Here is a 127,457-nt window from a genome sequence, read left to right on the forward strand (position 1 = left end):
AGAATGACTTCAGGAAAATTCTATCTCACTTGGGTAAAAGTCAGTAGGTGGTCCCTATCCATAATATAAATCAGCAATAGAGGCCCTGCAGGCCTGGCTCAACAGATCAGTGGAATATCAGACTTGATATAAGGCCCCCAGCCTGATGCAGCAAGCTAGTAGTCAGCCCTTGCAGGCCTAGAGGCCCCTCAACAGTACTAGATGAGGCTTGGTGACTCCAGTGTGACAGGCAAGCTTTCAGCCTAAAAGGCCCCAATAAAGAAAAACAGTGACCAGTCCCCTGAACCCTGGCACAAGAAGCTTACGACAGTGCTCCCTCCACCTCAAAGAAGATATCAATTGTAAAAATCATGAAATAGGATAAAAAATAATCAAAAAAACAAAGTAGATCCTTGACCATAGAAAGCTACCATGGGGATAGGGAAGATCAAAACACAAACTCAGAAGAAAAAAACATTAAAATGCCTGCAGGTGAAACCTTAAAGAGAAATACAAATTGGTTTCGGGCTTAAAAAGTCCTCCTAGAAAACTCAAAAAAAAGATGTTAAAAATCAAATAAGAAAAGTAGTAGAAAAAAATTATAAAAAGAAATGAGTTATACAAGAGAATTATGAAAAAAAAAGAGTCAACAACTTGAGAAAAGCACCAAAAAATGGAAAAATAAAAGAACAACTTAAAAAGTAGAATTGGTCAAATGAAAAGGGAGGTACAAAAATCAGACACTTAACACTTCCTAGCTGTGTGACCTTGGACAAGTCACTTAACCCCAATTGCCTCAGCAAAAAAAAACAAAAAAAAAAAAAAAAAAACTCCTTAAAAAGCAAAATGGGTCCAATGGAAAAAGTGTTACAAAAGCTAAGTGAAGAAAATGATTCATTAAAAATTGTAATTGGGCAAGTGGAAGCTAATGATTCCATGGAACATCACAAAACAATAAAATAAAATAAAAAGAATTTAAAAATAGAAGAAAATGTAAAATGCCTCATTGGAAAAAAACAACTGACATAAAAAATAGATCCAGGATAGATAATTTAAGAGTTATTGAGCTCCCTGAAAGTCATAATCACTTAAAAAAAAAAAAAAAGCTCAGATAGCATCTTTCAAGAAATTAAGATAAATTGCTCTGATATCCTAGAAGCAAAGGATAAAATAGAAAGAATTCACTGACCACTTCCTGAAAGAGATCCCAAAATGAAAACTCTTAGGAATGTTATAGCCAAAATTCAGAACTCTCGGGTCCAAGAGAAAATACTATAAGCAACCACAAAGAAAGAATTCAAATATTAAGGAGTTGCTGTCAGGATTACACAGAATTCAGCTGTTTCTTCATGAAAGGATAAGAGAATTTAGAATATGATATTCTGGAAGGCAGAGGAGCTTTGATTACAGTAATCAACTATGCTATAAAACTGAACATAATATTTCAGAGAGGGAAAATGGACCTTCAATGAAATAGGAGACTATCAAACATTCCAAATGTTAAAGGGGCTGTGGGAAAACTGGGACACTAATACATTGTTAGTGGAGTTGTATCAACTATTCTGGAGGGCAATTTAGAACTATGCCCAAAGGGCTATCAAAATGTGCATATCATTTGATCCAGCATTGTTTCATAAAGGAGGGAAAGGGATCCACATGTAAAAATGTGGCAGCCTTTTTTTGTAGTGGCAAGAAACTGGAAACTGAGTGGATGCCCATCAGTTGGAAAATGGCTGAATAAGTTATAGTATATGAATGTTATAGAATATTATTATTCTATAAGAAATGATTAGCAGCATGATTTCAGAGAGGCCTGGGGAGACTCATGAACTGATGCTAAGTGAAGTGAGCAGAACCAGGAGTCATTGTAACAAGGCAACAAGAAGATTATATGATGATCAATTCGGATGGATGTTGCTCTTCTCAACAATGAGATGATTCAAGCCAGTTCCTTGTGAAGAAGAGAGCTACCTGTCCCCAGAAAGAACAATGTGGGAACTGACAAAATAGTATTTTCACTGTTTTGTAGTTGTTTGCTTACATTTTGTTTTCTTTCTCATTTTTCCCCTTTTTGATCTGATTTTTTTGTCCAACATGACAAATATGTATAGAAGAATTGCTGTTTAACATATATTGGATTACTTGCTATCTAGGGGAGGAGATAGGGGAAAGGAAGGGAAAAAAATTGGAACACAAAGATTTGCAAGGGTGAATGGTGAAAATTATCCATACAGGAAGTGGATATCTTAGACATAGAGAAGATCTAATTCAGTTTCAGTTGATCAATGATGGACAGAATCAGCAGAGAAGGAACACTGGGAAATGAGTGTAAACTGTTTGCACTTTTGTCTTTCTTCCCAGGTTATTTTTACCTTCTAAATCCAATTCCTCCTGTGCAATAAGAAATTCAGTTCTGCACACATATATTGTATCTAGGATGTACTATGACACATTTAATATGTATGGGACTGCCTGTCATCTAGGGGAAGGGGTAGAGGGAAGGAGGAGAAAATTTGGAACAGAAGTGAGTACAAGGGATAATGTTGTAAAAAAAAAAAATTACCCATGCATATGTGCTATCAAAAAAATTTATAATTATAAAATTAATTTTAAAAATTAAAAAAAATTATCCATACATATGTTTTAAAAATAAAAAGCTTTAATTAAAAAAAAGAAAAGAAATTTCTGGAAAAACTGGAAAACAGTATGGCAGAAATTAGGCAAAGAATAACATCTCACATTCTACACCAAGATAAGGTTGAAATGAGTACATGATTTAGCTATAAATGATGATTCCATAAGGAGAACAAGCAATAGTTTATTAGTTTGCAAGGAATCCTAGTGAGGAATCCCAGTGAGTCTCAGGGATACTTTTATGTAAATAAATTTGTTTGCTGAGAACATGGGAAAGTACTCACAGTTATCTGATAGAATTTCAAGAAGCACATAAGAAGGTTCAGCCACCCTCCTGGTGCCTTAAATTAATTTATTGCAGGCCTGTATTTACCCCAGAAACCTGGCCAGTTCCAGGAGTAAATATAATCTTCCCAAAGGAATGAACAAATATTCTCCTTGGTGGGCCTTTTGGTGATGGAACATCTTGTACCTGAGGGGGCTGCTCCATCTTAAGAGTCACATATAAAATGAGAATACTTAGTGTAATGTCTTCTTTGTTCTCAATCTATAAAGACCTCTTAATGGAAAGTGGAACCTCTTTTCAGGAAAGGATGCTTTGTCTAAAAGAAAAATCCCACCCCTGTACCCTGAAAGCTGTAATTGGGGCTCTCCAGGGAAAGTCAGGTGTTGGTGCTTCTTCAAAGTGGTGATGGTATATGTTATATATTGTCGTGATGATCACTTTGTTTATTAATTGTGGGTTACTGTTATGCTATGTTTCCTCTTTTCTTATATCTTATATATTAAGATTCTGAACAGTAATAAACTTCTACATTTCCTTTTTTAAAGCTTGTGCCTGTTGAATGCAAAATCTTCTGAAATCAGGTTAATCCTACATAGTTTTACAAAAAAGGAAAGAATTTATAACCGAACAAGATAGAGAGCATTATGAGATATACAATGGATAATTTTAATTATATTAAATTAGAAAGTTTGTGCAAAAACAAAACCAATGCAAACAAGATTTGAAGGAAAGCAAAAAGTTGGGAAATACTTTTTTACAAGTATCTTTGATAAAGACTTCATTTCTCAAATTTATAGAGAACTAGGTTTAATTTATAAGAAAGCAAACTATTCCTTAATTGATAAATGGCCAAAGGATATAAACAGATAGTTTTCAAATGAAGTAAGAATTTTCTATAGCATAATGAAAAAAATGCTCAGTCACTATTGATTACAGAAATGCAAATTAAAACAACTCTGAGATAGAATTAAGAACTGATACAATCATTCAGAATATCAATTTGAAAGCATGTTCAAAGGACAATCAAACTGTGCATACCCCTGGATACAGCAATACCACTAATAAGTCTGTATCTCAAAGAGATTTTTTAAAAGAAGGAAGGAAGGAAGGAAGGAAGGAAGGAAGGAAGGAAGGAAGGAAGGAAGGAAGGAAGGAAGGAAGGAAGGAAGGAAGGAAGGAAGGAAGGAAGGAAGGAAGGAAGGAAAGGACTTACATCTACAAAAACATTTATAGTAGTTCTCTTTGTGGTGGCAAAAAATTAGAAATTGAGGAGATACCCATCAATTGTGGAATGGCTGAACAAGTTGTGGTATGTAAAATTAATGGAATACTACTGTGCTATAAGAAATGATGAGCAGGACAATTTCAGGAAAAACTTGTTAAGTTTTACATAAAATGAAGCTAAGTGAAGTGAGAAGAACCAGGAGAACATTGTACATAGTAACCACATTATGAAATAATCAACTATGAATGATTTAGCTTTTCTCAGCAATACAAAGGACTCACCTTTGAAAATGCTAGCCACATCCAAGAAAAGATTTGATAGGGTATGAATGCAGATTGAAGCATATTGTTTTCACTTTTTTTTTTATGGCTTCTCCCCCTTTTGTTGTTTCTTCTTTCACAATATGACTAATATGTATGCAGGTTTTAAATAATTACACATATATAATTTATTTCAAACTGCTTATAGGGAGGAAGGATAGCTGAGAGGGAGAGAAATCTGTACTCAAAATTTTTTAAAATACTTGTTAAAATTGTCTTTACATATTATTGGAAAAAATGTAATACTATTTTTAAAAAATTCATTTCTTCCCCTGCAGCATTATAGTAAGTCTTATTTTAGGTTGTAAGCCTGTATCTTTTCTCTCCTGGAATATCATCTTCTAAGCTCTCAGCTCCTTTTTATTTGTAGCTACTAAAACAGTTGGGATCTTGAAAGTAGATCTTTAATATTTGAATTCTTTCTTCCACCCCCAGACAGCTTGCATAATTTTTATTTTGACCTGGGGATTCTGTATTTAGCTATGATATTCCTGTAAGTTTTCATTTTGGTATTTCAAGGGATGGACAGTAGATTTTTTCAATTTCTACTTTGCTATATCTGGCTCTAAAATCTGGGCAATTTTCTTCATTGATTTTTTGAAATATGTTTTCTATTATATCTAATTGGCTGTAAAGTGTTATCATTTTTATCTTTACCTTTACATTTTTCATATAGATCCTCTTTCCCTCCACCTGGGTGCCATCTTGATGCAAGCCTTAACTATCTCATACCTAAATTACTACAAGAATCTTCAAGTTAGTCTCCCTGCCCCTAGTTTTTCCCTACTCAGTTGCCAAAGTGATTTTCTTTTTTTTTTTTTAATATTTTTCATTAATTTTTATAATTATAACATTTTCTTTGACAGTACATATGCATAGGTAAAAAAAAATTTTTTTTACAACATTATCCCTTGTACTCCCTTCTGTTCCGAGTTTTTCCCCTCCTTCCCTCCACCCCCTCCCCTAGATGGCAGGCATTCCCATATATATTAAATATCTTATAGTATATCCTAGGTACAATATATATGTGCAGAACCGAATTTTGTTGTTGTTGTTGTTGCAAAGGAAGGATTGTATTCCAAAGGTAAAAATAATCTGGGAAGAGAAACAAAACAAAACAAAACAAAACAAAAAAAGAAAACCAATGCTCTCAGTTTACACTCATTTCCCAGTATTCCTTTTCTGGATGTAACTGATTCTGTCCATCATTGATCAATTGGAATTGGATTAGCTTTTCTCTATGTTGAAGATATCCACTTCCATCAGAATACATCCTCATACAGTATCATTGTTGAAGTGTATAATGATCCCCTAGTTCTACTCGTTTCACTCAGCATCAGTTGATATAAGTCTCTCCAAGCCTCTCTGAATTCCTCCAGTTGATCATTTCTTACAGAACAATAATATTCCATAACATTCATATACCATAATGTACCCAACCATTCTCCAATTGATGGACATCCATTCATTTTCCAGTTTCTAGCCACTATGAAAAGGGCTGCCACAAACATTTTGGCACATACAGGTCCCTTTCCCTTCTTTAGTATTTCCTTGGGATATAAGCCCAGTAGTAGCACTGTTGGATCAAACGGTATGCACAGTTTGATAACTTTTTGGGCACAATTCCAGATTGCTTTCCAGAATGGTTGGATTCTTTCACAACTCCACCAACAATGCATCAGTGTCCCAGTTTTCCCACAGCCCCTCCAACATTCATTGTTATTAGTTCCTGTCATCTTAGCCAATCTGACAGGTGTGTAATGATCTCTCAGAGTTGTCTTAATTTGCATTTCTCTGATCAATAGTGATTTGGAACACTCTTTCATATGAGTGGAAATAGTTTCAATTTCATCATCTGAAAATTGTCTGTTCATATCCTTTGACCATTTATCAATTTATCAATTTATCAATGGCTTGATTTCTTATAAATTAAAGTTAATTCTCTGTATATTTTGGAGATGAGGCCTTTATCAGGACCTTTAACTGTAAAAATGTTTTCCCAATTTGTTACTTCCCTTCTAATCTTGTTTGCATTACTTTTGTTTGTGCAGAAACTTTTTAATTTGGTGTAATCAAAATTTTCTATTTTGTGATCAATAATGGTCTTTAGTTCTCCCTTGCACACAAACTCCTTCCTCCTCCACAAGTCTGAGAGGTAAACCATCCCATGTTCCTCCAATTTATTTATGATTTCGTTCTTTATGCCTAAATCTTGGACCCATTTTGATCTTATCTTAGTATGTGGTGTTAAATGTGTTACAAAGTGATTTTCTTAAAGTATAGAAATGACTAGGTCACTTTGTGTTAAAAAACTCCAGTGGCTCCCTATTACTTTCCAAGTCAAATATAAAATCCTCTAGCTTTTAAATAACCTACCTGCTTCCTGCCTTTTTACACTTCAGTCTTCTTATACTTTACTCCTCCACTATTGTATAATTCTAGTATATTCTTGCCGTTGCTAGAGCTTGATACTCTATTTCTGGAATTGATGACTTTTCATTGGCTGGAATGCTCTCCTTTCTCACCTCTATCACCTGGCTTTCTTCATGGTTCAGGTCAAATCCCATCTTCTGCAAAAACTTCTTTTCCTTCCTAACACGATATTCTCTCTTGTGAGATTTCCTCCCATAGTCATTCTCTCTCTCCTTTCTCTTCCCCCACCCCTCTGTCTGTCTATCTATCTGTCTCTGTCTCTCACACACATATTGTTGAGACATAAACTTAAGTACAACCTTGGCCGTACCCCAAAAGTTTTGGTATGGTTTGTTGTTTGCACTGACTTGTTCTTTGACACACTCATTCTTTATGATTTATTTAGCCTCCAAATATATATATATATTTAATTTTGAAGTCGTTAAAAGGGTTTCAAAGGCTCTTCACTAAATATATGTACATATATATTACATTGTGATCTATAAAAGATGTTTAGTATTTTCGTATAGTTACAGATTATATATAGCATTAGAGAATATATATATATAATATATATATGATATATATATATAATATATGTATATAATATATATATATATATATTATATATGTATAATATATATATACATATATTTGTATTTATATATAGCAGTTCTTCAAGGGCAGCAGTTTTTTCGCCGTTCTTTGCCCAATCCTCAGCGCAGTGCCTCGGTTCTGAGTAAGCGCTCAGTACATCTGTGATGCTGTTGCTCCTGCTGAGGGAAAGGCTGGCTCTCATTACACACACACATTAGGAAGCCGGGGCTCACGCACTGTACCTGCCCAAGGTTATAAAAGTCGGTGTGCACGCGGCAGAAATCGCGAACGCAATGTAAAAGTTCAGGGTGCTTTCACTGCACTAAGATGCCTTATTTCATTTGGCGGTGACTCTCCGCTCTCGGAGGGCCGCCATACATTCAGGGCACACGCGGCACGGTCCACAGACCAGCAAAGCCCCCGCGGGAGGGAAGGAGGAGGGCTTTCTGGGGTCTGACAGTGACGGCCACCTGCCGTGCCTCCATCCTCGCGGCCCGGAGCCGTACAGCAGCAGCAGGCAGGCGAAGGGAGGCGGAGAGCAGACGCAGGTCCGGAGCGCCCAGCGACGCCGGCCTCCCCTGCACCAGCCGAGCTGGCTGGTTTGAAGTCTCCGGCCCGGCTCCGGGTTGGCCGGATCGGGTCACGTGGGCACGGGCCGGAGTTTCTCAGCCAGCTGGAGGCTGGGGGGGCGGGGGGGGGGGAGATCGACGTCGGCTGCGCCTACCAGCTTCTCCCGAGCCTCTCCCCGCCCCACTTGCCTGACTGCTTCCGCTCGGGCTGATTATCATTTTTATTGACAAACACCGAGCTTGCGATAGCGAGTTCCGGGGTGTATTTTTAGCCGAGCCATGGGAGACAAGAAGAGCCCCACCAGGTAACCGTGCCCGGCGCCGAGGAGCGGCGGCCTGGAGGGAGCGGGGCGCCTCGCGTCGGCCCAGACTCAGGTGGCCGCTCGCTCTGGCCCGTGCTCCCGGGGCTGCTTTGAGGGGAGCGGTGGCTCTACAATGGAACCGCGATGGCGACGGGCTGGTGGGCGGCTCCGGCGGCAGCTCCTCTCAGCCCGCAGAGCGGCCGCGGCGATCCCCGGTCTCCCTGGCGCTCTTCCTCCCTTTCCCAGCGCTCCCCTCCCCCACGGGAGCGGAGCGGCCGCGAGGCCGGAGGGCGTCTCTGGGAGGTCGGGGTGGGCGGAGAGCGGGGAGGGAAGTCCACCCCGGTGCCCTGGGGCTGGGGACGGAGGGGAGAGGGCTGGGAGGGATGCTTCTCGGGCGCTGCCGCTGACCCCGGGGCCTCTTTTTTCCCTCTCGGGTGGCGCGTTGCAGGCCGAAGCGGCAGCCGAAGCCATCCTCGGATGAAGGATACTGGGATTGTAGCGTGTGCACCTTTCGGAACAGCGCTGAGGCTTTCAAATGCATGATGTGTGACGTGAGGAAGGGCACCTCCACTAGGTGAGTCCGGCCAGCCGGTTCTCGTCTCCCCCGGGGGTCCGGGGGATGGAGTCCCGCGCGGCCGCCCCGCTCCGCGCTCCTCTCGTCTTTTCCTGCTTCCCTCCCTGTGGGCAGAAAGGTGCTGTTCCCCGGCACCCTGGCGTGCAGATCGCAGCCCTCCCGCGGACTAACAAAACGAACAGGGCTGGAGGAGAGAGGAGGCTGAGGTGGTGTCCAGCAGAGGAACTGGGTCACACTGACTGGGCCCGAGCTGTGGTTTGCGGTGGAGCTGGAGAGGCTCTGTTAGTTTTTACTGTTCAGAATGAATTAAATATTTAAAGGCAGCCCTATGATTTAATCCGTATTGCCAGAAGTAACGGTTTTTCTCCCCTGATTTAATGTCGGTTGCATTGTTCTGCCCGTTTTTGATCAATGGGAAGCCACTTAATCATTTGGAAGCAGTTAGACAATGTAATTCATTATGTTGGCATGAAATGTGGGACTGCGGGATAAACTTCTGTTTGGAGGTGAAGTCTCATTGGTTCAGACTTAAATTTGTATTTAATTTCGTTTTGGTTTTTAATATTCTTTAAAGATATGAATGAAATACTCGGTTAGTAGCAGGAGGTGAGCTGAGCGGCCAGATGTTCTGAATTCTCGTGTATTAGATTGAACTTGTTGAATTAAAAATAACCTCTGCCTGCTTTCAGTCTTAGCTTTATCTGATTTTAGGGTAACAGTTCTATGGTTCTGTCTACTTCAGAAAGAAATCACCTTTAAGAATTTAGTGGGTACAAAAATCATCCAGAAAATTCAAAATCCTGAGCATTTTCAGGAAGGTAGGCTGAGATAATATCATTAAGATCTCTATTCAGCCAATATTTAGAAAAGGTTACATAGTCTGAATCAGTCTGACCTCCACTAGGTGAGGTTAGCAAAATGCAGCATAAGCATATTAATGTACTCCATTTTCTATAATTAAGAAACTTTAACTAACACTTATTAGTTTTAATATTCATTAGGAATTATATTTGTGCTATCAATACTGAGATTTCTTTCCCATTGGTTTAACTCACTTCCTTTTTACTAAAAAGATAAAATCTTGACATTAAATCTAGAAACTACAATAATGTAATCAAAGTCTCTCAATTACTCATGATTTTTTTTTGTCATGTATGTGATTTTCCTTGACTGCCCGAACAAATCTGTTCTCTTTGTGTAGTAATTATGAAAATTTTATTCTGTTCTTATTTAAAAAGCAAAAAAGTTAAAGGTTTTTTTTTAAAAGAACAAATAAAGACCATATTATACTTATGCCAAATAAGTTTTTATGCATAAGAAAAAATAGCATAGTTTGTAATTTGGACAGAAACTGAATAGATGGTAGTATACCAAAAATCTTAAGCCTTACTAAAAGTAAACCCCTGCTTTTTCAACTTCTAACTTCATTTTTTTCTGAACAGTTTCTTTTGAACTATTGATTCCATATTGAATTCTTAGGGCTCTCATTTCCTTGTTTCCCAATCTATTAAAATTTTCATTCTGAATCCAGAGTAAGATATCCCTGTTTGGCTGCAGTAGTGGTAGAGGACACTTTAAATTTTTAATAGGGCTCCTACTGATTGCAAGTTGAAATGTATTCATCTCCCTGGAAATGTTTGATTAGGTCAAGAGTCTTTAGCACACTTTGGAAAGGCCAGGGTTGAAGTGTTAAAAATATTTATACACTACATTTCCAGGTGACATTTTAAGTTTGGTATAGTACTTAAGTCAATAATATTAAGACTATAGCTGAAAAGGATATAACTTGCAAATGGGTTCAGTCTTGGATTAATTGGAATGAGGCCTGTGTTCCACATGAGACCAAGTTTAAATAGTCTCTAGCAGATGAAAATCTCATTTTGTATCTAAGCCAAATTCTATGCTGTTATATTTTTTTTTTCTTTAGAACAGAGGTTCTTAATCTGGGATCTGTGAACTTATATTTTTAATATTTTGATAACTATTTCAATTTAATTTGTTTCCTTTGTATTTTGTTTTATTAATTTTAAGGATCTGTCCATAAGCTTAAAGAGAAAAAGGAATCTGACACACACAAAAAGATCCAAGAACTCTAGCCTTAGAGGAATGTGACCATTCCTAAAGACTATATAAGCTATTATTTTTTAAAATAACTCAATAAATTCTCTTAATGAGAGTGCTATAGTGATATAATTCTTTCCTGTTAATATATACAGTTCAATAAAAGTCTAATCTGATTATTTAGAATCTAAGTAGATTTTGTTTTTATGTATTCTGTTTTTATTAAAGAGATATAAGACAGTGATTTGTTGTCTTAGAAAACTAGGTGCTTATACATGTCTATGTACAGTCAATTAAGAATACCCATGTTTTCTGTGGTTATTATATGTACTTTTTAAAATGATATTTATTATAATAACCCTGAGAAACTGAAGATATTACATTTTATTGTTTTCTTAGAATATTGATTCAGTCTTCCAAACAGAATGCTGGGCTCACCAGAGTATCCTGTTGCTCAACTATTCTGGGTAAATGGAAATTTCTTTTTGTTGCTGAAGTCAGTATATAGCAGTTTGCTTTTGGTCACTCAAATTAATGACATTTTACTTTTTTAAAATCTCATGGATATTTGTGGAATCAACATAAAGAATTTGGACTCTGTAATTGGAGTATTAGTGTTCAAAGTACTCCTATGATACTGAGACAAGTCAGTTACTGACTCTAGCGATAAGCTTCCTCAAAGATAAAATGAAGAGGATTGAATTAGATAATTTCTATATTCCCATTATGCTTTAAATTCATTACCCTACAATCTTTCTTGTTCCAGGCCAAGTAGTAACTCTCATCATAAGTCTTGTTTTCGAGTCTTTTCTTCAGAGGAGGAAGAAGATGAAAGGTCTTCATTTTTTTTTCCTCACACATTTTTATGTATTATCAGAACCATTAAACTTGGAATAAGATGATTTGGGTTCTGCTGAATTATACCTCCGTGATCTTATTCAAGTCACAATTTCTCTGGATTTTCGTTTTCTCATCTATAAAATAAGAAAGTTGAATTAAACAATCTCCACATTTCTTTCCAACACTAAATCTATGATCCTGATGAGGAATGTAGTGGTGGATTGTTTGTGCTTATTTTTGCTTTTTCTTTGTAATCGCAAAGTATTCACCTCTCTTGAACAAGACTTAGTTGGATTGGAGAGGTAGAAATAGGAAGGAGAATGTAAAGGTAGTATTTTATGAGTCTTAACAGAATCTGTTTATCCACAAAATATGTCAAAGATCCTTGTAGTTTCTAATGGATGAAAAAAAGTAAGTTGTCATTCTAGAAATTATCCTATGTAGTTTTCATGTTGAGAATTCTCTGGTCAATCCCTGAGAGATACCTAACCATATGTTGGAAGGTTATTGGCATTTGAATTAAATAGAGTTCTAGTTCCCCTACTTGTCTCAGTGATCATTATCTTATTCTTTTTCTCTTCAAATCTGGCAATTTTGATGATCACTTTTTAGTATAAGGTACAACATACACACGAAAAAGTTTTATCAAACTGCCTTATTCTATTATTGCAATTACTAGAAATTGTTATTGGTTAATAGGGAATTCTTACTGATTCCATTCTGGAATCAGGAAGACCTGAGTTCAGATCTGACCTCAGACACTTAACTATCTATGGGACCCTGGGCAGCAAGTAACTTAATCCTGTTTGCCTCAGTTTACTTATCTGTAAGATGAAGGAGAAAGGAGTGGCAAGTCATTCTATGACTTTTTCAAGAAAACCCCAAATAGGGTTGTGAAGAGTTGCACATGATTGAAATGACTAAATAACTATGTAGTTAAAAAAAAAAAATTAAATGCAGTATTTTTAGATATGAAAGATATATTCAAAATAGGTATTACTTATCTATTATCAACATTGTAGTAAACATCTTAAAGCTCTTTTTTTGTTGAGTTTTTAAATAAACAACAGCACTCATAGTCTGGTGTGATAGGATCAGTATTTCATAAGATCCTGCCATTTAGTATGGGCAAGAGATTGACTCAGGTTTTTGATTTGACTTCTTGGTTTTGTGAGTACAAAAGAGTATAGGGAGCTCTAACTCTTTCTTTTTGAGTCTTTTGACCATGGACTGACAGCATGGCTAACACAGGGAAGCTGTGCTCTGCTGAATCAATGTGATATCCTTACTTTATATCTCTGTTAAATGTCTCTCCCCTTCTGTGGCTAGGTAAACCTGACTCCCATTTCATTCCAGTATTAGAACTAAACTGTTAAGCTCAGTCTATAACATCTATTAAAATGAAAAATTCAGATTTAAATAATTTTACTTAACAAAGCAATGTATGACATTTCAAATAAGATCAACATTTGTGGATCTTTAATGATACTATATATATCATATAATCATAGAATATCAAATATAGTAGAAAGCTTAGAGATCAGGTAGTCCAGCCTTCTCATTGGATTAACTAGAGTATTTATTTATTGATTAATTAGTAAGTTCCTTTTATATGCCACACATTATGTTGAATGCTGAGGATACAAAAAGAGATTTTTAAAAACCTAGTTCTTGCCCTAAAAGAGATCACAATCTAATGGGGGAGACATTATGTAACAAATGTATAGAGAGCAAGCTATATATAGAGGGGGAAAGGCAGTAAATAATAGAAGAAAGGCACTTAGGAGGTTTGATTGAGAGGAATCGAGGAATGTTTCCTATAGAAGATGGAACTTTAGTTAGTCTTATAAGCCAAGGAGGTCAGTAGTCAGAGTGATGGAGGGAGAGTAATTCAAACTTTGGAGAAGACGGAGAAAATGCCAAGAGTCAAGAGAGAAAATATTTTGTTCCTGGAATGTCAGGAGATCAGTATCACTGGATCATAGCATACATGTTGGGGAGCAAAGTATAAGATGATTGGAAAGCTAAAAAGGGGTTAGGTTCTGAAGGGTTTGAATTCCAAACAAATCTTTTTTTTTTTATTCTAGAAGCAAATAGGAAGCCATTGGAGTTTGTTGAGTAGGGGATCAGACTTGTGCTTTAGGAAAATCACTTTAGGTGCTGAATGAAGAGATGGATTGGGATGAGGAGAGACTTGAAGCAGACACATCTATTAGTAGGCTATTATAGTAGTTCAGGCATGAGGTGTTGAAGGCTTGAATTAGAGTGATGGTGGTCAGAGAGGAGAAGGGAATACATTTGAAAGATGGTGCAGCGATGAAATTGACAGTCTTTGGCAACTGGGTCTTCGATAACAGATGCAGAGGAATCCAAATTGATTCTAGATTGTGAGTCTGAGGGATTGGGAGGATGATGTTGCCCTTTGAATAATATGGTATAAAGTCATCATTAGTTCAGTCTTTCCCTCCTATAGTTTTATATGGATTCCTCAGCTTGTGGGTCTCTCCCACTCCCATGCCCTGAGATCCCAATATTTCCTAGGATATTTCTCTTTTTTCTATAGCCTTCTTGCCTGGAAAATCTCTGTGGCTGCAAGCCTCTTTTTTCCTTTGTTAAGTTTCCCCCCCAGAAACTCCATTTTGAGGTAGAGCCCTAGACTAGTCATCTTTCAGATTTCCATACTTCAGTTACCTTCTTACTTTAGAACTTCTCTTAACATTTGTCGCCTTCTCATTGTAAAAAATCTTTCAGTTTCTATTGGCTTTCTTTTCCCATTTTCCCATTGATGAATTCCTTCCAGAACCTCCATTTTTAGCAAAGATTCCAGATTAACCGTCTGTTAATCCACTTCTATTTCCAGCCCTCCAGAATTTACCAGCTTGTCCCTTGACCCTTCTCCTTCCTTCTTCCCCTTTCCCCATTCAGTTCTCTATTATGTATTATCTTCCCCAACTAGAATGTAACCTCTTTGAAGGCAGGGAAATCCTTTTTTTTTTTTTTTTTTATTATCATTATAGCTTTTTATTTACCAGATATATGCATGGGTAATTTTTACAGCACTGACAATTGCCAAGCATTTTGTTCCAGTTTTTCCCTAGGACTCCTAGGGAAGTCCTTTTTGCTTATATTTGTATCTTTAGAGCCTAGCACATAGGTAATGCTCAATAAATGTTTGTTGACTGACTGATTCAGTCATGAAAAGTTTCAAATTCTAATGCAGTACAGGAGCTGAAGCTAGTAGTAGCAATTTATTTCCTATTTATTTTTGTATATCTAGAGTAACCAGAAGAATAGTAACTGCAGTGGAACCTGGCAGCAGGCTTCTATTTTCCTCAACAAGCTAGTAGATAGTTCTCTTTACCATGTTATAACCATGAGGGACAAACTCGAAGCTTCTAGAATTAAATGAAAACTCCCTGAAATTCCATCTAAAGTAAACTTTAGCCAAGGTCAGGTATTTGATTGCAGTGACTAGAAATGGTTGAGGTCTGTATGTTCTAATTGCACATCAGTTTTTATAGATAGATTTAGCTTTGGCATTGCTTTCTGCCTATTCCAAAGAATTGTGTCTATCTTCTGATCATTCCAGAATTTCTTATCATCTCTTGATTAGCTTGTTTGGTGAAGGAATCAGTTATTAGAATGATCACATTGGCTTCTTCAGTTTCTATCATGTCATTGCTGGCAGTCTATCAGTTTTTTCCTTGAAAGCATGTACACATTTGTAGCGTAGCACCTGCTTGCCAACATACACCAAGACTGTCACTGTCATCATCACTTTCAGCTCAGATTTAGAGAATTCAGTGCCCTGCCTCCTCTCCCCAAACCAATTCCAGTATTAAGAATAATAATTTGTTGTCTTTAAGCATGATGTGGTTTCTCTATCATTTTTAGTTATGTCTGTTGTTTTTTTTTTTTTTTTTACTCTTGCCTTGCTTTAGATCATGATTGCTATCTTTTTTTTTAGTTTAGCAGAGGCATAATAAATTTTTCCCCATCCTGTTATTCTAATAGCATATGAATCTTTGTTTCCAATGTACTTCTGGTATTGTTGGAAAATTCTATTTTCTAATGTTTTCTGCTAACTATTTCTGTTTTTTTTTTTTTTTTTCTGAAAGAGTTCATCCCATTTGTGTTGATCATTATGATTGTTTATCATATATTTCCCTACATCATAACTTCTTTTTCATTTTCTTGTTTTTGACTCATCTCCTTTTTAAAGAAGATAGTGAAAGAAAAGGAATATGGTTAACACTAATGATTTAAAATTTAAACAATTTGCAACCACTCCAAAGATCTTTTTTTCTTCATTTCAGCTGAACAAGTTACCTATTCTTAAGCTTCCTTTCCTTGAAATTCTTCCTTTATGATCCACCTTCCAAAGATGAAACTTGTTTTGCTTTTTACTTATTTCTCTCTTGTGACTCCTTCTCTGCCATACCTGCTTCTCTATTTTATTCTTATACCAAATGTAATTGGAGGGGAGGATGGTAGGTGGTCTATCTGTCTTTCTGTCTCTTTAAGTAACCATCCTTTGTCTTGTTCAATGATAGTGAAGTTTGCGTGATGTTTGCTCCCCATACCCTTTACTCTGTGTTTTTATAGTCTTTTACTCCAACATCCCAATTATGTGAAATAATGAATTCTTTCCTCGTTGTTCCCTAGTTTATTCTTTCCCCCTACCTTTTCTTAAGATATTTAAGAGGAGGAAAAAACAAAACAAAACAAAACATTCTTAGTCCTTTTGTCTTACTGTAACTCTGCACTCCACTTTACTCTTGACAACATTAGTTTTTATAAGTCCATTTATTTTTAATCCCCTCCAGTATAAAGTAGTCTTCATCTTTGAACAGTTTCTTCTAGTTGCTCCAATGTGATTGGTTAGTTTATTATGTTTTTCTTAATTCCTTTGTTTGCATTTTAATCAAGAATGCTTAGAGTTTCTATGTTTCATTGAAGGTTGCCTTTTTCTTCTATAGGATATATTCACATTTTGCAAGATAAATTATTCTTAGTTGTAAGCTTATATAACTATTTCATTTTGTAATATTGTATTACAAACTCTTTATAGTTGTGGTTGCCTGTACAAGGCCTTGTATGATCCTAACTATGATTCTTTGTGAACTTTTTCCTTCTGGCTGCTTGTGAAGTATTTTATCTTTAACTCAGGATCTCTGGGTTTTCACTATGTTCCTGAGAATTTTCTTTTCTTTTCTTTTCTTTCTTTTTTTTTTTTTTAAATAAAGAAAGTGTAAGGTTTTTTCTTTCTGTTTTCATTTTGACCTCTGATTCTACTATGTCTGGGCCTATCAATTTTCTTGAAACATAGTAACCAGACTTTTTTCATAAATAACAGGCAATCTGAAAGTTCTTAGAAAATATATTTTTAAAAATATTTTTCAACCTTTTGGTTTTGTTTTAGTATTTCTTATTATCTCATAGAATAAATTTTGTTCAATTCATTCTAATTTTCAGGAAGTTAAGTGCTACATTGAGCTGTCTATTTTCTTTCTAATTCTTTCATATTTATAACCCCCACTACTCATTCCCTTCATTTTACTCCTTCATTCACACCCAAGCCCCAAACTTGAGTCCCACTTTAAAACAACCATCCTGTGTTTTTTGGAGTGTATTTTCATAGACAGTTGCTTTTATCTTTTTTTTCCCTTTCCCTCTCCTAGTTTCTGGCTCTCATTGAGATCCTGCTCCCTACTAATGACAAAGTCCGCTGTTGCCAATTCTAGCACCAGTCGCCCTTTCACTCATTCTCCCAAAGAAAGTGGGGAAATTGGAGTCCTTGTTCCTCATTGCCACTTAGTAAATTTCTACTTCTTTGTATTCATTCAATCCCTGTTGTCTACAGACCTCCTCTATCAGTTCAGTGCCTAGCTTATATTTTTTTTCTTCTCCCCATCTTCCACCATCATACTAAGAAATTTCAATATGTTTATTAATACTTCCTCAACTAGCCTAACATTACAGTTCTTAAATTTCTTTATTTTACATTATCTACCCCATTCCACTGCAGTTATACATAGAGATGATCATATCCTTATTGTCATTTCTCTCAAATACTCCATTTTCATGTTCATGAACTCTGAAATTCCCTTATCTGATCACAATCTGTTGTCATTCTACCTCCTCCTCTTCTTTGCAATCCCAAACCCTATTCTTTATCCACAGAATGATTTCCAAGTCTTTACCTCTTGAGTTCTCTCCCAGGCTGATCTCTTTTTAAATCTCATCTTTTTTTTTTTAACTCTCAGGTTTGGCTTCTGATCTTATAAATTCAACTGAAATTGCTTTTTGCAGTGTGTATACTAGGGTTTTCTTAATTGCTACATCTAGTGACTTTTTCTCAGCCTTTGTCTTACTTGACCTCTGCAGTCTTTGTCATTAGGAATCACTTTCTTGATGCGTTCTTTTCTCTAGTTTCTTAAGATATACCTCTATCCAAGTTCTCTTCCTACCTATTTTTCTGCACCTTTTCCCATTTCCTTTGCTAGATTTTCATCAGGGTCATGCCAGCTACTCCTGCTTAGGTTCCCTTCTCTTTTCCCTCTCTACTCTGTACTTGGTGATCTGACTCAGTTCTATAGATTCAATTTGCATCTCTATACTGATGATTCTTAAATTTACTTACCCAGCTTTAATCTCTCTTCTGACCTTTAGATTCCCATGACTGCCTGTTAAGACAGCTTTTATTTGGATATCTGGTGGGTATCTTAAATTCATCTTGTCTAAAACTGAAGTTATTATCTCCTCTTCCTCCTCCTCTTCCCCCACCCCCCCCAAAAATTCTCCACTTTCAGACTTCCCTGTGGGTATTGAGAGTGCCACCATTTCCCCAGTTCCTAGAATGGTTACCTTGGTGTTATCCTTGATTCCTAGCGGTTTTTCAACTCCTATGTTTAATTTGTTGTCAAGGTCTGCCTTCTCTCTTCTGGCATTACCATCACCCTGTTATAAGCCCTCATCATCTCATGCCTGGGCTATTGCAACAACTTGCTGATTAGTCTGCTTGCCACCAGTTGTCTTTTTTTTTTTTTTTTTCCTCCAGTCCTTTCCACTTAGCAGTCAAAATGTTCTTTTTAACAAGCAAGTCTGACAGTCACTTTCTTCGCCAGCAAACTTCAGTGACTCCCTGAGTCAAATATAAAATCCTATTTATCATTCAAAAGCTTTTATAATCTGATACCTCCACCAACCCCCATCCATTTTCCAGTTTTCTTTTTTTAAAATTAATTTTATAATTATACATTTTTGACAGTATATATGCATGAGTAATTTTTTATAACATTATCCCTTGTATTCATTTTTCCAGATTTTCCCCTCCCTCACCTAGATGAGAGGCAATCTCATACATTTTACATGTGTTACAGTATAACCTAGATATAATATATGTGTGTAAATCCAATTTTCTTGTTGCACATTAAGTATTGGATTCTGAAGGTATAAGTAACCTGGGTACATAGACAGTAGTGCTAATATATTCACTTCCCAGTGCTCCTTCTCTGGGTGTAGTTGTTTCTGTCCATCATTGATCAGCTGGAAGTGGATTGGATCTTCTTTATGTTGAAGATATCCACTTCCATCAGAATACATCTTCATACAGTATTGTTGTTGAAGTGTATAGTGATGTTCTCGTTCTGCTCATTTCACTCAGCATCAGTTGATGTAAGTCTCTCCAAACCTCTCTGAATTCATCCTGCTGGTCATTTCTTACAGAGCAATAATATTCCATAGCCTTCATATACCATAATGTACCCAACCATTCTCCAATTGATGGACATCCATTCATCTTCCAGTTTCTAGCCACTACGAAAAGAGCTGCTACAAACATTTTGGCACATACAAGTCCCTTTCCCCCCTTTAGTATTTCTTTGGGGTATAAGCCCAGTAGTAGCACTGCTGGATCAAAGGGTATGCACAGTTTGATAACTTTTTGGGCATAGTTCCATTTTCCAGTTTTCTTATACCTTTCATGGCCTCTGGGAACTTATGACACTGATTTCCTTACTATTCCTCCTATTTTCCCAACTCTAGAGATTTTTCACTTTCTCTCATGTGTGGAATGATCTCCCTCCTCTTCTCTACCTTGTGGCTTTCCTGGCTTCTTTCAAGTGTCAAATGAAATTCCACCTTGTAATGGAAGTCTTTCCTTAGTGTCTTCCCTCTATTAATTATTTCTAATTTATCTTATATATGACTTTTTTATAAATAGTTATGTGCATGTTGTCTCCCCACATTAAATTGTGAACTTCAAAAGAGGATATAGTTACCACCTTTCTTTGCATCTCTAATTTAGAGTAGGGAAAAGATAAGCATTCTTTTTGCTTTTCTGCCAGGCACTATGATAATTGCTTTTTACAAATAGTGTCTTGTTTGATTTTAGTGTGGTCACTGGTACATAGTAGATGCTTAATAAATGTTTACTGACTGACTTGCTTTATCTTTTCTAGGAATCTTAATAGTCCTTGTGGCCATGCAGTTCCACCCATAGTTACTATGAAGTTACTTTCTTTCTATAAGCTTGTGACCTAGAGCCTATATCTATAAAATTTCTTTATTGTTTCATTTGTTATTTAGCCTAGTTTTGTTTTTATTTTCAGCTTTGTTTCCTGAGTTGGGACTTAAGATCAGGGTCAATGTTGACTGCTTTTTTTTATACTCCTGGATGGAATGATGTGCTCCTGTTTCACCCTGATCTGTATTATCTGGGGTCCTATTGCAGGCCCTGACTTCCACTGGTATCTCTGGACAAAATGCTAGCAGATACTAGGCCCAATTATATTCTCTTTGTAACAGAGAACTGAGCTCTTCAGAGTACCAAGTAGTGCATAGGTTGATGACATGCAAACTTTCAGATCCACTTGATTAGGTGGTCGATCACTATCCTTTAGTTGTAACCTTAAACATCCTCTTAAGTTCAGAGCTCTGCAGGTGTTTGACTATCCCGGGGGTTCCCCTTTGGAATTTTCTGGGCTTTCTGATATCAGGTAGACAGCACTGCTACAGACTTACAGTATCCTAGGATTGCTTTTCATCAAGGCTGTAAAGTTTCCAAGATCTGTGCTTCCCTCCACTCTACTCCCCTTTCTTTGGCTGTTTTCCTTTCTTCTCCTCCTCCCACCTTGATTTAGATCAAGTGACTGTAGTTGTTATTATTATTATTTTTTCATTTGATAAAAAATTTAAACTAAAGTTCTTTTTTTGGTCTATGTTAAAATATGTATCTGAGAATTAGATTATTCTCTTTCTCTTTACTCCACTGTCTTGGCTTGAAGTACCTTTAATCATTTCTTTATTCAGCAACCTTCATTAATTTTCTATTGCTTATGTATAAAGTCCAAACAGTCCATTTATTGTTGTAACCTGCTTTTTTTATTTCTAAACTCTTACTTGTATTCTTCATTCCATTCAAGATAGACATATACCTTGCCTTTGAATCTTTGTTTATATTGATCTTCCCTCTTTTGTACCTTATCAAAATTGTTCAAGGTTCAGTTTCTTGAAGATTAATCTATTCCAACTAATCATTGCTGCATTTGAACTCATAGCACTTTTATATGTTTTATTCTTTCGTATTGTAGTTATGTATGTACTTGGATGGTTATGTGTTTTAATGGTAAGAATGCTTGATGTTGAATCAGAAGGTCTGCATTCACATAAAAAAAGAAACAAACCCTTTCTGACTTTGGGCATGTTACTTAGTTACTCCTAGCTTCAGTTACCTCATTTCTAAAGAAAAGGGGCTTGACTATATTTCTAAGTTTCCTTCCAGTTTTAAATCTTTGACCTCATCTGATCCCTCTTAGATTATGTAACCATTTAATGAGGATATACAGTATCTGGAATATAATGTTACCAGTAAATATTTTTTAATTATAAATGATGCTAATTTTGAGATTTTAAACCTGAGCTAACTTTGTTTTTGTTGGTATTATATATACCTACAAATGTACCTGTTGTCTTTTCCTTTAGAATGAAAGCTCCTTAACAGCAAAGGACTATTTTTGTTTTTGCTCTGTATCCTGGTGTCTGGTCTAAAACAAACATTTAATAAAATGCTCAACTGATTCTAAATGAACTCCTTAGAGCTTTAGGAAAAACAATCAAGGAAAATAAGAAGATCCCTATTCGATGATAAAAGAAACTCATGAAACTGTTGAGGTTCAGAAAGAGACCCCAAAAGGTTGGGATCACAGACCAGTATTGTGAGGTGTCTCAAAAAAAAATTGCAGGCTTGAATCCATCTTTAAGTCAAAAGGCAAAGTTTATTGTAACTGTAACACCAATTGAAGTCAGGGCTAAGTTCCAGAAGAATTTAGTAATAAAACTAGGAGTAAGGAGACAAATTTATCCAGTTCTTCATGTCACTTATGTGCCAGTTTTGTGGCCTAGAGATAGAACTGAAAAGTAGTCTATTCACATTCAAGAATTTGGTTATCGCTGACCAGCAAATTATCTATTTGACATTCAGTAATGTTTGTTGGACTATACTAAGGCCAGGAGACTTTAAAATCAGACAGATTATTATAACAAAAGCACCCTAAGTTCATATGACCTCATCACTGTTATGTTTTCCCCTAGGAGCTATACTCCATCATTTCTCAGGAAGTTTGAATCCCAAATTTATTTGGGACAAAGGGACGGAGGTGTCATCTTCCAGAGCTGCTTCATGCTAAACGAGGTGTAGATCTGTCTCTGCCTAGTGGGGTGCAGACTGAGGAGGGGAGGCATGAGACTTGAAGATGGCAGCAAGAGCATCCGGGGGGTGTTGAATGTCAGAATCAGTTAACCAGTGGTATTCAGATTGAACAAGTAGTTGGAAGTTCATAGCTTGGAGTCTGGAGGAAACAAATCTCACAAGTACATTAAAAATGCAAGGACCAAATATGAGCCAAAAAAAAAAAAAAAAGCATAAGCAAAAGTAGAGTTTGTCTGAGGGTTACTAAGGACAATAACCAGGAACCCCACCCAAAGGAAGACTTGGAGGGAATAGATGAGGCCATTATGAATATCTCACATCCAGACAGCTCTTCCTAGGATAAATGCCAAAGAACATTTCTCCAAAATCTTTGCTTTTGTCTCCTCAAAGGAGTAGGGCAGTGGGTGGAATAGTGGCGTTATACACAGTGAAAGAAGTGCTCAGGAGCCTAGGGTGCAAGCACAGTAATGTTTAAAAGGCATTAATCATTGGGGAGAGGATGACATGCAAAGTAGAGATAATTAAGTTTAAATAGGTTTGATCTCCTTTACCAAAAATCTCTGAGCTTTTTCAGGCTTACAAGGGAAGACTTTTACCCAATTAGTAAAGGTGTCAACAAAAACCAAAAGCAATTTGAAGCCCCGGAGAGGGGGACATATGTGTAAAATGTATCTGCTAGTCCTCCCCTGGCTATGTACCCTGCTTCTGGAGGTGAGGGGGGGGAGATATTTAAAAGCCCTTTCAGGATTTACTTGGGCACAAACAAGGCAGGCCTGACAAACCTGTTTAATTATTTCTCCTAGCTTATGACCAGTGAAAATAGGTTTCACAAGAGATTGGAGAATTTTTCCCAAGTGAGTAGCTTGGTGTTGGCCAAAGAGAAGTTTCCACTGGATGGTTTTGGGATGAGAAGTTGACCTGAAGGTGTTTGAAACCACCCAGAAGAAGAAAGCATATATCCCATTTCTTTAGCAGAGGCTTGTTCTTGGGAACTTTATGAGGGAGTAGAGTGTAAGAGTCAGGGTGTTGGGGAATTAAAGGTGTCATGATCAGAAACAAACAGGGAGCAGCATGGGTAGCTGAATCTGCAAGCCTATTTCCTTTGATCTGAAGTGAATCCCTCTTCTGGTGTCCTTTATAAAACATCATAGAAACCTCTCTAGGTCCATGGACAGCTTATAGTAGTTGTAGAATTTCCCCTGCATATTTAATGGGGGAATTACTTATTTTTGCTGTCAAAAGTCACCTTTTTTTTCCCATATAGTCCAATGAACATCCAAAACATGAAAGGTATATTTGGAGACAAATATATGTTCACTCTCGTTCCTTTCCCCATTTCTAAAACTGGTAGGGAGAAGCTTTAGTGGTTGGTTTAGAGTGAGCTTAGAGACTTCCTCAAATAGAAGAGCTGGGGCAACCACTCCTCTAAGGCAGGAGGGTGACCCCAAAGACTACAAGTTTCTTTGAAGACTTTCCTTGAGAAGTAAGCAAGAGGTCTGGGGTAAGGTCCCAGACATTGAGCCAAGACTCCTTGGAACTGGCCCTGCCTTTTCATCACAGCATAAAAAGTGTTAGGTAGAGTTAAGGCCAAGGCAAGAGATTAGTTTAGCTTTCAGAGTCTTAAAAGCCTTGGCCTGATCAGGGCCCCATTCAAGGAGAATTGTATCAGGGCCTTGAGTAGAATCACAGAGGGGCTGGAAATAACCAGAGTTAGATATACAAATTTTGCAAAATCCAGGCATGCTCAGGAAAGTATGCTGCTGTTTCTTTGACAAAGGATCAAGAAGTGACAAGGTTGCTTCTTCTCTGAGGTGAGCAAAAGGGAGGTGGGAGTTAATTCATCACCCAAATACTTAATAGACTGATAGGCAAAGTGGGCCTTTAGACAAAGAAACTATCACCCTAAAAAGCCGGAAAGTTTAGAGAAGCCTCTAGGGCTGGGCTGCAAATTAAGATATAATTTACATACTTGATAGCTGGTGCCTGTCCAAATATGTGGGGGCTGTCATGGAAGCCCTGAGCTAATTTCATGTTATGAATATGACTGCCCATGTTAATTGGTAGGGATTACATTTTCCTAGATTTTCCCCTTCAAAATGAAATTGTAAGCCTATGCAGTGGTATGCGTCTTTAAAATTTAAGATAGAAAAACCTTTGTGTCCCCTGGGATACTTGTATTGGACTCATGGCTTCTTCTGACCATTTGCTCTGAGTATAGAAATTTGTTATAAGAGGGAAAAAGCAGAGACATGATTATAATAGCATCAAAACAGGTCCTTCAAGCTTCAACCTGAGAACACATACATAATAGGATAAAACATCCTTACATCTGTTTGACACCCAATCATGCAGTAACAATTCCACCTCATAGTCAGATACAAGAATAATCAGGTGGGAAACAAAGAAACAGAACTGGGAACTGAGTCAGAAGGATCTCACCTTGAGCAGAAGCTAAGATTGTCCTCCCAGCTCTTGCCCAAATAAGATGTCCACCTTCATGATAGTTCAGGAAAGTATCTCTCTGAGTAACTTATGGCATTTCTCTCAAATGGTGGGTTACTGACTTAATGATCAGACAATCAAATTCAAAACTCAAAAGAATATCAGTTACAGTCCCAAGAGATTTTATCTCTTATAGCAAATTTTTCTAATAGTTTAGGGCTAGGTACATTATTTTTAATGTTTGTTTTTTTTTTTTTTTTTAATTTTAAAGTTTACCAGGAGTTACAGACAGAAGATTTTGTTTAACATGTTTTATATATTTAAACTTATCCTGGTGCAAAGGATCAATCATTAAACAATCTTAAAGAGTCTTAGTAAACACTTCTTGTTTAAGAACTATACATCCTAAACAGACTCATTTTTCAAAACTGATGACCTTTTCAAGAAAACTGGCAAGTTTACAAATTAAGGAGGAGTTGACAGAGACCCCAGGGAAGGGGCTGAGCTTGCTGTTGACCTCCCTCAACTATTCTTAGTGTTTTCACTAACAACTTGTGTTGTTTGATTTCTCCCTCCACTCTGAGAAGGAGGAAAAAGTGTTGCACACCTCATACTTGTAGTTGAACTGATAAGGCTTTCACCTGTTCTCTCTTGTTCCTCACATGACTTTGCCCAATTACCTCCCCAACCCAGCTTGGGGGAATGGGGATGGAATTGGGGTAAGCTGCATGTTCAACATTCCCTGAGACCTGGCACCTGAAACTACATCAGAAGGAGATTCTGGCATCAGTTACCCCAGTCTTAAGCAGATTCTGTTCATCAACTGCCAGGTGCTTTGGAAGCACGTAGCATGGCAGTGTGAGATGAGAAAGCCAGTTTGCATTTGGTAAGCCCACCATTCTCTATTTCAGTTGTGAATATGTATTCGCTATATAATTTATGGCAAGTTACTTTATCTCTGTCCGGTTTTTTGATTTGTAAAGAGAAATGGTTGTTGTGAAGATCACATGATTGCAAAAGTGTTTAGCATAAAACAAGTACTATATGAAGGTGCTATATATATATATATATATATGTATATATATATATATATATATATATATATATATATATATATATATATATATATAATTGCTTCATATTTGATAATTTTACATGGCTTTTTAGATGTGACCAACATACAATGCCAGTGTTGAGATAAATGATTTTGTGTGTGTGTGTAAAGTAATTTGGAAGCAAATTCAACTAAATTAAGGCCTCTTGGGGCAACAAGGTACGCAGTGGATAGAGCACCAGCCCTGAAGTCAGGACAACCTGAGTTCAAATCTGATTTCAGGCACTTAACACTTCCTAGCTGTATGATCCTGGGCAAGTCACTTAACCCCCCTTTTGCCTCAGGAAAACAATAAAAATAAATTAATTCATTAAGGCCTCTTACTATATGCAGAACACTAGGCTCTTATTGAGGGAGATTCAAAATTCATATGATGTCTGCCTTTGTGAAACTTAAAATCTAAGAATAACATACTTCCCTTAGCCAGATTCCTAGAAAAATTCTGTATGCTCAGTTGTTAGGTGCTAAGTCACTGAAATTGATAGAGACAATTATCTCATTTAGCATGGTTCAGTATGATTGATCTGATCCTACAAGGAGATGTTATGGACCAGAACTTGAAACTCAGTGGAATTGAGAAGATAATGATTCTCTAATTTACATGTACTTAGTACTTACTATAATTCCACAAGATTCACACTTTTAAGAGAGCATATATAAGGAGTAGCTGAGAAGCTCACTAAAGGAAAAGCTTGCTCTTGGACTTAGGGAGATTCACAAGACACAAACCCTCAAGCCCACTCTCTTGGAGGAGGAGTCAAGATTCATTCCAACTTCCACCTTTGTGCTGGCTGGAGGCTGAAGGACAAACCTTTGGATTCGGAGACACTCGGAGGGAGCTCTTTGAACCAAGAAGACAGATAGGCCTCTAAAAAAGCTAACCGGGCCCAAGAAAAGAGATAAAACTTTGAAGGAGAAAATAAAGGATCTGGACTAACTCCTGGCTGCATTTGGGATTATTGAACTGAACTGAAACTAAGGCTGCCTCCAGAAGCTCCCCAAGAAACCTGCTCCCAGAGAACATTATAACTTAGAGAAGAGAACATTACACTCAGTGATTCTACTTCAGTCAGTCAATAAAACTTTTAAGTATCCACTGTGTGCTAAGTGCTGGGAACACAAAGAAAGAAAAAAAAGACAATCCTTGCCTTTGAGGAGCTCCAATGTAATCAGAGAAACACATGCTAACTATGTACAAACAAGCTATGTACAGGCTAAAAAAGGAAATAATCCACAGAGGGAAGGCATTAAGAGAAAATTAAGAGAGATTGGGAAGGATTTCCTTTAGAAGGTGGCATTTACCGTAGGACTTGAAGGAATCTTAGAGAAGCTACTTCCTTTCCTTTCATTCAGTCCTCAATCCTTTGCAATCAGACTTTTGATCTTAACCTCAGTTGAAACTTTTCTATTCAAAATTACCAGTGTGTTTTTTTTTTTTTTTACTTGTCATATCTTTAATGGCCTTTTCTTAGTCCTCTTCCCTTTCTGACGCCTCTAATATACTTGACACTGTTGATTATTTTCTTCTCATAAAGTTTTCATGATTCTTCCATGCCTAGATCTGCCGCCACTTGACTGAATTTTCTCCAAGCTAAACATCATCTCCATTCATCTCCCACAGCATAATAAAAGTTTCCTTTTAATGGTTAACTATTTTTAATAAAACAATATTACTGATGGATGCCACAATAACTAGAAATTTATGGTTATTCTTATGATAGCTGCTCTTTTTTTTTTCTTTTAAGGACACAGTTGAAAAAAGAACTGTTAACCAAAAAATATTTACTTTGTGTGAGGATTTGATAGAAAATTTTTGAAATTTTCTAAAAATCTACAAGTTGTGTGCAGCACCATGATAAATGTGGAAATATGCTTAGAAGAATTGCATATGTTTAATCTATATTGTATTACTTGCTGTCTAGGGGAGGGAGGGAAAAAATTTTAAAACACAAGGTTTTGCAACAGTGAATGTTAAAAATTAGATGAAATTTATGCATTGGTTCTGGATCTTTGCTCAGAGTCTAAGCAGGTTTTCTGTAGATTAGTCCTTCAAATAATAGTTTCTGTCATCAAAGCAGGGATCTAAGTGGTTCAGTGAATAGAGGACCAGGCCTTGAGTCAGGAAGACTTATCTTTTTTTTTTTTTTCTATTTATTTAGAATTTTTTCCCCACAGTATATATGCATGAGCAATTTTTTTATACCATTATCCCTTGTATTCATTTTTTCCAAATTATCCCCCCCCCTCCCTCCACTCCCATACATTTTTACATGTGTTACAGTATAACCTAGGCAATCCCATACATTTTTACATGTGTTACAGTATAACCTAGATACAATACATGTGTGTAAATACCATTTTCTTGTTGCACATTAAGTATTAGATTCCAAAGGTATAAGTAACCTGGGTAGATAGACAGTAGTGCTAACAATTTACATTCACTTCCCAGTGTTCCTTCTCTGGGTGTAGTTGTTTCTGTCCATCATTGATCAGCTGGAAGTGAGTTGGATCTTCTTTATGTTGAAGATTTCCACTTCCATCAGAATACATCTCAGGAAGACTTATCTTGCATTCAAATTTGGCTTCTGATATTTACTATCTGTGTGACCCTGGGCAAGTCACTTAGCCCAGTTTGCTTTAGTTCCATATTTGTAAAATGAGCTGGAGAAGGTGGCAAATCATCTCAGTATCTTTTCCAAGAAAATTCCAAATGGGGTCAGAAGAGTTAGACATAGTTAGGGGACTGAAAATTTTAAAGGCATGTATTTTGTTTTGCTGATAAAGCATGAATTGTGTCTTATACCTACCATAGTTATTACTATGTAACAGATAATCAGTACTTGTTGATTTAGTTGAAATTTTCTCTTCAGATTAAATATCCCAGTTCACCAGTTGATCTCTTCTGTAAGATTGATTGGGTTTTTGACTAAAAAAAGTCATATTTTATAAAGTACTTCTAAAGTATTTTGGTTTGTCAAGTTAAAAATTTATTGAAAAGTTGCTACATGGTTTTAAATGGAGAAACATTTGAAGAGACACTTTCTTAATGCCCAGATCAGGGGTTCTCAAACTACTGCCATCGGGCCAAATGTGGCCTGCTGGGTTATGGCAAATGGGCTGAGGGGCGGAGACAAAGTGTGAGTTTTTGTTTCTACTATAGTCCGGCCCTCCAACAGGCTGAGGGACAGGGAACTGGCCCCCTATTTAAAAAGTTTGAGGACCACTGGTTCAGATCCTACTTCTAGCTTCTGTGAGATAATATTCTAGGAAGAAAAGGATTAAAAGATAAAGAAAAGGTAAAGATAGTCAAATTAATAAGGATTTATTAAGTGCTTCCAGTACCAGGCATTGTGCTAAACCCTGCAGGTACAAAGGTAAAATGCAGTCCCAATTGTTGAGGAACTTGAAGAGATAACATGCTAACAGCTGTGTCCCAGGCACATAATAGCACTTTATAAATGATACTTGACTTGATCTTAATGAGATGAGTTGTCCTAAATCTTTTACATATTTACCTAAAAGAAAAAGTGTAAAAAAATTTTAGACTAGGAAAAAATATTTTTAAAAATTTTCCATAGAACCAAAATAAATAAATAAATAAACAGATAAAATAAATAAAATAATCTTTCAGACATTCAAAGTCTATTTTATTTCTCTTTCGAATTATACTTTACAGGGTAAGTTGTTTTTGGTTTTAAGTCTTTCTTTTGCTTTTTAGAGTATTGTATTCTAAATTTTCCTCTTGTTCATCATAGAAACTTGTGATCCTTGACTTTGTTTCCTTTGTTGAACCTGCTGGATAAATGACTCGAGCAAATAAAAATATTACCTGTCATAATATCGTGTTACATTTACATTGTCTTCAGATTACAATTGTGTTGCTTCTTTCCAAATGGTTGATGGCCTAGGGCTATGTATGGAAGTATGGTAAATAGTAATCTATGGTGCAGATACAGCAGTACAAAATGAGAGAATTTTCAGTTTAGTTACATAATATCAAAGACTTCATAAATCCTAATAAAGAAAATAGCTATGATGTGTCAGCCTGAGTATTTTATTTTGAACTTTTTTATAGATTAATTCATAAGGATGTGAACTACTATTTACTTGGATATAATCAAAGAGGACCTTCATAATAAGAGGACCAAAATAACATCACTATATTGGTGTCAATGTATAGTGTTATCTGACTATAGCTGATCAGGCTAATATCAGAATGCTCTACCAATCCATAAGAATATTTGGAATGGAATGGAAACTAAAATTTGTGCATCTTGTGTTTCTTTTGAGCTGCTTTGAAATATAAGGTCTGAGTTGGAATGAGATACATAAATTAAATAATTAGAATTTAACTACCACAAAATCCTCTTCTTAAATATATCTGATAACTTGAAATAGAAAAAAAACCCAGAATTCATCTGAGCAGCTATTGTTCTTGTAAAATTTTAGTTTTATTCTATAAATTACTGTACGTGCTTACATTTTGAATGAAAATCATTTTTCCCCTAAATCAGTTGTTAGTATAAATTGTTTGCTGTTTGTTTTAAAAAATACAAGCTTCCCCCTCCTTAGTGATTTACAAAATTATATTTTCCAATATAAAACTTTTCGGGGAGAAAAAGACCATATCTTCTCTTTGACACATAATGAGATGGGAAGAATTCAGCCTTTAAAATATCAAACTTATTTGTCAGGCTTTTTCTCAAAAAAAAAAAAAATGCTTAATTGCATAAGTGATTGGTATAGAAAAGCTGTTATGCTCCTTGGAGGACTAACAGTCCTTTATGATCATTGGAATTCATATTTTTTCTATTCCTTAATTGGTGTTATCTTGAATGGTGACTATCATTTATCCACTATTTTTATTGGTTTTGAACTGTAGACTAGCATTTTCCCTAAAGCCTGAGATCCAGTCAACCCAGAAGAGATATCTCTTATTGAGCAAAGCAATGTGTTGCAGAAGGTAGGTAGCTAGAGGTATAGCTCATGTCCTTAGCAAAAAAATGGCTTCAATATATAAAGTTGGAAAGGGACTCCTACTTGAAGTTTGACACAAATAACTTGAGATATTTATGACAACAGTTCATATTTGAAATTTGTGGTCCTCAGTGAATCAAAAGATCCATACATGAGTACCTGCTGTAATCGAACCACGATAATGAGTTGACTTAAACTCATTATCATTTATTATGTAAATTACTGTAAGTGCTTACATTTTGAATTAAAACCATTTTTTTCCTAAATCAGTTGTTAGTATAAATTGTTTGCTGTTTGTTTTACAAAATACAAGCTTCCCCCTCCTGATTTCAAATTAATTTAGAAGTATATATTGGTTGGCTATATAGTGCATCATAAAATTAGTGAGAAAGGAGTGCCCTGGAGAAGCTGTATGCAGGTATGTGCATCCCTCTGCCTCAGGTACGAAAATTCTCATAAGTTGATTTTCTAGTATCTCCTCTTAGATCCTTATATAAAAAACATCTGACCCAATGGGTAGAGTACTTTTATCTGCAACCAAGAAGACCTAAATTTAAATCCTTCCTTAGACACTGACTATGTGACTATAGGCAAATCACTTGACTTTTGTCCTCAGTTTTCTCATTTGTAAAATGAAGATAATAATAGCACTTGTTTCCTAGGCTTGTGGTAGAGATGAAAAGATAAAATATTTTGTAAAGAGCCTTGCAAACCTTAAAGTACAATATTAACTATTAGCTCATTATTATTATTGTTATTATTATTACCTTTGAGATTCCATATTTCCAGAAAAAATTATTTAATGAGATTATTTGCATCTAAGCTTGTAGTCATGGAAAAGATCTTGACTATTTTTCAATCTAGTCTTTCTGTTTGCATACTGAAACATTAGAATATACTACTCTTGGTCACAGAGAGCTTTATATAATGTAAGGTTTTAATAAATCTTCACTGAACTGAATATTGAATTCATCTTTAATTTATAATAAGAGTTTAAGTGTAGGTGCAAATGTACCAAGTGTTTACAGTCCATTAAGTATTATACTTAATTTCTTTACAAAGTTTGATACTTCATTCCAGTTTCTTGTTACTCTCTGATTTCTGATCTTTCTTGATAAAGCTGATCATGGTGCCTGAGCCCCTGTCTTTCTTCTGTTCCCTTCACCTAACCTTGGGGAGCCAGAACCAGTGCCCCAGTGTCAGCACACCTATCCCCATTCTGTAAACATGTTTGTCCCATAATATGGGGTGAGGCTGAGTATAACAGATGGATAACTCCACACTTTTCTTTCACTCCTTGTCTCAGGTTGCTAAAAAGTTAGATACTGTTGTATCTTTTCTATAATATGAGGGCATCATGATCAGTGAACTCTTCAGGATGTCATTCATATATTCTTTGACCTCATTTCCTAATATTTCCCAGATAAATAATTTCTATATATATATTTTTAAAAAACAGATTTAAAACATACTACATATTAAAATATTTTTGATTGAAAGGCTAAAATATACTGATGATGTCCACCTAAATTAATGCGTGACATTCTTTGAGTATTCAAGATCAATATGACAGTCTCTTGGATTGTTATAATAGAGTTTGACAGTTTTCTATTTCTTGTGTCTGTGAACTTGATTTTTAAAATATTTTGATAATTGTATTTTAATACTTTTGGCTTCTGTTTCAGTCCTATATATCTTGTTTTATATATTTAAAAACATTACAAGAAAGGGTCCATAGTCTTTAACAGTTCAAATAAAAAAGCACCTTTTAGTGCCACAGATATAAGTTACAGTATACAAAGAAATGAAAAATAAAACTAATAAAAACCCTTCCTGATCCTCAAGAAAAGAACTACATACAAACAAAGTACTTACAGAATAAATTGGAGATAAACTCTAAGAAGGAAGGCACTATAGCATTATGCAGATTGGAAACCAAAAAAGTAGGGACAAGGAAGGAGAATTTTCCAGATGGGGGGAAAATAAATAAAAAATGCAGAGTTAGAAGATAGTATTGTTTGAAGAACAGTAATCAGGCCAATTCGACTAAATCAAACTTCCAAAATGGTCTATGATGCCACAAATGAATTCCTTCTCCATATTAAAAAGAAACTAAGAAAATTTCACATTTTAGTCACCAAGCATTTGTTAAATTCCTACTGGGTACTTGGAACAATATGCAAATGCTCAAATGGATCTATTATCTCATACATTAAGAAGTTGCAACTTATTCATGTGTGTCCATTATGTGTGAATCATATCCATATGTTTCCATAAGTTTGTCAGAGGGCCCAAACAGCATTCTGGAAACCTTCCTTGGTTTCTCCTGATGTTACACTCCCATTGGAGCATTGTGACTATCTAACTTGTCATGTGGCCCGTCCATTTTCTCTTCCTGTCATGTAATTCGTTGGTATCTTTTACTCTGTTATTCAGACTCCTTTCCCAGTTAGCTGTTATAGCATAAATACACTTTAAATACATGCATTTTTATCCATTGTCTTCTGTGTGCTACTCATTTTTAATTCTTTGTAATTCCATGTCTTGCTGTCATTTAGATATTAGTATTTTTTTAAAAAATGCCTCTTCCATCATGGTAAGCTTTAAGATCAATGAGCTTTGCATTTTCCTCAAGTCAATATATCATGCTTTTCACTATTCAACTTTAGGTCCATCTCATTGCCCATCTGTACTGTCTTACCCGGATATACATCTGAGGGATAAGCTCTTTATAGATTGTCTCTCTAAATGCATGTATATTTTGTACAATGGATGTTCTTCATCCATTTGATCTTTCCTGGGTGGATAGATAGTCCAAACTCCTTTGAGTGATTACAGATCTCTTCCAGGAAGCTCTGCAGTGTTCCGGGGCTTGATGTAATCAGAACAGTGTCATCCACAAACAGGAACATCTGGAGGACCTCACCATGTACAGGTAATTCCTCTGCAACTTGGACTCTCCACTGGATCTTATCCATCATAGTGACAAATACTCTTGGCAGACACACATCTACCTGTTTCATGCCTCATCTGTTGTTTGTTATCCAGAGGATTGTTGAATATGGTTGTTTCAGTTCTATTTTTCAAGCAATTTTGAATGATTTTGATGTCTGGATAGTAGCTACTTGATTGTAAAAACACTTGTAAGAGGCATCTTGTTCTACAAGACTGTGGTAATAAACAATAACATCTTATGTTCTCTATATCTTTAACTTCATTGTGAAATAGTGAAGATGGGAGCCATCGATGAATCTTGTTTGTAGAAGCTTGCTTGTTCTCTACAAATAACATCATTAAGAATACTTTCTGTTTATGGATAGATAACTTTCACTAAGATTTTGTGTTGATGTATACTTAGATGTGCCTTGACTCAGGCTAGCCCTGTGGAACTTTAGGTTCAAATTAGAATGAAATGAAATATGTTGAGATTATTCAACAATTAGCAAAAGGAAATTTACTTAGCATAAGAAGAGAAGGATATTCAACAAAGATAAGTATTAAGATTGATTAAGAAAGCTCCTTGGATGTTCTTGGAGTTCCTTGTGGCTATTCTGTATTCTGATGATCAAGGAGTGATGTCACACAGCCTGAACCTTTAGTTCTCTGAGTCAGCCAGGTCTTAAGAATGGCCATCAAGCTATTAAAGAGAAACTGGCCTAGCCTTTATGGGGCAGAAGTTAGAAAATACCCTAGCTTTTAACTACAATGGAATATATCAATAATTGTTGGTGTTGTCAACCTTTTTTTTTTTTTTTCATTTTAATGAGGACTGAGTTTTTTTTCCCATAACTTTGTATATTGTTTCTTCAATACTGACACAGTCCTTTCTCCAGTAAGAACTCCTCTATTTCTTTAAGAAAGCTTTTGTGTTTAAGAAACATGAAGCTTCTGTGTAACCTGCAAGTCTTTAGACTTCTTCCTTCTTTCTAAATCATACTTTCATTTGCTTCTTCCCTTCCTTACCTTTTCTACCTTCTCATTGAAGTTACAGAGTGTTCATTTATTTACTTACGAGGATCTTATCAAGTAATTCACAGGTTTTTCTCTACTCTTTAACTATGGAGGCTAATTTTGGTATATTGGACTTTGATCCAATCTGATTGCTTTTCCTATCTTTATTCTTTTCTGTGCTATTTCCTCCCCCTTTATAAGGACATATGGGTCTATGATGTTAGAATCCTAATGTGATGATTGCACCATCCTTGATAGAAAAAGCAGTTCATCATAATGATTTTTATAAATCATTCTTATTTTTCTTCTGTTCACAGTCCTCTTTCCATTTTCATCCTTAAATCCCTTGAAATGGCTTTGCTTAGTTGGTTATCTTGCCAAGCTTTTTAAAAATTGGTTTTACTTTCCACTGTTTTGAAACAAGTATGTATTCTAAGCAACTAGATGACACATAGAGCAGTGGACCTGGAGTCAGAAAGGTCTGAATTCAAATTCAGCCTCAGACACTTGTTCAGCTTCATACAGTGTGACCCTGAACAAGTTGCTTTACCTTTGCCTGCTTTGCTTTCCTGATCTATAAACTGAAAATAATTGTAGCATCTACGTCCTAGAGTTTTGAAAATAAAGTGATATATTTATAAAGCATTTTAAAAGCCTTAATGCACTATAGAAATACTAGTTCTTACTCTTATCCTTATTTCTATTTCTAGTGTTGCTTTTGGAAATCATATGTTTACAAATTAGCCATTTATGAATTCTTGTGGCAGTTTACCTAGCAGTTAAATTTCTGGACAAAGTCGTTATAATAAATGTTGATGTACTTTATATCGTCTACCAAAATCATTATAGTAAATGTTGATATACTTTCTATTATCTACTTACCATTTTTGATTGTCACTTGATTATTAAGTGTTCAGTTGTTTGAATTATATGCCACGTATATTTTTTAATTTTTTAAAAATAATAAATCTGGTTTTAGCTATGATGAATTATTGATAGAGACTGTACAGAGACTGTTTACTCAGCAATCACTTCCATATCAAAAACAAGTCTTTTTCTGTTTGGTAAAATACATTTTTTGTGATTTATGTTGTTATTTGATTATATCTATCAATTCTTTTTCTTTAAGGAAGTTGTAATGCTGAAGAGGCATAGAGCTTCTGCGTGATTTGCATGTCTTTAGACTCTGTCCTTCCTTCTTTCTGAACTATGCTATTCTATATATTTCTCCTGCCCCTTACCTTTCCTGTCTTCCTCCCATAACTTTGGAGTTATGAAATATCAGAGTGTTTATTGATTTAGTTTGGAGGGTCTTCTCTTTAACATGTAAGCTGATTTTAGTATATAAGCTACAATTGTTTTTGCGTTGTTCTTTTGGTAAAGAATAATAATTATAATAGCTAGTATTTATATAGCCCTTTAAAGTTGGTATCACATGTATGTATATACATAATGTAACACATTACTGTTGTAACACATGATGAACAAATATTCATGTCTTTGGTGGTACTATAAAACTCATTCCACTAATTCTTTTCGTTACCTTTCTTATGAGTGAGCCATTTTTCCATTTAATTGAAACTTTTTTCTTCTGGTTTGATTATAGCAAAAATGTCAAGATTGATTTAGGTCCTTTAGCAATATGTCTAGTCCTTGGTAATTGTATGAAGATCTCACATTTAAGAGTACTAGCAGCCAAGTTAAAGATACCCTAAAAACATGAATTTTATAAGGCACCTACTCTCGTTTTCCTTCTTGTCAATCTGTTACTATCACTACAGAAGCAAAAGAAAGCTGGACAGATCTGAGAGTATTTACATTGTTTTTTTAAATTCATGGCTTGTTTGCTGTGGTCAAAAACAAATTTATTACTTCCTGGCCATTGTACTGCTAATGTCTCTGTCTGTAGTTAGCTATCTTTGAAACTTTTCTAAGATGATAGAATATGTCATAGCTTTAAGAACTTAAGGTTAAGTACATACTATGGTAGAGTATCAAAGTAGTACTTTGTGTAGGAACCAGTGAAGACACAAAAAAATTAAAGTCTTTCAAGGAGTTAACATTCTATCAGTGAAGACTACGATAGCACTAGTAGCTATGGGAATGAGGGAAAGGTTATGTGTGGAAGAGTATTTGAAGTGAGTTTTCAGGCAAATAGGGGATTTTAAAAGGTAAAGATGAGAAGAAATTACATTTCAGGCAGAGGGAATGACTTGCAAATATAGAGATGGGAAATGGAATGTTGTGTGTAAGGAACAGCCAACAAGACCATCTGGGTACTCCACAGAATGAAGGAAGGGTGAAGGAATATCCTTGATCTGATTTTATTAGAGGAACTGGTTGCTGAAATAGAAATAATAGAAAGACAATCATGACATCCTAGATTCATAAAATACTAAGGAGTCTGATTCTGAAGCAAGATTTAAGGAGAAACTATTTAAATAGTTAAGAAAAAAGTATATGTAGGATTCCATAACTTGAGATCGTGTATGGTAAATTGGTACAAGAGGGATGGAATGCTATAAATAATAAAATTCTATTGATATCAACAGAAATTGTATCCAGTTAACAGCAGAGAAAACTGGTCCCTTATACTCTCACTTAACATTCCTCTCTCCCACCAACGCACATATTTTAGCAGAACTACATAATGGAAGCTATGAGTTAGTGCTCTGGGATCCACCTCATAATTTCCCTAACAAGCATCAAAAATTAAATTCTTCCCTCTTCAGCACTCTTCCCTAAGAAAGTAATGGTATAGAAAAGCTGAAACTTACTCTGCTTGTAGCTGCAGTGCCTTTGCATGATAAGAGCAATGATCAGCTGGAAAATTAAAAAAAAAAAAAAAAAAACAGAGAACTGGGGCAAAGCACATATTTGGGGGAGGAATGGGTTAAGTTTGGGTTCCACTAGCTCAAAGGAAAGGGGTACTGGTATTCAGCTAAGACCTGCCTTCTTTACCCTTACCCCAAAAGCCATATGGTCTGAAATCAGCAAAAAATCACAAAAATTGAAAATATATTATTAGAAATAACGATGGAACAAAATACTAACATTTTTGGAATGCAACAAAAGTAGTCTTCAGATTAAAAAAAATCCAAAATACGCATTAAAAATTAAAGAGTCAGCAAGTAAATCTAAAATAAGCACACAGATATTGGGGGAAAAAAGGAGAAAAGAAAGAGGTGATCTGGAAAGAAGCAAAAACCCATAGAAATGATGAAACTAAAAGCTAGTTCTAACTAATTCTATACTTACAAAATTGAAAAGCCTGTAAACAGTCTGATTAAAAGAAGAAGGAATGTGGCAATTAATTGGTGCAGTAAACAGAGTACCAGCTCTGGAGTCAGGACCTACTGCCACATCCTGCCTCAGGCACTTAATAGCTGTGTGACACTGGGCAAGTCACTTAACTCCTATAGCTTTGGACAACAAGAACAAAAAGGCTGAAAGCCAAATCAACAAAATGAATAAGGTAAAACGCTACAAAATCAAAATTTAAAAAACTTATCGGAATTTAAAAAAAATTATCAGAATTTGCTATGCACTAGTTGGTACTAAAACTGAGAATACAAGATTTAGAATACTTTGAAAAATAGACAATGTGAGGCTATTAGAAGACAAATTAGAGAATTTAAATCAGCCAAATTCAGAAAAAAAATAAAACTAGCTATAAAAGAACTACTAATAACAAAAACTACTGATCTGGAAAGATTCACATGAGAATTCTAATACTTTTTTTTTAAAAATAATGCCTCTAGTATAGTTATCTCAATAATTGAGAAAGAAGATACTTAAATGCCTTTTATGAAAAAAAACATAGCCCTAATGCCTAAAATCACAGATGAAGTACAGAATATGTAAAGTACAAAGGATAAAGATAATAAAAAGCCCAGGTGAAGTTTAAACTAATATCATTAAAGAACATTAATTCAAATTTTTAAATAAAATCTTCTCAAACATTAGAGTTTTTAATCCAATTTATCCAAGAAATCATTCATTCCAAGTTGTATTTATAACAGGAAAACAAGGATAGTTCATCATCATAAAAATAATATAATTACATTAAAAACAAAAACATTTCACAATTAGAGGATTACTTCAATAGTGCATAAACATTTTTTGTAAAAGTACAATACTTAGGGAAAATTCTATAGAATCAGCAAAGGTACTAATTGGAACAATAGCTTCTGACTACAAAAATCAATAGCATTTCTTTATATAGTACTAACAAAATCTAAGAGGCAGAAATAGAGAAATTCCATTCTAGGTAACTATAAGATAAAATATTTGAGTTTCAGACTACTAAAACAAATACTTGTGTATATTCAATTATACAGTGTCCCTTAATCAAATAATTATTTAAGTAGCTAGAGTAGCATATAGTGCTTTTGATTGTTCAACAACAATATCACCAAAGTTAATTTGCATTCTGGATGCTATACAGAACAAAGGGATACTTTATTTTTTCAATTAGCCAAAATCCTTTTTTCTCTCCCCCAATCTTTTCTACACCTTAATTGGAAAATAAAAGAAAAATATAGCTCTTATAATAAATATGAATAATGAAAACATGTTTTTTCATTGGTCATGCCAATGTACATATATGTATGTGTGATAGTGTATATCTCACACTATCTCAATTTGTACTCAGAATCCATTACCTCTCTGTCAGGAGAAAGGGAGTATGTTTTATTTTGAATATTCTAGAATAATACTTCATCATTGCATTTATAAGAATTCTTAAATTTTGTAAAAAAATTTTTTTATAAAATTATTATCATTTAAATTATTTTCCTGGTTCTATTTACTTCACTATGTATCAATTCAAATAAATTTTTACAGCTTTATCCAAAACCATTAGGTTCATAATTTCTTACAGTAAATATCATTTTATTACATTCATATACCATAATTTGTCCATTTCCCAATTGGTAGGCTTCCCCTTCTCTCAGTTTCTAATTCTTTGCCATCACAAAAAGTGCTGCTGTAAATACTTTTGTTTATTCATTTCTTCCTGTTCTTTCTTTCTTTGATCTTTTTGGCCTATAGATATAATAGCATGACTGGGTCTAAGAATCTGCATAGGTTAATAATTTTTTTTGCCTTAGTTTCAAATTTCTTCTCAGAATGACTGAACCAACTTATAACTCTTTCAGCAGTACAATGTTATGGTAAGGTTTGTTGTACAACATAGATAGATAATTAAAAGATATGAAATAAGAAGGCATTCCCCAGAAGATAAGGAGTTGAAGAATATGAACAAATAGTTCTCAGGAGTTACAAACTGTTAACTATATGAAAGAATACAAAATATTAATAATAAAAGGAATACAAGTCAAAACAGTTTTCGTTTAAACTCATATCCAATAAATTGACAAAAATAACCAAAGATAGGAGTAGGCAATATTTGAGGGGTTATGGGAAGTTAGGCATATGTATATGTTATTTGTGGGGCCCTGAGCCAGTGTAATTGGAAGATAATAATTTGGAATTATACAGATAAAGTTAACAAAATACATAAACGTATGCTCCAAGGAGATCATTGATAAATTTTCAGGTACACCAAAATATTTATAATAGTACTTTTTGTGGTAGCAAATATAGATGCCCATTGATTGAGGAATGGCTAAACAACTTGCAATACATGAATATAATCCTGATGTTGTGAAAAACAAAAGCTTAAATCTAGGGAAACTGATGAGAAACATCAAAAATTTGTGCAGCTCGGTGTGTATAATATCAAGATTATTAAATCCTTTAGTGAGTTGAAAAGGTCTTTTTTTTTTTTTTAAGCTTTGTTGGCAGAAGACTTTAAAAGAAAGAACAGAACTTGTTTCATGGATGGAAAATGACAGAACTATTTAATTTTCATTTTGGTTGTTTTCTTTTAAAGTTAGTGATCTTTAGACTCAGAAATTTGTACAAAATTATATAATAAGGAATTATCTGAATAATGATAGTGAAAATTTGCATAGCACTGTGACAAAACCTTTTGGCATCCAATTTTAGATTTAAACCTCATCATGTCGTGTTGTAGGTAATGGCAGTTATTATTGTCATTTTGCTGACAAGTAAAATAAGGTGCATGATGCATGATTTCATTATAAGAACGAGTCGTACCAGACTAATTTTTATACATTTTTAAAGACAAGGTTAGTAAACTCTTGATGAGAGAAATGCTATAGATATATTATTCCTAGTTTTCTGCAACATTATTAGTATTGAAAAAAAGAAATATTAATATTTTTAATTTCAGAATTCTTTGCCATAAGTAATATTAGTTTAATATTTAGCTTTGAAAGAGAAAGAAATTTTATAAATGGCATAATCTTCCTTGCCTTTTAATATGACTCTTTTCCAAGAAGTTTTCAGGTATCATTTATAGAATCTTATGAGGAAGGAAAAGATCATAATATGTTAAAAATGCAGTTTGGTGTTAACATAATAGCCCCCATTCGATTCTTTCCTGGACCTTTAAAGTTCCGTCCTGTGATCAGTATTTTAACTGTGAATTTGAAAAGAGAACAAAAACCTTCTGTTTTTCCCATTTTCATATAGGGAAAAGTTTGGGACAAGGTTTTAGGCTGAAGGAATAGCATTTCTTTATTTTTAGAGAAATTAAAAATGAAGTTTTAAAAATATTTCTACAATAGGTAAGACCATTACTGCTTCCTAACATCCTCATCTGGGAACTTCAGTAGGGCTTCAACATCATATATTCCTTCATAAGTGCTGTGTTTATGAGCTCATATAAGAATTGATGAAGATAATGTGTATATGAGACTTGATTGAGATTGACACAACAGAGATACACATGCCATAGTGACACTACAGAGAATAGCCAAGCAATGCAAATAAGATGCTGTTCCTCACCCAGAGAACGCTTGTCTCTTTTTGACATCATTCCTCATGCTATAATTGAATGCTTTCTTCAGAACTTTGTACTTATCTACTCTGTGTTTCAGTTAATGACTGGTTGCTATTTCTACTAAAGGTGGCAACCTTCTTACTCTAAAATACACTGAATCACCAGTTTATCTTTAAAGGAAATTACTTTTTCTACTACAATTCAAAGGGATATTTTCTTTTCTACAAATGCTTGTATTTGTACACCTTTTTATCTCCCAAATAGATCCAGATTCATAATAGTCTTTTTCTCTTGACATAAGTTATCTGACAGTCTTTTGTATTGGCATTATGAACAAGAAATGTGGGCTTAATGCTGACTAAGATAGGTGTATTCCAAACCTGATAACAGTGATTTTTAATAGCTTAATGTCAAGCTGGAGCTATGTATCTACACTGAGTATGTAGTGTACCAGGTTCTATCCATGATCCCATTATATTTACTCTTTTTCTTAATGAATTGGCTGAAAGGTATACATAGTATGCTTCTAAAATTTGCAGAAGATCATAAAGCTGGGAGAGGTAGGCTGGGTTGACAGAATAGTGATCCAAAATGATAGCTTCCAAAGGTAGAATTATGTGTAATTTAATAAGAGGATGTTAAATACAAGAATCAATGCTAAGTCTTATAAATGTGCAGTTGAGTTTTTGTTTTTTTGGGGGTTTTTTTTGTTTTGTTTTGTTTTTTTGTTTTTGTTTTTTTAATTCTTATACTGGACAGAGGAAAAGTGTCCAAATATTTGGAGGGAGGAGGGAAAGGCGTGTGTAAAATTTTAGTGTGTAATAAAATCAATATAAATTAATAGTATGACATAAATTTAGAAGCATAGTGCCCACAACAAGGGATATTACAACACTGTTATACTCTGCCATAGTTCTTCAGACAGTATACAAACATTTGTAAGCATTTACTATGTGCCAGCAGGTAACAATATAATCCCTACTCTCGAGAAACTTACATTCTAATGGGAAGGCAACATGCAAGCAATTATATACATACACTATAAGTGGGAAGAGATAATCCCAGAGAGAAGGCACTAGAAATGAGGCGATAGAGTTGGGATACAGAGACTGGGAAAGTCTTCCTGCAGATGAGATCTGAGCTGAGACTTGAAGGAGACCAAGGAAGGCAGGAGGTGGAAACAGAAATGGGGACAATCAAAGAAAAGACATTGTCTGGAAATAAAGTATTTGTCATTTGCAAGGAACAAAAGTCAAGGAAGCTGGAAAGAAGTGTAAAATATAAGAATAATGGAAAAATAGAAAGTTATAAAGATTGTGAATGATTTTAAATGCCAAATTATTTGATCCTGATATAATAGAGAACCACTGGAATTTATTGAAGGGGTATGTGTGTGAGAGACAGACAAACCGTCAGACAAGACAAATGAATGAAGGGAGGGAGGGAGAAAGAAAGATTGTGTCTGTCTTTTGATAGATTTGTGACTGAAGTGAAGGACAGATTTAAGGCAGGAATTCCAACTAGAACACAGTTGCAGTAGTTGAAACAATGGACACCTGTACTTAGAATGGCCACTTTGTGAGTGGGGAAAAAGGCAGCATATATAGAAAACACTTTGAAGGTAGAAACTATAAGACTTGATGGTTAGAACATATAGTTCTATACATACATACATACATATATATAAAACATATACGCCATAGTTTTGGGCAGTATATTTTAGAAGAGATGTGATCAAATTTTGTTTTTCATTTAGAGGAAGATGATGTACTTAGTTGGAGCCTTTGGAAACTATATTATGTGTATAATTAGCTTGGAGAAAAGAAAACAGAGATTAGGAATTACTAGTGTAAAGAATAATCTGGCTTCCAAAGAAGAAAGGATATATCTCACTTCACTCTTGGCAAAAGTTGGGGGCTATGAACATTGTATATGCTGCCAGACATAATGGATGTGTTGTTTAGTTTTAATGGAACTGCAGTTTTCTTTTTCGATGCAACGAATGACTATTCAGGTGTCAAAAGGGATGACTATGCAGGCTTGGGGGTGGTGACGGTTGATGTATTTGAAATTTAAAAGGATGTAAGTATGAGATTAATTTACAAAAAAAGTATTTTCAAACAAGTTTTTTTATCATTATGTATTTAAAAATTCTTTCTCCTCACTCTAAGGAGTGTAAACATTTAAAAAATTTATTAATGATACTTTTGAGTAGTTTGGAACACTTTTTTTTCTTTCTTTTTTTTTTTTTGAACAGATATTTGAAAGATTTATAAAGCTGATAGAATATGAGTAGCATAACTTATCCCTTTTCTTCATTTGACATTGTTAACTCACTGAGGAGTTAATCTCCAGTGTTTTGATTTACATAGATGTTGACTAAATATTAATGATATAATATTTATCATTTTTCTTTACACATGAAACAGATTCTGTTTAGTTTACACAATGAGTAACTAAAGTAATATTTTAAAATGTTTGCAATGTCATCATTTATAAAAATGGAAAATTCTGGCAAGTTTTTGTGTAAATGTTTCTCTGATGAGTGTACATATGATCAGTGTATTTATAATCTTTTCTTTTGTAATTCTCAATAAAGATTTAAATTTAAGTAGTATTGGTTTGAATAATGTTCTTATTCTGATAGAGAAGAAAAAGCTGGATCACTTACCAGTAACTGGAGTTCTATTGGGTAATCTCCACAGATCCACATACTTTGAAGTTCTTGTGAATGCCTCGAGGACCATGGAACCGTTGAAATTTCAAATTTCAGGAAGGTAAGCAAGTACACTGAAGCATGTCTCTAGCATCTCCCAAATTCCCCTCTCCCACTTTCTTACATATACATCTGTACTGCATGCCCCCTCAGTTCCAGTGGATGACGATCACGAAGATTCTGATGCTGTACAGAATGGCAAGACAGTGTGGATCTGTGAGGGAAAAGACCCAATAGGATAACTCCAGTTGCTGGTAAGTAATCCAGTTTTCATAGACTTGAGACATTTTCAAGTCTCTTCTCTTTGAAAATAATCTAAACATAAGAGAAGTTGGTGTAAGGGAGAGACATTTTAGTCTTAAGTTGTTTATAGTTTCAGGAATTTAGAGTCTCTTAGTTGTTAAATTTAGAAAGCTTATTTTTTTACATAATTAAGGAGATACTATCCCATTTCACAGACTCTCATATTTTTCCAAAATTTATATAAATCAATCTTGGGAAATTGAATTAGATTTTTGAAAGCACTAGAAAAGCTTATAGATCCCTATTCTTTTTATAAAGTATGCAACAAATGCCTCTAAGTTAATTGTTAGTTACATTGTGATTTGCTTTAGATTTACTCAGAACAGAATATATCTGTATTTTTGGTTATAGATACCATTTTCCTGTTAAAAATATAACAGTAGACTGTGACAAATCAATCAATAAAAAAAGCAAATAAAAATAGTATAAGTAGCTAATATCCTGAAATAATATATATGCTGAAATAATAGAAATAATATCCAAAAAATAAATGAATCTTAAAAATATTTTACTTTAGCAAGGTTAATGATGCTGCTTTGGGGAAATTACCAGTTTCTTAAAGGATAGATTTATTTAAATTCTTTAGGTGGATCTCTGAAGATTCATTCTAACAAACAGATTTCATAAGTCCAGTAAAACATTTTTCCTCGTGTATAATACTTTACTTACAATTTTAGTGCCTTTACACTTTCCAGCCCAGAATGTACTTCCTTCTCACCTCCAACCCTATGTTTCTTCTAAGGCTCAGCTCAAATACAATTTTCCACATATGAAGCCTTTCCTGACCCCTACAAATGCTAGTGTCCTTTCATTCAAATTTATCTTATAGTTAACTTTCATATTTTTTTCTCTATTGTATATATCCTTATATCCTTGTTATCTCCCTCCTTAGATTGCAATCTCCCTGGGAGTAGAGATTATTTCATTCTTTTATTCACTGGTACATAGGCCAGTTAGTTGATTAATTATTTTATCTTAGTAGAGAAAGTTCCTGACCAGGAACTCAGACCAATAAAATCAGTGTTGTGATTTAAAAAAAAAAAAAATCAACTCCACCAAACAGCTAATAACACATTTTTTTTTTCTTTCTGATTCTTCATGGGAATGTTAGTAATACCAGCATTTTAGTGTGAATTAGGAAAAGAAAGTAGGTTATTATTAATGTAAACATTTTTGCTGTAGCATTTATGAAGATCTTTGTTGGAATTTCACAGAAAAAGAACCATAACTAAAGTTCTTGCCCTATAATACTTTATAGTACAATTTGTTATAGTTAATATTTGTGGAAATAATTTATGGTAATAGAAAATCTGCCTGATGTTTTAATCTATTTTCTTAGAAGAGTATGACTGAATTTAGTCTTTAAAGCACAAAATAATTTATTTTAGCAATAGCTTCCTTAAAAAAATTGAGCAACCATATCAAGTTTCATAGACAAATGTTTAAGACAACACTGTTTTCCCTCATGGAAAAATAAATAAGAAATTTTGGGTACAATAATACGGCCTTTTGAAAGCCAGGTGATCAGTTTTATTTGAGTGATTTTTATTTTGAGATTGAATTATGTCTTAAATTCCAATTTTTTCATACCACTGATTTTGTTGTTGTTGTTCAGTCATTTCAGTTGTGTCTGAGTCTCTCTGGGGTTTTCTTGGCAAAAATTCTGTAGTAGTTTCTCATTTATTTCTCCAGCTCATTTTACAGATTAAGAATTGAGGCAAGCAAAGCTTAAGTGATTTGTTCAAAGTACATATTTGAACTCATAAAGATGAGTCTTTTTGATTCTAAGCTCAGTGCTGTATCTACATTGCACCACCTAGCTACATATATATCACTGGTTTACGAATCAGGTATATCAACCTTGGTCTTGAGTCTTTAGTATAAAATGAGATCATACTAAATGTATGAGATAATTTTAGCTCTTGTAAATCAAAAATGCATTTTTTATATTTAAAAGGAGGTGTCTGGATATAGATAAAGTCTGTATATAGTTTGGTGGTATATTAAAACAAAGTACTGAACTTTTGGTTGAGAAGACCTGAATTTGAATCCTATTTTAATTATTTTGAGAAAGATCATTTTATTTAACAAACTTAGGATATGACTTCTCCATTTTAAAATGTAGAATTCACTTATACTTTAGTTGCAAGGCAAAATTGGAAAATAGTAATACTAGATAGCTAGCATTTATTTAATGCTTTGTGGTTTGCAAAATGCTTTATATGTTATTTCATTTAATCCTTTCAATAACTCTGGAGGTAGGTGCTTTTATGAATTGTTTTACATATTAGGAAACTGACTAGCTAGTAAGTTTCTAAGGCTGGATTTGATTTTGGGTCTTTCTGAATATAGCTTTAGTGCTTGATGGACTGCACCACCTTATCACCTAACTTGTAGAAGGAGTATAATTTTATATATATTTTATTAAAAAAGAAAAAATCATTTAGAACTCAGAGGTATTTAGTTTAACTAAAATCTGAAATATGAATTTCTTCAACAATAACTGGTCATCTTGCTTTCAATTGAAGATCTACAGTGAGACATGTCCATCTCCTGGAACAACTTGTTACATTTTTTTTTAATAACTCTCATATTAGAACTTTTTCCTTCATGTTGAGCTGAAATCTGGCAGTAACTTTTAGCATTCTGCCCTCCAATGCTGAATAGACCTTATTTCTTTCTCTTCTATAATACAATAATAAGAGTAGAGGTAGTGATAGTGGTACTGGTGATGGTGGTAGTAGTAGTAAGCAGTAGCAGCTCAGTCAGTCAGTAGGCTTTTATTAAGCACTGCTTATGTATCAGGCTGTTATTAATGTTTTTCTTTCTTAGAGAGGACTATGATATGAGGGAGCTGATGCCATGACATGCAAGTGAATTGGATTTAAGTTAGGGAGGGCTGGGCAAGGTCACCTGCCACACTTTCCTTTCCAGAGCCATCGGGCTCCAGTGACCAGATATAGATCAGGATGACTTGAGATTGCCCTGGATTCAGGGGGAGATCTCAGCTTGGGTCTTCTACAGGTCTCAGTTTGACTGAGGCTATGCCCATTAATGATTAAGTTAGGTAAAATTTGAAGCAAAGAATGTAGTCCTTTAGCTAGATGGGAAAAAAAATCCAATCTGAGAGAAAGAGACATGACATGTAAGTGAGTTGGTTTTAATTGAGGATGGGCTATGCAAGAGTTACCACCCTTACTTTCTCCTCCAGATCCATTTAAGTTGTGTAGACAGAAGTCAAATCATGTACCAGGCAGTGTGCTAAGTGCTGAGGAAAGCTAAGAACAAGCAAAAATAATGCCTGTCCTGAAAAAAAAAAAAAAAAAGCATTGAAACAAGGATGGTAATATTTGCATAATTATGTGTATATTTATAAGATATATTCAAAGTGTGAATGAGTAATGAATGAAGAAAACATTAAATACACTGACAATACCAAAAGAAAAGCGAGACAATATAGACAATCTTTGCTCTAAAGGAGCACACATTATAATTAGAGGAAACAGTATATATAGGTGGTAACTTTATACAGGAAGACACTAGCATCAGTCTGGAAAAGCTTCCTGCAGAAGGCAGCTTTTGAACTGAGTCTTTAAAAAAAGCCAGAGTTTCTAAGAGCAGTTGGGAGGATATATTCTTCTTGTAGACGGATAGCTAGTGAAAAGGTATGTGTAAGGAATAGCAAATAAATCATGATATAGAATTGTGCTGTATGAAGGAGTAATATGAAAGAAGGTAGTAAAGATAAGAATGTTGTGAAAAGGCTTAAATATCAGAGGAGTTAATATTTGGCCTTAGAGGTAATAGGGAACTACTGAGTTTATTAAATAGATGTCCAGACATAGTAGTAGACAAAAAAATCTACATTTGTATAAGATCACTTTTATATGGTACTCCCAAGGTTTGTAATACATTTTATATATATTATTCCATTTGATCCTTAGTGCAGAAAGTTCAGGATCCAGAGCTTAAAAGTCTCAGGAATATCAATGTTCCTCTATACCCATAGCTGTACTTTCCAATTGACTCTGGCAATCATTATTGACAAGTGCAATTCTGGGAGAGAAAATTGGGTCCCTTCATTTCTACCACCAGCCACCATTGGGTAGGCAAGATAACTGAACTAGCTAGATACCCTGAAAGGATAAACAGGAGTTAGTATATACTACTCAGATGAACTCATTCCAGTCACTATCTCCATTCAAACCCTGAAAGAAACATCCCTGGACCTTAATCCCAAGAATTCTGAAGACATGAGTGATCCTTAAGGGCCTTGCTTCCAGTTTGGCCCTTGTAGGATTAGCATCAGTTTGTTATTTGACAAGGAGTGATTAAATCAAGATAAGACAATGATCTGATCAATATTCTGCCTGTCTTACATCCCTAGGAACTGAAAGATCTCATGGATGTAATTGCTGAACTACTGTCTGATCTTTGAAAAGTTGTGAATAATGGAGAGAGGTCCTTTAACTCAGGAGATGGGCAAATGTCCCTACTTTCAAAAAGGGAAGAAGGTAAATTCTTCAGAGTGTAGCCTGATTAACTTGCTTTTGATTCTAGAAAATGTTATTAAAAGGAATGGTTGGTAAGCACTTAAAAAAAAAGGAAGAACTAGTGAACATTAGAGGCTAGCATAGACTTACCAAGAAATCATGTAAGAACATGCTATGAATTAGTCCAGCCATTCCAAAAATCAGTTTTTTCCCCAAAAAATTACTAAACAGAACATATCCAGCAATATTATTCCTAAACCCATATCCCAAATAGATCAAAGAAAACTGTAAAAACAAAAATATTTTTAGCAATTCTTTGTGGTGAAAAATAAATAGAAACTAAGGGAATGTCCATCAATTGGTGAACATATGAACAAATTATGATATATGGATGTGATGGAATATTATTCTGCTATTAAAATAATGAAGGTGACAGTTCATAGAAATCTGGAAGGACTTGGATGAAATGATGCAGAATGAAGTGAAAAGAACCAGGACAGCAATTTATGGAATAGCAACATTGTAAAGACAAAACAACTTTGAAAGACTTAAGAACTGTAATCAAGGAAATGACCAACTGCCATTTTAGAGGAAATGGAGCGCAAATTGAGCTGTAGTTTTTGGACATCAATATGAGAATTTCTTTTGCTTGACTATGCATACTTGTTAGAAGAGTTTTTTTTTGTTGTTGTTGATTGAAAAAATAAGATATAAGTTAAAAGTCATTTAGTGGATCATTCTATGCCATAGATATCGTCTACCTGAATTTCATTAAGCATTAAACCATTACTATGTATTTATCATGAACAAACAAAATTAAAAGAATACTAAGAGAAAAAAAAAAAGGAATTGGAGAGACAGAAAATATATGCATACATATATAGGATAAGTTAAATAATAATACAGCCATTCAAGAAGTGTCACAGGGCAGTGACTGTGGTTTTGTCGATGTATAAAAAAATACGAATAAACACATATATCTTTAAACAACGAAAAAAAAAACAAATAAATAGTTAAAATGAAGAATAAGAACCCTAATAAATCTTTAAACTATAAAGTTACTTTATCTGTGTAGACACATAAACTTTAGCAAAGTAACAATAACAATTCTTTTCCCCTTCCAATTTCTTTTCTTTAAAAATGTAAAACCTTTGCTCTAGTTATTTTTATAGTTATTAAATATATGATTTTTTGGTTTGTATTGTCTCAGTTTTTTTTAATTTTAACTTTTTAAAATTAATAGTCATTTAAAGCAAATTACTTACTTCCCTTTCCCGTGAGGCAAAACATGTTAAGAAGATCCCACTTTGACATGTCCAAAATATATTTATGTCCAAAATGCTTAGTCTGTTAAACATTCTCTCTGGGAGATAGGTGATAGGTTCAGTTTTACTGCAAATCAGTTCATACATCAGTTCTTCCATACATCCCGTAAAACTGTTTTCATTTCTTATAACATTAGTGAGACTGCACTAATATTCCTTTAGTTAATAATCCTAATTTTTAATTCTCCAATTGATGAACACTCCCACAATTTCTAATTTTTTTCTAATATAAAAGGAACTGCTATAAATATTCTCTTTGTAGGTTTTTTTCCCCTCTTTTTTGGATCACTGTGGAATATAGATACAGTGGAGGTATTAATGGGTCAAAGTGCATGCATAATTGAATAATTTGGGGGTTATGGTTCCTTCTTGCTTTCAAAAATGGCTGGAAAAAATTAACAGCTCCACCAACAATGTATTAATGTTTCTGCTTTTCCAAAGCCCCTCAAACATTTGGCACTATCCTTTTTTGTTGTTGTTGTTATTTTTAGCTAATATATCAGCATATATTGAATTGGAACAGATTTACATTTCTCTAATTATTAGTGATTTTGAGAATTTTTAAAATATGGCTATTGATAGCTTGGATTTCTCCCTGTTTATAGGGAGAAACTTGCCTGTGTATTTGCTTTGACTGTTTATTAATTGGGATATGACTCTTATAAATTTGAATCAATATCAGTCTCTAGGAAATAAGATCCTTTTATAAGAAACTTGGTACAAAGTCTTTTTTTCCCAGTTGTGTTTCCCTTTTATTTTTATATATATTGTTTTTATCTCTAAAAAAAGAAAACTTTTATTTAATGTAATCCACACTGTCCATTTTATTTTCTATAAGGGGAGAAAGAAATAAGCATTTTTGTAGGGCCTACTATTCAACAAGCATTGTACTAAACACTTTACAAGTATTATCTTTATTTCATTCTCACAACAGCACTGCGGGGTAGATACTATTATTATTCTTGTTTTACAGTCGAGGAAACAGAGGCAAACAAATTAAATAACTTGCCTATGGTCACATAGTAAGTTTCTGAAGCTGGATTTGAACTCAGATCTTCCTATGATAGAGCATAGGCCCAATATAATGCTTTAATTTAAGATGTCACCCATGATAAGTCATATTTTTCAAACAAGAGGTTGTCATGTTTCTTTGTTTTAGTATATTGTATACTTAATCTTCTAATTAGAACTAAATTGTTTCAGTTATTATTGTTTGTAGTATAGTTTGAGATCTGGTACTGCTAGTACCCCTTCCTCTCACTTTTCAGTCTTTCACTTAAGATTCCCATGAAATTTCTTTTAGGATTTCCTTGAAGTATCTTTTGTGCTTCCAGATAAACTAACTCATTATTTTTTCTAGCTCTACAAAGTAGTACTTTGTTAATTGAATTGGCATGGCACTGAATAAGTGAATTAATTTAGATAGTATTGTAATTTTTGGAATATTGAATAGCCTTACCCACAAGCATTTAATATGCCTTCAATTACTTTAGGGTCATCTTTATTTGTTCAAAAAATATTTTATAATTTTCATTACTATAATTCCTCTTATGTGTCTTGGCAGGTAGATTCCCAACAATTTTATATGTTCTGTAGTTATTTTGAATGGAATTTATAAAGATGTTGGGGATATGTGCCAGTTTATTTTCAGTCCTACAACTTTGCTGAAGTTATTGTTTCATTTAATTTTTTTGTTGACTCTCTAGCATTTTCTAAGTAAATTATTATGTTATCTGCAAAATATTTTTATACTAAGTTTATGCTTATTTTCTCAGTCTCTTTTCTTTGTCTTATTGCTGTTGCTAGTGTTTTTAATTTTTAATACATAAGGTCATAATGGACATCTTTACTTTATCCTAGAAAAGAATGTCCTAGGAAAATCTTCTACTTTATCCTCATTTTATATAATTCCTACTTTTGTTTTTATATAGATTTGTTGTTGAGTCATTCAGTCCTATCTGACTCTCTGTGACCCCATGGACCAGCATGCTTTCTTTCTCCAGTGGATTAAGTCTAACAGGTTTATTGAATTGCTCAGGCTCACACAGCTAGAAAGGTTTTGACACCAAATTTGAACTCAGGTCCTCTTGGCTCCAGAGGCCTGTGCTCTATTTCACTATGTGACCTATCTGTCCTTTGTGCTTCCTTTAAAAAAAAAAATTTTTTTAACTTACTTTTTCAGGATTTTCAGGATTACTGTTTATTTGACTTTTTGAAATTTGTCGACTTTCCAATTCTTTTAGTTACACATCCAGTTCCTAGAACTAATCCTTCTCTCTTTTGTTAATGAAAGGACTGTTTTGATGGTATCTCCTAAATTTTTATGTATTTTCTAATTGCCAGCATTTTCTTTGATGTTAACCATTTTTCTATTATTCTTTGGTTGTTTCTGTGATTTATTTCAGGTTAATTTAATATATAATTATTGTACATTTATTATAATTATTGTACAATACATAATTAAATTACTATATAATTATTATACATTGTAGCCAATAAAAGATGTTTAATATTTGTTTATTGCCTGCATTTGTGAGGTTTTTAATGTCTTAATGCATGGTTAATTTTTGTTAGGTGCCATGTCCAGCTAAAAAGTACATATATGCAAAAACACATACACATAATACATATTCCTTTTTCTTCATGTTAGATTGTTAACTCCTTGAGAATAGGCATTGAGTTTTGCTTTTCTTTGTATCCCCAGCACTTAACACATTGCCTGGCACTTAAATCCCTGCTGGCTGATATTTGATGTTCATATTAAGCACCTACTATGTGCCAGGCACTGATAAATGACTGAAGTACAAATAAGAAAAAAAAGACAATCCCTGCGGAGCTTAAAGTCTAATGGTCAAAGACAATATACAAAAGGAAGCTTAGGAGGGTGAAGGATGGAAAATGGGATGCAACTAAAGGGAAACATTGCACCTTCTGAGCTCTGTTTTAAATGGAGACTTGGGAGGAAATATTTGCTCTTGTTAGTCAGAGGGACAGAGACTGAGGCTACTGATGAAGTATAAATACTAAAGCTTATGCCATTTCTGTGATGATGACTTTTCTGGTGATGATATTTTCCTGGGAACATGGTGATGGCAGAATCCAAGGATTGTAATAGCTGAAAAGATTGCCAGAGAATTTTCAAAAATTCCATCCAGGTTTTTAACTTCTTTCTTTTTTATTTCTTGGGGAAATTTTTCTGTGTCTAAAGATACATTTATACTATTATACTTTTACTGTTTCTCTGTAATTTCATTTATCTTTTAAGAAATTAGGTTTTTTTATTTGAATTCCTTATCTCATGAGACTTTGCTGAAATCACTTCAGCAAATCACTTCTGGAGTTGTCTAAAGTGTACCATCATATCATTTATAAAAAGCATCACTTTGTTTCCTTCTTTGCTTATTCCCTCAATTTCTTTTTCTTATATGTTTGTTGTATCTAGCATTTGTATCACTAGATTAAATAGTAATGGTGATGATTCAATTCCTTGCTTTATCTCTCATCTTATTAGAAAGGCCTTTACCATTTCTTCATTGCATAATAATGACATAGGTATAAGAATATATGATTATGTAATATATAATCATATAACTGCTTTTGTATATAAATATTTTTGTTTAATTGTTTGAGTTGTATCTGACTGTGACTTCATTTGGAATTTTTTTTGGCAAAGAAATTGGACTGTTTTGTTATTTTCTTCTCCTGCTCATTTTACAGATAAGGAGACTGAGGCCAATAGGGTTAAATGAGTTGTATATAAATAGTACATAACATAGTTTCTGAAGTCAGATTTGAACTTAGGTCTTCCTGACTGGGCCATCTAACTGCCTTGATAGAAGTATAATTTGTTTACTGTATTAAGGAAAATCCCATTTATTTCTATTATTTCTAGAGTTTTTAAAAGCAGCAAATGTTGAATTTTGTCAAAAGCTTTTTCAGTATCTGTTGGTAATCTTGTTTTATTATTATTATTATTTTAATTTTTGGTGAGACAATTGGGGTTAAGTGACTTGCCAGGGTCACATAGCTAGTAAGTGTTAAGTGTCTGAGGCCAGATTTGAACTAAGGTCCTCCTGACATCAGGGCAAGTTTCTATCCACTGCACTATCTAGCTACCCCTTGGTTTTTATTATTTATATCATTAATATTTTAAAAATATTTACATTCTTTCTTACAGTGAACCAACTTTCCATTTCTGGTATAATAAACTCAACTTGGTCTCATACGTTCTTTGTAATATGCTAAATCCTGCTTGATAATATTTTATTAAAATTTTTTGCATTTGTAATTTTCTTTCCTCATTTAGTCTCTCCCTTGTACCTAATCCTCTGTCTTGATATTTATTTTGTAGAGGCTTTTTTTAGTGAACATTTTGTATACTAATAGAATTAATTGTTTTTTCTATCTTTGATAAAAATGACTTGTGTCTTATCCTAAGATTTTTTCTTTGGGAATTTATTTATGGCTTGTTCAATTTCCTTTTGTGACATTGAGTTATTTATATAGTTTCTTTCTTTGTCAATTTGATTATTTTATAGTTCTGTAAATTTATCAATTATCAGTTTTAATAGAATATAATTAGTCAAAATAGAACTGTCCTTGTATTGCTGGTATAAATCTTATTTGGTCATAATAAATATTTGGAATGCATCAATATATTTTTGTTTGTCTTTAATATTTATTGATATTGGCTTGTAGTGTTTCCTTTTTCAGTCTTAAATTTTCCAGATTTGAGGATCAAAATCATATAAGCCTCAGATGGTGTTTATACAGAGTTTTATGGTATACAAAATTCATGTCCTTGGGAGTAAAAAGTTCTTGTTGCCCTGCCTTCTTCTTGACAGGCTGCCTCAGGGACTGATAGAGAGTGGTGTTCTTTGTGTTTCTTAAGTCACTGTGGTCCTGCTAAAAATGAAAAATACTGTAATTATAATTGATTTCATAAAAGATATTTTATTTTCCTATATTTAGGAGAATGTTAAAGAATTTGGAGAGGCATCCTGAATGGTGTCATAAAAAGTGTCGATAGGATGTGAAACTTCTGAGAAAATGGGTAGAAGAAGATTCTAGCTTGCATAGAATTGTGCTAATTTCTTCAGGATTAGAAATGGAGCAGATGACATTGAGAAAATGATCCAGGTTACGGTATACAGTGTGTACTGGCAGATGTCTTTGGATAAAACTAGAATTGAAATAGTTCCAGGTCACATACGGTGGGCAGCATTTGTTACTGTACAAAGAAGACAGAGTTCTTTGAAAATGTGGTTCTAGCAATCAGGAAATAGAGACCGATAGCAGTAAAAGTATATATATATAGTCTTTAGGGAGAGTAAAGGCGCAGAAACAATTTTTTTGAATATTCTACAGAAACTGACATTCTTGAGCTTTTTATATGCTTTTTGTTATCAAGATTGGACATGAAATAGAGTCAAAATTAAAGGGAATTGCAACGGGCCCCAGAAAATCGACTAACAACATCCTATTTCTGACATGTTAAAGGAGAGGCCACTCATGTAGAAGAAGCTGATGTGCATTGTAGGGAAATATAGCAAAAGCAGGATTTATATAATGGAAAACATTTTTCAGCCTCATTACATCTTTAAGCAAATTGGTCTTGCCTTTATCAGCTTGGAAGAATAATTTTTAAAGAGAGATCAAAACTTTATTTCACAGAATTGGACCTCTAGTATTTCTTTCTGGGTTTATTGTAGCAATCTAAAGAAAATTATGTGGATATGTGCATATCAGTCAGCTAACATTTATTACGTTCTTTGTCCTTTGTGTATGTGTAAGCACTGGGAATTTAAAAAAAAAAGAGGAGAACAAAGCAAACGACAATTTCTGCTCTTGAGCACGTACAGTTTGATGGGAGAGGCAACATGCAAACAACTCTGTGCAGTCACTGTACAGGATAAATAGGAAGTAATTAACAGAGGAGAAAACAGGAAACTAAAGAGGATTGGGAAATGTGGTTTTTTAAAATATCTTTATAAATATAATATTTTTATATAAAAGATGATGGTATTTTTATATAAAAGATGGGATTTTAATTTAAAGAAAGCCCGGAGGTGGAGGTGAGGAAAACATTTCAGGTACAGGGGTGGGTGGGGTAAGGGTAGGAAATGAAAATGCCTGCAGCTGGAATACTGTATGTGGAATACTATATATGGAATTCTATGTTTAAGGGACATTAAGGAGGCTAGTGTCACTAGATTGTAGAGCATGTACAGGAATGTAAAGTATAAGAAAACTGGACATATGGGAAGAAGCAGAAAATGAAGATCTGTAAAAGCTGAATAGTAGGTTTTGTATTTGATTGTGGAAGGAATAGGGAGCCACTGGAAATTTTTGAGTTGGGGGTAAAATATGACATGGTCAAGCCTGAATTTTTATAGCAAGATTACTTTGACAGTTAAATGGAAGATGGATTATAGAGGAGAGCAATTGTGTTAAGTGGACTAACTAGCAAACTATTGTAATAGTCCAAAAGGACCTACACCATGGGAATGACACTAAGAAAAGAAAGGGGCATATGGAAAAGAGACATTGTGAAGGTAAAATTGACAGGTTTGGGCAACAGATTGGGTATGGAGGCAGGAGGGATGAGAGAAGTAAAGTCAAGAATGACACCTAATTTGTGAATCTAGGTGGCAGGAATAAGGAAAATTTGGAAGGAGGAAAAAATAATAACCTCAATTTTGAATACGTTGAATTTCAAATGTCTTTGGGACATCCAGGGATATCCAACAAAATTATAGGTCAGCAAAGAGATTAGGACTAGATAATTATTTTTGAGAATCATCATCATCATCATAAAGATGATAATTGAATCCTTTGGAAATAAGATCACCAAATGAAATTATATTGAGGGAGAAGAGAGCCTAGGATAGAGAGTTGTGTGGGACGAAAATCCATCATTGAAGATTGAGTAGTCTAATAGGTCGAAGGAAAATTAGTGTCATGACAACCCAGACAGATGAGAATGTTAAGAAGTTGATCCACCATGTGAAAAACTACGAGATATCAAGAAAACTAAAGGTTGAGAAAATTGAAGAACTAAGATAATGAGTAACTTTAAAGAGAACAGTTTCAGTTGATTGAACAGGTCAGAAACCAGATTGTAGAGAGTTGAAAAAAAAAAAAAAGAGTGTTAAAGGACTAGAAGTCATGGCAACTACATAGAAAAGTATGTTTTTCAAAAAGTTAAGCTTCAAATGGAAGAGCTATGAAACAAGAACCAGTAGGAATGAATGTATCAAATGAGGATTTTTTTGAGGGTGGTGATATGTGCTTATTTGTAAGCAGTAAAGAAAGTGAAAATTAGTAAGAGAGCGGGGGACAATCTACTGGAGAAGACAGTATCTTTACACATTTCCCCTTCTGATTCACTGAGATCCCAATTTCTGTCTGCCTGTCAGAATCGATTCCCTAGGATACGTAAAGACCTGATGTCACTCAACAATTCATTCAGGATTATTAATTATAAGGCCTCAGTTTTGGCATGATAGGAATAATTGTGAAGAGGAAAGAGAGATTGATGATCAATCTCTTTCGGCAAGTAGATTTTATTACAGAGGCAACAATGAATGAGGAACCAGTGAGAGAGAAAGGTGAACATTTAATTTCTTAGAAATCCAATCCTAATGTCCAATTCATTAGCACATCATCTCTTTGGTTTTAAATATTTCATGTAGTTGTCTGGTTTCTGAAAACCTCTTCTCTTCATTTTGTCATCTGGTTTCTTTCTTCTTGGGCATTCTAGAATCAGCCTTTTCTCTGAGCAGTTTCTCTTAGTGGAGCTGCTTCTCTAGTTCAGGTTACCTGTAGAGATTTTTAGATGTTTCTGTTAATTATTTTTTGCAAAACAGATCTTAATACAATGCACTTAAATTCTGCTTTGTGAATAACTAGATCATATGGTGAAAACTAGCTCAAATCTTATGGCTTTAATTTTATTAACCTGTACTTCACTTGAAACTTTGGAGAATTTAGGTTTTTACATTCTCCTTGATATTTCTATTTTTCCTAAGCCTATACTTGATGTCAATACTGCCAACAACAAGCTAAAAGAAGAATCTTTAAAAAAGTAAAATAAAATCTATGAGAATGTAACTTGTAAAACGAGCCCTTTTGGTTAAAGATTTAATGTTTTTATCAAATTAGACCTTTAAGCAAAGATTGAATGCTTTTTAAAAAGCTGTCATTTTATTCTATAATCGTTTGACTTCTTAGAGTGGTTTTCAGTTTCACTTCAGATTCTTGTCCACAAAGGGAAACGGCCAGTGTTATTCCCAGTAACTGCTCTAGTAAATTGCTCTTAGCAAATTGTTATATTGATATATTTAGTGAGAAATCAGCATGTAACTAGCCTTTTTAAATTGCCTGGTTTGTGCAAAGAGTAAACAATACAATTGTATGTATAAAATCTTGAAACCAATTTTTGGAACTTATAATTAGGATATGCTCAAGGTCTTTATATTCCATTAGAATAATTTGTATTTGACGTATATAATCACCTGATCTTGTTGCTTTTTCAAAATTTTGCATCCTAATGTTAATTTACCCCTCAGGAAGATAACAAATCTGTAAGTAGGTGTCTTCCATTCCTAAATTCAGTAGGCTATACAAATGAAAACCTAAGAGATACTTATTTTGCTCCAGTTATTAAAAAAAGATCTGCAATAGGACATGTAAATATACTTAAGTCAAATTATATACAGACAATGGTGTATATCAGGAGAGTTATCTAGAGTAGACCATGCTCAGCTATTAACCATGTTCAAATGGAATAGATGTCACACACATAAGACCACTATACATTGTATAAATATTATTTTGTTGGTCTTCATAACAGTTCTGCAAGATTGGTACTACTATTATTTCCATTTTCAGTTGAAAAAACTAAGGCAAAGAGAAGTTAAGTCCAGGGTCACAGAGCAGTAATTATCTGAAGTTGGATTTGAATTCTGGTCTTCTGGCTCTAGGCTCAGTACTCTATTCCTATACTGTCCGCCTTAGGTGATGAAAGAGATAATGACTTATTATACCTTTTAAAAGAATCAAGTATTTGAAGGGTTGTTATGTAGTGAAAGTAATAGGCTTGTTCCTTTTGGCCTCAGAGAACTGAACCAGAAATAGTAGGTAAAAATTTTAAAGAGGCAAATTTAAGCTTGATTTTAGGAAAAACTTCCTTACAATTACAGCTGTCCAAAAATGGAATGGGTTACCTTGTTTTCCTACTCCATGGAATTCTTTAAGCAGATTCTGGATGATGACTTCTTAGGTATGTTATATAATTTATATTCTTTTGCTATATCTATCCTGCCTTTAACCCCTAGTGATTTTCCTAAAATTCAGCTCTGCTCATGGCATCTTCTATACTTAATAAATTCCATTGGTTTCCTGTTGCCTCCAGGATTACTTATAAAATGCTATTTGTCATTCAGTGCTCTTCATAACCCAGGAGCCTCCTAATCTTTCCAATGTTCTTTTAAAAAATTTTTATTTATTTAATATTTTTAAAAATTTTAATATTTTTCCCCAGTTATGTTCAAAACAATTTTTTTTACAATAAATGTTAAGATATTTGAGTTCTAGGTTCTCTCCCTTATTCCCAATTACAATTAAGAAACCACATGTGATGTTATACAAAACATTTCCATAACAATCAAGATGTGAAAGAAAATAGAGAGAAATAGAGAATTAGACTCTAAATAGAATTTACACTCGATCAGTTCCTCTTTCTAGTATTCTTACACTTTACTTCTGATGTTCACTCTTTGACCCAATGACACCAATGTCCTGGGTTTCTTTTTAAATTATTATTATCTCTTGACTCCAGGCAAATCTCTGGCTGCCCCATTGCCTAGAATGTTCTCTGTTTTACACTTTGACTGCTGACCTCTCTGGCTTGTTTTAAGTCCCAGCTAACATCTTTTATTGGAAGCCTCAACCCTTCTTATTTCCTTCTGTTACTTATTTCCTATTTATCTCGTATATACCTTGTGTTGTACCTTTGTGTTTGCTTGGTTTTTCCTCCACTAAGTTGTCAGCTCCTTGAAGGTGGGGACTGCCCTTTGTCTTCTTTTGTAAGGGCCTTATCCCAGGCCCAAGCAGGTGACAAGCACTGAATTAATATTTATTGATTGATTGACATGGTCACTGAGGTTTCTTCCAACTCTTAAAATCTATGAATATAGGTAGACTATTAACCGGAGTATCTTGTTACATCAGGACTCTATTACAAAAGCTAGCGTATTTTAAAATACATGTTAAATTGAGAGGCAGCATGATGTAATAGATAGAATTGTCCTTAGAGCCATGAACACCTAGTTTCAAGTTCCTAATATGTTACAGGTTGTATGACCTTGGGTATGACATAATCTTTGGTTGCTTTAGATCTGTGATGTCAAAAATATTGAATAGAAATATTCTTTGTAGATACACACAGGATCAGTATTGATTTAGAAAAAAACCAAATATATAGAGGAAAAGTTGAGGCTATTCCTTGAGAATCCCTCTTTTCCCTTTATCCTTTAAGCTTTCTGCTGTTCTTTTCCTTCGCCTCCATCTCACAAAGTATAGTGAGCCTTCCACATAAATAAGGCAAACCCCTCTATATACAGTTATTGCATTCCATCTTAAGTTTTCTAGCAGATTGCCTCCTCTGTCATACCTACTCTATTACTAATCTTCCTTCATTCCCTGTCTATGAGCCTCTTTTCTACTTCCTGCAAACAAGTCCAATGTCAAAAAATGACCCCTTAATATGTATCTATTGCCAAAAAAAACCCCTAAAACCTCCTCGCTAATTATCATTTTATATCACTTCTCTCTTTAGTGGCTAAATTCCTTGACAAAATTATCTATAGAAGATGCTACTACTTCCTTTCCTTTCCCTTTTTAAACTCCCTGTAATTGCCTATTACATCATCATTCCACTAAAACCACTCTGCAAAGTTACCAAGGACATTATAAGTGCTAAAACTAATAACCTTTTTTCAGTCCTCAGCCTTCTTGACTTACTGCTTTACCACTGTTAGTTGCTTCCTTCTCATTTCTTCCCTCTAGTTTGTTGTGGCAATGCTCCTTCCTTTCTGTCTTTTCCTGTTCTTTTTTTTTTTTTTTTTTTTTTTTTTTTGCTGTATCTTCATCTAGTTTTTGTCTACTAACTGTGGATAACTTCCAAAGCTCTGTCCTGAGTCTTTTCCTTCTGTACTTGGTTGGTCATGTCATTAGCTTCCCTGGATGTAATTATTATCTCTAAGCAAATGATGCTCAGTCCTATGTATTCAGCCCTAATCTCTTGGCTGGTCTCCAGTTTTTCAGTTTTAATTTCCTCTTGAATTGGATTTCCATAGAAATTTTAAGCTCAACATATCCAAAACTGAACTTATATTTTCTCCTGAATCCTCTTCTCTTCTTCATTACTGTCAAGGGCCACCATCATTATCCTAATTCTCTAAGTTAGCACTATCATTTTTAATTTCTCATTATCTTCTCTCCCCTTACCTTTCCCCATTGTTTTTGCCTTTATAACATTTCCCTTCCCTCCTCTGACATTACTGCCACCCTAGTGCAGACCCATATCATTTCATGCCAGAATTTTTTTTTTTATGTATACATACATACATTTGAGCATTCATTTAAAATTTTTTGAGTCCCAGGGCAGCTAGGTGTTGTAGTGGACCTAGAACACCAGCCCTGAAGTCAAGAGTACCTGAGTTCAAATGTGGACTCAGACATTTAACACTTCCTAGCTGTGTGACCCTGGGCAAGTCACTTGACTCCAATTGCCTCAGGAAAAAAAAATTTGAGTCTCAAATTCTCTCCCTCTCCTAGTCCCTCCCTTCACAGTGAGCAAGTAAGCAATATGATATCAATTATACATATGAAATCATGTAAAAATCATTTCCATATTTGTAATGTTACCCAAAAAAGCAATGAAAAATAAAATAAATGACAAAAGTGTTTTTCAGTCTATTCTCAGAATTAATCAGTTCTCTCTCTGGATGTATATAGCATTTTTTACCTTAAGCCTTTTGGAATTGTTTGGATCATCATAGTGATTAAATTAGAAGTCTTTCACAGTTGATAATCATTATAATATTGCTATTGTGATGTACAATCTTCTGGTTCTGCTCACTTCAGTTTGCCTTGAATCATATAAATCTTTCAAGATTTTTTGAACACTATTATTGGTTTTTTTTTCTTTTTTCTTTTAATAGTTTTTATTTACCATATATATGCATGGGTAATTTTACAACATTGACCTTTGCCAAACCTTTTGTTCTAATTTTTCCTCTCTTCTCCCCCCCCCCCCAGATGGCAGGTTGACCAATACATGCTCAATATGTTAGAGTGTAAATTAAATACAATATATGAACACATGTCCAAACAGTTGTTTTGCTGTACAAAAAGAATCGGACTTTGAAATAGTGTACAATTAGCCTGTGAAGGAAGTCCAAAATGCAGGTGGACAAAATTAGAGGGATTGGGAATTCTATATAGTGGTTCATAATCATTTCCTATAGTTCTTTTGCTGGCTGTAACTGGTTCTCTTCATTACTGCTCTATTGGAACTGATTTGGTTCATCTCACTGTTGAAAATGGCCACAACCATCAGAATTGATCATCATATAGTTGTTGAAGTATGTAATGATCTCTTGGTCCTGCTCATTTAACTCAGCATCAGTTCATGTAAGTCTCTCCAGGCCTTTCTGAAATCATCTTGTTGGTCATTTCTTACAGAACAATAATATTCCATAATATTCATATACCACAATTTATTCATCAATTCTCTAATTGATGGGTATCCACGTAGTTTCCAGTTTCTGGCCACCACAAAGAGGGCATGCATTAGATAATTTTCAACATTCACCCTTGCAAAATCTTGTGTTTCAAATTTTTTCCCTCCTCCTTCCCACCCCTTTCCCCAGATGGTAACTAATCCAATATATGTTAAATATGTACAATTCTTCTATACATATTTCCACAGTTATATAACACAAGAAAAATCAGATCAAAAAAGAAAAATCAGAAAGAAAACAAAATGCAAGTAAACAACAACAAAAAAGTGAAAATACTATGTTGTGATCCACATTCAGTTCCCACAATTCTCTCTCTGGGTACAGATGGCTCTCTTCGTCACAAGACCATTGGAACTCAAGCCAGAATTATTGCAATAGCCTTTTGGTTGGTCTCCCTTAAGACAAGTATAAGTCTGACAGTGTTACCCCCTATTCAGTAACATCCAGCCGTGGCTTTTAAAGTCCTTCATAAACTGCTCCCTTCCCACACTTCCAATCTTCTACTTTTCTTCTGCTCTATGTACTGCGTGATCGAGTGATATTGGCTTCCTCATTCCTCACAAACAATATTCTATTTCCCAATTCTGCACACTTTGACTGGGTGCCCCCACATGCCTAAAGCTCTCTTAATTTCCATCTCCTGACTTTACTATTCCTTCAATTTTCTGCTAAAATGCCATCTTATACGGGAAGCTTTTTTCTATCCCATTTAATGTTAGTGTCTTTCTTCTGCTGATTGTATCCTGTTTATTCTGTCTGTATCTTGTTTGTACATAGTTGTCTATGTTGTTTCTCCCATTAATGAGCTCTTTGGCAGCAGGGACAATTTTTTGCTTTTTTTTGTAACCCCAGTATTTAGCATAGTGCTTAAATAAATCTGTACTAATTAGTTAACTAAAGCTCTCTTTTGATATTTTAGCACGGTATTGACTATAAATTAATTTATATAGCAGTATTTTTTTTTCATGAGGCAATTGGGGTTAAGTGACTTGCCCAGGGTCTCACAGCCAGGAAGTGTTCTGAGTCCAGATTTGACTTCAGGGCTGGTGTTCTGTCCATTGCACCACCTAGCTGCCTCTAATATTGGCTTTTTAAATATATATTAGTACAGCCTGTGAATAAGCAACAGTTATTCCTCTTCTTGTTAGACTACCTTTATTTCTAGAAAGGTTTTTTTTGAGGGGGGGAGGGTGGTAGTTATATATAATTTCTGTTTGCATTTTGTAGATAGGCTCCCAGATATTTGAAATAATGTAGCTATTTTCAATGCAAATTCATTTTCTCTTCCTTCTGATAACAAATAGTATAATAAATAAATAGTAATAAATGAGGATAACTGGGTTTTATAATCTACTGAAGTTATTGTTTTGGTTTTGTTAAATCTCTAGCATTTAAAAAAACATTAAATCATTTGTAAAAATTTATAATTTTCTTTTATGCATAGACATTTTCTTTCAGTTTTTTTATCTTGTATTTTAGCATTTATAGGTATAGTATTTATGATTAGCATTCATAGAACTTTATCAAATAATGGTGATGGCATTGAATGTCCTTGCTTCTCAACTGAAAGCTAATTGAAGAGGCTTCTAGAATTTCCTGATTATAGGTCATCTTGTTTTTTGTTTTTAGAAATACTGTATACCATTTTAATGGAACATCCATTTATTCCAGTTTTAAAAAACAAAACCAAATGAAGTCACTTGTCATTACTTTGCATCTATTAATTTAATTATGATTTTTATTGGTTTTATTTTCAGTAAATGAATAAAAAAGTTAAAATTGTGCCAAGCCCTATGCCAAGTATAGTAACTTTTCTCAAGGAGAATACATTCTAATTGATAGTATAATCATACAGCAGAGTTCGACTACAGACATATTGGCAGGGGCCATGAGCCCTTAGAATACATTTACAGATCAGATGACGCTGTCTAGGAGTCAGGGTAAGTGATGATAAGGCCCAGTGATCTTTCATTTTATAGGAAGAATCATAGTTGCCTCCTAGTTAATTTAAGCAGAATGATTAACAGTGGTAACCAAGAATCCTTATTTTACTGGGATAGACCTCTAGTATTTCTCAATTCTAGAAAATGTTACCCCTTGTTTGAAAATCAAGGTTATTTACCATATTGAAGAACTATCCATTTATTCCTCTTATAATCTTTTTAAAATATAATTGTTATATATTTTCTATACTTATAAAAACATGGACTTTTTTATTGTTTTTCATATTATATATTCATAATCTGTCTGATATTGAATCAACTCAATGTAATAGTTATTCTGTATAATCTTTTTTTCTGTTGTGTTAGTCTCTTTCCTAATGTTTTGTCTATTATACATTGATATTCCTTAGGGTTAGTGTTCTATAGTTTCTTTTTCTGCTGTATGTCATATAAGAAATTTGATTTTTTTTCCTTCTTTTTCTTCCAAATAGTTTATATGTATATTATTAGACATAATTGTTCCTTGAAAGTTTGATGCAATTTACTTATAAATCTACTAGTAGATTTTATTCTTTTGTAGTTCCTTTAAAGTGTTTTATAATGGTCAAGAATTTCAAAGGAATTAATGGAAAAAAATTCAAATGAAGGTGACCTAGTTGTGCCAGACGTAAAACTATATTATAAAGTAGCGGTCATCAAAACTACTTGGTACTGGTTAAGAAATAGAGTTGTCAATCAGTGGAATAGGTTTGGTTCACAGGATAAAATAGTCAATGACTATAATAATCTATAATAACTCAAAACCTCAAGTTTTGGGATAAGAACTCACTATTTGATAAAAACTGTTGAGAAAATTGGAAATTAGTATAGCAGAAACTAGGCGTTGACCCACACCTAATGCCATGTATCAAGATAAGGTCGAAATGGATTCATAATTTACACATAAAGAGTAATATTATAAGGAAATTAGAAGAACATAGGATAGTTTACCTCTCAGACCTATGGAGAAGGAAGGAAGTTGTGACCAAAGAAGAACTGGAGCTCATTACTGACAACAAAATAGATAATTTTTGGTTATATTAAAGTTAAAAAGTTTTTGTACAAACAAAACTAATGCAGACAAGATTAAAAGAGAAGCAATAATTTGGGAAAACATTTTTATATTCAAGAGTTCTGATAAAAGCTTCATTTCTAAAATATATAGAGAATTGACCCAAATTTGTAAGAATTCAAGCAATTCTCCAATTCAAGCTATCCAATAAATGGTCAAAGGATATGAACAATTTTCACATGAAGAAATTAAAACCATTTCTAGTCATATGAAAAAGTGCTCAAAGTCACTATTGATCAGAGAAATGCAAATTAAGACAACTCTGAGATACCACTACACACTTCTCAGATTGGCTAAGATGACAGGAAAAGATAATGACAAATGTTGGAGGGGATGCAGGAAAACTGGGACATTAATACATTGTTGGTAGAATTGTGAATGGATCCAAACATTCTGGAGAGAAATTTGGAACTATTCCCCAAAGGAAACTGCACCCTTTGATCTAGCAGTGTTTCTACTGGGCTTATATACTAGGGAGATCTTAAAGGAGGGAAAGGGACCCACATGTGCAAAAATGTTTGTGGCAGCCCTTTTTGTAGTGGCAAGAAACTGGAAACTGAGTGGATGACCATCAGTTAGAGAATGGCTGAATAAGTTATGTTATATGAATGTAATGTAATAGTACAGGAATATATTATTGTTCTGTAAAAAATGATCAGGAGGATGATTTCAGGGAGGCCTGGAGAGACAGAATCAGGAGATCGTTGTACACGGCAACAACAAGATTATATGATGATCGATTCTGATAGACGGGACTCTTCTCAACAGTGAGATGATTGGAGCCAGTTCCAATGATCTTGTGATGAAGAGAGCCATGTACACCCAGAGAGAGAACTGTGGGAACTGAGGGTGGATCACAACATAGCATCTTCACTCTTTTTGTTGTAGTTTGCTTGAATTTTATTTTGTTCTCTTTTTTTTTTCCTTTTTGATTTGATTTTTCTTGTGCAGCAAGATAAATGTATAAATATGTATGCATATATTGGATTTAACATATTTTTACCATGTTTAACATAGATTACTTGCCATCTAGGGGAGGGGGTAAAAGGAAGGGGGAAGAATTGGAATACAAGGTTTTTCAGGAGTCAATGTTTAAAATTTATCCTTGCATATGTTTTAAAAATTAAAAACTTCAATTAAAAATATGATAAATTAATAATAAAGTATTTTATATATTTGTAAAGATTTGTTTCAGTTACCTGAGTATTTTTGGCTTAATTAAACAAAGTAGTTTCTAGTGATTGCCTTTATTTTTATCTCAGTAATTTTTTTTTTAAATTTTGGTATTGACAATTTAGTTTTCTTCTCTTTAAAAAAAATTGGATTTTCTAACTACCTATTTTATTGGGTTGTTTTGTTTTTCAAAAAAATTAGCTCTTGTTTTATTTCTCACTTTAATTCCTTTTTATCTTGTTGGAATATTTCTTTTTCTCTTACAGTCATTGAGATCTCTTTGTTCTATTCTGTTTTTCAAGGTTCTACTTCTGGAGTATCTTTTGTTCTGAACTGTTATCCTTCCTTGTTTTTCCTCTTCTGGATGTCTTATTTTAATTCTCTTTTCAGTTTTTTACATTCTGTTGGATTTCATCCGTTTACTCTTGGAATCCCTGTAGACAAGTCATTTTTCCCCCTCTGAGGCTCTTAGGCTTCCCTTAAGCCTTTTTTTTTTTTTTTTTTTTGTTATGGGTTTTTTTTCCCTGCTTACTTCTATTTCCAGCTTCCATGCATAAATTGGAATTTTGTTCTAGCTCACTTTGCTCCTTCCCCTCTGGCACTCTGAGGTTGGGTAGGTCCTGTTTGGCTTTGTCCCTTTAATAGTCTAAATGCTATTTCCCATTGCCATTCTGAATGGTACTACTGGTACCAAGTTCTTTCCTCTTCCTTAATTGTTGGTTTCTATTTCAGTCTTTCTAGTGATCTGATTTTGCTATAGTGCACTGGCTTTCTCCTTGTACAATCTTCCATTAAGACTTAGCTTCTTCTTGTACAGTTACCTAAGAGTGCTGATTCTGTTCCCAGTGTAATTATGGTGAATTTGGGGATATTCCTCTGGTCATGGGAAATTAATAATTTGAGAAATTGGGAGATTAGGAAGGTTGAGGGTTTCCCATGTCTATTAAAGTTTCTTGTTAATGTGAACCTGCCATTGAGGAAGAAAGATTAGTATGCTGGAGATCCCCATCCCTTAAGACAACAGCTATCAAAATCTTGATTGGGTGATAAATATGGATTCAATGAATCACAAAAGAAGAGAGAAAGATTACTGAGAATTGGTGGTAGAGGGAGAATCTGGAAATGGTAGCGATTTAAAGTACAGCCAGTGCTTCCCCCTTACCTCTGTCTCTTAATAATTCCTACCTTTAAAGTTTAGTGCAGGTTCTATCTCCAGAAAGTGTTTCTTTATTTTTCATTCTCCTTCCCTCTTTCACCCTTCCTCCTACTGACAAGGGAGCCCCGAAACTCTAAAATTCCTTGAAGAACAGATTCTCCTTGAATCCTGACCTCTGTAAAAAGATCCTGAGAGAGGGACACCACCCCAATTGATAACAGTCTCTATTGATTAAGCTTCCCATTGAATTAAAGAGACTCATTCAATTCTATTCAATTCTAGTTCTAATTCCACCACCAGCCTCCATTGGGAACAGACCTCAGCTTGTAGCCAAGGGGTTATATTATAATAAAAGAGCCAATTTTAAACTCATTCCTTGCAGAAGATCTAACATACTATGTCATGCTATGCTATGCCAAGGAAACCTCTGCCCACTGAAATAATATTCTCTTTCAGGGTTACCCTCTCTTTATTCTCACCTATTTCCCTAATGAGACTTTATACCTCTTTGTCAAGATTTCTCTACTAGAAACTTTACTTCTCTGTCAGACCTTGCCACTAAGGAATTCAGCCTTTCTATTCATATATAGCAAAGGCTGACTTCCAAATTTCAACAATAAACTTCCTTTTATCAATCTAACTTTTTGGGTTCATAAATTCCTTTACAAAGGACCTCTGCGCCACCAGAAAGGGGGTTTCCACAACTCCCTACCTTATGCTGATTTTAAAAGGGGATTTAAGGGAGCTAAACCTCTTCATTTGGTTCCCTGAACTCCTACCCTGCCACTAACCTCATTTAATTCCCTGACCAACAAGAACCCTAATCTCATCACTACCACTATTGTCATTCATTAATACTTTCTTCTCAAATTATCTTGAACTTTATTCTCTTGAACATGTAAGATGTAATCTTTCTGAGAGCAAAGATTTTCTTTTTCTTTGTAGCTATGTGTATCAGTAATAGGTATTTGAATTGAAATTAATTGAAATAAATTTGAAATTGCCTTTAGAGGTTATGCATTTTGATACTTTCCTTTTATGTATTATAAAATTGAGATGTAGAAGTTTAGTGACATTCCATCAGATGTTGCTTGGCTTGACTCCACGCAACATACCGCCCTTTCAGTATAAACTGATCTCCTTACCGGGAAGCACTTTCTCAATTCACCTTCAGTGGCCTCTTCCCTCTGAGGGAGAGTTGGAGGGCAAATCACTAAACTTCTTTCAAAGCCCTTCCTTTATAACCAGCTCATAACCTTCCTAGTATAGTAATTTCATTTTCTATCAGCTACTCTGTTTGACTTTGATTCCATAGAACAGCATCTTCCCCACCATCACTCCCACCTTTCTAGAGATTCTCCCCTTCTCTTGTTCAGTTTATTTTGATATCTTGTCTTCCTCCCTTAGATAATAAATTCCTTAAGCAGTGGCACATAATAGATACTTAATATTTATTTATTGAGAGAGCTAAGTTGGCAGCAGTGAATAGACTCCTGGGCCCTGAGTCAGGAATATCCATTTTCCTGAATTCAGATGTGGCTTCAAACACTTAAAAGCTGTTTGACCCTGGGCAAGTAATTTAATCCTATTTGCCTCAATTTTTCTCATCTATAAAATGAGCTGGAGAAGGAAATGGCAAACCACTCTAGTATCTTTACCAAGAAAACCCTGAATAGAGCCATGAAGAATTGGACACAACTGAAAAACAACTAAAAATGTTTATTGAATCAAATTGAATTGTCCAAAGCTCATGAGTGCAAGACCCAGTGCTGGAATACAGGTCTACTGATTTCATTCTAGGTTTTTTTTTGTTTGTTTGTTTGTTTTTACTACATATTCTATTTCTAGGACCTTTAAAACAAGATGTTCATTCATTGCTCTACTACCTTTAAAAAAAAAATCTATAAAATTACAACAGCATCAACATCAGAGGGGGCTGTTAGGGGATTAAATAAGAAAGTATGTAAAACACTTTGTCAGATTTAAAGTATTATAAAAAGGCGAATTACTTGTTATTGTTATTATTATTACAAATGGCAGAAAAGAGAAATATTCAACTTTTTTTTTTTTTTTGCTAAGGCAATTGGGGTTAAATGACTTGCCCATAAAATATTAAGCATCAAAGGCCAGATTTGAACTTGGGTCCTCCTGACTTCAGAGCTAATGCTCTATCCATTGTACCATCTAGCTGCCCTGAAATATTCAACTCTTTATATTTTCTATACCTAAGAAAATTATCTTATGATTATAAAGATCATAACAAAAATAACAGGGAATATGCAACGTAAGAGAGGAAATAGTAAGAAGTTAATCTTAGAAAAAAGTTGACTATGCTACTCAGAGATATGGATAAGTATTTGAATGAGTTAACACAGCCAAGCTTACACAGATTATGTCCTAGATTCTGAAAGAGCTGCAAGATGACATTACTAAATTGTTTCAGTGATTTTTCATAAATCTTGAGGATGAATGAGGTACCACATAGGAATGGAGCTATACAAAAATTCTGATTGACTAAAAAAGGGAAAAGGTCTATCCTTTTCAGACTGTATGATCTGTAAAGCTAGTTTAATTTAAGTTTGTGACAGAATTTTAGGGTAGATTATTAAAAGAGAAATAATTATCACTTAACAAAAATGAGAAAAAACTGGTAGATTGCTTGTGTGCTTCATTGGTATCTCTGCAATATCAAGACAGTGTTAACAGCAACCAGGGTGCAATTCTACTGACAGTTTGTTAGTGACCATATGGAATTGGTCAGAGGCTGGTTATAAAAAAAATTAAAAAAGAAAAAAGGCTCAGATTTTTAAAACTAGATCCTACCTATAGGTACTTGAAGATATGTATGCTAATAAAAAAGCTTATAGAAAGTTGATCTGAAGAAAAGAAATCAAGGGGGTATAGTGGAAGGCCAAATTTGCCTTATTAGCAGGGTTGCAGAGTCTGGGTGAAATATATAGAGGAGGCTTCCAAATCCTGCTACATGGAAAAGGGAAGTATTGCTGCTGTGCATTTGTCCTTATCACCAGATTTAACTTTCAGTTCTGAGACCTGCTGATTGCTGTTGTTGGGCTTCCTAATGTTAGATGAAGGTAAGTAAAAATCCTAAGGTAATATTTAATAAACAATTTGAAGGGGATTAACAATAGCATAGATATTTATTGAGAATCTCTGTTATACAAAACCTTATTGTAGACAGTATTGATTTGATTCAGGAATCATGTAGTGATTTTTGATGCATTTTTTAAAATGTACAGATAAGTTTGGTTTTAAAATTTGATTCAAATTAAATTAAATAGTGATAAGAGTATCAGATGCCCAGTTTTTCATTTTTTAAAATTCAATTTCATTTTCATTTTAGTTCCAAATTCTTGCCTTCCCTCCAGCACTGCTGAAGTTTTAGGGAGGTACTGCTAGACTCTCCCCACAGAGCCAGAATGGTGTTTGGGTTACAATAATTTTTTGCAAAATTGCAAAATATTTGGGGGTTCTAAGACTCCCCATAAGGGCCACCAAATGTTGGGGTAAAAGAGTGTTAGATCCCAAAAAAGGGTTGAGCTTTCGGACTAGTGTCTCAAAAGACAAAGATTTTATTATGCTGCTAAGAGTGGATTAAATCTATAAGGATTTTTAGCAAGGACTGGGGATTTTAGCCATTAACAAGAGAAAAGACAAGTTCCCTAGTGGAACTCACAATTAACTTGGGGGAAGATGGTATTAAGACTCCTTCATGGCAAGTTCCTAATAAACTTTCTAACTCCATAAACCAGCTAATCCCAAAAAGGATTTCAGGAATTAGCAAGGTACTGCTTGGTTCTTTTATAGGGGAGATATAACCTCTTTCTGATTGGATATGGTAACTGCAGTTATGATGATTTTGTCTATACAAAGAATTCAGCAAAGAACTTCTCCTGTTGTGAAACTATAATAATAGATTACTTATGGAACAGAAGACTCAATTAAGATCAAAAGGTCAAGATAACTAATGTTCCTCCCTTGGATCATCTTAGGCTGTAAAATTCAGAATTTCTTTAGATAGTGCCACTCCTTGCTATTTTGCTCCTGTCAAACATCTGGCTTCTTCTCCTCTACCCTCATTACTACCATCCCACTGAAAAGGCCTGAAAAACAAAAGTTGTTATAAATATGCATAACTATGTGAAGCAAATCTCCAAATTAGCTATCCCTCCTCCTCCCTTCCCCCCCCAAGAAAAAAAGAAAAAGAAGAAAATGTGCTTCATTCCCTACGCTTAAGTCCATCAGCTCTCTAACAGTGGCCTGTTTCATCAAATTGAACCATGCGATTAGTCATTGTATTGATCAGAATTGCTAAGTTTTTTCAAAGTTTGTTACCTTTACAATATTGTTGTTATTATATAAATTATAATTATATATATAATTATATATATAAATTATCTTGATAATTTTTTACTTTACATTGCACCAGCTCATTCAAACCTCTCCAGGTTTTTTTTTTTCTGAAACTATTCCTTTTTTCATTTCTTATAGCAATAATATTCTATGACATTCTTATGCCATGATTTGTTCAGCCATTCCCAGTGGACATCCCCTAAGTTTCTAGCTCTTTACAACTATAAAAAGACTACTAAAATATATTATAAACATGAATCTTTCTTCAATCTCTTTGGAGTATGGACCTGAAGGAACCAGGTGGTGTAGTAAATAAAAGCTCTGGGTCTCTCCTGACTTAAAATACAGAGTGTTACCCCAGGCAAGAGGCTTAACTTTTATTTGTCTCACTTTCTTCAACTCTATCATTGGGATAATAGCACTAATTTTGCTGGGATTTTGTGAGGATTAAATGAAGTAATATTTGTATGTGATTAGAATTGTGCCTGGTATGTATTAGATTCTATATAAATGCTTTCTTCCTCCTTTCTCCTCCCCATGTCCAACCCCATCCCAAATCCTAGTAGTAGGGTCTTGCTGGGTCAAAGAATATTCACAGTTTAATAACCTTGGGGCATAGTTCCAAATTTTTTTTCAGGATGATTAGACTAGTTCACAGATCCCCCAACACTCTATTAGTGCATCTGTTTAATTTGCATTTTTCTAATTATTGGTGACTTATCCCCTGGCACAGACCCTTCTCTCATTCCTGAACTATTGCAATGACCCCCTGATTGATCTTTTCCTCAAGCCTCTTCTCACTACAGTCTGTCAAGGGAGATGCTGTATCTGTGACCATCTTCACTATTTGTTTGTTGTTTCATGTAAAATGAAATGCTATTCCGGAAAGAAGGATAGAAATTTTCTCTCTTTATTCCTACTTCCAGACTGTTTCCTTGCTCTGCTATCATTCACCACTTTTTTTTTCTTTGAGAATCTCTGTCATTTCACTTAATTAATCTCATTGTGGCAGCTTTCTTCCAGCCTTCAGGACATTCTCCTTCTTTTCTCAAGAAGTTCAGTACTTGATTCACTCCTTATACTTGGAGACTTCAGTCCACATGCTAGGTACCCCTCAAACACCTTGACCTCATATTTTTTCAGCCTCCTGAAATCGATCACAGACATGCACAGAGATGGTTGTATCTTTCATCTGACTCTCAGTTAAAACTTGGTCTATCTGTGTGAATCCAATCTCTAAAATCTTTCTGATAACAGCTTCCTGTCCTCCAATTTCTGTCGTCTTCCCAGAATTTAGAACAGTGCTTAGCAGATAGTAGGCATTTAATAAATGTTAATTGGTCCCTACTGTGACTTCCAATTCCCTTTACTCCTCTTTGTTTTCCTCATCTCTCATCCCTATCTGGTCTCACTTCCTTTTCACAGTTTTAACCATGTGGTTGGCCATTTTTTGTTTCCTTTAAATCCTGTTCTTCTCTATCCTGTGCTAGGTACATTTTATCAAATCATATTTATTAGGATGACGTCCTCCAAGACATCAGAGGACCAGATTTGGAGTTAGGAAAACTTGGGATCAGCTTTGGACACTTACTAGCCATGTGACTCTGAGCATGTTACTTAACTTCTCAGTGTCTAATCTGTAAAATAAGGAGATTAGATTCAGTAACCTTTAAATTCCAAATGACAAATGCTGGAAGGACTGTGGGTAAAGAGATGCACTAATAGAGTGTTGGGGGATCTATGAACTAGTCTAATCATTCTGAAAAACAATTTAGAACTATACCCCCAAAGTTATTAAACTCCAAAGCTGAGGAACTTTTTATGATCGATATTTGTTACCTCTACCACTTGCCTTCTCTGTTTTTATTCGTGGGATACTGAAAGCTATCAGAGGACATTATATAACTGTGTAAACTGAGTTCACGTCAGATTTATTATTTAGATTCAACTGGACCTTCACTAGGTTATAGCAGTCTTTTTAGTTTTACCTCATTTTCAAAATCTTGACAGATTATTTCAAACCTTAGTTTTCTTATGCCCTCTTCTCCTTGTCTCCATCCCCCTATAGGCAAAGAGAAAACATGTATTTCAAAGCTCCCTTTTCTCTACCATTGCATACCTTAAAACTTTCTTAATTTATTCTCTATTTTCTCTTCTTTTGCTTTAGTGGTGAGCCTTCTCCTTTCAAAGAGGCTAACTTGCTAGTTATCCCTTTGTTCCTCCCTATTTTACTCTCCAAGAGAAAAGACAAAGGAAACTAAGCTGGTATCAAATAGATGGTTTCATATTGTTCTCACAATGTTATGGTTTATTCCTTTGGCTACTCCCATCTACTTTTTGGCATGTCTCTTCCAGAATAAAAACCAAAAGATTAAAAGCCATGATAATAGTATATGAAGAAAATTTGACTTTGGAGGCTTTCATTATTGCTTCCTCAACTGATATACTCTGTGTGTGTATTTGTGTGTGTATGCACTCATATACCCATACACATACTTTATGCACTGAGATATACATATTAGTATGTGATATATGTATGTATATACATTGTAAAAGGAGTTGATCCACACATCAGCACATGGTTTCACCCGATAGTTTCATACCCAATCCCACTCAGTCAGTAAACATTTATTAAGTGCCCATAATGTGCCAGGCATTTACTAAGCACTGGTACTAGTAGCACAACAGGTGCTCTAAGCCTCAAAATGGGTCCTGACATTCATTTTCTGATATGCACTTTCTCGTTTCACATATCACCCCTGAAATCATTTCTCTAGCTAATTCACTCTCCAATCACAATAGTTCTCTAATTCTCAATATTACCGTATCATACAACCAGAAAACTGCTTTTGTTCTTCTTTAATCACTGTTTGTTGATCTGGTTTTTAGCCTTTTTCAACTGCCAACCGTGAAGCTATTTCCTGTCCTTACTAAATAAGTGGGAAATTATAAGCATCCATTTCTGCTCTAGATATTTGTACTGCTTGATTTTTAAAAATTTTTTCTTAGTTCCATAACATTCTCAATTCTTAATAAGAAAATTGATCAACATAATTAGCAGGAAGTCCAAGACATGTCTCTCAATGAATAGAAAGAATGATCTGTTTAAAAAGTCACATGGGCCTGGATAGTAATTATAATGATCAGATGAACTAATCTTGGAAAAGAGTGTCTTCTCATTATATCTTAGAGAATACAGTGAATGCAACATCTTTACATGCTGACTAGATTGTTTAGTATGGCAGGTTCTGATTTGTTTTTCTAGAATCTTATATTTGACTAAAGAAGGGAAAGAGACCTGTATGTGCCAAAATGTTTGTGGCAGCTCTTTTTGTAGTGGCTAGAAACTGGAAAATGAATGGAGGCCATCAATTGAAGAATGGCTGAATAAATTGTGGTATATGAATATTATGGAATATTATTGCTCTGTAAGAAATGACCAGCAGGATGAATACAGAGAGGCTTGGAGAGACTTATATCAACTGATGCTGAGTGAAATGAGCAGAACCAGAAGATCACTATACACTTCAACAACAATACTGTATGAGGATGTATTCTGATGGAAGTGGATATCTTCAACATAAAGAAGATCCAACTCACTTCCAGTTAATCAATGATGGACAGAAACAACTACACCCAGAGAAGGAACACTGGAAATTGAATGTAAACTGTTAGCACTACTGTCTATCTACCCAGGTTACTTATACCTTCGGAATCCAATTCTTACCATGCAACAAGAAAATTGGATTTACACATATATACTATATCTAGGTTATACTGTAACACATTTACTATGTATGGGATTGCCTGTCATCTACGGGAGGGAGTAGAGAAAGGGAGGGGAAAATTTGGAAAAATGAATACAAGGGATAATGTTGTAAAAAAAAAAATTACTCATGCATATGTACTGTCAAAAAAATTATAATTATAAAATTAATTTTAAAAAATAGAATCTTCTATTTGGAATGAACCTTGAGAGTCTATTTAGTCTACCCTCCTATTTCAATTACCTTAGGAAATGACCTCAAATGTCTTGTTGTGAATAGTCTAAGTCTGATAGTAATCTATCTTGATTTTACTAAGGGTTTTGTTCCCTTTCTTATTTTCAAGTAACTACTAAAGCAAATATTTTTATTGCAATTCTGACTTTTTTAATGAACCATTTGATTTTTAAATTTTATTTTTTCCAATTACATGTAAAAACCATTTTTAACATTCCTTTAAAAAAAATTGGGGTTCTCAATTCTCTCCCTTTCCTTCTCTCCTCCCTCCTTGAAAAGTCAAGCAGTTTGATTTTGTACATGTGAACTCATGCAAAACATATTTCTGTTAGCCACATTACAAAAGAAAATATAGGCAAAAGCCCTCCAAAATAATGCATTCAGACTTTCTGGAGTGAATAGTAATTTTTATGTTAAGTCCTTTGGAAATGTCTTAGCTCAGTGTATTACTGAGAATAGTTAAGTCATTCACAGTTTATCATTGTACATTTATTTCCTGATTCTACTCACTTCAGTTTGCATCAGTCCACATAAGTCTTCACAGGTTTTTCTGAAAGCTTTTTGCTCATCAGTGGTTTGCCATTTCCTTCTTCAGCTCATTTTACAGATGAGAAAATTGAGGCAGACTTAAGTGACTTGTCCAATGTCATACAACTAGTAATTGTCTGAGTTTGGATTTGAACTCAAGAAGATACATCTTCCGGACTTCAGGCCCATCACTCTATCCACTGTGCCCCCAGCTGTCAGTCATTTCTTTTTCCTCAGTGAACTTTTGTACTTCTTTTCTCATTTGGCCAGTTTTGCTTTTTAAGCCATGCTTCTCCTCATTAGCTTTTTGTATTTCCTTTTGCAGTTCTCTCAATTCTTTCCCTAATTTTTCCTCTATCTCTCTTGATTTTCATAGTTCCTTTTGAGCTTTTCCATAGCCTTAGACCAATTCTTATTTTTTCTTGGAGGCTTTGGATATAGGAGCTTTGACTTTATCTTCTTTTGAGTGTCTCCTTTGATCTTCCTTGTCACTACAGTAACTTTCTATGGTCAAAAACTTTTTTTGCTGTCTGTTCGTTTTTCCAGTCCATTACTTGGCTTTTAACTCTGTTATAGTAGGGCTGAGTTTCCAGAGTGTAGGATGCACTGCCCCAAGCTTCACTGGTTTTGTGCAGCCGTTTTTGGAGATCTCCCTCTCTCTCATTGTTGATGTAAAATTTAGTGTGTTGAGGCAAAAGAGTTCTTCCACTCTGCTAATCAACTGACCTGAGGCCTTCAGAAGCTGCCATGTCACCACTGTTCATACCCAATCTTGGTTTCCTGGTTTCCTAAGGCCTTCTCACCCTACTGACAAACTTTTCCTAGCAACCTTCCAAGTCATCTTTGGTATCTTTGGGCCAACAGGTCTAGAAATGGCCAGTGCTGCTGCTGATTTGGAAGTCTTGCTTTGCTGGGGCTGGGATTGGGGCATCCTGCATGGGGACTGCACACTGGACTCCCACCCTGGTGCCACCTATCTTTCCTGCTTTCTTCTAATTTGTCTTTCATTGGAAGAAAATATTCTACTCTCTTTTTGGGTGTTCTGACACTCTAAAATTTGTTTAGAGTCATTATTTAAAGGAATTTGGAGCAGTTGAGGGAAAGGTCAGGCGAGTTCCTGCCTTTACTCTGCCATATTGGTTCCACCTTCACCTGTCATTTCTTATAATACAACAGTATTCCATCACAATCATGTACTGCAATTTGTTCAGCCATGCCCCAATTGATGGAATCCCCTCCATTACCAATTCTTTCTCATCAGAAAAAGAGCTGTTATAAATATTGTTTGTACAAATAATTCTTTTTTCTTTTCCTTTTTTTTTTTTTTTTTAATCTCTTTGGGATATAGACTTATTAGTAATGTTGCTGGGTCAAAATGTCTGTACAGTTTTTTAACCTTTGGTTACAGTTCCACATTTCTCTCTAGAATGGTTGGATCAATTCACTACTCCACCAGTAATGTATTACTGTCCAAATTATTTCATATCCTTTCTAACAGTTGTAATTTTCCTTTTCTGTCATTAGTCAATCTCTTAGGATTTTATGTTGTCTAGAATTATTTTAAATAGAATTTCTCTGTTGTTGAACTTTGTTGGTGATATATAAAAATGCTGATGATTTATGTGGATTTATTTTGTAATGTGACTTTTTAAAAAGTTATTATTTTAAGTAGTTCTTAATTGATTCTCTAGGATTCTCTAAGTAAACCAACATATCTACAAAGAATGATAATTTTGTTTGCTCACTGCTTATTCTAATTCTTTTAATTTCTTTTTCTTATTCTATTCTTAATTTCTTATTCTAATTCTTATAGCTATAGCTATATAACTAGCATTCTAGCACAATATAGAAAAATAGTGATGGTAATAGGCATTCTTTTTTTTTCCACCTTGATCTTATTGGGAAGACTTCTAGCTTATTTCAAGTTTTGGATAATGCTAATGATTTTACATAGGTGTCAGTCATTTAAAGGGAAAGCTCCATTTATTTCTCTGCATTTTATGGTTTTAAATAGGAGTAAGGGTTGTAATTTGTTGGAAGCTTTTTCTGCATGCTAATGAGATAATATGATTTTTGTTGATTTTGTTATTGACATGGTCCATTATGCTAATTATTTTCTTAATATTGAACCAGCTTTGCATTTCTGATATAAATTCTGCCTAGTTATAATGTATGATCTTTTGTGATATTGCTGTAACTCTTTTCTAGTATTTGATAATTTTTGCATCAGCATTTATTAGGGGAATTAGTCTTGTTCGATTTCTTTGTCCAAGATGGGGTTATTTAATTATTCTATTTCTTCTTCTGTTAATCTGGGCAATTTATGTTTTTATTAAATATTCATCCCTTTCACTTAGATTGTTAAAGTTATTGGCATATTATTGAGCAAAATAGTTCCTAATAGTTAATTTAATTTTATTTTCATTGGTGTAAATTTGTCCTTTTCCTTTTTGATACTAGTAACCTATTTTTCCTCTTTCTTTTTTTAAAATCAGATTAACTATTGGTTTATCAATTTTATTGATTTTGCATTTCTTACTTTTAAGAACAAAAGCCAACCTATAGGAAATTCATGAACCTGAATAGCCAGTACTTTTGATTTGGAAAATGATTGTGCTTTCTTGCCTTTAAATAAATGAATGGCTTTGTGACTAATTTCAACTAATTAATAACTGTGTATTCAGTATTTACCGTGTGTCAAGCAGTGTCTTGAGGTCAAATTTGAACTCAATTCCTCGATTCCAGGGGCAGTACTTTATCCCCTTTGCCATCCAGCTGCCATTTAAGTTGAGACTTGAAGAAAGTCTGCATAACAAAGATCCAGAAATGAGGATGCAAGAACATTGTAGAAAAACAGCTTTTCAAAAGTAATGGTGGCATGACATGGATTGTCCTGATTGAAGAATTATTAGAACATGGAGTATGTGGAGGGAAATAAAATATAAGAAGACTAGAAATAATAGGAAGAAGCAAGGTTATAGAGTTAAATGACAAACTAAGATTTGATTCTAAAGAAAACAGGGAATTGCTGGAGCTCATTGAGCTAACAGAGATATTATCAAATCTGTTTTTAGAAAAAAATCACCTTGGGAATTGAATGGAAGATAGGTTGTAATGGGGAGAGACTTGAGCTAGGGAAAGCCTCCAGCAGGTTATTGCAATAATTAATTAGAATTAATGTAGATTGAGTGGATGGCCATGTGAGAAGATAAATATATATATATATATATATATTTATATATATATGTACACACACAAAAAAAGGTTATAACACAGGAAAGGCAAAATTGTGCAAAAAGATAAGTGGATTTAGTAAGAGTAGAGAATCTAGGATTATACATATGTTAGGAGATTAGCTGACTGGGAGGGTAAGGGTCCCTGTTTTTGACAATAAAGGGAAGCTTAGAAGAGAGGACGGTTTAACAAAAATAATAATAATAATGAATTTGAGATGTCTATGGAACATTTGAAATTCACTAAAATAAGGTTGGTGACCTTAGGGTTAGTGATCTGTAGAACTTTTTCTAATTTTATATTTTAGTAAAGAATATTGTAGGGAACAGCTAGATGGCTCAGTGTAGGCCTAGATTAAGAAAGACTTGAGGTCAAATCCAGTCTACTAACTGTGTGACATTGGGCAAGTCTCTATTTGCCTTAATTCACTAGAGAAGAAATGGCAAACCATTCCAGTATCTTTATCAAGAAAGTCCTTTGGAAAGTATGATCTTACATACAGGATCATGAGTCATATAGGTCTGAACTTCTAAACAACAATAAGGGGTAATGTTGATAGCATAGTTGATAAAGGAAAATATAAACTTTTAGTACTTTAGACAGTGCTCTAAGATGTAGAAGTTGCCAGTATACATAGTTGGAGGAAGCTTCTGGAAAACTTAATCTTATAGAATAATAAGTATTTTTATTCCTTTCTCAATTCTTGTGTTTGAATATCTGATTTTATCTTTTGCTCCAATTGTTTCATCAGGAATGCCTGAAAGTTCTCTATTTTATTAAATGTCAGTTTTCCTCCTGTAAAAACATACTTAAGTTTTCCTGGGTAGGTTATTCTTGGTTGTAAAGATAGTATTACAACTAATAAAATCAACATTACATCTAGTGGCCTTCTGGAATATATTTAAAATCATCCATTCTTTAGCTGCTAATTCTTGTATGCTTTTTGATTGTGGCTCTACAGTATTTTAATTATTTGTGATTACTTGAATTGTCTTCTTGACTCAGGAACTCTGTAATTTTGGAATTTTTATTTTAGAATCCCTTTCTGGAGATGACCAATGAATTCTTTCAGTTTCTTACTTAGACCACTGGCTGTAAGCTATCTGGGCAGTTTTGTTTTATAATTTTTTGATCTTTTTTTGGTCAGAGCTTTTAGGTAGTCTAATAGTTCTTAAATTTAATTCTTAAATTATCCAATAATGATTCAAACCAATTCCAACTGTTCAGTAATGAAGAGAATCAGCTACACCCAGAGAAAGAACTATGGGAAATAAGTATGGACCACAACATAGCATTTCCACTCTTTCTGTTGTTATTTGCTTTCATTTTTGTTTTTCCTCTCGCTTTTTTTTTTGTACTTTCTTTCTAGATCCGATTTTTCTTGTGCAGCAAGATAACTGTATAAATATGTATACATATATTGTATTTAACATATATTTTAATATATTTAACCTGTATGTATATATGCCATCTAGGGAAGGGGGTGGGAGGAAGGAGAGGAAAAGTTGGAACAGAAAGTTTTGTAAGGGTCAATGTTGAAAATTTTCCCATAGATATGTTTTGTAAACAAAAAGCTATAATAAAAATAAATAAATAAATAAATAAATGAGCCAACAATTCTTAAATCTGAGATATTTTTTTTTCTTCTTTTTTACATTCTTTTAACTTTGTTTTGTTTCTTGATGTTTTATGGATTCAATAGCTTCTACTTGAGCAGTTCTAATAGTTTTAAGGAACTTTTTTCTTCCATGAAGTTTTGTACCTTTTTTGCCATTTGGTTAGTTCTGGTTTTTAAAAGTGTTACTTTCTTTAGGGTGTGTATGTATCCCTTTACCAAAGCTTTTTATTCTCTTTTCATAATTTTGTGCATTAATTTCTTTTTGTAACTTTTCCTCTTCTGTTCATATTTGATTTTTGCAATAATTTCTTTTTTACTTTTTAAAAAAAAAAAACTTTAGTTCTTCTAGGAATTCTTGTTTGTCTTTGTCCAATCTGCATTTCTCTTTGAAGCTTTGCTTATATACATTTTCACTTTGTTGTCTATTGAGTTTGTGTTTTGAACTTCCCTGTCACAATAGTAGTTTTCTTTGGTTATGTTTCTGAAGGGACCATTTCTTAGGAGTGACTAGCAGAAAGTTCACAATGAACTTGTTATGTACTTTGTTCATTTGACTATTACATACTTTGTAGAGATATGCACACATTTGTAGATATAGGCCTATAGAGTACTTTGAACATGGATTAGCCTTATTTTGAGAACCACTATTTAAAGGGAGTGGCACTGCAAATGTAGTCACATTGTGACTACTTAATGTAAAGTAGATCCCTCATCACCTCTCACTTGAAGTATTCCAATAGACTGTTAAGTGATCTATCTCTTTCTCAAACCCAAACTTGCTCAAATCATCTTCCCAAGCCAAAGATCTAGCTATATTACTTTCCTTTATCTAAAATCTTTAATGGCTCCTTTATTGTCTTTATGATAAAATATTATTGTTTGACATTTAAAGTTTTTCATAATCTGACTCCTTACTTGCCATCTAATTTTATAATAATGTATACATAATGCCTATTAAAGTATCTTTTATGTAATATTTATATTGAAATGTTTGTGAAATGAAATGTTTTGACATAGAATTAAATTTGACACACTGTGAGATCTTGGGCCAAGTCTTTACCTTCTTGAAGTTTGTTTCTTTATCTGTGAAATGGAAATATTTTACTTTTGTGTTTTGAGAGTAAAAAAAAGACTTTGTTAAACCAGAAAGCTCTATTATGTTATTGTGAAGAAAGCCAGAATGATGCTGAAAATCAGTACAAGGAATTCAAAGACTGAGAATCCTTTCACTATATTTCATATATTATTTAAACCTTTACTAGAAAGTACTTTTGGTTGCTACTTTTAAAAAAATTTTCAAAGTGAATTAAATGCTTTTTGTCTTTACCTTTTCAACTTGAACCCTCCCTTGTTTAAAACAAACAAAAAAAGTCCATGTACATTCAAAATTATGTCTAAAAAAATTGAGAATCCAGAATAGAGCTGTAAAATGATGAAAAAAATTAGGTTCATTATAAGAAGTTAGAGGAATTAGAATTGTTGACATTATGCTAGAAATAGGTTTTTCCTTAGTTTAGGGGAAAGATTCTGAAGTTATTCTGTTTGTCTATCTTAAAAGGGAAAATAGCTTTTCAAATAAAGATGGCTAGATTTTAGTTAGAAAGAAGACATGTTGACCCTCCAGATAATTATCTCTATATGTTCAGGAAAAGAATGGTGAACCATCTGTTTTTCAATACTCTGAATGTAATAGGCATTTAGTAAATGTTTGAATTTATCTAAATTTGCTTGTAAGTGTAGGTTACATAATACCAACACACAGTAATCCATGCTTATGCTTTTGTGTTCATTACATCTATTGCAAATGACATAAACACTTGGTTTTGATGGCCAGTTTTATTTCACATATTAACACATCTAATAATTAAGTTGGTTCCTATTGCTTAGAATGCTTTAACTATATTATATCATAAATTGGCCTAGTTTTGCCCAGTGCTAACCGAAAAAGCAAAGTAATGTATTTTCTCTTTAACTTTTATGATCTGGCTTTAACTTGTAAATAACTTGGAAATCATGATTTATATTTCTTTTACATATTATTCTAAAAGAACATTTTCTTGAAATACAATAAAATTGTCTTTTAAAATGTACACAGGAAACCTCGACCTGTCTCCCAGTTGGTTGCACAGCAAGTTACTCAGCAATTTGTGCCCCCCCCACAGTCAAAGAAAGAGAAAAAAGATAAATTAGAAAAGGAAAAAAGTGAAAAAGAAACAACTAGCAAAAAGAACAGTCATAAGAAAACCAGGTAAATCTGAAACATATTTTGTAACATTTAGAAAATTTATACATTTTTTCTTTCTTTTTAAAGATTTACTGTATATTCAATTATATGTATAAAAATAACTTTAAAGTTTTGACTGGTTTCAAAAGATCCTAGAAATTAAATCATAGAAAAACTGTTCAAATATGTAACTTACTGGGATATGAATTATCCAAGAATGAGAATTTGTTTTCTTAATGAGTGAATACACTCAGCTTTACATATCAGCATACTCTTTAGTATAACCATCCCAGAATGTTCCAACCATAATTTTTAGTTATCAGTTTCATAAAAATTCATAAAACTGTAGATATCAATTATGGGACATATTATTGCTGAATTCTCTGCAATTCTATGCATTGTGGCATAAATATACATTAGCACATCACTGGTTCAGACCATGGCCTTTTACATGATTTACATGATTATCATTATGTTAAATGTTTCACAGTTGATTTTGATAAGACTTATGGTTGGAACCATTTTGTCATGGCTCTAATGCTGAGTAGTAAAAATTGCCAAGTTTTTTAACATCAGTGTATTGGGGGCATGTTTGTTACACTGGATACCTTGTTTTTTACATAGATGTATTTTTCATGTAAATTTTGCACTTAAGTTTCATCAAAATTATGTTAGAAGGGAAAACTAGTTTTAAATGTTATAAATTTCATTTAGGCCACGATTGAAAAATGTGGATCGGAGTAGCGCTCAGCATTTGGAAGTGACCGTTGGAGATCTGACAGTCATTATTACAGACTTTAAGGAGAAAACTAAGTCACCACCTGCATCTAGTGCTGTTTCTGCAGATCATCATAGTCAGAGCGGTTCTAGCTCTGATAATACAGAGAGAGGAATGTCCAGGTCATCTTCACCCAGAGGAGAAGCCTCATCATTAAATGGAGAGTCTCATTAAAGTTTACTTTTTTCCAGTTTCTTTAGTCACTTCTCTGTAACATGCAAATGCAAATATTTTGGCTAACGCAAGCCACATTTTCATGACAAACATATATGCTCAGCCCACAATCTGTTTTAACATAAAATATAAGTGCATTAGGATTAATAATCTTGTTGCAATCTACACTAAAGACCACATTTCCAGAATTAACATTTTGATATCCAAAGTTAAAAGTGCCATGAAAATGTGGTAGAGCATTCATTATGCAGTGTTACTGGTAATCTTTTTCACTTTTAGTGAATTCTGACACTTAAAACTTGATTTCACTACTATTGGCATGTACTGAATTAAAATTTTTATAACATAGTTCAAGCTGCCTAGGTATGTATTATTTGAGAATTATAAAACAGTTGTATATGTGTGTTTGTGTGTGTGTGTGTGTATATATATACACATATATACATACAAATCAGATCAATTTAATCAGTTATTAGAGCAACCAGATTTTCATAATAGTTATCTTCTTATACACCTGCTGGTACTTGGTGTGGTTAAATAGGAAAATTGTTATTAAAGGATTTCTATGAACTTGGCCAATGTTTTTTGACACATCTTATTAGATTACTGTTACTGGTTTATCAAATTTTCTTTTATTGACTTTTTAAAACATTCATTTATTATGTTTACTAGCAAAATAGTAAACATTTTAAAGTATCGATTGTTTAACTTTATAATTCAGATATAGTATTATTATCATTATACACTGGTATTTTCCATAGTATATAAAATTTTCCATTTAAAATTATGGTGTGCATTTGCCAAAAAAAAAAAAAAGGCAACAGAAAAATTTCCATTTAAAAAGTTCCAATCCTGAAAAAAATTTCACCGAATAATAATTTTATCATTCTTTTCTTGCCCCAGACTTTTTCAGTGCTATCCACATATATTAATATAATTACTACAGAAATATGGAGTGGTACAGAACTGGGGAATAACTAATAATTTATCCTATTTCTTCTTAAGTAAGTTTTTGTTATGTTAATTGGCCCTTTATCAAATATTTTTTAAAAATTCCTATGAAAAACATGCAGTTCCCTATTTTCAGGCATAATTATCATTTATGCATATATTAATATACTAATACAAACAGAATATTTACAGTCACCTAGCATTATGTAAAATTACCAATAAAATATTTTTATGACTATACCTTTTTAATTTTTGTTTACAGCCAATGTATATTTGATGCACAAAAAAATCTCAAAACCACATAAATTCTCATGGAATTTCCTAATTCTTCTTCTGTTAAATACATGTTTGCTTGTTGTCTTCTCCCATTAGATTGTGAGCTCCTTGAAGACAGGGATTATCTTTTGCCTTTTTTTGTATCTCCAACACTTAGCACAGTGCCTGGCACATAATATGTGCTTAATAAATGTTTATTGCCCGATATTCTCAAATATAAAGAATTAATATAAATACAGAGCGGACATTTATCAGTGAGCATAGTTTTACAGTATTAAGACATCTTCATGCTAAATTAAATTGACAGATTTAACGTTTAGGATTTTGGGGGATTATAAAATGTAATTTTTTGTTTGTTTAATTGTTACATTTATAAGCTTATGAAGGACTGTTTTGTTAGATGCTAGTTGTGAAATATTTGCATAAAAAGAAAGTCTGGTATGATATCTAAACAATTTTTTGGTTGAATTTATGTAAAAAGATTAAAACAAACTGTGGTTTGGAGGATGGTGATTTTAGCAGGACACTTCTAATGATAAGACCAGTTTATTTTTGAACTATGAGTTCTACTTTGTCTTTGTTTTTTTCATTTCCTATTTCTCAGATGTTTTTAAAGGTTGGTTTATTTTTGAGATCCTGAATATTTGTTAATGGATTCTTCCAGTATTTTTAGGTGATACTTTGTTCTACAGACTGTCCTCTAATTGCAGTTTTCTGGCATGAGGAAAAAAAAAATCCTGACAGCACTTTAAATGGATTGCAAAAGAGAAAATAGTCTGGCAAATATACAAAAATACAGTAAGCAAAAAAATTGGCCCACATGATGTTTCATTCCCTATTAAAAGCAGTTTGCTGCTTTTTATCATACTTAGAAACCATGTTCCCTGTAGTATTAGATTAAGATCACAGGATTTAAACTAGAAGGGAGCATAGAGGTCATCTAATCTGAACTCCTTATTTGAAAGATCGAAAACTGTGATCCAAGTTGTTAGGACTAGCAAAATATAGAATAAATGAGAGTTAACATTTGCATCCAGGTCCTTTTGACTTCAAATCCGGTATTTTTGCCATACATTACACTTGATGAAGTATGTAAGGTAATTTATTTTTTCAGGTGAAAAAACGGAGACTCACAACATTTGCCAAAGTCACCAAACTTAACTGGCAGTGTCATGACTCAAGCATAAATCCTTTGATTCTGAAACCAGTATTTTTAAAATCACAGAAGAGTATTTTTTCTAAATTATTTTCCTGCTATAACTGGTTTCTTAATCATATTAGTGTGATTACATGTGTTCTTTTTAAATGTTCTTTGATACTCTTCTAAATATCTTTCCAATGAAAGAATTGATGCTGAATAATTTGTTCTATAAGAAGGGAAGAAGAAAAGGGGGAAATGATCTTATCTTTTTAAAATCTGTTTTTCATTAATCATGTAATGAATTGAAATATATTTTAGGCACTAAATGAAACAAATTTTGTAGATGAAGAAATTTAAGGCCAGAGAAGTTAAATCCTTTGTCCAAGTTAGCAGGAGTAAACATTTACTAAGTTATCTATTATGTGTCAAGCTTTGGGGTAAGCACTGGGGATACAAAAAGATACAAAAGACAGTATCTACCTTCAAAGAGCTTAAAATCTAATGGGGGAGACAACACAAATAATAAATATAAAGTAACTATATTTAGGATAAATAGGAAATAATTTTTAATGGAAAAGCATTGGAATTAAGAGGAGTTCGAAAAGGCTTTCTGTAGATGGTGGAATTTTATTTGGGACTCTAAAGAAACTTGGGAATTTAATAGGCAGAGAAGAAGAGGGAAAGGCTCGGGGCATGGCCAAAGAAAATTCCCACTGCTGAGAGATGATTCTGTCTGTGGAACAGCTAGGAAGGTCTGTGTCACTAGATTAAAGAGTACAAGTTGGGAATAAGGTGCAAGAAGATTGGAAAGATAAGAGGAGCTAGGATTTGCTAAGCAGAACATTATGTAAATGTATGTACACCAAAATATTAAAAAAAAAAAAAAAACCATTTAAGTGGATAAATGGAGGATGAACTGGAGGAGAGAGAAAATTAAGATAAGCAACCCATCAGCAGACAACTATTTTAGTCAAGACGTGAGCTGATGAGAGTTTGCATTGGAATGCTGACAGTGTCAGGAGGAGGAGGAGGAGGAGGGATATATGAGAGGTGGTGCAATTGATAATAGCTTGGAGATGAAGGATGAAAAATAGTGAGGAATCCAAGAAGGCTCCTAGCTTGCAAGCATAAGAAACTAGCAGCACAGTCTTATATTCTACAGCAGTGGGAAGATTGGAAGCTGGGAAGGGTTTGAGGGGGGTGGAGAAGATGAATTCTGATTTGGACATAATTGATTTTAATATGAATACTAAACATCTGGTTTAAAATATTTGAAAGGCAGGTGGAGATTAAAGTTTTAGAGGTTAGGAGGGAGATTAGGACCGGAAAGGTAGATTTAAGAATTACCAGCATAAAGATGCTAATTAAGTTGATGAGATCACCCAAGAAGAGGAAGAGAATCCAGGACAACCTTGAGTGACTTAGAAGGTGTGATCTGGAGGAGAATCCAGCAAAGGAGACAGAGAAGGAGCAGTCTTATAGATAGGAAAAAAAACCAGTAGAGATTGGTGTCCCCAAAACTTAGAGTATCAAGGAGGAGAGTGATCAGCAATGTCAAGGAAAATAAAAATTGAGAAAAAAGCCATTGGTCTTGGCAACTAAGGCCATATGTAACTTTCAAAAAGGCAGTTTTGGTGGAATGTTAAGGTAGGAAGCAACATAATCTAAGGCTGGACCAGAGAACCTCATGACTCCCGGACTATAATTGAGCTTTTCATCATATCATCTGGCCCTACTGAGAAAACATTGCTGCATTTTATGTGATGCATCTTTGTGGAGATTTGGTGTACAAGTTTTGTATTTTAAAATACAAATCAAAATAAAGGGAATATAATTTGAAGTTGCAATTATCAAATTTCTTATATACAAAAAAGTAGTTCTTAAAGTATTTTGAATAAGGCATCAGAAAATGTTGCTGGTTTATTGAACCTAAAATACTTATTTTATCAAATTATTTCCTGAAGGTCAGAAAGATTTAAGCATTGAAAATACTTTTTAATTCCTAACTTTTTCCCACTATTTTCCTCCCACTCCCTATTCACTCCCAAAAGACTACCCTGTTAAACTGAAAGATGATATAACATGACCAGTTTTTCATTAAGTAAAATCTTTCCCCTTGGGAAAAAAATAAATTAGTATGTGTTATATACATGGAGTCTTATTAAAAATAAAGTTAGGCGACTTTTTGTTTCCACCAAGTAAATTTTAATTGATTTTTTTTGAGAGAGAAATTCTACTTTGAGAATATTTTGAAGAATTGATCTAAAAAATGGAACAATTACTAAAACACTGAATATTTTTATAGTGAACGTTTTTAAAACTTTAAAGAGAAATATAGGCAGATGAATATATCAGAAAAGAGAGAAAATAATTAGAGGATAACAAAAGGATAACATACCCATTTACATATATATTGGACATGCAGCTGTTTGAAATCAAAGAAACTCTGAAACATGACCAGTTAAAAAATAACTACAAAGAGCCAAAGACATGGAGATATAATAACAGAAAACATGATTATGGATTAGTTTTGTGGCTTGAAGAATAGAACTACTTTCATTTTAAAATAAAAACCAGAAAAGCATGGAAGCTGTCAAAGAGGAAAAATAGCAAGAAAAAGAAAGGGAAAAAAAAAAGGCAACACTAGAGTCTGTAGCAAAGATTAGTCAATGATAGTTGAAAGCAAGAGTTGGTAACTGTGGAGAACAGAGACACTAATAACAGAAGAGGGAAAATAAATATGAAATTGAAAGAGATACCAATCCAGTATTTATTATAGGGTCACATAGCCCTTTATTGTTCACCATTATAATATGACATAACACATTCATTGATCATTATGAACGTGGTTAATTAAAATTTAACTCAGGGTCAGTATATCTAAGATAGAAAAGTGTTAACATTTTTAAAAGATTTCCATCAAAACTAAAGTTTAAAAGTTTCATGTAAATGGTTCAATTCAAGAAATGTTAAAGACCTACTACATTCCAGGCATTGAATATACAAAAACAAATTTTAAAGATTCTGCCCCCTTTGGACCTTACATTCTTCTAGAGATATAAAACATGTATATGGACTAAAGGAAATGAAAAGTAAAACAAAGTATCCTAGGTACATCTGAAGAAAGAATATCAACCAAAGGTTAACAGTTATTTGGAAACCTGTCACTGAAATTCCTTAAATGGGCACATCATGACCAAGACCTGTAATTTAAAATTAACAATATAGCAACTGTGACAGATGAATAACTGTTATACATGGGATGATCAATTAAGAGGTTATTATGATAAGCTGGGAGAGATAGGATAGTTGTGATATAAGTTAACAGGAGGAAGATAGGTGTGAGATGTTATAGAGGAATTGTATTGCCCTTTAATATCATACAATTAATGTATTAAGAATATTACTCTGTTTGGGGTATATTATGTTCATGTACTTTGTGTGTAACTTTATATAAAATAAGTGCTGTTTTCCTGTTGATTTCCATTACGAAATCAAAGATGTGTTTGTACTCTTTGGGAAAAATCCCCATAACTGATCAGTTTGGGCCAGAAAGCCATTAGTTTGAGTAAACATGGATGTTGCAGCATACCAATATAATTTACACCATAAGAAAATATAGTTCTTAATAGTTTGTTGTAATAAACTTTAACTTTTTTCTTTTTAAAAAATTTAATATTGTACTTTTCCCCCAATGACATGTAATTTTTAATACAAATCATTTCCCAATGACCCAGTTGGTCAGAATGATCAGAAGAGCTGAACAGGCAGTTTTTAGACACATCAAAGCTATAGTCACATGAAAAAAAATTCTTTAAATTATTAATCTGAGAAATGCAAATTAAAACAACTCTGAGGTAGCACCTCTCAAAAGTGTCTACTATGCTAAAAAAGGGAAATGTTGGATTTGGAAAGGATGTGGGAAAACAGGGACTTGAATGCATTGGTGATAGTTGTGAACTGATTCAACCATTCTGGAAAGCAATTTGGAACTATGCCCAAAGGACTATAAAATAAAATTGTGTCTACCTTTTGATTGAGCAATATTATTGCTAGATCTATATTCCAAGAATATCCAAAAAAGAAAAAAAGGGGAAAGGACCTATTTGTACAAAAATATTTAAAGCACCTCTTTGTAGGGGCTAAAAATTTCTAATCAAAGGAAACCTGTCAAGTGAGAAATTGCTAAAAAAAAAAATGATAATAATAACTATGGTATATGATCATAGTGGGCTATTATTCTGCTATAAGAAATAACAAGCAGGATGATTTCAGAAAAACATGGTATATGAACTGATGAATAAAGAAGCACGAGAATGTTGTCCACTGCAACAGTAATGTTGTTTTATGAAGAACTGTGAATGACTTAGCTACTCTCAGCAATAAAATGATCCAAGGCAATACCACAGGGTTAATGAGGAAACATCTGTCTGCCTCAAGAGAAAGAACTGATATGGAGTGAATACAGACTAAACCGTGCTATTTAAAAACAATAAGGAAAACAGTTCTTCAATCATATTTCATATGAATGAAGTCATTCCCAGTTGATCATACAGTACTGCTGTTACTATGTGCAGTGTCCTGGTTCTGCTCATTTCTCTTTGTACCAGTTTGTATAACTCTTTCCAGATTTTTCTAGAAACATCCTGCTATATTTCTTATACAATAGTACTTGATCACAATCATATAAAACAACTTGTTCCACCATTCCCAAATGATGGACATCCCTTCAATTTGTAATTCTTTGTAATCATTAAAAGAGTTGCCAAAAATATTTTTGTACATATTGTTCCTTTTCATCTCTGTGGAAAACATCTAATAGTAGTATTGCCTGTTCAAAAGACATGCATGGTTTTTATACACATAAAATCGTGGGCATAGTTCCCAATTCTTAACAGTTAGCTCTTGTGACACTAATTGTTCTCTTCACTTGACACAGTGGATAGATAAGAGTGCTGGACTCGAGGATCAGAAAGACCTGAATTCCAATCTGTCCTCTGATCCTTACTAGCTCTGTGACTCTGGGCAAGTCACTTAATCTGTTTGCCTCAGTTACTTAATAGGGATAACAACAGCACCTACCTCATAAGATTGTTATGAGGATCAAATGAGATCCTATTTGTAAAGCATTTAGCAGTATGCCCAATGCGTGGTAAGTACAATATAAATGTTTATTCCTTTCTCTTCTTCCTGATTCTAGCTCTCCCCCTTTCCATCAGCTTTCTCCTTTGCCCTTAGCTTCATTTCAGACCATAGTAACTGACCTTTTACCCTTGATTTTGTTGGGTTCATCCAAATTTCTGAAAGTTAAGCTTGGATGTTATGGTTTCATCATGGCTAACAGGCCTATGAAACAGTACTACTAAATCTAACCCGTTTCTTACCAGGAATCCCAGCCTTCACTGTGGAAGATCCCCTAAGGGAGGGGGGAATCCACTTTCCTCTAAGGGACAACAGGTATTAGGCACTTTTTCCTTACATTGATTGATTCTCTCTATAAATTCCACCCAGTGCTTTTCATCCTGCTATCTGTGAACAAACAGAGCAAGTCTAATAATCCCCTTGTCCATGTAACACAACTAAATCTTTTCCAGTTTAAAATTCTAGTTTCTTCTATTGATCTTAGTATGGCATGGTCATTAGCCACCTTACCATCTTAATCACCTTCCTCTGGACACTTTCAAGCTTGTCACTGTCCATCCTAGAATGCCCAGAACTGAACATGATACTTTTGTCGTGACTATGATAGTGTACAGAGGAACTGTAGTGTTCCTTTTTCTGTATTCATTTCTCTATTGATGTAATTAAAGACCACATAGCATTCTTGGCTTCCATATTGAATTTATTTACTTATATTGAGCTTACAATCCACTAAACACCCAATTTTTTTTTTGTGCAGACTTTTTCAATCATAAGATTTCTATATTTTTCTTATTAAATTTCAGGTTCGTATTTATTTTAACAGGATAAATTTAATAAGGTCTTTTAGGCAAATTTACCTAAAGGCAATTTAATTATCATTAACCATTTGACAACTTTCATCTGAAATTCATATTTCTAATTCTGTTATGACATATCTGGCTTCAAGCATCTTAAAAGCTGTCCCATGAATGTTTATTCCTCTCTTATTATGTCAGAGGACAGTTCTAGTCACATTTTTGCCCCTGCAGTTTTTTTTTGGGGGGGGAGGGATTAAGGAAAGATAAAGAGACATGATAATCACATTGGAAGTACAATATTGAGTTCTGCTACAATGATTTCAATGTCATGAAAATGCCATGGAATTTTAATATGGTGGTTAAATTCAGGCAGTATTTGGAGGCTGAGACAACTACCACTTACAATCCTGTACTGCCCCCTAATACATACATTTTACCTGATTTTTCAGTGAGCCTCTATGATGATTTTAAAATTTGTTAACAAATTTCTTAACCTCCATGTTGACTTCCATTTTTGCATATCCAGATGGATATCTTGAATTGGCTCCCTTATAAAATCTTAAACTTTAAATGTTTAAAACTGAACTCATCTTCTATTCCTTCCAAATTTTACCCTTTTACAAGCAAGCGGCACTTCCATTCACCCGTCACACAGGCTCACAACCTTGGTATCATTCTTTCTCATCCCTACCCCCATCCAACTTGTTGCCAAGACCTGTTGGTTTACTATGACATCTCTCCTGTGGCTCCCTTCTTTTCTCTGGCACTACCTTGGTACAGGTTCTCATCTCCTTATGTTTGAACTACTACAATAGTCTGCTGGCTGATCTTTCTGCCACAAGTGTCTACCTCTTTCCAAGCCAGTCTAATTGTCAATATGAAAAGCATAGACCTGACCATGGCGCTCTTTATAACCTCTTCCCCCCATCTTTCTAATCTTTTTGCACCTTACATCCTAACCATCCTCAACACCTCCCAACCCCATCTCTAAGCCCTTCATCACACAAGACGCATGATCTCCTGGCTGGGCTTTTCCCCTGCCTGTCCCCATTGCCTGAAAAGTTCTCCCTTTTTTCTTCTTCCTCTTTGTTTCACTGACTTTCTTCAAGTCTCAGGTAAAATTCTACCTTCTACAGGAGGTCTTGACTGACAACTTAATTGTTGCATCTTCCCTTTGAGGGATTATTTCCAATCTCTATATAGCTTATTTATATGTGGTTATTGTGTGTTGTCTTCCTCGCTTGATAGTGAGTTCCTTGAGGCCAGATTTACTTTTGATTTTGCTGGGTTTTGGCACATAGTACATACATATTACTTCTTGATTGACATTTTCAGTTATCCATAAAGAGGAACTGCTGCTCTCTGATCCACTGTTCATTAGTCACCAATGGTACACTCAAGGAATATACATCAGCCATGTTGGACCATCTAAAGTCATCTTTGCTGCTGGACCAGATGGCTCAGGAAGAGAGAGTGAGGCTAGTGACTTTGCACAATACTGCCTCACTTAAATCCAATTCACTTGCAAGTGATGCCATGGTCTTCAAGGACTAAAAACAACAATGGATTGGGCTATGGTAGTAACCTTAAAGAATAAATATACTATAGTCTTTTAAAATAGCTATTTGTGTTTCTGTCATAAATTTGCTCAACTCCTTTTGAATCCTTTTCTTTATGAATGAATTAAACAAATGGAAAATATATATTAAATGCTTTCTATTTACCATGCATTGTTTCTTGTGCTGAAAATTAAAATACCAGTAGCAAGATACCTACCTTCAAGGGCTCTATATTTCAATGTGGAAAGAATACAAAAATAGAGGAATAGTGACTTAAGTGGTTTGGAAAGTCACAGTGATATAATAGCAATGTTGATTAAATTGCTAATCCAGAAGATGAAGTTGGGGAATGGGGGACTGGAGAAGATGGACTGAGTGTACCTATCAGGAAAGTAGTGACCCAAGCAGGGCAGAAGCTGGAGCACCATCTTAGAGAAAAGAATGCTGCTACATGGCAAGAAAAATGGTGAGATTGCCTTAAGAAAAATATTCTATGTATTTATCTATTATATAAAGTTTAATTTATTTTTATTTTTCCTGAATTATATATTTTAAAATTTCCTTATTCAGATTCCATAGTAGACATACTTATCCTGTTGAAGAAAAAATATTAATATAAATACTATACCCTAAAATTTAGCTAAAGACTACCAAAAACTATATATCTAAGTAAATTATAACTTGGAGATGTTGATGTCCAAAATAACATAATCTTCCATGTCCTTTGATTTGACCTTTTCCCAAGAAGATTTCAGGTAATAGGAATCTTGAATAAGGAAAATACATGTTAAAATACAGTCTAAGTTAACATTCCAGATTTGTTGAAAATCAAGTCACCATCCCATTCTTTTTGGAACATTCATTCCTCTTACTCTTGCAGTTAAATCAAGAAATTTCCCTTCCATCTTTATCCATGTGAGTGGGGAGATTTTTTTGTCCTTAACCCATCACTTTTCCAAGGGGTTTTTCCCTGGAAGATAAGAGATTTAGAGAAAAAATATTTCTTAAAAATGTTAGAGAAATTTAAAAATTAGTTTTTAATATGTCCCACCATCCTAGTATCTTCAAATTCAAAGAACAAAATCATTTATTCTCTCTGTGATTTTGTAAGTGTTAATCATGTTCCCTTAACCTTTGCTTTTCCAGAAGAGGCACCAAATCAGTTTAGTTTTCATGTTAGCATTTCCAATATTTTGATTATCTTCTGGAACTTTTCTTGTTTTCTTATAGTTATCTTGAATTGTGTAATATATAATAAGATCATTCACTATATGAGAACTGAATTTGCTGAACCTAACTCAGTATTAGAAACAGGTCTTGGTAACATTTTCTTTGCATCATGTCTTTTCCTAATCTGGTGAAAACTTTGTATCATTTCACAGGATACTGTTTTCAAATCCATAAAATAAAATACATAGCTTTGCAAAGGAAGCAGATAATATTGAAATGCAGTTAGCAAAATGGTGGGGGGGTTTTAATTTCCCAGATCCTAAGTTTAAAATCCCTGCGTAAACCTTTGAATTCTAGAGATTACATTCTGTTGGAATTTAGTCAACAAGCGCTTATTATTAATAGATTATTAATTTAATAGCAGAAAGAATATGTCATTAACTGCATATGTGCAAGATACATATAGACAGAGAAAGTAGATGAAAGTAATCTGAAACTGTTGTTTCTTTGGTAGCTAAGATTTTCAGTTCAAATATCTCTTTAGGACAATTATAAAAGCAAAAATTTGAGAACTGGAAGGTACTTTTTTCCAAAAGCCTAATGATTACTTTTAAAAGTGGTGACTGGATAAAGTGTTCAAGTGTAAATTGAAGAAAGTCCCCTATAAGATATCTTTCCATTCTGAATACTTGAAATTAGAAAAACCTTAGTTGGAATCCTTCACTGGCTATGGGACTGAGCAAGTCATTTAACCTTGATTTTTTAGCTCATTCATTTTTAAAATAGTAGGAATAATAGGCACTCACTTTCCATGATTATGGAGATAAAATGAGATGTGTAAAGTGCTTTGTAAACCTTAAAAGACAATATAAATATTAGCTTTTATTAAGTGGGAATAAGGGCTTTCTAAAGATTCTCTATGGGTAAATTACCCCATATTCTTTCAGTAAGTGTAGCTTCTGGTTAGTAGCCTTTTCCAAGCTCTCTCTTTTTAAAAAAAAATTTTTTTGCCTAATTCTTGTCCCAGTGAGGTATATTAAATCTTGTACCATACAACACCTAGTTAAGAATCAAAGCTATTTTTAATAATAATTTTAATGATTCATCTAAATAGATTGTTCCAGATTCTCATATATATTGTTGTTGTTGTTTAGTTGTGTCAAACACTTTTTGACTCCATTTTGGGTCTTCTTGACAAAAATACTGGTTTGCTATTTCCTTCTCTAGCTCATTTTAAAGATGAGGAAACTGAGACAAACAGGGTGAAGTGACTTGCCCAGGGTCACCCAGCTAGTGAGTGTCTTGAGACTAGATCTGAACTCATGAAGATGAGTTGTTTTGGTCTCAAGGCCAGTGTTCTATCCACGGGGCCAAGCAGCTGCTTGCAATTCTATACATATTGGTGCTTTAAAATGTTATCTCTAGGGGCAGCTGGATGGCACGGTGGATAGAGTACCAACCCTGGAGTCAGGAGGACATGAGTTCAAATCCTGTCTTGAGCATTTGACCCTTACTTAGCTGTGTGACCCCGGGTAAATCACTTAACCTCAATTGCCTCTCTTAGACAAAAATTTCAGCTCTGTTCATTATTCCAAATAGAATTAGGTTTTAGTAGGAGACTTTTGCCACAGGGATACTGCACAGGACAAGAGTCACAAGGGAAGATGATAAAATGCTGAAGACTTCTGTTACCACCTAGTCAGACCCTAGAACAGAGTCTCCTACAAAAGATGTTCAGATACCAGGCCTAACCAAGAATAATTGGATATATTTTGTTTCTGATATTTTCTGACCATGCATCAATCGTCTTGGGATAAGCAAAGGAATTGTGTTGAATACGAGTTGTCAGCTCCCAGGCCTCATTCACCAGGAATATATTGGCCATCCCATATACCCATCTTGATCTCCCTTCTTTCTGTATATATGGCCTGGTAGGAGTTACAAACAATTAGTATTTCTATATCCTATGACTGGCAAGCCTATTTACCTCTTCCTTATCCTTGGGATGCAGGGCTGAAGGCTAGCTAGGTGAAAACACCTCCTTTCTCTGCTACTGTGACGTCTCCCCACTACTACATACACAGTCCTATCCATTCTGAGTTCTCAATCTACTACTTTTTTGACCTATCACTGAATGCTGCCGACTAATCCTCCCTTATAGTGGTGACTCTGCTTTCTCTTGGATCTTCTTCTCAATCTTTTTGCTAGATCTTAATCCATATCATGTCTGTTAACTGACTGCACCTCAAGGTTGTCCTGGATTCTCTTCTTTTTTCTTTCTATCTCATGATAATCTCAGCAACTCCTGTGGATTCAGTGTCCTCTCAGATCTGTTTTGGGTGCATCCCAAAAGTTTTGGTATATTGTTTCATTCTTGTCATTTTATTTGATGAAATTATCATTTACATGATTTCTTTTTTGACCCACTAATTCTTTAGGAATAAATAATTAAGTCTATTTAAATGTTAATTTTCTCTTCAAAACCTGTTATTGATAATAATTTTTATTCTTTTGGTCAATTAAAACATTTACTTTTATATATTTCTTTATGAGTTTTTAAGCTCTAGCAAACAATTTTTATAAATACTTCATGTACAGCTGACAAGTTTATATACATATAACTGTAAGTATACAAATTCACATACACAAATGTATAGGTTTGTATATATGTGTGTGTGTATAAACCAAGGGCAGCTAAGTGGTACAATGGATAGAATGCTTGGCTTAGAGTCAAGAAGACTCATTTTTCTAAGTTCAGATTTTACTTAAGACACTTTTTAGTAGGTGTGTGACCCTGGGCAAGTCACTTGCCTCTGTTTACCTCAGTTACCTCATCTGTATAATAAGCTGAAAAAGAAAACTGCAAACAACTTCAGTGTTCTTTTCAAGAAAATTCCAAATGGGGTCACAGAGGATTAGACATAACTGAAAATTATTGAACAATAGAAGTATGTATATTCTTATATACACAAATACACAAGTATATTGTTTATCTCTTACAAATACCTATATATATAGTATATCCAAATATATAAAGTATAGATATATATTTTTACATGTATGTTTTAATATATAAATTAAGTTGTGCATGCCACCGCTACAAAAATCAACCATGTTCTAGAGCTTAAAAACTCAAAAGAAATTAGGATATAATACACAAGTAACATCTGATACATAAATATATACATAGTTTTCCATATATGTTTAGGAGCTTGAACACACACACACACACACACACACACACACACACACACATATATACATTTCTCTCTGTAAATATATATAATATATATTTCAGTAAGCTTTCAATAAGCTTGTTGATAAGAGTGGAATCAAAATTACTCTCACTTAGCCCTAAAACATTTATCAGATGAAAACATTGGTGATTAGGCATTACTAGGAGGAAACAGAAAATTGAGGTGATTAGGATAGTAAAATTAATTGTGGAAATTGAATGACTCCATATTGTGGCTGAATTCTGGAGCCAGCTTAGTTTCTATTCATTTATGGGTCTACTTCAATTTCTGTCTTATGAGAAAACTTCATTCAGTTGTAGAAATTGGGAGAAAACCTTATTGCATTGTTTCAATATGATCTTGCATGGCTGGGAAACTGGATCACTTCTCCTTGATATTTGGAGACCCTTAACTAATGACCTAAGTTATGCTGAACAGAAGCTCACAACCTAATATGGATTTAAGGAGTTTTCTTATAATTATATATCTCAAGTTCTATATGTCTTATCTGAAAACCAGTGCCATACTGATCAATCATTTATTGTTGCCAAATTCCTTTGCTTAAAGACAATTGGGGGAAATGGGAGACCTCTTTCTGAATTAAGGAATTGCAGAGTCCCTAATCTTTTCTCAATTAAAAATCAGATGAAGTAATATATTGTTTCTTCAAATTGCCCTTATTTGATTAATTGGTTTTAATATCTAAAAATCTACTACATTCTCAGAACAGCTTTAAATGGGGCTCTGCTTGTTTGGTTTCAAATCACTTATGAAGATTCTTAAATAATTCTTCTAAAATCTGCCAGTAACAAGGCTTACTCCAATTTAGAAGAATCTTTTAAATTTAGTTTTCCAAATCTGAAGCTTCAGAGAATTTGCTACCACTTGTTATTTTTTTCTTTACCTGTTCCTGATATTAAAAATTCATAAGGCTCTAACTGTAAAATTAATTCTTCTGTCTTTTAAAATTGTCAAATATATTTTAAATGGGAAAATAACCACTTTATAATTATTAGTACAATTTTATATGTAAAATCATTAATCCAGTTTTGAGAATTTATTACTAAACCAAACTCATAGCCTGAATTCCCATGCTAGATACATTTGGAAATCAATCATATACATATATGTATAAGTTCCTAGAAGAAAACAATCTAATCATGTTACTTTCTTGAAATTTGTTATTCCATTTAATTAGAAAACTTTTATATTAAAACATTATTTTACTATTTTAAGAGGAATTCCTGTATCATAATGTAATTTCTATCTAATGATCTCGATGTTATCATTTGACCACAAATACAAATTAAAATTATAAGATTTTTTCAAACTTGCAACCTAGTATATTAAGTCAGAAATAGTCTAGCATCAGTCTGTTTGATATTGTACTTGAAAAATTTTACTGCTCACTTGCCCCTGTTTGCTATGAAAAGAAAAAAAGAGATGTTGATAGGATTCATTTCCTAAAGAGTAGAAACTGGCCTGACATAAAGCATAATGGGGAAAACTCCTTTAGCTCTATTTGACTTAAGGCATGAGTCATATCATGTAGTCACAGGGCATCAAAAGACAGGCTTAGAATTAACCAGGATAGCAAGTCTGTTCAGATGGGCTAAAGAAATCTGGTCATATCCTGTATATCTTCTACAAAATAGAAGACCAGTTCAAATTTAGAAATTGAGGATTTGAGTGAATGGAGAAGAAACAGCTCTAGATAAACTACTGAGAAAAAATTGGTTGTGGAAGTCCCTTCCCATTCCACCTTCCCCTAATAAAAGGAGAACTTTATAAACTTCATTGTTCCAGAGGACTTCCCATCTTCTCATCAAATTCTAATAGTGACTTCTGGGTCATGTGGACAAGATGGAGACTAAACATTTTTTATTATTCCCAGAACCACTCAAACTTCCCCAAAAAAGAAATTACATGCCAAATAATGTAAGTTTGTTCCATGGGCTAAGGCACCAAAAATTCAAACAAGGTAAAAACAACAAAATCCAGGAACTGACACTGACCCTGAGCTCACTTAGCGCCCCCGCTCCCACACTACTACCAGCAGTGTGTCCATACTAGCAGAGCCAAGTATACCATTCATTTACATCAAAACCCAAACCTGTCCATTCTCCCTCTTTCAGTTACCATAGAGACCTTGGCTTTTGGCTGTGAAACTTTTCTTGGGCCTCAATAGCCAGGTTTGCCACAGCCCTCTAGGAGCAAAAGTTTGCCGAAGGCTGCAACTTACTTATATTAATGCTATAAGACTCTGAATTACCTATAGCTCTGAATGGCTGGGGAGTGCCAGGGAAAGCAGACTCTGAGCTGCCTGTGTGGGACCAAAGTACTAAGGGACAGAGGGAATGGGACAAGTGACCAGGACAGAACATTGTATATCTGGGTGTGTGTAAAGCATTCTACCAAGTATGAGGGAGAACAGCATCCAGCTGGGTCCACTTATAACCACCCAAGTCAGTTAGGACAGAGACCTAGGTTGATGAATTGCCCAGTGTGAGAGGAGGCTAAAACTTTTAAGATCCAACCACTAAGGAAACTGTATTTAGAGAGGATGGAATCAGAATTGAGCAAAAGGGAAAATAAAGGGGGGAAATACTTCAGCATCAGATGGATGGTAATGTTTCCACTGGGAACCAAGGACAGACTGGATACGGATTTTCAGTTTTACAAATAGCCCAAAAGGAAAACAAAAAACAACCAGAAACTGTGAGTTATCCACATGGACTTTCTATTTCCCTAGACTTTATTTAGACAAGTGAAATAGTTTATCATAAGCTTTTTTTTTCCCTTGAGGCAGGAAAGTTGTTTTTTAGCAACTAATTATATCACACCACTTTGAGTAAAAATATCCTTTTCTAAAAGTTAATTAAGGCTGGCTAATTGGGCATCAACCCATACTCACAATGGAATCACACGGTGGAAGTTATATAGCATTAGAACAGTACCTCAAGGCTATCTCTAGAGTCTGGAAGGGATATAGTAGCCATGTTCTGGAGTTTATACTTAACAGTATGAGTTAAATATTCACCTTCTGAATAAGTGCTACAATAGTATTTTCCTGTGCATGCTTTGTATAGAAATTTGTTGCCAGTTTTAGTCACTGAAATGTGTTGCTTACTAATTTAAAGATTTTCTTTTCTTGAACTGTGTCAAGTCATTATGTAGCAACTTCATGGCTACACAATAAAATTCTGGGACAACACAAATTGCTTCTAGTACCATTTCTGTTACAGTTGCAGTTCAGTATATCACTCCATTGTACAGTTCTAACTCAATTTTAGCATTTAGCTACCTTCTAAAGAATGAAATGAATTCCATAGAAGTGGTTTCTCACTTGAACTCGGTCTCAGTGCCAATTATTTGGGGACACATAAGATTAAAATAATTGGTTTAATAAGAAAAAGGTTGTGTGTGTATGTGTGTAAGTATGCACATACATACATGGTATGTGTATATACGTTCACACATATACCCACATATATACATAAGGATTTACATATATATATGTAATATATATATATATATATATATATATATATATATATATATATATATATATAATCTATTTCATTTTAAGTCCTGAAATTTCCTTTGTTTGTCTATCCAATTACAATCCAGATCCCCGTGTTTCACAGTTAGCATTTATATCTTTTCTTTTCTTTGTTCAGTCATGTAAGTCATTTCTAGATCTTCATGATTCCATTTGGGGTTTACTTGGAAAAGATATTGGAATGGTTTGCCTTTTTCCTTCTCCAGTTTGTTTTACATATTGGGAACTGAGGCAAATAGGGTTAAATGGTTATCCTAGGGCCACATAGCTAGTAAATATCTGAATTAAAATTTGAACTCAGGACCGTGAGTCTTCTTAACTTTAGGCCTGAAACAGACCAAATTGGTAACTAAAGTTTGAACTTGGAATGAAATATCGAAAAGCAGAAATGTTAAAACACACTCTTTAATGACCATAATGCAATAAAAATTATATTTAGTGTCTTTGAAGAAAAGTATAAAAGTTGAAGACTAAATGCTGAAAATTAGTGATCAAAGAACAAATTTGAGAAACAATAGATAATTTCATCAAGGAAAATCAGCAATGACACAACAGCCAAAAACTTTTTAAGATGAGACTAAAGCAGTCCTAAGCAGAAAAATTCTGTTTCCAAATGCTTCCATTAATAAAAGAGAAAAAATAGATCAATGAATGAGCAGTTTGGTTGCACAGTGGATTGATGGTTAAACTTGGAAATCAAAAAGATCTAAATTTGAATCTGGCCTCAGACACTTAACCAGCTCTGTGATCATAAGCAAGTCACTTGACATTTTCTATCTCAGTTTCCTTATCTGAAAAATGGGGGAAATAATGGTATTATTATTATTATTGTTATAAGGATCAAATGAGATAATATTCATAAAGCACTTTCCAAATCTTGAAAGTGCTATGTAAATATTATTTATTGTGAAAACTATATGAAAATCAACAAAAAGCCCTAACCAAATACTAAATTAGAAATTCTGAAAATGAAAGGCAAGATTAACAAAATGGAAAGCATAAATAGCAAGTGAGTTGAATAATAAATTTTAATTTTTAAATCAACCAGTCCTAAAATACCAAATTATCTGATAATTATTTTTAAGATGAATTTGAAACAGTTGAAGATGAAAGACAAATATAAGAATTTTTTCACTCAATTATCAACAGATAAAGAGGAAGGGGATAAAATACAAAAGGCCCACTTTTTATTATTATAGCTTTTTATTTTTAAGATATATGCATGGGTAATTTTTTCAGTATTGACCCTCACAAAACCTTCTGTTCCAACCTTTCCCTTCCTTCTCCCCTCCCCTCCCCCAGATGGCAGGTAGACCAATACATGTTAAATATGTTAAAATATATGTTAAAAACAACATATGTATTCATATCCATACAATTATTTTGCTCCACAAGAAGAATCAGACTTTGAAATAAGATAAAATTAACATGAGAAGGAAATAAAAAATGCAAGCAGACAAAAACAGAGGGATTGGAAATGCTACATAGTAGTTCACATTCATTTCCCAGAGTTCTTTTGCTGGGTGTAGCTGGTTCTATTCATTATTGAACAAATGGAACTGATCTGGTTCATCTCATTGTTGAAGAGAGCCACATCCATCAGAATTGATCATCATATAGTATTGTTGTTGAAGTATATAATGATCTGATCCTGCTCATTTCACTCAGCATCAGTTCATGTCAGTCTCTCCAGGCCTTTCTGAAATCATCCTGCTGGTCATTCCTTACAGAACAATAATTCCATTAACATTCATATACCACAATTTATTCAGCCATTCTCCAATTGATGGGCATCCACAAAATGCCCACATTAATAGAAGGAAAATGATCGTTTGATTGAATAAATATCAGGAAAAAAAGTTAAATAAACCATAAATGAACTCCAAGATTGGACACCAAGACAGATTTCATAAAATAACAGTAAGAAGGATCTGAGACTTGAGACATCATTCCCCATGCCTCAAAACTGCAACTTGATAACACTAACAGCCACTAAAAACAAAATAAATAAATAAAATTGAGTAAACAAAAGAGAATGAACTCAACCATAGATAGTTACTATGGGGACAGAAAAGATCTCAGTTCATATTCAGAGGAAGATAATAGAGATAAAAAAGCCACAGAAATAATAAAAACCACATGATTATATTGGGATACTTTTTTTTAATAGTTTTTATTTACCAGATATTTGCATGGGTAATTTTGCAACATTGACAATTGCCAAACCATTTGTTCCAGTTTTTCCCCTCCTTCCCCCCACTCCCTCCCCCAGATGGCAGGTCGACCAATACATGTTAAATATGTTAGAGTATAAATTAAATACAATATATGTGTACATGACCAAACAGTTGTTTTGCTGAACAAAAAGAATCGGACTTTGAAATAGTGTACAATTAGCCTGTGAAGGAAATCCAAAATGCAGGCGGACAAAATTAGAGGGATTGAAAATTCTATGTAGTGGTTCATAGTCATCTCCCAGAGTTCTTTCACTGAGTGTAGCTGGTTCAGTTCATTACTGCTCTATTGGAACTGATTTGGTTCATCTCATCATTGGAGAGGGCCACGTCCATCAGAATTGATCATCATACAGTATTGTTGTTGAAATATACATCGATCTCCTGGTCCTGCTCATTTCACTCAGCATCAGTTCATGTAAGTCTCTCCAGGCCTTTCTGAAATCATCCTGTTGGTCATTTCTTACAGAACAATGTATATTGGGATACTTTTAAAGCTTTTGACAATCTCCACCCCATCCTATCCCATTTCTGTTAAATAATTTAGAAAGCTTAAGAATAACTGAACCTTGTAATGGAGAAAGACTGGAAGACTTTATGTTGAGAACAGGAGTAAAACAAAGTCCATTATGAACACTATTATTTGATTTGACTCTAGAAATGCAATAAGAATTTTTAAAAAAAGAAATTGAAGTAATAAACAAGCAAAAAGGAAATGGAGATAGATAACTTAGAAAATTTCAAACCATATAAATTATCAATATTCTTTATGTTTCCAACAAAACCTAGAAAGAAGAGGCAGAGAAATTCCATGAAACCAACATATCAAATATGTATCAAGATAAGTTTCCAGTACAAATTAGTTTAATATCAAATGTCCTATTAAAAACAAATTAAAACTTAAAAAATAAAATACCTTTTATAACCATGCAAATGTGAAGAATTTATGACCAAACAAGGGAATGAACAATTTTGATTAATGCTATTTAAATCATAAGGAAAAAAATTATAAGGAAAATATTAAACTGGCTAAAATGAATTAGAGTCAACTTTTACCAAGGAAGGAGTCCAGTATATCTTTATCATTTTTCCCAAGGGCTACTTGAACTTCATATTACCTCATTTTGATTGGTAGAACCCTGAGACTCTCTTCCTGAGAGCATTGGAATATAGTACTACATTGCTGACAATGTTGAGGGCATGGTGGTAGAGACCTTAATTTAGCTGGTAGTCCTTATGAGAGATAACAGATGGTAAACAATCCTAAGAAAATTGAAGGTCCAACCCTCTCAGTCAAGTTTTGAGTGATAGCCCTGAGGATTCTCCACACACTAACCCTTTGCCTCTGATTATGCAGGAAGCTCAGTTTCTAATTGGATTCTTTAGATTTCAGAAAATTCACAGTCCCCACTTGGATATCCTGGAGGCCTCCTTTTATTGAATCCCACACAAGCCAGTGTCTTTTAAATGAGGCTCAGAATAGTTCCCAGCCATGGAAGATGTAAAGCAGTTTGTCCAGAAGTCTCTCCCCTTGGGCACTAACCCAAATAAATCCTGTAAGGTTTATTTCTGAAGGTTCTGTTCATGAGGCCTGGCTAAGTGGCATCTTTGGTAGATACCAAAGGGTGGTAGAAATAAGCCCCTGTTAGGCATCTGCAACTCTATGCTCCTCAGATCAGGCACTCACTATACTGTTTTTGAAAAGCAGTTGCTTGTCTCTCACTCAGCCCTGCTTGATACTAAACAGATGACAAAGGGTCATGTTATCCTTTTTTCCATGTGTACCTATTATAGTTTAGGTATACAAGATAGTCCCTCTAACAAGGCAGATATAGCACAAGAAACTTCTAATGCTAAATGGATGTTATGCATTGGAAGTCATTCTTCCTAGGCCCTCTAGTCCGTTCTTCAAAAACAGGTTGTGACTATGTCAGGTACTACTGGAAGCCTGCTTCTTCTGTTCATAATGTTCTAACTCATTGAGGAATGCTATTTTGCATACAAGAGAGCCATGTACAAATGGACTTCAGCAGTCACTAAACTGATAAGATGAAATACTCTAGGAATTAGGGGGACTGGCAAGTCTTTCCAGTTGGCTGAACTCCAGGCTGCATAGCTGGCATATGAGGGGGCTGAGAAGAGATGACCTTCATCAATACAAGTTCCTACATAGTGATCATGAGTCTCGCAAAATGATCTGGGACTTGGAGAGCACAGAAGTAGATAATTAAACGCTCTCCCCTTTAGAGTCAAGACTAAAGGAAGATGCTTTCCAGCATTGTTTGTGAAACATATTAGCTCTCTTCAGAGATATATGCTAAAATATATTTTAACATATTTAACATGTATTGGACTACCTGCCATCTTGGGGAGAGGGTGGGGAAAAGAGGGGAAAAGTTGGAATAGAAGGTTTTGCAAGGGTCAATGCTGAAAAATTACCCATGCATATGTTTTGTAAATAAAAAGCTATAATAATAAAAAGTATAATGCCAAACAACCAAGTTATAGCCATTACCAAGAGAGACAGAGATGGGAGGGGGAAGGAGGGGAAGGGAAGGGAGGGAAAGAAAGAGGGAGAGAGGGCTTCTTTTATAAATTTGGACATTTGGGTGGTGATATGCTGTGCTAGACCCAGGACCAATATGACTCCTCTCCCTACTAAGGATAAGATTATTCTAGTGATAGTAGTAATATACTAGTAGCCTTTACATAGCACCTACTATATGCCAAGTGTTGCCCCAATCTTTTTTTTTTAATAAATATTATCCAATTTTATCTTTATAATCACTCTAAGAGACACAAAAGGTATTCTTATTATCTTTATTTTAAAGAATAGGAAAGTGAGACAAACAGGTAAATTTACTTGCTCAAGTTCATGAAGATAGAAAATGTCTGGGGTAAGATGTAAACTCAGGTCTTCCTGACTTCCGGTTCAGGGGCCTATTCACTGAATCACTTAACTGCCTCAATTGTGGACCTTAACCTATCTCCAATTGGCAAAATGGTGCTGTCTCATCTTAGGACATCTTATCTCTGCTTATGAACAGCTTTTTATTATGTATCTTACCAACTATATCAGATATCCAACCTCTCACAATTTATGTCTGATAAATCAATACTATCCTGAAAAGGGGAAGGGATCCATTGTGCAGGGGTTTCTTGGGTCCAATCCCTGGAAAGATTTATCTGATAAGAATTAACTATTTTTGCACTTAGTTCACACTTTAATAGGCAGAGAATAAACAGATGTCCCTTCAAAACATTAAGAGTAGTTACATTAAGCAGAGTTACATATAAGGAACACAGGACTTGAAGTAATATGGTATTATATTCTGAAACTTGAGAAGAAAGAAAAGGAAGGGTAAAAACAATGCAGCAGTATAAAAAAAGAGGTAAAGGAGGTTAATTAGCTATTTCTCATAATTGGGGTGAGATGTGGGACACATACAAAATTTGGCATAGAAATAGATTTAAATTCAATAATGAAATATGTGGGAGGGGGCAATGGGTAAGGGAGAGACAATAATGGGGGAAAATAGCTACAATCAAAACAATCTCTGTGACTTTGAAATGGATATTACAAGATAGAGGAAAAGGGAAGGAAGAATAAGAATGAAAGAGGTATTCATCAACTGGGGAATGGCTAAATAAATGGTAGTCTTGGAATATAATGGCAAATCAGAAATGGCAAATTTCATAAAAAAAATATTACTGGGCAGTATGAACTGAGTACATAAAAGAGGACAATTTATTTCCAATTCAATAAACATTTACAGTACCTATTGTATTCCTGGCAGGGTGATGAATGGTGGGGATAAAAGTATGAAAAAGAAAGAGGGTCCCTGTCCTCAAGTAACTCACAATTTAATAGAGGAAGTTAACATACAAATGAAACCAGTAAAACTGGGCTGAGGTTAAAGTAAGGAGGAGGCAGAGACACCAGTGTTTTGTGGAGTGAAAATCAAGCAGGGGTGCTGTTGGAGAATTATTCAGAGAGTTCAGATGTGAGTCCTCTATAGAGGATGACTTTGGGGAAAATTTAGTGCTCTATCATCCAGCCCTCCGATGGGGGAAGGGGATTGGGGTCTGATGAGCGGTAACTAAAAGGGGTTAGGAAGGCATTATGTATCAAAAACTGAAGCAATCTGCATAGTGATGAGATTTTAAGTGTTTTTATCCTGGAGTAGACATGATTTTCCATGGAGTTGAAACCAAGCAGACTATAAATAGAAAGTAGAATTTTTTTTTTTTTTTAGAATTTTTTTTCCACAGTATATATGCATGAGTAATTTTTTTATAATATTATCCCTTGTATTCATTTTTCCACTCCCTCCCCCCGATGACAGGCAATCCCATACATTTTACATATGTTACAATATAACCTAGATACAACATATGTGTGTAAATACCATTTTCTTGTTGCACATTAAGTATTAGATTCTGAAGGTTACTTATACCTTCAGATAGACAGTAGTGCTAACAATTTACATTCACTTCCCAGTGTTCCTTCTCTGGGTGTAGTTATTTCTGTCCATCATTGCTCAACTGGAAGTGAGTTGGATCTTCTTTATGTTGAAGATATCCACTTCCATCAGAATACATCTTCATACAACATTGAAGTGTACAGCGATCTTCTGGTTCTATTCATTTCACTCAGTATAAGTTGATGTAAGTCTCTCCAGGCCTCTTTGTATTCCTCCTGCTGGTCATTTCTTACAGAGCAATAATATTCCATAGCCTTCATATACCATAATTTACCCAACCATTCTCCAATTGATGGACATCCATTCATCTTCCAGTTTCCAGCTACAACAAAAAGAGCTGCCACAAACATTTTGGCACATACAGGTCCCTTAGAAAGTAGAATTTCTTTAAAGAAAATGACTTTGAAATATTTAACAATTTTGATCAGTGCAAACAAATACAGTTATCTCCAAAAGAGCTATGATGAAGCAATTTACTTACCTCCTAACAAATAGATGACAGACACAAGATAAAGAATGAGACATTCAGTTCTGGACTTGACTGTAAGTTTGTTTTGCTTGACTAGAGTTGTTACAAAGTTTTGTTGTGTTTTTTTTTTTGTGTGTGTGTGTGGTTTTTTTTTTTTTCACTCTGATTTTGATAGGAGGAAGTTGGAGAAGAAAAAAGGTGGATAATGGTGATGTCAAAGAGAGGGGTCCATTGACATTTTTTAAAATGCATAAAAACAGGAATAAAGAGAAGTTCAGAGGGAAATACAGATTGGCAGGGTAATTTTAAATTAATATTGAGAATTTCTTACATATTTTTTGTCTTATTTTATTTTTTTGGTTTTAATAGTGTTTTATTTCTTTCTAGTTACATTTTTAACATTCACTTTAAAAAATTTTCGAGTTCCAAATCATTTCCCTTCTTCCCTCACTACCCCCCTTGCTAAGCTGGTAAGCAACTTGATATAGGTTATATATGTACAAACATGTAAAACATATTTCCATATTAGTTATGGACTTCCGGCCAAGATGGCGGCACGGAAGCAGACAGCTGCTTGAGCTCCGTGTTTTCTCTCAGGACTTACTTCATGACAAGCCTCAGAGTTAATGCTTGACTGGAAAAGAAACCCACAAATAATCACCAAGAGAAGACATCCTTGAAATTCGCCAGAGAAGGTCTGTATTTGCTCTGGGGAAGGTCAGACAGACTGGGCGCAGACTGAGGGCAAGCAGCGAGAGCGAGACAGGCAGCTTACACAGTTCGGACTGGAGTGGGGAGGGGTACAATCTCTGCCGTTTCTGGAAAAGACTTTTACCCCAGTTAGATGTTCCATCTTGGCAACAAGCCAGGAGCAGTGGAGAGGGTACACTGGAGGTGAAGAATAAAACCCTGGAAAGCTAGTGTCTCTCGGGTCTGGCCACCCCCACCCCCACCCGGAATGACTCGGCTTGTTCTCAGAGTGAAGACACAGCACAGCCATCGCTGTCCTGTTAGTGACTCACCGCTGTCTCCCTCAGTCTGTAGAAGCTTGGTAAAACCATCCAGCCCCATCCCCTCCACCAGAAACAGACCAATTGTTTCGCTTGTCAATTTGTTTTCTTCTATTCCCTCTCTGACAAAATGAAAAAAAAATTTAAAAGGACTCTAACCATTGACAGCTTCTGTATGGAGAGAGAGCAGACTTCAAATACTGAGGAGACTAAAAGCATACTGTCTCCAGAGGAATCCCCTAAGGGGGATATGATCTGCTCCTCAATACACAAAACTCTCATAGAGGAAATCAAAAAGGCTCTCCCAAGAGAGCTAAAAAAAGGAAAGGGAAGCTTGGCAAGAGAGTCTGGAGAAATCATCCAGAGTGGAGAAAGAGATCAAATCATTGAGAAATAAAATTAGTGAACTAGAAAAAGAAAACAGCTCTCTAAAAAATAAAATGCATGAACTAGAAAAAAATTCCATAGAAGAAAAAAAACTCACTTAAAAACTCAATTGGACAATTACAAAAAGATATTAAAAAAATGAGTGAAGAAAATACATCATTGAAAATTAGACTCAAACAAGTAGAAATGAATGACTCATGGAGAAACCAAGAAGTAGTCAAGCAAAACCAGAAAAATGAAACAATTGAAAAGAATGCCAAGTACCTTATTGGAAAGACAACAGACCTGGAAAACAGATCCAGGAAAGACAATTTGAGAATAATAGGACTCCCTGAAAAATGTGAGGAAAAAAAGAGCCTGAACACTATTTTCCAGGAAATTATCAAAGAGAACTGCCCAGACATTTTGGAAACAGAGAGTAAAATAGACATTGAAAAAATTCATCAAACACCTACTGAAAGGGACCCTAAAATCAAAACGCCAAGAAATATATTGGCCAAGTTCAAGAACTATCAGATGAAGGAAAAAATACTGGAAGCTGCTAGAAAAAAGCAATTCAGATATGGAGGAGCCACAATAAGGATAACCCAGGATCTAGCAGCATCCACATTAAAAGAACGAAGGGCCTGGAACATGATATTCCATATTAGTTACGTTGTGAAAGAAGAAACAGATCAGAAGGGAAAAAAACATGAACGCAATAAAGTGAAAATAAATCTGCATTCAGACTCCATCAGTTCTTTCTCTGGATAAATTTTCCATCATGAATCTTTTGGAATTACCTTGGTTAATTGTATTGCTAAGAAAAGCTAAGCCATTCATTGTTGATCATCAGTAATGTTGCTGTTACTTTGTATAATGTTCTCTTGATTCTGCTCACTTCACTCAGCATTAGTTCATGTAAATTATTCCAGATTTTTTCTGAATTCATTCTGCTCATTTTTTCTTATAGCACAATAGAATTTGATTACATTCACTTATTTAGCCATTTCCCAACTGATGGGTATTTCCTAAATATTGTTATTGATATGATCGATTATGCTGATAGTTTTCTTAATATTGAAACAGTCCTACATCCTTGCATTCCCAGTTGGTCCTAGTATATGATCCTGATGATATCTTTCTGTGATCATCTTGCTAGTATTTTAAAATTTTTGCATCCATATTCCTTAAGCTAATTGGTTTATAGATTTCTTTTTGTTTTGGCCCTTCCTGGTTTAGATATCAGCATATTTGTCATAAAAAAAAATGATAGGACTCTTTCACATATTTTACCACATAGTTTATTAGCCTTGTGATTATGCTTGGTAAAATTCATTTGTGAATCTATCTGACCCTATGGATTTTTTCTAAGGTAGCTAACGAATAGTTTATTTAATGCATTTTTCTAAAATGCTGTTATTTTTAAGCATTCTATTTCTTCTGTGACTCTGAGCAATTTATATCTTTGTAAATATCCATCCATTTCACTTAGGTTGTTAGGTTTATTGATGTACAGTTGGCCAAATAGTCTCTAATAATTTAGTTTTCTCTTTAGGGATTGTTAATTCATCCCTTTAATTTTTGATACTAGTAATTTGGTATTTTTTAAAAACAAATTAACAGTTGGTTTATCTATTATATTGTTTGTTTTACATAAGACCAACTACTAGTTTTATTTATTAGTTCAATTGTTTTGTTATTTTAAGTTTTATTCACTTCTCCTTTGATTTTCATGATTTCCCATTTGGTGTTTAATTGGCATATTAAATTTGCTTTTTTCTATTTTTTTGAGTTGTATGTCCAATGCACTATTTAGATTCCTTTTTCTGTTTTATTGATAGAAGCATTTAGAAATATAAATTTCCTGCCAATACTGCTTTGGTTGTATCCCATACATTTTAGTGTGCTGTCTTATCCTTGTCATTCTCTTTGATGAGATGATCTTTCTATGATTAGTTTTTAATAAATTTTTCATCTATTTTTCCCTTTATTAAATATAACTTTTGTTGCATCATGATCTAAAAAAAAGATGCATTTAATATTTTTACCTTTTTGCATTTGAATGTGAGGTTTTTATGCCCATAATACATAGTTTGTGTGTGGGGGGGAGATGCCCAGTACTGAAATAAAAAAGGTATATTCTTGCTTTTCTTCCTTCTTTTCCCAGTGTGATCTTCTTTCTCATCCCTTACTTTTTTTCTTTTTTATATCATCCTATCAAAGTTAACATACTTGTACTCCCTATTTATGTAATTCCTTCTAACTTCCCTAATGGAGATACAGGTCTTATCTTACTATGTAGGGATTTTTATTGCACCATGATCTAACCTTACTGAATAACTTGTGTTTTTTCTTTCATTTTTATATGCTTCTCTTGAGTCATATTTGAAAATCAAATTTTCTGTTTAGCTCTAGTCTTTTCATTAGGAATATTTGAAAGTCTCTATTTCACTGGATATCCATTTTTCCTTTGGAACATTACACTCAGTTTTGCTGGGTAGTTGATTCTTGGTTGTAATCCAAATTCTTTTGCCATCTCATATTCATATCATTCTCCATATCATATTACATTCTGATCCTTTAATGTAGAAATTGCTAAATGCTATGTAATTCTGATGTGATTCCTCAATATCTCTGAATTGTTTCTTTTTGGTTGATTGTTTTATTTTTGCCTTGACTTGAGAGTTCTGGAATTTGATTATATTCTTGGAAGTTTTCATTTGGGGATAAAGAGGAACTGATTGGTGAATTATTTTAATTACTACTTTACTCTCTTATTTTAGACTATCAAGATAGTCTTCTTTTATAATTTCTTGAATGATAATCAGGGTCTTTTTTGATCATGGTTTTCAGGTAGTCCAATGATTCTCTTGGATCTATTGTCCAGATCACTTTTGAGATATTTTACATTTTCTTCTGTTTTTCATTCTTTTGATTTTCTTTGGTTGATTCTTTAGACATTAGCTTTCCACATGCCCAATTCTAATTTTTAAGTAATTATTTTCTTCAATTAGCTTTTTTGCCTTCTTTTCCTTTTAAGGAGTTATTTTTTTTTCCTTTTTTGTATTTCCTTTGCCAAATTATTGGCTCTTTTTCATGATTTTCTTGCAGTTAAATAACTCTAAATTTCTTTACCCAAATTTTCTTCCATCTCTCTTATTTGATTTTTAAAATCTTTTTTTAAGCTCTTCAAGAAGGACTTTTGGGGGCCGAGTTCAATTCAGATTTCTCTTTGAGGTTTCACAAGTCGGTATTTTGACACTGTTGTCTTCTCAGTTTTTGTTTTGATCTTCCCTGCCACCAGGGTAGCTTTCTTTTGTCAGAGCGTTTAAAAAAAATTTTTTTTTTTAATTGCTTATTTTCCAGCCTATTTTGTGTCTTTTAAACAGCTCAACAGTTCTGCTCTTGGAGTAGAGGAGCACTGTCTCAAGCTTTTTTACTCAGGGATTAGGACACTGATCACTGGCTTTATTTACTGGGGCATGTGGATCTGGCAGCTAACATGTTGGGTTTTCTTTGTTTGCTCACCCAGACAATTCTCTGGGTTGCACAGCTTCTTTACCCAAGTGAGTAGGACCTTTCCTGGAGTTCTTCTAAGTTTTCTTGGGCTGAAAAATTGTTTTACCCTATTCTTTGTCACTCCAGAATTCATTTTAAAGCATGATTTAAGTTATTTGAGGGAAAATGTGGAGGCTTCAGACAATTCTCCCTGCCTTTTTTCTGCCATCTCGGTTTCACCTCTGTTAAATAATTTTTGATAGAAGCTAGTAGTATTCAATGAAGATTCATGGTTGTATATGCAGTCTTTTATTCTGTATATATGAAAATTTCTCAGTTCAAACAAAAGTGCTTTTGTTTTTGTTTTGTTTTTTTTTAAGAAAGAGAATAGTGCCTTATCTCTTAGGGGTTGAAGAAGAATGGATTTCTCTCTACTTTTCCTCTTGGCCCCACAGCCATGGCTTTCTTTCATCAGAGTTACTTATTCACTATACTCAGCCAAAAGAGGTGCCTAACCTGGGGGGAACCAGAATAAGAATAGCATTAGAGCATGGCCACATTCTATAATGGAATATGAATTACAGTGGGCAAAGTAAAATAACTAAATTAACTGACAATGGTACCTTATAATTTTTATATTTTTTAAAGAACTTTTACTGTAGAATAATAATTGTTCTACATGATAAGGCATTAAGCTCACTAGCTTTCGACACATTTAAAAAGTATTATGAAGTATCACTTTTATATTACATTGGGCAATAAATATCTTGGACAAGTGGTACATTTTTCTAAATCTAACCCTGATTGTAGCACAGAGTTTTTCAATGAGATTTAAATTAGATGAATTCCCAGTCCATTAAAACATGTTTATCTTCCTCTCTTAAATAAATTTCTTAATCTTTTCTAACTTGTAGCATGATACAAGTCTGTTACAATATTTCCTCCCCATCTAGGAATTTCTATATTTTTGTAACAATTCTGCTTTTCGTTATATCCATTTTTTCTTCTTGAGCTCATAATTCTCTCAATGGGAACAAGACTTCCAGGCCCATTGGAAGTTAAAAAAAATTCTCCCAAACCGTTTTTTGCAGTTCTGTTTTACAATCTGATGAAGATTCTCTGATATTATTACATGATTGACCTGGATTTCTATTGGCATATTCTTGAAAGTTAGTTTCAACAGGAAAAATGACCTTTTTCTGATTTTCAGTTCTCCCATCTTTGCATGGTTTGCCTGAGACAAGCGGTTGTTGGTTTTTTTTTTTTTTTAATCTATGGTTAGCGGTTTAAAAAAACAAACAAACAAATAAACGGATTTTCATGATTTTCTTCCCACTTCCCTACATGGCCTTATAAGAGAACTAATACGATCTTCTGAGGTCTCTTTAAGAGTCTGTTTTCTGAGGATTTATTAGGCTGTTCTTAGCAATAATTTGTCAGTTTTTAGAGTATTTTGCACCCTTAAGACAGTCCCTAGAACCTGAGGCGGCCGTCCTGGCTTACCCAACTTGGCGGCCATGAGAGGGAGTGCCACATTCATATAATAACGTAAATGATTCTGCCTAAGCTTTCAGATACACAGGCACGAAAAGGGGATAATCTTCTGGCAACTCGGCACAGGCTTTAAAGCTGGGAAGCCCTCAAGTTTTCTCCCCTTCCGCTGTACTGGGGCAGCTTCCATAGCAGCTAGAACAAGCATCCAGGAGGCTTCACCTGCCCGCACCCAAGCTTTAGACATCGGGCACCTTCTCCCAGGTGCAGGGAGAAATGGCCGGCGGACGCAGGGGCCAAAGGCGAAAGTCTCATCAGCTCCGTGACGAGCCTTGGCAAGACTCAAGGCGCAGTTACTGCGCAGGGTCGTCAGGGAGCCCTCTCCCCCCCCCCTTCCTGCCCAGGGGTCGTCTATCTCCGGGGAGCGGCTGATCCCCAACCAGACCCCTATAGCGGTCTGGTAGGAAGGCTGCACTCAGGTAACTCTTCCGCCACGAAACGGGGGGCGGGGCGAGAAGGGAGGAAGGAGGAGTGACTGCGCACTGGGATGCGGCTGTCAGTCAACTGTAGCGGCCACTGCGGCCTCGATGGGCGGTCTGCGGCTGGTGGAGGACGTCGCGCGGCGTTACCTGCGGGCCTTGTACTTTTACTTCTTCATCCTAGTCTCTGGAGGAAGAGGGGGCGGTGGCGGGAAGCAGAAGGCCGCAGTTGCTTCCTGGCTCTATTAGCGAACGTATAACTGGGTGCGAAGCGCAGGCCCCCAGCAGCATCCCGACTGCCCCACAGGTAGCGCCACCCAGGAGTCCCCGCTCTCTGGAAGACTCTCCACTTGGTTGGGGCGTCCCGCGTCGGCGCCCTCTCCTTCCCTTCTGCAGCCCCTCGCTGCTTTGCCCTAGTGCGGAGCCTCAGTCTCCGACCTCAGTCTGAATTGTGCATGGTGGTGGGATGATGCTAAAAAGCACATTGGGTAGGAAAACGCAAATCGTATTATAAAGTTGAGAGGGACTTTCATGGAGGAAGCAGGTGTGGGTGGAAGGCTGCTCAGGTGGGCACCTTCCGGGTGGAAGAGGAAACTACGAATACACGTGGAAGGGCACAGAAGTGCTGGGAACTTGGAGAAAGCTGGGGGGAGGGCAGGGCGGGGAGGCGCTTTTAGAGGGCTGTGTGGGCTGGGATTTGGGAGGGTGGGGAAACTGCTAGAGGGGCAGGTGAATGGTGGATTAGGATAGAAAGAAGAGTGAGTAAAAATAAGATGGAAATTCACAAATAGTAATTACAACTCTGGGAATGAGGTGTTTATAGCAGCTCTCTCTGTGGTAGCAAAGAACTGGGAATTGCAGGGCATCCCATCAATTGCTGGATAGCTGAATAAGCTGCAGTGTGTGATTGGGATGTGTAAGAAATGATGAACTCAGTGACCTTAGAAAGGCACGGAAAGACTTGCACGAAATAATGTGCGAAAGAGCAGAACTGAGAACACATTGTATATAGTACAAAAGTGTTTTAAGAGTGACTTTGAGTAACCGTTATTTTTACAATTACAAATACCCAAAATAAAAGCAAATGACACGAAGAAAAATGCTTCCAGCACCCAGACAAAGAACTTATGAATGTGTGTGTGTCCAAATGGTAGCCATGGCAGGGTGGGAAGAAAACAGAAAAAGGAATGAGAAAGAAATTTACATAGTAACTTTTGTATATTTGGAAGGAATAGTAAATTATACGTGGTAGATTTGCAATTTCATGTACAATCATCTTTGCTATTATACTGTTAGGAAAATGCTTGTTTTGTTCCCTGAATTGAAAATAAAATAAATTTTAAAAAACCTTTGGGGGTCCTCAAATTTTCAAGAGAATAAAGGAATCCTAAGATTAAAATGTTTGAGAATCTGCCGGCCTAGTTGATCTAAGGAAGTTATTTGACTTGAGATATTATTGATTGATAACAGCTCAATATATTATTCATCCCTTGTAGTCTTTGTATTATAGCAATAAACTTAATGGATGATTATGAAACTACATGGAAGTAAGAGGAGACTCTTAGAGAGGAGAAGGTAGAGGGAGGCCCTGAACCCTGCATAATAAAGAAAGAAGTTGGTCATGGAGATGGCAGAAAATATACTGGTGGAATTTAAATTGAGTTTGTGATCCCAAGCTACATCTTGTGTAAAAAGAACATTACTTAGCAGATTACTACATTAAAAAAAAAATCTTAGAGTTCTGAAAAATCTGCCTGTAGAATCTCCAATTGAATCTTTTTCTGGGCCTCCCTATCTCTATTTCTTGGATCTCATGAACAAGCTGGTCTCACATATGTTTAACTCATTCTGGGTCAAATTGCCGGTCTCTTCCTTTTCTTTGGTCTAATTTGCTTTATGCCTAGAAAGGTCGATTGCTTCATATTTGTTGTTCCCCTACCTGAATCATTGTATTGAAACTATCCTGGCCTTTCTTCCAGGCTTGTCCCAACATCACACTCATCTGCTTTGATATACACATGTTAGTTAATCTCTTGCTGATCCGGACACAAACTTTGTTCCTCTTACTGAGGCCTAGGGGACCATGAAATTCAGTCCTTAGCTTGCCATTCTGCTGTTTTGACCTGTAATAAAGAAAACCCTATCTCACTTTTCAAAATCATTTACTAGCTGTTTATTTCCCCTATCTCTTACTTCCAAAGCTCTGATGTTTGATTGGAATTACACATTCCTTCATTTTACTTTGTAATTTGTTCCTAATGGTAGGCATCCACACGTCACAAGAAACACTGATCCAGCAATCCCAGCCCCTTTGCCACAAATGAGCGATCAAAAATAAGAAAGTAGAGGCTGGAGACCAGTCAAGTCCAAGAGCTAGAGATCAGCAAATGAGCTGAGAGCAGTAGGCACAAGTCTAAGCAAATAGAGTTCTGCAGAATTGGGACTTTGGCTATCTCTTCATCAAGAGTAAAAAGGAGATAATAACAAAACAAAATGCATCACTGAAATTTACTGAGAAGGAGCCAAGAATTCCTAAAAAGTGGCCATTCTGCCTTTTCTTTTCACTATTTTTCATGGTAGGTATTCCACATGGAGCTAAAACCTAATTAAATAAGGCATGCATGTACAAGAACCATCTCTAATTCTAGGATATCACAAACACCTAAATACTGTTCTCATGAGACTAGAAATATTTGGGGGGCCTAAATATGCTGTAAGCCATAGGATGAACTAACTAAAATGCAGAATTGTGACTAGGATGGAGCAACTGGGGCTTTGTTGTAGGATGATAAAATTTAGAAAGCACTTATATTATTTGTACCACTTCATTGGGTGGAATCAACTAAGATCATCATCCAGATAGCAAGAAGAATTAGTTAATATAAGGATTATGATTATGTCAGAATTGTAATCTATATAAAAGGACTACTACTTCCTACTGAAATGCACACTAGGCTGTTCCTCTTCTACGCCATCTAGTGGTAGCTTTTCTAGCAATAGCTTCATCTCTTCTGATATCTTCTCTGCTCTCCCTGTGGCTTTTGGCTCAAAGTCTCTCCTATATACAGATGCATTAACCCAGAAGCATTTTGTGGATTGTACTCCAGGCCAAAGCTTCTTAAACTGTGGGGTCATGAATCTGAATGTGGGGGTTCACCAAATACCAAAATATTGATCAACTTTGGAAAATGTTGAAGATGCCTACATCCTGCACTATCAAATATTCCACTAAGATTTGTCTTTATATAAAAATAAATAAGCACATCCATCTCATTACTATGCAAATTTGCTTTCATCTTTTTATTTTATTTTATTTTATTTATTTATTTTTTTTTTTTAGGCTAGGGTTAAGTGACTTGCCCCCAGGGTCACACAGCTAGGAAGTGTTAAGTGTCTGAGACCAGATTTGAACTCTGGTCCTTCTGAATTCAAGGCTGGTGCTCTATCCACTGCACCACCTAGCTGCCCCCTCCACCTAGCTACCCCCTGCTTTCATCTTTAATACATGATAAAATATGCATAGCAAATAATTGTTTTAAAATAAGTTTATGATTTATCAGTAAATGTTGGGTTTGCAAATCTATACTTGGAGTCATGAAAATTTCTCCGGAGAAAAAGAGGTTGCAAGTGGAAAAATTTTAAGAAGCCCTACCCGAGGAAGCAAGTCTATTTAAGGTTAAGGTTTTCAGTGAGTTGATGGTTCCTAAAATTGTGCCTAACACTTTCCGGATATTCCTGAATTTTAAAAAAATGACCTATTTCAAAAATTAATATTAAAAACAAAGAGGCTGATTCCAAACTATGGAACTATGCCCAAAAAGTTATCAAACTGTGCATACCCTTTGACCCAGCATTGCTGCTATTGGGCTTATATCCCAAAGAAATACTAAAGAGCGGAAAGGGACCTGTATGTGCCAAAATGTTTGTGGCAGCTTTTTTTGTTGTAGCTAGAAACTGGAAGATGAATGGATGTCCATCAGTTGGAGAATGGTTGGGTAAATTATGGTATATGAAGGTTATGGAATATTATTGCTCTGTAAGAAATGACCAGCAGGAGGAATACAAAGAGGCTTGGAGAGACTTACATCAACTGATGCTGAGTGAAATGAGCAGAACCAGAAGATCACTATACACTTCAATGTTGTATGAAGATGTATTCTGATGGAAGTGGAAATCTTCAACATAAAGAAGATCCAACTCACTTCCAGTTGAGCAATGATGGACAGAAACAACTACACCCAGAGAAGGAACACTGGGAAGTGAATGTAAATTGTTAGCACTACTGTCTATCTACCCAGGTTACTTATACCTTCAGAATCTAATACTTAATGTGCAACAAGAAAATGGGATTTACACACATATATTGTGTCTAGGCCATATTGTAACATATGTAAAATGTATGGGATTGCCTGTCCTCAAGGGGAGGGAGTAGAGGGAGGGGGGGGGGATAATTTGGAAAAATGAATACAAGGGATAATATTATAAAAAAAATACTCATGCATATATACTGTGGAAAAAAATTCTAAATTAAAAAAAAAACAAAGAGGCTGTGTGTGTGTGTGTTAAATTAGAATGTTTTCTAAATTTAAAAAACTTTCTACCTTTACTACAATAGAGGCATCATTAAGATGGGGCAGTAGATAGTGGAATTAAAAACAAAAGGTTCTTTTCTGTAGGAATGAAACATAGCTCCTCACTTAAAAATGAGTTAAGAATCAATAAGCATTTATTATGTATTTACTGTGTGTGAGACAATAGCAATTTAAAGTTATGTGGCAAAGTTTCAAAAATTAAGATGCAATGATTTCCTGATCCTGCAAAAAATCGCCATCCTTAAAATCCAAGACTATACAACTTCCTCTTGTGGATTTCACTCTTTAACAAAACCCAAGAAGAATGTTCCTGCAACTGATTGAGCATATAAGCAAGTTCTGTTTACAAAAAGTAAGCACTGATAAAGGATTCTGTGGTATTGGAATCCCTTGAGGGCCCATCAAGAATGTTTCATGTGCCAATGGTACAGACAGATCCTACCCCATACAACTCCCAGAGGTCCAAAGGTAATGAGTTGGAACAGCATCTACTATTCACAGGCTCCCAAATCAGTCACTTCCTAGGAACTCTTTCAGGAGATTTGGATTCAACATTGGGTTCCACAGAGTCTAATTAGTCCCATGTGCTGATAAAGCAAGCACAGAGAGAATGATTCCAACAAGAGCTGTAACAACTTTTGTTTCTAGGGTAAAAGGGTTTCCCTCAATTCACTGTCAGTAGAAGGGATTAGAATGCAGTAGAGATTCCAGGTCAGTGCTGGGCAGGACTGGGAGAACAGAGCAGAGATCCTGGAGCAGCACAGGAGGTCACTGCAGCTGGGAGTCTGAGCAAGCAGCTATCTAGTAGCTTCCTGTTTGAACTAATTCATGCCATCTAAGTTTTGAGCAGCGAGGTGATATAGTGGACAGAGTGTCAGGTCTGAAGTCAAGCCTGACCAAAGTACTTTGAGCACCTTCAGAATTTGGTAGCCTGGTGAAAAACCCTGTGAATATCACCTGGTTATTGGTTGTTTTTCCAGTTGTGCCCAACTCTTTGTAACTTCATTTGAGATTTTCTTGGCAAATATTACTGAAGGGTTTGGTCATTTCCTTCTCTACCTCCTTTTACAGATGAGGAAACTGAAGCAGGGTGAAGTGACTTGCTCAGGGTCACACAGCTAGGAAGTGTGTTGGGTCAGATTTGAACTCAGGAAGATAAGTCTTCCTGATTCCAGGTCTGGCACTCTATCTACTGCACCCCCTATAAGTCCTTACTTTAGCTAATATCTCTGAAGAAATCAATTCCATTCTTAAAATTAGTCTTTATTCTGGAGGATAGAGTGAGGCTGATGCCTTTGATTGTTCTGTTTCCGTTAAATTCAATTCACTCCCAAGATGTCACTGGTCATCTTCAAAGGAAGGATGAATAATAACAATGGCATTTGCACTATATTGCACATATTTTCTTGATTACAAGCAAGTGAGCCAATAGAACCATCTTAATTTTTTTCTCCTTAAAGGAAATTCACCTGGTTCACCCTGAAATATAAGTCTAGGATGTAAGCCCTTTTTATGACTATTCTACCTTTACTTATATGGTATTAAAAAGATGATAAAATTTCCATTTCTTCTTTAGCAAGTTTGAGAGAAAGAAGCTCACAAAAAAATCCAATCCAAGGCACCTCCCTTTACCTTCACTTTGCACATAAGGACATGGAAGGCTTCAGAAAAGGGAAGCAAATTATAGTTTTGCAGATAGTGTCAGAGCTAGGATTATAATCCAAGTTCTCAGATTTCAAATTTGATTCTCATTCCACTCTACTGCAATGATTTATCTAGACATTTCAGACAAATAGAATTTCTGTAGGAGAGAGAAAAAGATAGAAACAGGTAGACTAGAATCAGCTTGAACCAGCTCTAAGAATAAATTATTAAGCTTTCAGTGCCAGCATTTTCGCCTTGGAAATCAGCAAATGCTACAAATCAGGACTTATTTATTATTTCATTGATCGTTTAGATTTAGGAAAATAGAGGATACGTTAATAATATAGATTAAACAGGAAATTGTGTTGTGCGTATATTTTTAAATATTCCCTCCTTACCCCCAGGGAGCCAATTAAATCAACTCACCACTACCTAAAATGGAAGTGTCTGAGGCCAGAAGAGTTGCTATTTTGGAGCCCCCATAACTCTCTTTGTGTTGGTAACCCCATATATTAATATAGATCGTGACTCTAACACATCTCATTCTGTGAACTTTTTGTCTGTTTTCCCTATAGATTCCATCCAATGCATTGTAAACCTTGTCATTGAATATCATTAAGTAAAAAAAAAAAAAAAAATGCATCGTTCTGTATCTCTGCCTGTCGTCCTTAATTCTCACCAAATGAACAGCCCACTTCTTTTTCAAGTCATGTATGTCCTCCCCGTAATATTATTTATAGTCAATTTTCCCCCAAGAAATTGTAAACATACTTGAACATGTTCAAGCCCACAATGACTCTTTCCATTTCTTTTGTGCTTTTAATTCTTCTAAGACTATAGTGGATCTCTAGTGGATAGACCACTGAAAGGAACTGAGTTTGAAACCTGCCTCAACTACTTAGTAGACAATCCTGAGCAAGCAATTTTATTTTTTGTACTTTCAGTTTCATCATCTGTAAAATGGGGGTAATAAACTTCAGAAGATTATGTGAATCAAAGAAGCAAATGACTCTCTTCATCATAAAAATATTATTTTGTTCTAAAAAGCAAAACTGTCTAGGAAAAGATAAAAATAGTAATTATGTTAGGCAGTGGAGGGAAATACATTCTTAAATCTGCAGGATCACTAATTATTGTCAAGGTACCAGGCACAGTATTAGGTAATGGGGGGAAAAACCAGCTGAATTTTTATCTGATCACCTTTTTGACTACTCCATGATTTGACTCCTATATTTATAAAAACAAAAAGAAAATATCTTCCAAGAGGGCTAGATGTTAATTCATGGACTTTGCAAGGAGTGATTTTTAGGTGTCCTTTTTGTCTCTTAAAACTGGCAAAGTATCTTAAATGACTTCTCTACAGACCTATTTAGGTTACCAAGGTTAAGAATATATATTATTTCCTTCTGTGCTTAGGAAGATTTAGCCTCAAATTCAAAGCCACTTACTAGCTGTGTGACCTTGGACAAGTTACTTAAATTCAGCTTCTTCAACTGTAAAATGAAAATAATAATAATAGCATTTTCCTCCTAGGTTTGTTATTAAGGGACAAATGAGATATTTGTAAAGTGCTTAGTATAGTATCTGGCACATAGTAGGTGCCTAATAAATGCTTATTCCTTAATCTTCCCCTGTTCCTGTTCAGATCTGGCTATCCAGATCTATTCTTGTTTCTTTGATTTCCCTGGGAATCCTGGGCTCAAGGCCACATTAATAATTGAGGAACTAGGGGAAGCTAGGTGACACAGTGGATAGGGCATCAGTCCTGAAGTCAGGAGGACCTGAGTTCAAGTATGGCCTCAGACACTTAACACTTCCTAACTGTGGGACCCTGGGCAAGTTACTTAATCCCAATTGCCTCAGCAAAAATAAATAAATAAATAATGATAATAATAATAATTAAGGAACTAATACCTAGAGATGTTAAATGACTTGCATATGGTCAGAGAGCTAGTAAATGTCAAAGATGGAACTTATTGATGAGAGGCAGCTAGCTAGCTCTGTAGATAAGAATCCAGGCCTGGAGTCAGGAAGACTTGAGTTTAAATCTAGCTCCAGATACTAACTGTGTGACCCTGGGCAAGTCACTTAACCTTATTCGTCTTAATCCAGAAAAAATGGCAAACTTCCTCAGCATCTTTGCCAAGAACATGCTATGAACACTAGCATGCTATGATAAATGCAGTCATGAAGAGTCAGACCTGACTCAATGAACAACTTCTTGATGACATGTCTTGCATGCTGTCTACATCAGCACAAGGCTCTTAAATATAAGGGTAGAAAGATTTAAATGACCAAATGCAGCTAAATGAACCTCCCTCCTAAGTTTAAGAATAGAGCAGCCCGAGGATGGTTTGGTTTCAAGACTTCCTGGAGGTAGCTGTGACGTTTGGAGGTCTGAGATATAGGACACATGCCAGGAACCCTTGGCCAGCATACACTGTTCTTGTTATGACAAAACATTGAAGTCCAATTAAATGCCCTGGGCTCTGAAGCATGAAAGACAGAGGGCTTGTGGTGGCTCAAAGTCAGTAATTTTTGTATGTGTGATGTGTCATGACAAGTCAGACAGACTGGTTTTTAATTATTTCCCAGCTAAATTCTCCAAGATAAAGTCTCAAGATAAGTAACTGTGAGACAGCTCTGTGCATGAAAGGAAGTTGCCCAAATGTTCATGTACAATGCTTTAAGGAAATGGGAATTGATCCTTTCCCTGTTCCAATTGAGAAATCTATGTAGTACCTGGATGAGAAGAATAGTGCTTCAAGCCAAAGTTAATCTTGGTAATGGGCAGGTGTCTACTTTGTGACAAAAGATCAGACCTGCTCTGCAATAATTCTGCTAATCAAGCATTTGAAGGCTGAGTATATGCAGAATACCTAATATGGTTGATGGTTTCCCTAAGATTGGTCTCTTTCCAAGTAATCCTGGTTTCTTCCAATGTTTTTAACCTTTTACTTTCTATCCACAATAGCTTTGATTTTTTTTTATTTTAATAATTTTTATTTACCAGATATTTGCATGGGTAATTTTACAACATTGACAATTGCCAAACCATTTGTTCCAATTTTTCCCCTCCTTCCCCCCCGCCCCAGATAGCAGGTTGACCAATACATGTTAAATATGTTAGAACATAAATTAAATACAATATATGTATACATGACCAAACAGTTGTTTTGCTGAACAAAAAGAATTGGACTTTGAAATAGTGTACAATTAGCCTGTGAAGGAAATCCAAAATGCAGCCGGACAAAATTAGAGAGATTGGAAATTCTATATAGTGGTTCATAGTCATGTCCCAGAGTTCTTTTGCTGAGTGTAGCTGGTTCGGTTATTACTGAATAGGTTTGATTTTATTTGGAGAAAGGCTTTGCCTCAAATAATGTTGTTTTTCCCCCTATTTGGCATCTTGGAAATATCTTCCAGTTATTTTTTTTTAATTTTTATTTTCAAAATATATGCATGTTTTCAACATTCACCCTTGCAAAACCTTGTGTTCCAAATTTTTTCCCTTCCTTTCCCTCACCCTTA

At 34.6% G+C, this 127,457-nt stretch overlaps 1 protein-coding gene across 3 annotated transcripts; it reads left to right on the forward strand.

Annotated features, from left to right (window-relative positions):
- Positions 1-8,175: 8,175 nt before the first annotated feature.
- YAF2 (YY1 associated factor 2) lies at positions 8,176-89,102 on the forward strand. 3 transcript variants are annotated; one of them, XM_074269581.1, is made up of 4 exons: positions 8,176-8,327; positions 8,773-8,898; positions 84,742-84,894; positions 85,585-89,102. In XM_074269581.1, the coding sequence occupies exons 1-4, from the start codon at positions 8,302-8,304 to the stop codon at positions 85,820-85,822; spliced, it is 543 nt and encodes a 180-aa protein (XP_074125682.1). In that variant the 5' UTR covers positions 8,176-8,301; the 3' UTR covers positions 85,823-89,102. The 3 variants fall into 3 exon arrangements, with proteins under 3 accessions (XP_074125682.1, XP_074125683.1, XP_074125684.1); XM_074269582.1 differs by having other exon boundaries at positions 8,313-8,397; XM_074269583.1 differs by lacking the exon at positions 8,176-8,327 and adding an exon at positions 33,893-33,978 and having other exon boundaries at positions 8,878-8,898.
- Positions 89,103-127,457: the final 38,355 nt, after the last annotated feature.

Source organism: Sminthopsis crassicaudata, chromosome 5, assembly GCF_048593235.1.
Source record: "Sminthopsis crassicaudata isolate SCR6 chromosome 5, ASM4859323v1, whole genome shotgun sequence".
Taxonomy (NCBI): domain Eukaryota; kingdom Metazoa; phylum Chordata; class Mammalia; order Dasyuromorphia; family Dasyuridae; genus Sminthopsis; species Sminthopsis crassicaudata.

Excerpts from the sequence above, each read along its gene's own strand:
- YAF2 (XM_074269581.1), top strand. The coding sequence starts at position 8,302 with ATGGGAGACAAGAAGAGCCCCACCAG. Across the intron at positions 8,328-8,772 it reads GACAAGAAGAGCCCCACCAG|GCCGAAGCGGCAGCCGAAGC; the intron begins GTAACCGTGCCC and ends GGCGCGTTGCAG. Across the intron at positions 8,899-84,741 it reads AGGAAGGGCACCTCCACTAG|GAAACCTCGACCTGTCTCCC; the intron begins GTGAGTCCGGCC and ends AAATGTACACAG.